Source organism: Nycticebus coucang, chromosome 5, assembly GCF_027406575.1.
Source record: "Nycticebus coucang isolate mNycCou1 chromosome 5, mNycCou1.pri, whole genome shotgun sequence".
NCBI lineage: Eukaryota > Metazoa > Chordata > Mammalia > Primates > Lorisidae > Nycticebus > Nycticebus coucang.
The window spans coordinates 47,389,302-47,515,322 of record NC_069784.1 but is presented as its reverse complement, the minus strand read 5'-3'; the positions used below and the strand labels follow the sequence as shown (position 1 = coordinate 47,515,322).

The following is a 126,021-nucleotide window of genomic DNA, read 5'->3' as shown; positions in this document are numbered from 1 at the left end:
AGGCTTTTATCCCCACCAATTGCTCTCAGTTTGGCTGGTATATAGGCTTGCCTGGGGTGGGAAGACTCACACTCCAGTAAGTCTAACTGACTCACCCCCACCCCCAAAGAGAATAAATCCCAGCTGGGTTTCCTTGGCCCAATCTCAGTGACCCTCAGGGGTGCTGGTCCCAACAATGAGATATTATTGTCTCTTGATTACTCATGTCTGTCTGCTGGTGTTGCCCCAGAAAACCTCATGAGGGTCTTCACAGTCTTCCTCCAAACAAGGTTTCCTGCTGAGATCAGGCAAAACCACCATATCATGTAACTCTGTGAGTGAAAATGTTCAAAGGTTCCCGATGAATGAATTTGCTGATAGTTTTAAGACTCAACAGGACTGGGTGTGCTAGCTCTGTCACCTCCACCAGCCCATCCACACAGAGTCTACAAATGACCCTGGCCCCTACTTCAGCAGGGTCTCAGCAACATTTCAGTCCTCTAAATAATTTTTATCAAAATAGTCCTTATTGTGTATCCAGGTGTGTATTTCCCCTATTAAAGTAAAAAAAGATTACTGATCAATTTTGGATTTAATCAGAGAATCAGAGAATGGAAGTAGGAGTTAAAAAGGGAGTAGTGGAGAGAGATAGGCTTCATTTCCTGAAGAGTGAAGAGTCATTCAATCCTGATGAGGCTACAGGGTCTTGGTGGGAATGCCCATCTGGCAAGCTTCAAAATAGCAGGGGCCTGGGCGGCGCCTATGGCTCAGTAAGTAGGGCGCCGGCCCCATATACTGAGGGTGGCAGGTTCAAACCCAGCCCTGGCCAAACTGCAAGAACAAAAAAAAAATTAGCCGGGCGTTGTGGCAAGCGCCTATAGTCCCAGCTGCTCGGGAGGCTGAGGCAAGAGAATCACCTAAGCCCAAGAACTCTCAGGTTGCTGTGAATACCATGATGTCATGGCACTCTACTGAGGGCAGTAAAGTGAGACTCTGTCTCTACAAAAAAAGAGAAAAAAAAAAATAGTAGGGTCCTGTAGTCCTAGCCACTCGGGAGGCTGAGGCAAGAGAATAATCGCCTAAGTCCAAGAGTTTGAGGTTGCCGTGAGGTATGGAGCCGCAGTCTACCAAGGGTGACAAAGTGAGACTTTGTCTCAAAAAAATTAATTAATTAAGCTGCTGCATCCCCCTCCTCCAAATAGCAAGGGCCCTTATCTGTTTGCAATGGATTCAGCACTGCTTTGCCTGAGAGCTGATCCATCCTTCCTGTCCTTTCTTCAGCCCCAAAAGGTGGGAGATGGTGGAGACAGTGTTCCTAGATGACTTAGAACTACCCCCAGATACCACCTCTGCTAGGCCCAAAGTTTCTCCAGAGCATCCACCTGCAGGAATGCCGGGCAGAAGAGCATGAGGAGAAAATGACAAGGAAGCAGACAAGGTGTTAGCAATAAAAGCTATCTCCAAGAATGAGCAGTACTGTTTAGAGCAGACAGGGACCTTGCCCTGGAGGGGTTTATCATCTTATTTAATGTATCAAAAGAGGTGGACTGCTGCGAAGGACTAGAGAAGTTTGAAACTTGATGAGCAGAAGGAAAGGAAAGGAAGATAAACAGCTCAGAGAGGCACGGCCATTGTGGACAGATTCTGCAAACATTATACGCAATCCTCTGGGCTGAAAGGGTCTTCTCAAATGAAGAGAGACAGCAGACAGACAGCGAGTCAATTGTGAAAAAGAAGTGCTAACACATCTGGAGCTAGAAATAGCTGGAGGCTTTGAGCAGATTCTTTACCTAAGGCCAGTGGCTGACCTCCTGCTCCAGCTTTGAGCTGGTAGGCGAGGAGGGGGCTTTATCTCCTCATAGGCTTTGTCCTAGTCTTCACACACAAACTGGGGGAGGAACAGGGACAGTGGGGGGCTATCCTCTTCCCTTTATATTTCCCCACCAGCCTTTCTCACCTCATTTGTACTGTACTTCTGGCTTCAAGTGGAATATTACTTAAGTTCTAGGCACTACATTTCAAAAAAAATTTACAAACTAGAATCCAAGTTTGCTGGCTAAAATAAAATACAGAATGGCTAGCACAATTTGAATTTTTAGATAAACAAGGAATACTTCCTTTTTTTTTTTTTTTTTGAGACAGAGTCTCACTCTGTCGCCCCTGATAGAGTGCCATCTCGTCATAGCTCACAGCAGCCTCAAACTCATGGGCTCCAGTGATTTTCCTGCCTCGGCATCCTGAGTAGCTGGGACTACAGCCTGCCACAACACCCAGCTATTTTTTCTTTCTTTCTATTTTTAGTAGAGTTGGGGGTCTGGCTCTTCCTCAGGCTGGTCTGGAACTCCTGAACTCAAGCAATCCACTTGCCTTGGCTTCCCAGAGTTCTGGGATTATAGGCAACAGGCATCATGCCTGGCAAGGAATACGTTTTTAGTATCAGCGACTCTGTGTAATATTTGGGACATACTTATATGTACTGCAAAAGTTTTTATTTGCTTGGTTCGTTGTCTATTATTTGCTAAATCTGGCAATTGCCATCCAGATAGGAGTTACCTTATATGGGAATGGATACTTCCAGAAGACTTGGAGAAGACATCTGGGAACTGTGAGTAGTTATCTTCAGATTGCCGTCATTGCTTTGCATTTTAGAAGAGGAGCAGACTTTGCTTCAGATTCTTACTCTGAGTGACTGATTAAGGAAAAAAAATGTCCTAGCTTGTAATGAACAGAGTTAGTCCAACCCTGAGGGGAGCTGCACCCTGTCCTGTGCTCTCCCAACAGCGTTCAACCAGAGGTTCATTGTCTAGCTTTAAGGGACAGGGGTGGGGCGTGGACAAGCTGCCTTGGAGAAAGTCCTTTCCAATCTCAAGATTTATCTAAGTCCAGCCAACTCTCATTTCTAGTCCTTCTTCCAAAGTTCAGTCTTTGTCCTTGCTACAGCCTCTCTTTCCCTTACCTTGGAGCCCAGCCATGTGTGTGCCCTGCAGCGTTAGGAAACAGAGAAGCTCATAGGTAGATGCCATAGTTACAGTATCAAAAACTGAGATTACCACCCCTGCTACCTACCTACTCTCTACTGGAGGAGATTCACAAATCCATTATTCTGAAACCAAACCATCATTTTGACAGACATCTCCCCATTTCTTTCTGCTTTATAGCTCATAATCCCCTGGAGCAAGTCCAGGCACACTTTGCAACATTTTGCAACTTTGTCTATTTCAGAGATTATACAAGGAGTAGCTTTTTGCATCTCAGAGACTTCACAGGTATTTCAATGGATACTTTTCTTTTTCTTTTCTTTTTCTTTCTTTTTATTTATTTGAGACACAGAGCCTCACTCTGTCACCCTGGGTAGAGTGCCTGCTGTGGTGTCACAGCTCAGAACAACCTCAAACTCCTGGGCTCCAACAATGCTCTTGCTTCAGCCTCCCACATAGCTGGGACCACAGGTGCCTGCCATAATGCCAGGCTAGTTTTTCTCTTGTAGTAGAGACAGTTTCACTCTTGCACAGGCTGTTATCAGACTCCTGAACTCAGGCAATCCATCCACCTTGGCCTCTCGGAGTGCTAGGATTACAGGTGTGAGCCACTGCGCCTGACCTAATGAATGGTTTTTCATACCCCTACAGCGGAAGCAGGTTTGTTTGCACCTGCTTTCATATTGTTTTCCAGTCTAAAATTACTGTATTCATACTTCATTACATAAAGCTTGTGAGGTCTCGTTACCCACTGACCTCTGACTTAGAGGGCAGAGTCACCTTCTGAAGAGAATCACAGGCAACCTTTTTCCCATGATGAAAACACTGGAGACTCACTTCCCCACTTCTGAGCCAAGGTCAGCTGTCCTGGTGTGACCCCACCTGGAAGCCGCCATCTAGATGCCACCATCTAGATGACAATTTCAAACTTAACTGCCCTTCAATATTTCTTAAACGCCCAGCTGAGAAAAACAGTATTTATAAATGTGGCTTGTACATTCTTCTAGATACCCTAAGATCTACCCTTGAATTATGAATTAAGTAGACCACCGGTGAGTTTCACTCCTGGATGTGCCATATCAGCACCCCCATGAAGTTGTTTTTACCGAATTGTGTGTTGTCACGATGCCATCAGCCTACATTGAGGGGTGTCTTAAGAATCGTCCCTATGCTGTTTGTCATTGTGTCTCCCAGGATGACAGGTTTACAGATGTTCTTCTTTACCTCAGGCAGAAGACTCTGTTTAGGACCCTGGAAGAATTTTACTCTGGTGCTGCAAATGGTTGCACTTTCCCTTAGTGATTGATTTCTTCTTACCTTATGGATTCTGTAAACATTGTAATTGGTGGCACTGTGTTTTTCATAGAGTGATAGGAAGCTTACAGCACAAATTTTGCACAACCTCCCTTCCAGCTCCTCCTCACTTCGCCACCATTTTTTTTTTTTTTTGAGACAAAGTCTGACTTGTCACCCTTGGTAGAGTGTCGTGGTGTCATAGCTCACAGCAACCTCAAACTCGTGGGCTCAAGTGATCCTCTTGCCTCAGCCTCCAGCCTAGCTGGGACTACAGGTGCCCACCACAATATCCAGCTGTTTTTTCAGAGATAGGGTCTTGCTCTTGCTCAGGCTGGTCTCCAATTCATGAGCTCAAGCCATCCACCCACGTAGGATTACAGGTGTGAGCCACCATTTCTGACTTACTTTGCTACCGTTATTTTCCCTTTTCTTCATTTTACTTTTTTTTTTTTTTTTTTGGCCGGGGCTGGGTTTGAACCCGCCACCTCCAGTATATGGGGCTGGTGCCCTACTCCTTTGAACCACAGGCGCTGCCCTTCATTTTACTTTTTTTAAATTCTCATTGCTTTCATTGTGTTCACACAGTTTCACAATGCAGGAGCCATTGTCTGTCCTCCTTACTGCAAAATTCTAGTCCACACCTCCTGCCCTTCAAGGGACATTTTAAATTCTAACTCCTCATTTGCAGATTAAATACAATGAGGTAATAATCACAATGAGCGGCTCTGCTTCCAGGCAAAGGCTGCTATGTGATTAGACTATGTCAGCCACCCTAGAACTGGAGGCCCCGTGTGATGAGAGAGGGCACTGCCACCCACCAGAGTCACAGGAGCTCTCAGAAAGGGTGTCGTTTCCAAGAGCAGCAGACAGTTGACTCTCCTTCCCCAAACCTAGAGAAGTGCGCTGCTCCTCTGTCTGCACTGGGTTAGCAAATATTAGAGTTCGTTTGCTTTCCCTAAGCACACAATGGTCTGGGGCTGGAGTGATTGGAGTGTGCCCAGGCAGATGGATGGTAGTGCGTCTATTCTGTGCAAGGCTGTGCGGATGGTGTGGTCTGGCCAGCACTGAGCTGCACATCCCTCCCTTGTTCTCTGCTGTCTCCCATCATCCCCTCCCTTGGAAATGCCTTTTACACCTCTTCATGCCTCCATTTTTTTAGACTAAGTTCCCTTGAAAGCAAAGCTTGGGGCACCAGTTTGGCTGTGAGTTCTTTATTGAGGAAGTGATCTCGGAAAGTAGCAAGGAGGGAACAGTGAGAACAAGTCAGGGATGGAGAGAAAGTCAATAAAATGTGTTATTCAGGTCAGTTCTGCTGTGGACAGACTGTAGAATGTGCCTTAGAATTGTCCCTCAGGGGATGGAAGACTCAGGTATTTGGTCCCAGATTCTCCTACCTCAACAGCTGACCTTGGCCCCCAGGCCAGTCTCTCCTTCAGCCTCTGGTCTGCAGCTGTGTGAGCTTATGGGTCTGAAGCAAATGTGTGGAGAGACACAGGTGTGCTTGAGGTGGCCACTGTAGCATGCTCTGAACTGTCCTCCCTGCTGCTCGGGAACCTGGGGGAGGGGGCTTCTGGGGGCTCACCCCCCTCCAGGCTGTCCCTGTGCTCCACCTCTGGTGCACGTGTCTTCCAGTCAGGCATTGGACCTATATTTATGTGTCTGCCTCCTTCTGAGAATGAAGGTAGAATCTGTGTTCCACTCAGGGTTGTATCCCAGGCACCCGGCATGGGGCCCAGCGCTTAGTAGGTCTGCCTGATAAATGCTTCTGCTCCAATTACAGCAGACTAATATGCTTTTATCCCTTTTATATGTTGGGGTGCTACATCCAATTTGATTTGGGGAAAAATACTCCAAAACCACCAACCTAGCCCAAGCCCTTCATTTACAGATGAGGCATCTGAGGCTCAGAGAACCTAAGTAACTTATCCAGGATTACACAGTATATTAACGTGATTATGGAATATTAAAGTGATTTCACAAAGTACACCAAATGCGGACAAGGGAGCTGACTGGAGTTACAACGGAATCATTAGCACTTCAAATGGAGGGTATGACCACCTCTGTGCTGGATTTCCACCAGAAAATTGCTTAAAATAAATTAACTTGGAAAGTTCCTGAGCTCTGATTAAAGAGGTGAATGGCTTGAGAGAGGCTCTGTCTTCTCAGGGAAGAAATTCACCATCTATAAACATATTTCAGGGAACGTGCCAAGGACTTTGAATCAGAACGAACTCACTTAGCATTCCCTTCCTACAAACCTGTTCATCTGACAATGGCAGATATGGGAAGAGTGCTATTTTTGTTTTTAATAAAAATTGAGGCCTAGACCCTTTCCTGTGCTCCCTTCCGACTTCTATACTATCCTGCCACAGGCTTTGGCCCTTGTGTCAAATAGACAATGCCAGGGACAGTCCAAGAGTATGATGAAAATGAAGAGAAATAAAAGTTGACCACTTCTCACTGCGTGCTAATACAAAAAAAACAACAAAACACTTGATGTTTGATGGGGAAGGGGGTCCTGTGAGTCATGGGAACTAGTCACTCGGGCCAAATGAGCCAATTTGAACAGACATACTCATAAACTTCCCTTATTTGCCCAGACATGGGTCAACATTACTCTGGAAAAGTGGGGCTGGGGCAGCATTTGCATGGGCCTTGAGACCGTGATGAGAAGGCACTTGGGGAATGTGAGAAGCAGGTGCTTTTTCCCCATCTGTGTGGCCCATTCTCAGACGTCCTTCTGACATTCACCTGAGGCAAATGAAGAAGTCAGACGGTGATGGGAATGGCGAAGTTTTCAGCAAGCAATGTAGAACAGAGATTAAGAGAACCTGGGAAATGTCCTGGCTGTGCAAAAAAGCTGCTGACTAAGAGCTGGGCACAGTGTCTCACACCAGCAATCCCAGTGCTCTGGAAGACTGGGATGGGAGGATCACTTGATGCCAGTAGTTCAAGACTAGCCTGGGCAACACAGCAAGGCACACCCTCTCACCCCTGCCCACTCCATAACTATAAAACAATTTTTTTTTCTCTGAGACAGAGTTTCACTCTACTGCCCCAGGCTACAGTACCATGGTGTCAGTCTAGCTCACAGCAGCCTGAAACTCCTGGGTTCAAGTGATCCTCCTGAGTTGCTGGGACTACAGATGCCACCACAATGCCTGGCTATTTATAGAGACAGGGTCTTGCTCTTGCTCAGGCTGGTCTCGAACCTATGAGTTCAGGCAATCCGCCCACCTCGGCCTCCCATAGTGCTAGAATTATAGGAGTGAGCCCCAGCACCCAACTCTAAAATAATTTTTTTTAAATGGTATACACCTATAGTCCCAGTTCCTCTGGAGGGTAAGGTAGGAGAATTGTGTGAGTCCAGGAGTTCGAGGCTGCAGTGAGCTATGATCATGTAATTATACTCCAGTCTGGGCAACAGGGTGAGATCCTGTCTCTTAAAAAAAAAGAAAAAGTATTTATGTAATAGAAATGATTGGTTGGACACTCAACTTTTAGTGCTCCCAACTCCACCTTGGCAGACAACCAGCTGTCTACCCGAAGACCACACATGTCCCATTCCACAGTTGTGGCATTGTCCCAGGGAATCAAGCCTCCAGCTGATTTTCTGGCTGTATTTTCTGCACCCTTTTCATCTAGACACAGCTGCATGACTAGCTCTGGCTAGGTCAGTGTAAGCAGAAGTTATTAGGATAACTCAGATGGGGGCAGATTAAGAAGTAGTTGCGTTGCTTTTCCACTTTCTCTTTCTCTGTCTGCTGGTTGGAAACAGAGGCCTAAGATGACAGAGCCACAGGATGGGGGAGAAATAAGAGTCCCTGAATCTCTAGGCAGAGGAATCTGGAACAACTGCATTGTCCTGTTATGCTAGGGAGAAATAAGCCCTATGGTGCTAAGTTGCTGAAATGTTGGGGTTAATAACTGCTATAGTCACCCTAAGTAATACATGTACACTTCCCCTCCTTTTCTTTTCTTTCTTTCTTTTTTTTTTTCAGAGACAAGAGTCTTACTTTGTTACCCTTGGTAGAGTATTGCTTGAGCCTAAGAGTTGGAGGTTGCTGTAAGCTGTGACTTTGATTCAAAGTCCTTGGCATGTTACCTGAAATATGTTTATAGACGGTGAGTCACAGCTCACAGCAACCTCCAACTCTTAGGCTCAAGCGATCCACTTGACTCAGCCTCCCAAGTAGCTGGGACTATAGGTGTGTTCCACAATGCCTGGCTATTTTTAGAGATGGGGTCTCACTCTTGCACAGGCTGATCTTGAACTTGTGAACTCAAGCAATCCACCTGTCTTTGCCTCCCAGACTGCTAGGATTACAGGTGTGAGCCACTGCACCCGGCTTTCCCCTCCTCTTTTCTAACAGACCCTCGGTGCTGTTGAAGGGTCTGCCCACCTCTATTGAGTGGTATGCCTCAAGGGAGGCAGCTAAATCCCTAGTCCCAGGGCGTGATTCCTAAATGCTCTAGGCCTGAGCACCCTAAATTCTAAACTCTAATCCTTATCTGTTTCATTTCTTGTCAGTGATGAGCTTCAGTACCAACTTATGAGAAAATTCTAGCCAAAGAGATGTGAGGGGAAGTCTTCTAGAAAGGATTCTTGGGAAAGTCTTCTTTTTCTTCTGTTAGTGTAGCCCCTCTAGCTTCCTTATGATCATTGCTTTTGGGGGGGATTGTCCCTCCCTCTCTTCCTCCCTCTCTCTGTTCTTCCTTCTCTCCCTTCCTTCCTCCTCTCTTTCCTTAGTTTCATTGAGGTATAATTTACATATAATAAAATTCACCCATTTAAGCATACATTTGATGAGTCTTGACAAAGGTACCCAGTCATACAGTCACCACCACAATTATAACAAAGATTATTTTCTTCTTCTCCAAAAGTTCTTTGTGCCCTTTTCCCCTCCCCACCCACTTCCTGGCAATCTCTAATCTGCTTTCTATCACTATGGTTTTTCCTTTTCTAAAATTTCATATAAGCACTTGGGGAGGCCAAAGTGGGTGGATTGCTGGAGCTCAGGCATTTGAGACCAAGAGGGAGACCCCTGTATCTACTAAAAATAGAAAAATTAGCTGGGTATTGTGGCAGGCCCCTGTAATCCCAGCTACTCAGCAGGCTGAGACCAGAGGATCAGTGTGCCCAAGAGTTGGAGGTTTCTGTGAGCTACGATGTCACAGCCCAGGGTGACAGAGTGAGACTCTGTCTCAATAAATAAATACATAAATAAATAAATAAAGTGGATCATGCACATGTTGTATGTAGCTTCTCTCACATAGCATAATGCACAGATCAGCAGATTGTTCCTTTTAGGGCTGCACAGTATTCCATTGTGTGGCTGTAACACAATTTCTTTATCCATTCATCAAATACATTTGCTTTATCCAAACCAAACATGCCAGGCATGTTTGGGTTCTTTCCAGATTTAGCCTATTATATATAGGGGTATTAAGAATACCTGCAAGCAAGTATTAAAAAAATGCCTGGGAGGCTCAGTGCCTGTGGCTGAAGCAGCTAAGACACCAGCCACATACACCTGAGCTGGCGGGTTCAAATCCAGCCTGGGCCCACCAAACAACAATGATGGCTGCAACAAAAAATAGCCAGGCCTTGTTGCAGGTTCCTGTAGTCCCAGCTACTTGGGAGGTGGAGGCAGGAGAACCACTTAAGCCCAGGAGTTAGAGGTTGCTATGAGCTGTGATGCCATGGCACTCTACCCAGGGTGACAGGTTGAGGTTCTGTCTCAAAAATAAAGAAGAAAAAAATGGGAGTAAGACTGTTGCATCATATGGTAGGCTTATGTTTAAATTTATAAGAAACTGCCTAACTATTTTACAAAGTAGCAATTTAGAATACATTATTTGTCACTTCCACCAGCAACATGAGAGAGTTTCAGTTCCTCCATACTCTTGTCAATACTTGGTATTATCAGATGTTTTTAATTTAAGCCAATCTATTGAGTGTATAGTAATATTTCATTGTGGTTTTGACTTGCATTCCTGGTGACTAATTATGTAGAGCTTCTTTTCATGTGCTTATGTGCCATCTATATATCTTCTTTGATGAAATGTCTATTAGAATATTTTGCTTACTTTTAATTGGCTTGTTCTTTTTACTAACAAGTTAGAGCTCATTACATATTTTAGATATAAATTCTTTATCAGATACATGAACATGTTTTGCAAATATTTTTCCTAGATTCATATTTGTATGATATATTTTTTCATTATCTTACCTTCACCTATCTGTGACTTTTAAAATACAATTAATATTAATATTAATATTTAAAATACAATTTTAGTAGACATACTATAAAACATAGTATATAGTTGGATTTTGATGTCTTATCCAATATAATTGGAGTATTTGAAGCATTTACGTTTATTGTAATTTCAATATAGTTGAGTGTTTAAGTCTATGATCCTTCTATTGTTTTTTGTTTTTTCTGTTCTTTTCTTTTTTTGACTTTATTTTGATTGAGTTTTGTTTTGTTTTTTAGTATTCCATTTCTTCTTTTGACGTTTAGCTATGCTTCTTTGCTATTTTGTTTGTTTCTTTGTTTGTTTGTTTGTGACAGCGTCTCACTTTGTTGCCCCCAGTAGAGTGCAATGGTGTCATAGCTCACAGCAACCTCAGACTCAAGCAATTATTTTGCCTAAGCCTCCTGAGTAGCTGGGATTACAGGTGCCTGCCACAATGCCTACCTATTTTTAGAGACGGGGTCTTGCTATAGCTCAGGCTTCTCTTCAACTCATGAGTTAGGCTATCTGCCCACCTCTGCCTTCTACAGTGTTGGGATTGCGGGCATGAGCCACCACGCCTGGCCTTGCTATTCTTTTAAAGTGTTTTCTGTGTTTACAATCTGCATCTTTAACTTGTTAAGGTCCACCTCCACATCATATCATACCAGCTTGATACATGTATGAGAGTTTCACAGCATTATGGTGTCATTTGCCCTTCTCCTTCTTTGTACTATTGATTCATTCATATCTCTTCTATGGATATTATAAATTCTAGACTACATAATTATTATGTTTGTTTTAAATAGTTATTATGTTTTAAAGGAATTTTAAAATAAGGAAAAAATGTTTGTTATATGAATCCACATGCTTATGTTTGTTGAGCCCTTATTTCTTTGTATAGCTCCCAAATTTCATCTAGTATTATTTTCCTTCCTATTGAAATTCCTTAACATTTTGTAGTATGTTTATTAGTGATAAATTCTCTCAGCTTTTGTTTACCTGACAATGTGTTTATTTTTTATTTTATTTTATTTTATTTTTTTTAAGACAGAGTCTCACTGTCACCCTGGGTAGAGTGCTGTAGTATCATCACAGCTCTCAGCAGCCTCAAACTCCAGGGCTCAAGTGATCTTCCTGCCTTAACCTCCCTAGTAGCTGGGACTATAGGCATCTGCCATTATTTCCGGCTAGTTTTTCTATTTTTGGTACAGATGGGATCTTGCTCTTGCTCAGGCTGGTCTCAACTCCTGAGCTCAAGCAATTCACCCACATCTGCCTCCCAGTGTGTTAGGATTACAGGCATGAGCCATGGCACCTGGATATTTTGGCTTTATTTTTGAAAGATACTATTTCCCCTGGATGTTGAATTCTAGTTTGTGAGGTTTATTTTTCTTTTATCACTTTAAAGATGTAATTTCATTATCTTCTGGCCTGTAGTGCCTTTGACAAGAAGTCAGCCATCGCTCTTATCTCTGTTCTCCTATATACAATGTGTCCCTTTCTCTGACTACTTTAAAGATTTCCTCTATACCATTGTTTTCTAGTAATTTTATTATGTATTTTGCTGTGATTTTTCTCTGTGTTTATCCTGTCTGAGATTTGTAAAATTTTGAGATATGTATTTTATGGTTTTCATCAAATTTTGAAAACTTTTAAGAACTATTTTTTCAATTTTTTTTTTTTTTTTTGGTCCCCATTACTCTTTTTTCTTCCTGGGACTCCAATTACATATCTATTTTTTTTTTTTTGAGACAGAGTTTTGTAATATTGCCCTCAGTAGAGTGCTATGGTGTCACAGCTCACAGCAACCTCTAACTCTTGGGGTTGAGCAATTCTCTTGCCTCAGCCTTCCGAGTAGCTGGGACTACGGGCACCCGTGACAATGCCCAGCTATATTTTTGTTGCAGTTGTCGTTGTTTAGCAGGCCTGGGCTGGGTTCAAACCTGCCTGCCTCAGTGTATGTGGCTGGCACCCTAACCCACTGAGCTATAGGCACTGCCCTCCAATTACATATCTATAAGTGACCTGATATTATCAGGTGACCAGTTTGCTTCTATGTCTTCATTTTCTTTCTGTTTTACCTTGAATTCTTGAACATATTTATAATAGCTGTTTGTATTACCTTGAATTCTTGAACATATTTATAATAGCTGTTTACATTACCTTGAATTCTTGAACATATTTATAATAGCTGTTTTCATTCCTTTTTAGAAAACTCCAGCCTGATTGTCATTTTTAAGTCTGTTTCTATTGACTGATTTTTCTCCTGATATGGGTCACATTTTTCTGCCCCTTTGCATATTTGGTAAGTATTGGATGCTAGGCATTATGATTGTTAAATTATAGAATATCTAGATTTTGTTGTCTTCCTTTAAAGAGTGATAGAGTTTGCATGGGTAGGCAGTTCAGTTACCTTCAGATTAGCTTGATTTTCTTGAGGATTGTTTTTAAGCTTTACTAAGGCAGGTAGCCTTGACTCTATGGCTAGTTTAATCTTACTATTGAGACATGACCTTTCTGGGGACTCTGCTCAATGCCCAGGTGTTCAGCTCTCCACACTAGCTAACTGGAATACAAACAGTTTTCATTCCCGTGTGAACACTGGGAATTGTTCAGCTTATGGATCTTCAATAGTTATTTTATAACCAGTCCTTGTGCAGTTTAATCGGAGTCTGCACAGCTCAGTATTCATCCAGAGACTCAAAGGTTCTCTTTATGCCTATTTCTGGGGGTTCTTTTTTCTGTGTAGCTTTCTCCTCTCCAGTACGCTGCCCCCAAAATTCCAACCTTGACCTCCCCAAACTCTGATCTCTGTCTCCCAAATTCGGAGAGCCTGCCATGCTTGGCTGGGGACCTCCTACTGCTCTGTGGGCTGGAAAATGCTTCCAGGAAGAACATTGAGCAATTGTAGGACTCATCTGATTTGTTTCCTTTCTTTCAGGGGTTACCCTGTACTGCCTGTGTAGAATGTTAGAAAACGTTTTTTCCACATATTTTGTCCAGTTTTCTAATTGTTTTGGTAAGAGGGTGAGTTCGATACTCTTTATGGTCAGAGATGGAAGAGTCTCTTTTTTTCTTAAAAAGGCACGTACCCACATATGTCTTTTTCTCTTGCATGTGGTTGTGCCTGGTTGTGATGTGATTGTGTGTACACCAAGTTATAGACATGAAAGGAGTAGGGCTACAGAAAAGCTAATATGTTAAATGTGACAGGAAGCACAGTAGAAATCAGCTGGTCCTTGAGGACATTGATGATCCTGGATCCATTCTACCTTGGAAAATTATTGCTGCGTGGGAATTTTTGTTTTAATTTTAAACCCAATTGGGCTGGAGGTTTTGTTATTTGCAGTGAAAAATCATACTATTTAATACAAATTCGTGTACTAACACAATAGTAAGTACTCAGTAATTATTTTTTTGTTCAAGAAAATTTTAATCATAAGGAATTAACTTAGACATTTATACTCAGTAATGATTTTTTAAGTTCAATATACAAATATTCATTGTATACCATTAACAATTAGAGAATTAAAGTTAACAGGATAACATAAAATATGAAATGCATAGAAATAATTCTTCAGAAGTATATAGTTTCTACAGTATTCAATAATTATTAGCAAGTGATTTTTAGATATAATTATGTAATGTGTGCTACATAGATAATGAACTAAGATTTTTATGTTTATTTATTTATTTTTGAGGCAGAGTCTCACTCTGTTGCCCTGGATAGAGTCCTGTGGTGTCATAGCTCACAGCAACCTCAGACTCCTAGATTCAAGTAATCCTCTTACCTCAGCTTCCTGAGTAGCTGGGACTACAGGCACCCACCACAACGCCTGGCTAGTATTTTTTTTTTCCTATTTTTAGTAGAGACAGGGTCTCACTTTTGCTCAAGCAATGCACTGGTCTCAGCCCCCCAGAGCACTGGAATTACAGGTGTGAGCCACTGCACCCAGCCCCAAAATAAGACTTTCATATACATTATCTCACTTAATGTTATAGCCAATCTAAGAGTTAGGTAGTGGTTTTAGCTCCATGCTATAGATGCCAAACTTGATGCTGAGAGAATAGTGCATTTTTCATGCTTACAAAATTCAATATTAGGCACAGCCAGGGTCTAATCCCAAGCCTCTCTGACTTTAAAGTTACACTGTTGTTTAGTCTTCTTCATATTGATTTTCAAGTCCCTGAATTTAATCTACACCATACTTCTTTTCACTTAAAAGGAGAAACTGTTGATCATTAAAAAAAATTCCTTATAAGACAGGGATCAAGCTCACTTAGTCCAGATGTAGTGGGGAGAGAGAAAGTTCTAATCAGCTCCTGCCTCCCAACTTCCCCTGCTGGCCTATTTCTGAGGGAAAGGTGTGTGTGTAATCTGCTAGGTCATGGCAGCTAGTTTGATGTAATCAAGAAAACCCAAGTAGAAAGCCCCAGGAGCAAGCAACTGGGGATTATAGTTAGGTCTCCAGAAACAAGAGACCCAGAAGTTCAGCAAGGTTGAAGCCAGGGCATCCTGAACTGAAGGATTTTTCTTTTTTTTTTTTGGAGACAGAGGCTCATTTTGTTGTCCTGGGTAGAGTACTGTGGCATCATAGCTCAAACTCCTGGGCTCAAACCATCCTCTTGCCTCGGCCTCCCAAGTAGCTGGACTGCAGGCATCAGCCATAACACCTGGCTAATTTTTCCATTTTTAGTAGAGACAGGATCTCACTCTTGTTCAGGCTGATCTTGAAGTCTTGAGCTCAAGCTGTTCACCCATCTTGGCCTCCCAGAGTGCGAGGATCACAGACATGAGCAACCATACTCGGCCCCCCTGAAGGACGTTTCTGAGTCAGAGTCAATGACATGGGAGATTGGAAGTGAAAGGCACTAGAAAAAGACCCGTGTCGTGGTCCTGCTGTAGGCAAGAAAATGAACAGTGCTTTTTAGAAGTGCCAGGGAAGAGCCCACAGTCCCTAAGTCTTACCTTGTCTTTTCCAGGAATGCCAAATGTTATGGTGCAGAACAACACAACAAATCCAATAAACTCTCACCCTAGCCACTTAGTGTAAGTGAAGTTTCTGAGAGGTGGCATCCTGGAGGGGAACAAACAGAGAACTCAGAAGCAGAAGAAAAAGAGGAGTGATGCCAGGGGCTGAGCTCCATGAAGTACACATCCCTATGCACCCTGTGCAATGACCAACTCTAGCCAGACTCAGAGCAGAACAGGCAGAAGGCTCACAAGGCACGTTTCTGCTCCTCACTGTGTCTTTGCCACAGACTTTGGGCAGTAAACTGAAGTGAGTGAGCGAAAACACATTACCAACCCATGAGGAGGGCCCCTGGAGGGTGTGTGCACAGGCCTGTGTGTGTAGGAGGAGTGGGGAGCCAGGAGACAGAGAGGGATGAGACTCACCCTGCTCCCCTTCAATCCCAGAAACCCGAAAAGGACAATAATCTGGGTAGAACTGCCTTCAGAAGTGGGAAGGAGACAAGAGAAATCTGGGCATGACTGATTGAGTAAAAACAGCAATAAAAATTACATTAGCTATGGACAAGAACATGGAAAAATGAAAACAGCAAATTTGCCTGGGGGAGGGGCATGTGGGCTTGTGGATAAATTTTTTAAAGTCTGTTATTTCAATAAATAGCTTTTTAAAAAATGACATCCTGTGTTTGAATGTCAGGATTCTGTCTGGATATTCCTGAGTCTCCAGTTTCTGGAATTTAACTCCCTGCCCTACAGGCTGGTAGCACTTTAAATTAATCCGGAGAACAAAGCTGGGAGCCTTTGCCACATTTTAATGGCCTCCAGCTGCAGACGGGCCCCTCCTGGCCATAGCCAGAGCCGCACCCTCAGAGGGCTCTGCTTTGGGGCAGCCTGTGCTCCCAGTTAGATCAGCTCCCTGGAAAACATTACTACTGCCCCGTCACCATTTGCAGAAACCCTTGGCATGGGGAGATTTGTAGGCTTTGCCCTAGCTGGGTTCTCCTACGGAAGAAACCCACACAACACTGACTTGGGGCCATTTCTCCTCTCTGTAGCTGAGGGGTGGCCCGTGAGACTTTGCCGAGAGGCCTGGCTGGTTGACCCAGAAACTGAAAGTCCTGACAGTCCCATCCAGCAGCCCATCCAGGGCAGATGAAGCAAGGCGGCATACAGCTCCTTCCAGCTCCACCATCACAGCATCTCATAGAGAAGGTACAGCAAGGACAACCTGTCTTATAAATCATCACAGTAAAAGGTCACTCCCAGCAAGGAGAAGCTAGATGCTTAAATTATCTCCTGTGCTACTAAATAATTAAATTATTAAACTTTAAAATTAAATGAAATGGTGTGGAGGGCCTCAAAAAATTAAACAAGGAATCACCATATGATCTAGTAATTCCACTTCTGGGTCTGTACCCAAAAGATTTGAAAGCAGGGCCTTGTACAGATTTCTACACCACAGTCATAGCAGCATTACTCACAATAGTCAAAAGGTGGAAACAACCCAAGTATTCATCAATGGATGAACAGATTCAAGAAAATGTAATATATACATACAATGAAATACTATTCAGCCTTAAAAGGGGAATGAAGGGCTGGGCATGGTGGCTACTGCTGTAATCCTAGCACTCTGGGAGGCTGAGGTGGGTAGATTGCTTGAGCTCAGGAGTTTGAGACCAGCCTGAGCAAAAGTGAGACCCTGTTTCTAAAAATAACCAGGTGTTGTGGTGGGCCCTTGTAGTCCCAGCTACTTGGAAGATTGAGGCAAGAGAATCATTTGAGCCCAAGAGTTGGAGATTGCTGTAAGCTAGGAGGATGCCACGGCACTCTACCAAGGGCAACAAAGTAAGACTCTGTCTCAAAAATAAATAAATAAAGAATGCAATTTTGGTACATGCTACAATATGGATGAACCTTGAAGATACACTAAGCGAAATGAGCCAATCACAAAAGGACACTGTATCATCCGGCTTATGTGACGTACCTAGAATAGGCAAGTGTACAGAGACAGGAGGAACGCAGAGTGGTGGTTACCAGGGCTGGGAGGTGGGGAGCGGGACGTTATTGTTTAATGGGTACAGAATATCAGTTTGGGATGATGAAAAAGTTCTAGGGATGGCCAGATGTGGTGGTTCACGGCTGTAATCCCAGCACTCTGGGAGGCTGAGTCAGGTGGATTGCTTAAGCTCAGGAGTTTGAGGCCAGCCTGAGCAAGAACTGAGCCTGTCTCTACTACAAATATTCTTTCTTTTCTTTTCTTTTTTTTTTTTTTTTTGAGACAGAGTCTCACTTTGTCGCTCTTGCTAGAGTGCCACGGAGTCATAGCTCACAGCAACCTCAAACTCTTGGGCTCAAGCGATTCTCTTGCCTCAGCCTCTCCACTAGCTGGGACTGCAGGGACCCGCCACAACACCTGGCTAGTTTTAGAAATGAGGTCTTGCTCTGGCTCAGACTGGTCTCAAACCTGTGAGCGCAGGCAGTCCACCCGCCCTGGTCTCCCAGAGTGCTAGGATTACAGGCATGAGCCACTGCGCCTGGCCTCTACTACAAATATTAACAGACAAATTAGCTGAGCATTGTGACAGGTGCCTATAGTCCCAAATACTCAGAAGGCTGAGGCAGGAGGATCACTTGAACCCCAGGAGCTAAGGTGGCTTTGAGCTAGGCACAGGCCACATACTCCAGCCTGAGTAACATAGTGAGACTCTGTCTCAAAAAAAAAAAAAAAAAAGAAAGAAAAGAAAGTTCTAGCAATAGATATAGTGTTGGTTGAACAACAGTGGTTTTTTTTTGTAGAGACAGAGTCTCACTGTACCACCCTCGGTAGAGTGCCGTGGCGTCACACGGCTCACAGCAACCTCTAACTCTTGGGCTTACGCGATTCTCTTGCCTCAGCCTCCCGAGCAGCTGGGACTACAGGCGCCCGCCACAACGCCCGGCTATTTTTTTTGTTGCAGTTTGGCCGGGGCTGGGTTTGAACCCGCCACCCTCGGCATATGGGGCCGGCGCCCTACTCACTGAGCCACAGGCGCCGCCCGAACAACAGTGTTAATATACTTAATCCACTGAATAGTCTACCTAAAAATTGTTAAAATGGTAAATTTATGTTATGTATATTTTACTACAATAAAAAATTAAATGAAGTGTAATAAATAATTCATTCATTAGTCAGTGTGCATTTATGGTGAATTTATTTCCCAGCCCTGTAGTGGACAGAATACGAAAGTGAGTAACAACATAACCATCTCCAGGTCACCATTCACGGTGCTAAATATAGTTTTGACAGATCACACTTATTTCCTTCCTAGGCCCTGTCAAGAGAATCCAAGGAAAGGGATCCATTGATTTTTACCAATTTTTTTTTAAGCTTTGGTCCCCTCTACCCCTTCCCTTTCAGCAGAGCCGATACATGTACCCAGATGAACACTTACAACATTGTAATATAATCACCGACCTCTGTGCTTGGCTCCTCTTTAGACCCTGATCTAATCACCGACCTCTGTGCTTAGCTCCTCTTTAGATCCTGATCTTCTGTATCCCTATGGACGCTGTGTGTCCAGGTCTGGTGGAGAAGGTGGGATAGTGCCTCACATTGTGTCTGAGCCTGGCAGCATCACCTGGGAGGTTAGCATTTGGTTAGCAATGCAGACTGTCCAATGCCACCTCAGACCTAGTTTACCCTAATCTGCATTTTTAACAGGATCCCCAGCTGCCTGGTATGCACATTTCCATTTGAAAAGCCCTGGGTTAGAGGCTAACACAGGTGGATGTGAGCCTGTGTCTGGGGGAGTGTGTTCACACACACACCTTTTAAGGAGTCTGGCCACCCTCAAGCGAAGGCTGTAAATGGTAGCCTCTAGAAACATTCTTCCTGATCTCTCTTCTGGCTCTAGTCTCACCCACAGCTTTCCCCCTAGACTTTGGCCAAACGGGGCTTATGTAAGAAGAAAAGAAAAGAGAGCTGTAATAAAGACAGGATTCCAGCCTGCCTGGGCGGGGCAATGGGACAGTTGCTACGTCCTCAGATCAAATCTTATTACCCCAGCAAAATTGTCATGGCAAATCTCTTGCACAGTAGGCTTCTAAATTTCAGTTTGCTACTTGTTTCCAGGAAAACCATCAAAGATTTATATGTTTTTATTCATTTATTTTTTTGAGACAGAGTCTCACTTTGTTGCCTTTGATAGAGTGCCGTGGTGTCAGCAACCTCAAACTTCCGAGCTCAAGCAATGCTCTGGCCTCAGCCTCCTGGGCTGAGACTATAGGTGCCGCCACTACACCTGGCTAATTTTTCTATTTTTAGTAGAGACAGGGTCTTGCTCTTGCTGAGGCTGGTCTCCTACTCCTGAGCTCAAGCAATTCACTGGCTTCAGCCTCCCAGGGTGCTGGGATTACAGGCGTGAACCCCACTGCACCAGGCTGATTTATATGCTTTTGAAGGCACTCAGGCGACAAACATTTATTAAGCTTCTGCTGTAATTTCTGTATTTCACAGAAGAGAAGAGCAAACCAAAGGCCGAGGAAGGCTGGAGAAGCCTGCTATGATTTATCTCCCAGGATCAGGGCTGGAACGAAACTGTGAGCATCCTGACAGGCTAACGACTTGGTGCCCTTTCAAATTGATACTTTTGAAATATTGTTCAACATTTATTTAGCAACTCCAGAAATAAACTGGTTTTCTATTAGTAAGAATTCTATATAGAAACGGATTCTCTAATTAATTTACTCCCGCTGGCCAAAACAGAGTCTGGGTACCGCTAAAACTTGGCAGAATATTTTCCTCTTTTCTAATGTTTTTATTCTCGCTTCAGCTTTCCTTCACAATTTTCAAAACAAGACAACTGCATGATAGGAATACGAAAGGATGTAGCATGTAAGTAAAAAGAATTAGATGACTTGATCTCAGTAAGCCGGACCATGTTGCCCCTACTGAAGTTCAAAACTTACATCATTGGGCAGTGCCTGTGGCTCAATGAGCAGGGCACTGGCCCCATATACTGGAGGTGGGGGGTTCAAACCCAGCCCGGTCAAAACTTACATCATCATGATTTGCACTTTCAGGTATGGTTGGCATCAAGCCACGTGTACATGTGCATGGCATATCTCTGTGTAGTCTGCAAGGACAGATCAATCCTGGCAAAGAGGATTTTTAAATTGCCGACTTAAGGGCACAGTGTGCTTTTGGGAAAGAAACCAATATACGCATAACAGGGGTGGGGATGGGGGGAAACCAGTGGTGCACAGGTACCCTTGGCAGTAACTCGTTTTTGTTTAAATCTTTTCAATCCGGCTTGGACTGAAATTCAGATACACTCTATGGGCTCAGACTGTGAGGCGGCATACCCACCTCCTATTACCATGGGCGGGGGCAGAAAAACTTTAACCTAAGATCTCCCAGACCAGCATGTCACATCCTGTCTAGAGGAGGGCTTTCCCAGGCAGGGAGGAAACCCGCTTGGTGTTCTGCCCTGACGTCACGGTCTCGGGATGTCTGATGACGGGCAGGAAGCACACAGAGCAGCACGGGTTGTGGCATGCTGCGCCCCAACAGGTTCTTGCCACACAAACCAGAGCGGAGCCTTGGGTTCCAGAAACCCTTCTGTGGGAAATTAAAATGGCCTTCGCTGTGTTAGAAATTGCCGTTAGCCTCACCCCGTGGATCCTAACACAATGGAAATTTTGGGTATTTTCCCAGCCTAAGGGTGGTGTGCTTTCCTTGGAAAGGAATACCATCAAATGCAGCGCTAATCACATTTAGACGAAAGCATTGCAGATATTTCCTTGTTCCATCCAGAAAGCCTTAGCAGTTAAATCAGAAAATGCAGTCTTGGCAGGGACTGCTGGGGTTCCTGGAAAGCCATTCAGCGCAGACACCTGGGGCCAGATCCGCGGAGTAGCAGGAAGGTGTTCCCTTCCTCTGCCAGCCAGTGACAGCTGCTTTGTGGTCCATCCCCTGGTGTCCTAAATGGTTTGGTATGAATCAAACAATCTTCAGTCATCAAAGTTTCTTTAAGCTCTAAATTTCTGAGTCTATCAGCAAACATTCATTGAGCAACTAAGTAATCAAGGCACAATCCTTGGTACTATGAAATCAGTGTGGCTCCCTTCTTCCCGCCCCCTTCTCCAGAGCTTATCTATTTGAGTGGCCAGTGAAAAATCCAGGGAGCAACACACCCATTTATTTAGCATCTTCTGTTAAAGCACTATAAGCAAATTATTTTTCCAGATAACCAAAGCTTACTCCATCCATTAAATGCCAAGATTTTATCTGAGCGTTTCGATGCAAATCTTTTCAAAACATGCTACAGCAGCTGTTTTCAGAAAGCGAAGGCACTGAACATTGTTACCTTTCTTTTAATGTTTTAATGTTCTTTAAAGTTACTGTTAAGTCGCAATCATTTGTTTAACAAGTGTTTGTTGGAGACTAGTCTTGGTTGACTACTAGGAGTACTGGGGTGAAGATTGCAGGAATCTTGCCTTCCAGGTGAGGAAGGAATCAGAGAAATTAGCAGGCAATTTCCCTACAGTGAACCACTGCCTGACAGTATAAAGAGAGAATTGATCTCATTGTGAGGTGAGGAAAGGCTTCCACAGATGTTCTCTGAAGGCAGAGAGCTGAAGTACTAGTAATAATACAGACAGTCCCTGAGTTACAAACATCTAAGGAATGGTGGATTCACTTACCAGGAGGCTATTACAGGTAATAAGTAAATGTACCTGTTCTAACTTACATACAACTTCAACTTAACAAGCCTACAGAACCAATCTCCTCAGACTGCTAGTAGTTAAAAGGGGAATGAGGACTTGGAAGGAATCCTCTAGAAGAGGGAATTGTAAAGCAAAAGCCAAGAGGCGATATGGACCTTGGGGGGAAATGCGGGGGGTACAGGGAGCAGGGTGCGCTGTGCGGTGGCTTGTGCAGGGCAGTCGGAACAAGCAAAGCCTGGGGCTGGAGACAGGAGGAGAGCCCGGACAGGAAGAGCCTTGATACAACTTGGATCTCCGTCTTCTTTTTCATCTGTGTCCAGCACAATTGGATTAATCAATGGACAAATATTAATTGGCCACCTACTAAATGTCAAGTAGTGATATTAATAATTGCTAACAATGAGTGCTTACTGTATGCCAGGCATTGTACTGTGCCCTTCTGTGGATTATCTTATTTTATCCTCATGAAGTAGGGATCAGTATTATACCCACTCTATGGATGAGGAAATTGAGGCTCTGATAGCTTATGTAGCCTGCTCATAGTCAGCTCATCTGGTGCACATGGTGCTGGGTGCCACCGATGATGGTCTATGAGGCAGATCCTTGAGGAACACCCAGCATTTTGATGACCTAGCCTCAGCAGCCATGTTCCATCACTTCTGACATACTCTATTTATTTACCCTCTGGTAGTGTGCCATCGTGTCATCATAGTTCACAGCAACCTCAGTCTCTTGGGCTCAAGTGATCCTTCTGCCTCAGCCTCCAAGTAGCTGGGAATCCAGATGCTCACCACAGTGCCTGGCTAGTTTTTCTGTTTAGTGGAGATGGGGTCTCGCTCTTGCTCAGGCTGGTCTCGTACTCATGAATCAAGCAACCCATCGATCTGCCTTGGCTCTGCCATACTCTATTGATGGAAGAAGTCACAGAGACCCACCCCAATGTAGAGGGAGGGGACATTTGACTTCATCACTCCATCAAAGGAGTGATCAATGTATATTGCCAGAAGAGCTTTAGGGGTGGGAGACAGCTTTAGGTGCTGCTCTCTTTGGAAAATGCTGCTCTCTTTGGAAAATGCTGCTCTCTTTAGGTGCTGCTCTCTTTGAAAAACCCTGCCTCAGGGTACCTTGAGAAAAGGCCTGTAGACTGAGGGCTTGTTCCACTGTCTGCCTGGGCACCACTGTGTGCGTACAAACTACAGGAACATCAGCACCTTTGCTTTGGGATATCCCTGATTGAGTAAATTATGGAGACAGAGGGTGTTTTCTGGATCTCCACGTTGTACGTCCTGGAATCATTTTTCCCTTGTGTTGCCAAGGTTTTAGCACCAATGCTGGTGTGGCTGGGGGCACAGTCAGTATTCATTCTAATGATGTGGCTGGTTTTAGTCTACCAAGCAGTAATGGCAGCTGTCAGTCAGGGGACACAGTGGTTGTAATGTTTGTCTGTGAGAATTTTTTTTTTTTTTTTGAGACAGAGTCTTACTTTGTCGCCCCCAGTAGACTGCTGCAGAAACGTAGCTCACAGAAGCCTCAAAGTCTTGGGCTCAAGCAATTCTCTTGCCTTAGCCTCCTGAGAGCTGGGACTACAGATGCCCACCACAATGACTGGCTATTGTTTTTTTTTTTAGAGACGTGGTCTCGCTCTTACTCAGGCTGGTCTCTGAACTGGTAAGCTCAAACAATCGACCCTGGCATGGGTCGACACCTCAGCCTGGCATGAGCCACTGCATCCAGCCATGTCCATGAGAATTGAATACATCTGAGTCACGGCCTCTCTCCAGCAGACGGACATAGGCTGTGCTTCACTGAGAATTATGAACATGGTGTTACACTGGGAGGGCTTATCTAGGAAGGGATATCCTGGACAGGACTAGAATTGATGCTACTAAAGTGCTGGGAGGCTCAGTGTATCCAGGTAAATGCGACTTCATTTGCTGTGCTCACTTGCTGGCATCCCACCTGCCAAGATGCAGAGAGAGAATGTGGAATTACTGGGGTCAGGTACAGCGGCTCATGCCTATGATCCTAGCACTCTGGGAGGCTGAGGCAGGAATATTGGTTGAAGTTGAAGACCAGCCTAAGCAAGAGTGAGACCCTGTCTCTACTAAAAATAGAAAAAAGGAATAGCTGGGCATGGTGGTCACTCCTCTAATCCAGCTTCTCAGGAGGCTGGGGTAGGAGGATTGCTTGAGCCCATGAGTTTGAGGTTGCTATGAGCTAGGCTACAGTAACAGCACTCTTGCCCAGGTGACAGAATAAAAACTCTGTCTCCAAACAAAAAAAGGGAATTGCTGGATGACCAGCAATTTTATTGCAGTGGGTGATCTAAAGAATGAAACAGCAGCAGCAGAAGTGAATATGTAAGTTCCAGAGCACCTTGAACACCAGGCTGAAGGGTTTTATCCTTTTACTTAAAATAGTGGCTTTCAAATATTTTTGATCATGCAACCTTTTAGTACAAACCTTTTTTTTTAATTGAGACAGATTCTTACTTTGTCACCCTAGGTAAAGTGCTGTGGCATCACAACTCACAGCAACCTCAAACTCCAGGGCTCAAGTGATTCTCTCGCCTCAGCCTCCCGAGTAGCTGGGACTACAGGCGCCTGCCACAATGCCCAGCTATTTTTTTGTTTTTTAGCAGGCCTGGGCTGAGTTAGAACCCACCAGCCCTGGTGCATGTGGCTGGCACCCTAAGCACAGAGCTACAGGTGCCAAAGTTTTTTTTCTTTTTTAAAAACAGAGTGTCACTCTGTCATCCTGGGAAGAGTACCATAGCATCACAACTCACAGTGACTTCAAACTCTTGGGCTTAACAAATCCTCTTGCCTCAGCCTCCCAAGAGCTGGGACTACAGGTGCCCACCACACTCTGCTAGTTTTTCTATTTTTAGTAGAGATGGGGTTTTGCTCTTGCTCAGGTCTTGAACTCCTGAGCTCAAGCAATCCACCCACCTTTGTCTCCCAGAGTGCTAAGATGACAGATGTGAGCCACCACGCCCAGGCTAGTATAGTTTCTTTTTGAGTACTTCCTGTCAGAATTATCATCTCTTCCATAGTATGATACATAATGATGTTCATCATACAACCTATTCAAGAACAGACGTTGAGGCAGATGAGGACAAATAATTATTAAAGATAATTCTAATATCTTTTCCTGTACCCCAGTAGATTTGTGTATATACATGCTGTGGAAGGCCACTGGCTCTGACATGGGATAGCTGAAAAGGGTGTTGCTCTCAGGATCCACATGCTCAAGGGGGCCTGTGAGGAAATCTAGGGCTGTGGAGTCTCAGGCAGGTTTCCTTGCTTCCTCTAGACCTGGCCAGGCCCCAGCCCTCTCTCTGGTTTTGTTGCCAAGAGAATCTATTATTCATGTGTGAACTTACCTGGCTCCCTCCTCGTTTTTCAGATGACTCTTCTTTCCCAGCTCTTCAGGGTAGAACATTCACTGCGTTGTTCCATCCTCTGAACAAATTGCACCGAGATCTGCAGACCTGCAATGCTTCAAATAAAGGAAAATCATGTCTTATTCTGTCAAAGCTTTTTCTTGATCTAGCCTGAAAAGATTTCCGGTCTGTGTTCCTCAGTTCCCATGTGCTACAATTTCATCACCAAAATCTTGATAGCTCCTTTTCTCTGGCGGCTTGCGTTGGAACCTTGTGAATCACCCAGTGGGGCAATACTGCTGCTCTGCGTAGGAGAATGTCTGATAATATTGTGTAATACACATTCAGCAGTGTGAACACGCACAGCTGTTGAATGCTAATGCTCTCGGCAGGCTAAAACCCACAGGCCCTGGGCTGCACTGGAGTGATGGTCGGGTTGTGTAGGCCTCTTGTTTGGCCATGAGCTCAGGCTGGCATTTGGTTGGAGAACATGAGCTTCTACTTTTCAGTGGAAGGGGAAGGATGTCAGCCCATCAGTTTGCATTGCACCTACCCTGTAGTGGATGCAGCCCATTTTATCCACCTGCCAATGTTGGGGAACACCCAGGTTTAACTATTAATAGTTATTCAGAACTTAACGGGGAAGAGCAGCAGTGAGCAAGTCAGAGCCTTGCTGTGACATTAGGGCTCAGCCAAGACAAAGGTCAGACCAGCAAGGTGCACAGGGCACAAAGTCTAAGGAGGCCTTCACTCTCAGGGTCTCACAAGTCAGGGCCTGAGAGTGGCACCTCTTTAGACTGTGCCCATGAGGTCCTCCACTTCTCCCACCTGAGTCCTGGCTTTGCTTGCATGCCTTTGCCTGTCTGGACTGACAGAGTGTCCAGGACAGAGCCTTCAGGATATGGGGTAATGGATCATTTTTTAGCAAGGTTTTAAGCTGAATTTCATCTGGTTTAAGCATACACCAGAGTCTGAGGTTTTCTCATTAGTCCAAAAAGGCTGAGTCCAGATGGAGCTGGGAATATGGTCAGTGGTGATTCAGAGTTTTAAAAGTCTCTAACTGAGGCTAGGAAACTAAATAGCAGAGGTTGGAGAGGAGAAATAATTCCAGTCTATTGCATACTCGTATTCACACGTGTCACTGAAGCCTCTGGCAAGTAGACTGTATTGTTCCCTCTGGTTATTGAGAGCATTTGAATCATATGTCTACGTCCTATTGGTTTAAGGAGCATTGGCCTTATGAGCTCTGACCAGTGGGCCATCTGTTACCAAGTTTCGAATGTTACCTCTGTAAGTCTGCTGCTCAGGCTCCTGGCCAGGCTCTGTCACATCCACTGTTGCCAGCACATTGGCAGCAATATTTTGAGTGTAATTCCATTCACCTTTCACTCCTTCCAAGTCCTTCTGCAATGAATAGCACCTAATGAAATCCTTCCAGCTCACACACTTTTAACCTTTGAGTAAACCTTGAATAGAGGCCAAGGGCTATCAAAATAGCTTCAATTGCACAGGTAATGTTTCTCCTGTGTCTGGACAGAGTCAAGGCTTTTGATAAAAGGAAAAAGTGAGAGCAAATATTTTTGTTTTTGTTTTTTGTGCGTGAGAGACAGGGTCTTACTCTGTTGCCTAGACTAGAATTCGGTGGTGCAATCATAACCCACTGCAACTTCCAGCTCCCAGGCTCACGTAATTCTCCTATCTCAGCCTCTTGAGTAGCTGGGACTATGGGTACAAGTCACCATGCTTGGATAAATTTTAATTTTTTGTAGAGACAGGGTCTCAGTGTGTTGCCCAGGCTAGTCTTGAACTCTTGGCTTCAAGCCATTCTCCTGCTTCAGTCCCCCAAAGTGCTGAGATTACAGGCATGAGTTACTATGCCTTGCCTTTTTAAAAATGTTTACTTTTTAAATGGTGACAAGCTGGAAACAAACTGAATGACCAAAATAGGGGACTAGGCTGGGTGAGGTGCCTCACATCTGTAATCCCAGCACTCTGGGAGGCAAGGCTGGAGGATCATTTGAGCTCAGAAGTTCAAGATGAGCCTAAGCAAGAGTGAGACCCTGTCTCTACTAAAAATAGAAAAATTAGCTGGGCATCATGATAGGCACCTATAGTCTTAGCTACTTGGGAGGTTAAAGAAGAAGGATCGCTTAAACCCAGGAGTCCAAGATTGCTGTGAGCTAGGCTGATGCCACAGCACTGAACCCAGGGCAACAGAGTGAGACTCTGTCTCAAAAACAAAACAAAACAAAAAAAAAAAGGGAACTGGCTAGGTTATGGTACATCAACTTGAAGGAATGGTATGCAGCAATTAAAATAAGTAAGAAAATAACCTTATAAAAATATATTACAATGTTATAAAACCAGAAGAAACAGAATACACGATTATATTTCACTCTGTAAAATATGTGAGTGCAGGGTTTGGAAAACATGCAGATGTAAAACCAGTTGTTTTGGAGTTTTGTTGTTGCTGTTGTTGTTTTGAGACAGAGTCTCACTTTGTCACCCTGGGTAGAGTGTCGTGATGTCATAGCTCACACTGGCTACTTTTAAAGACAGGGTCTGGCTTTTGCTCAGGCTGGTCTCAAACTCCTAAACTCAGGCAATCCACCCCCCTTGGCCTCCCAGAGTGCTAGGGTTACAGACAGGAGACACCTCTGGCCCTGGAGTGGTGAGTTTTGCAATGACTTCTTTTTCTCATTTAAACATGCTTTTAGTGATGTCATTTGCATAATGGTAATATAATGAATTTTTTGATGTTCAAAAAATTGCTAAGCACACTGAAAAAAATTAAAATGATCTGATGAAAACTAGAGATTTGTTGTTGTCCAGTGACTGGACATATCCCACTCTTAACAGGCCCCTATGTGGGCTCTGAGTTCCAGCTGTCAGAGTTGAGACCACAGCCTTGCCACTTTCTTTTTTTTTTTTGAGACAGAGTCTCACTATGTCGCCCTTGGTAAGAGTGTTGTGGCATCACAGCTCACAGCAACCTCAAACTCTTGGACTTAAGCAATTATCTTGCCTCAGCCTCCTAAGTAGCTGGGACTACAGGTGACCACCGCAATGCTTGGCTATTTTTTGTTGCAGTCATCGTTGTTTTAGCTGGCCTGGGCCGGTTCAAACCTGCCAGCCTCAGTGTATGTGGCTGGTGCTGTAACCACTGTGCTATGGACGCTGAGCCAGCCTTGCCACTTTCTACTATATAACCTTGAGAATAGTCTTACTTCACTAAATGGAGATGCGCATGATAACTGTTTCACAGGCTCTCATAAGTCTAAGACTTAATATATGTATAATGCTTAGAAAAATTCCTGGCCCAGAATGAGCACTCAGTAAATATTGGTTTTCATGATTATACCATGGCTAAGCCCAGTGCCCTAAGCCACATCAGCCTGGGCAAAAAACTAAAGTCATGGGAATTTCTCTGGCTTGATAGTGACCCGTGCTTGTGGGTCCCCGCTGCCTTTTTCCAGAAGGCTTCAGGGGTATCTGGCAAGCAAGGGTCCTTGTTGCCGCAGCTGGCTGGCAAGCAGAGAAGCCCTGCCGGCCAGTGTAAGGCCCACTGCCCAGGTGGAGAGGCTGCTTATCCCTTCCAAGGACACGGTGGCGCCTGCTGCTGAAAGCGGCAGGGCTGGCTGTCGAGGTGGCAGCTACTGCAGATGCCACAGCAGGTGTGATCTCCGGTGGATGCCTAGAGTCACAGCCAGCTGCCCTGGTCCAGTCCACTTTGGGCCCTGCCACCCTGTCCGGGGTGGACAAGCACATCTTTTGAGTTTCCCCAAGGGTATAGCACATCACACTCGGCCTGCCAGGGTGGAAGGCGAGTCTGAGAGACAGACACCGACCGGCTCTTCCCGCCAGCCGTCCTCTCCTCTCTGCCGCTGAACCCTGCACGGTTGGAGACTGTGAACTAACTCTCGCCTCTGTCCCAGGAGGCCCCACAGGCTTCCTGCCACCTGCCTCCCACTTGTCAGAGGGACAAGCCCAGACCTGACCTAATGTTCATGCGAGGGCCATTCTGCTCCAGCTGGGACCCCCACAGCACAGAGCCAGACTGACAGCCAACCTGGAGGAAATGCTTGGATGTAGGAATGAGAAGATGGCCTGACAGCCAAGGGCAGGGATGGCCAGCATGGAAGGAGGGAGGAAGGTGGGAAAGCAGGTGCAGGGGAGGAGGAAGGGAGGTCCCCCGCAGATGCCAGGTCAGTTGCCACCTCCCCAGAGTGTCTTCCTCACCACTCCCTGTGCCCCTATTCTTCTCTGGCTTCTAATCTATACTAAAAAAGGAGGTTGGAGGTTGGGGGGCTGGGTCGTTCACAAGCGTGATTGACTCATCCCCCTCACCCCAGGGACAGACCTATTATCACACATAACTCTTTCTTTCCCCCCATTAGAAAAGAGAACAATGCTCATTAATAAAGTGGGGGGTGTCTGAGGAAAACAGGATGTTGTGTAAAGGAAAGAAGGTGCCAAGTATAAAAAGCCCTGGTGGAAATAAAGTGCTCAACCAGTCCTGTATCCATTAAAGTAATAACGGCGCTGCGTGGCAGGTTTATCACTCCCTTGCAGCTCTGCAGCGTGGGAGCTGTGGCTCTTTTTAAAAATAAGAACAGAGTCGGGTGCTGCTGCTCCGATGTGCAAGGGCAGGTCTCTCGGTCCTCCCCAGCGTTCCTCTCTTTACCTTCCCCCCAACCTTGGACTTCTCCCAGACTCTAGAACCATCGCTAAAATTCATTTCACTCTTTAATTAGATTTCATGGAGTAAGGGAGCGGGAGGGGTGCTGGGAAAGGCATGCATATGCCCTCTTTCCGCAGAGAGGGGTAATGCTGTTGATCGGGGAGGTGGGACAATGGTTGCTATGGAGACATATTCCCAGACATACAGACACACACTCATTTTAATGCCTTTTTTTTTTTTCCAGCAGGGGAAGGATCCGGTGCCCTATTTTTAGTGTCAGATTTCAGCAAAACAATTCACTTTCATTTCATCACACACACACACGCTGCTGGGTTTTAAAGTAGGTCACATTCTCTGGCTGTATCAAGAGCTCAGATCTGTCTTGCTTGAGTAGTGCAAGCTTCCACGGAAGATTTCACTGATGGAGGGGAAGATCTCACACTTGCCTTGGTATGGCTTTCTTTCATTTTGGTTTGACAGGCATTAGAATAGGCGGAATGAATAGCTGTAGATAAATTTACATTTTAAAGACTAATGCAAAATGCCTAGGCAGTGATAATAGGAAGGGGAGGTATAGAAATTAAAAATGACAAACCCGTCTGTTATTTTCTTATCAGATTATCACTGATCATAAAAAAAAAAAAAGGAATATTCCTTGAGTGCCAACACTGCACAGCCCGTTAGGGAAGAAATAAGTCCTCAGCTGCCCAACTTAAATGTTTTTGATCTTGGTTCCAAATTGACTGGGTATGTCAGGATATGTGAATCCAGAACTTGGGGTTTTATTTCTGCCCCAAATTGCAATGTTTAAACGTTTCTGTCTGCATTTCATGCTTTGTGATATTTGCCAAATCTCTCAACCCTTCTGAGAGGAGAGTGCCCCATTGACTGGAATTAGCACTAGAGGCTCCCGGGCAGAATGAGCCCAAGGCAAGTTGTAAATTGGCCAAGCGGCTTCAGAAGGCCCAGATTCACATACAGGGTCTTCCGTGCTTCGTGTTCCCACCAAGGTCGGTTCCTTTTTCTAAGATGAAAGCACATCTAGACTAACTTAGGAAGGGACATCTCTCTTCACATGAAACTCAGAGTTATTAACTGGAATCTTTAGGTTTGAATGGGGGAGTTATTTTCACACTGGCAGAGATCTCAGGCTTCCTTTTCAGAACACAGACTGGGGAATGCCTGTGAATAGACCCAAAGGGTACCCCGTGATTCATAACTTTAAGAATAAAAGCTTCGTGGAAAAAGAAAGACTGAAATTAAACCATCAGGAAATATTGATGGTGTCGTCCAAGTAGTTGAATATTTGGTAAATTTTTATTTTCTCCTTAATAACTCTACATTTTCCAAACTTACATAAGCATACATTGACTTCTTAATAAGAAAATAAAGTAACAAAAAAATAAAAAACAAGGCCGGGTGTGGTGACTCACACCTGTAACGCTGCACTCTGGGAGTCTGAGGTGGGACTATCCCTTGAGCTCAGGAGTTCGAGACCAGCTGAGCAAGAGTGAGACTCCATGTCTACTAAAAAGATATAAAAAATGAGCTGGGAATTCCAGCAGGCACCTGTAGTCCCAGCTTCTAGGGAGGCTGAGGAAGGAGGATGGCTTGGACCCAGGAGTTTGGGGTTGCTGTAAGGTAGGCTGACACCAGGGCACTCTAGCCTGGGCAACAGAGTAAGACTGTCTCAAAAAAATTCTAAAAACAAAAATGAAAACAAGAATGAAAATCTCACATCAAATGATTAGTATGTGATAATCACTGTGTTGAGAGATTTTTGTGTGTAATTGGTGCGATCACATTTTGAGACAGGTGTTATGATCCCCATTTACCAAACAAGAACACTGACAAGGAGAGAGTTTACCCAGAGTTAGTCGCACAACCAGCAAGGGACGGAGTAAGCACCCAGACAAAGATGTGCCTGAACTTAAACCCCAGTTCTAACATCATGACCAGGTGCTCCTCAAATAAGTATAGCTGCCATTGATTAAACACTTATGAATGCCAGACATTATTATCTATTTGATATGTACTATATCAAACCTGCACAATGGGTAGACTTAATTTTTATATGCATTTTCTAGTTAGGAACTGAGGTTCAGAAAGGTTAAGTCATTTTCCCAAAGTCACATAGGGATTAAGTCATAAAAGCAGGGGGTATCTGAGTGCAGGTTTGTGGGAAGCTCATAGCAGCCCCATAGGGCTGGGAGTGCAGAGTAGGGGCCTAAAGGAACCTTAAATGACATTTCTCCAATACAGATGCCCATCATCACACACATAGCACGCTATTCGTTAAAAACTCTGAGGTTTGACTATCAAAAAAACCTTGTTTTCTATTGCAGATCTCTATCTCTTAAGAAGAAAAAGTCTAAGATGGAAAGCTGTAATCAGACCATTCACTAGCACAGAATGTTTGGACTGTGAAGACAGAGACTCTCAGTCTGAGCCCTGAATTTCTGGAGCACCTGTCTTAGACAATGTTAAGAAGGGAAATGCACTTCTTTTGCATTAGAGTGATTAAATTCTTAGGTCTATTACTGGTAGCAATTTAGCCTTCTCTAACTAAAACATAAGTTGGTACCAGGAGTAGGGTTGAGGAGGTACTGTTACAAAATCCTCAAACCCTTGAGCAATAGGAAAGCAGAAAACGAAAGCAAAACCTGCCCACTTTTTAAGATGTTAGAGAAATGGTATAGGCTATGCTCTCTGCCTTTGGCCTGCCATCTAAACTGATGAGCAGTCCAGTGATTTGGGAATATAAAAGTGAAGAAGACCAATGTTTAGGCCCCTAAAAGATACATTCGGAGGCAGTGGTTCCAAAGCTGCAGGATGCTCCATTTAAAGTGCAGTTAAAAGCTCTCTGCTAGACCCTGGGTGACAGCTTAGCCGTTACTATCCAATTAAAGCTGTTGCTTTCCTTAAGAAATTATTGTTTCAGATAGCTTCAACTATCTGCCATTAATTTGGGGGAAGGGGAGAGAAGAGGACAAAGGTCTATAAGACATGAGTCTTTAAGTTTAAAAACTAGTTTTAAAAAAGATCTTTGGCTATTGTTACTCATGCATGGAACTGATAGGAGACAGAGAAGAAGAGATGTCCACCTATTTTTTGAGGGAATTGCCCGGCCAAAGATCCAGAAACCTCACTGCCAAAGCCTGTGACAATTTAATGCCTAAAGCAATCCTTGCATCTCAAAATCTACATCAACAGGAAACAGGTGATGAAAGCTATGCAAACACTGAGGGTGTACCTTGTGCTTCCTGCCTCAGACACAGCCATGGACACACCTCCATAGGACAGGCAGCTGGCCGTTTCTGTTTGAAAAGAGAGTCTCCTCTATTCTTGCTCAGGAGGATCTGAAAATTACAGTAGACTGTGACTTTGGGGGCTTTCTCATTTTCTGAATGGAGTTTCAATTGTGGTTTTCTTTTCTTCCTTCCTTCCTTCCTCCCTTCTTTCTTTCTTTCTGGCTGAGTCTTGCTTTGTCACCCTTGGTAGAGTGCCATGGCATCATAGCTCACAGCAACCTCAAACTCTGGAGTGCAAGTGATTCTCCTGTGTTAGCCTCCCACAAGCTGGATTACAAGCACCAGCCACAACACCCAGCTAGTTTTTAGAGATGGGGTCTTGCTCTTGCTGAGGCTAGTCTCCAACTCCTGAGCTCAGGCAGTGCCCCTGCCTTGGCCTCTCAGAGTGCTAGGAATACAGGTGTGAGCCACGACACCCGGCCTGTAGTTTTCTTTTCTTACCACATTACTTTATGTGCAGTGAATTGGAATGTAGATAACTGGTATTTTAGTTTACGGTTTGTGCTATGGTTTGAATGTGTCTCCTCCAAAATTCATGTTGAAACTTAATGCCTAATGGAACTAGTAGTTAGAGGTGGGGTCTTAGGAAGGGATCAGGTCATGAGGGTCCCATCCTCATGAATGATATTAGTGCCCTTACAAAAGGGCTTGAGGGAATCTGCTTGGCCCTTTTTCTGCCCTTCTGCCATGTGTGGATGCCGTCATTGAAGCACCATGATCTTGGACTTCACAGTCACCGAAACCATGAGAAATTCATTTCTATTGTTTATAAATTACCCAATCTAAGATATTTTGTTATTGCAGCCTGAACAGACTAAGACAGTTTTCAAGACTGTGTAAAATCATACCAGGTTTCAAAGAGAGTGACCTCATCATCCAGCGAGCATAAGTTTGAGCTGGAGGCAATCCCTTCAAGAGACTTGGGGGTTTTGTCCCTTGGTGTGGGATACACTTACATTTTCTGGGAGGTCAAAGGAGTAAACTGCCAGACAGGAACTATTAATTGTCCCACAATATTTGTTTTCCTCTATTTTATAGTATTAGAACACTTAATGTTTAGAAAGGCACAGAAAGACTAATTCCCAGTCTCCCTGACTCTCTGGTCATGCGATTAAGGTCTGGCCAGTTGGATGTAAGTAGAAGTAGCAGGAGCAACTTCCAGAAGGTGTCTCCCTCCCTCTCTCCCTCCCTCCCTTTCCTTTTTCTTTCCTTCCTTTCCTTTTCTTTTCTTTTTCTCTTTCTCTCTCTTTTCTCTCCCTCCCTTTCTTCCATCCTTTTTTACTTTCCTTCTTTCCTTTTTTTTGGCAAGTTTTCTCCTTCTGTTGCCCAAATTGGGGTACAGTGGCGTAATTACAGCTCACTGCAGCCTTGAACTCCTGGGCTCAAGTAATCTTCTTGCCTTACCTTCCCAAGTAGCTAAGACTACAGGTGCACACCATCTACCCCACTAATTTTTTTTTTTCTTTTGATGTAGATGAAGTCTTACTAAGTTGCCTGGGCTAGTCTTGAACTCCTGGCCTCAAGTAATCCTCCTGCCTTGGCCTCTCAAAGTGTTGGTATTACAGTTGTGAACCACTGCACCCAGCCTAGAAAGTGTTTTTTTAAAGGAAGAGGTGTTCTTTTCTTTTTATCTTTTTCTTTTTTCTTTTGCAGGGAATGGGATATGAGTGCTGGAGCTAAAGCAGCCATTTTGGACCATGAGAGGATTAGGAAATGGAGATTATGTAGATAAGGCAGAAAAATAATAAAAAGGAATGAGTCTCTAGTACTGTGGAGCACTTTACCTAGCCAGTCTTATATGAAAGAGAAATAAATGTCCATGTTGTTTAAGCAACTTGTTTTCTATAGGGGGACATAGAAGGTAGGGGCAGGGAGAGTTCAACATCCTTCTGCAAACTTAACCCTAACTGACACATGAGAAGTTACTCTTTTGAGTCAACCCAATTTCTCTAAAATGGGCAGATTTGGGGGGCTAAAGATCAAAGGCAGCTTAGAGCCTTACGAATTACAAAGGCGCCCTAGATCTTACAAATTAAACATGATACCACCTTATCCCAGGAAATATCAGTTAGAGGAGGACTCCCAAGCTCAGGAAATTTGCTTTCTGGTACACCACCATTTATATCATCATCAACAACTCTAGGAAAAATGAATACCATCCCTTTTTTTGTTGAGAGACTGAAACTTTCAAAAACCAAATTCATTTATTTCTCTGGGTTTTAGCCAAGGAGCTTGCCTGCAAAGCTTTCTTATTAGACAACTGTCTGCCAGGTTGGTTTAGGAAAAAATACCCAACTGGCACAGAATATCTGTGGCTCTGGAAAATGACTAAACTATTCCAAACTGTTTTAAAAGCAAATCCATTTTTAATATCCCAAGAACTGTTAAAATTTTGTTCTATGTAGTTTGCTATAAATCTATTTTTAATTTCTAGCTCCTTACATCCTCCCTTGACTTCAGTTTTAATGTGGAAATTTTTGTATTTTATTTCTTCTAAATTCTATTTTATTAATTTGATGCAGTTGTATCCGGCCTCTGAGTCCACGTAATGACTTAATCACTTCAGCATAATATTGATTGGAAGATTTTGTTATTGGTTATCTAAATATTACTAGTTTCCTCCCTTGTACAATGATAACGCTTGTTTATAAAACTGCTTTGAAATTACCAAGAGGAAAGAGCAGCATCAAGATAAAGTGCTGTGTTGTTCTTCCCTTGGAAATACGCCTTGGCTCAAATTTGAACTTGGGGTATAAATTGTAAAAGATTCTGCCAAGAGTCTTTCAGTTCTGATACACAGCACTGGATGAATTTCTGCCTCCAAGCCAGGGCATTGTGCAACTTGAGGGAGATGGGAAAGGAGGGTCAGGAAGGAAAAGGACGGGTTTTATTCCTGGGCTATTATGCTGCCATCATATTCAGAAATTCGCTTTTCTTTCTTCCTCCTTTCTGTCTCCCTTCTTCTCTTTCTTGTTTTCTTCTTTCTAAATTTTCCAATTTCTTCCCTCTTACCATCTCCCCTCCCTTCCTGCCTTCTGTCCTCCCACAAATACTCATCAAATACTGTGATGGCTAATCTTTAAAGATGTTGCCCCCAGTGAACTTGAAGGGGTCATATCTAGGCACTCAAGACAAACAGCCCCTGCAGACTCTCCGCCTATAGCCAGCATCCTGTGCTAGCCAAGTCCTTCAGATTTCTCCAGCCCCAACTGCCATTTGGCTCGCATCCCATGAGGGATTTCCAAGGAAGAGCTGCCCAGCGGAGCCTTGTCACCCTATGAGATCTTGAGACTATAATAAACTGTTGTTTTAAGTCACTATGAAGGGTGGTTTATGATGCAGCAATGGACCATTGAAACGAGCACTCATGGTGAGCCAGGCACTGTTCCAGGATCCGGAGAGTGAACAAAACAAGAGCCTGCACCCTCATGAGCCCACGTTCTAGTGGAAGATATTAACAAGAAAAGATAAAAATACAGATAGTAATAAAAGCCATGGGGAAAAAATATGGGGAATATGAAGTGTGAAGAAGAGGGGGGAGTTTTGGTTAGGTAGCCAGAGAAGGGTCCCTGAGATGATTTTGGAGTCAAGAACTAAGTGAAGTAGAGAGTTAGACATGTGGTTATCTGAGGGAAGAGCATCCTGGGGGGAGCAAACAATGACTGCAATGTCCCGGCGTAGGAGCGTGTCTGTAGCAAGGAGCAGCCAGTGTAGATGGGGAGAGAGGGAGGAGGAAGCAGGTGATCATGAGGTGAGAGAGGTTAGGGTGCAGATCGGGAGGGCCCTCAGAGCAGAGGAAGGACGCTGGCCTTCGTCCTGGCTGAAAGGAGCTGCTGGAAGACTTTGAGCTGGGAGTGATGTCATTTGGCTTGTGATTTAACAAGATCACACTGGTTGCTATGTTGAAACAGGGAAAGCCAGGGCAGAAACAGGGACCCATCAGGAGCTTTTCTGATGGTGCGGGAGAGAGATGGTCGTGGCTTAGATCTGGTGGTGGCATGAGTGAGGGGTGAGAAAGAGGTTATACTTTGGGGTTATTTGGAAAGTATAGATGATGATGGACTTAATTCAGGCTACAAGAGTAACAGAGAAATCAAAGATGTTGCCAAGATCTGAGCACCAGAAAATGAAAATGCCATTAATTGAATGGAGAATATAGTGGAAGGGACAGTCTGAGGGAAAATATTTGGTGTTTTTCCCTAATTTCTTAATCAGTTTCCTTCCTTCCGCCTTTCCTTCCCCCTCTCTCTCTCTCTTTTTGAGACAGAGTCTCACTCTATCGCCCTGGGTAGAGTGTCTTGGCGTCATCATAGCTCACAGCAACCTCAATCTGTTGGGCTCAAGCGATCCTCTTGCCTCAGTCTCCTGAGTAGCTGGAATGACAGGAACCCATCCCAATGCCCAGCTACTTTTGTATTTTTTTATTTTTTGAGACAGAGTCTCACTTGGTCACCTATAGTGGCATCTTAGTTCACAGCAACCTCAAACTCTCAGGCTCAAGCAATCCTCTTGCCTCAGCCTCCCAAGTAGCAGGGACTACAGGTGCCCACCACAATGCCCAGCTATTTTTCGAGATGAGGTCTCGCTCTGGCTCAGGCTGGTCTGGATCCCATGAGCTCAGGCCATCCACCTGCCTCAGCCTCCTAAGTACTGGGATTACAGGTGTGAGCCACCAAGCCTGGGCCAGGTTTTCTATTTTTGGTGGAGTCGGGGTCTCACTGTTGCTCAGGCTGGTGTTATGCTTTCTTTTTTTTTTTTTTTTTGTAGAGACAGTCTCACTTTATGGCCCTCGGTAGAGTGCCGTGGCCTCACACAGCTCACAGCAACCTCCAACTCCTGGACTTAAGCGATTCTCTTGCCTCAGCCTCCCGAGTAGCTGGGACTACAGGCGCCCGCCACAATGCCCGGCTAGTTTTTGGTTTGCAGTTCAGCTGGGGCCGGGTTTGAACCCGCCACCCTCGGTATATGGGGCCGGCGCCTTACCAACTGAGCCACAGGTGCAGCCTATGCTTTCTTAATATGCTCATTTGTGAGGACCTGACCCCATCACTGGTCTCACCCGGTAACTACTGACACAATAAATAAGTCTTGAGGGTCATAGTCAACAGTGTGTTCCCTGGTGCTAGACTGTTTATTGCAGCTCAATTTACAATCACCAAAATGTGGAAACAGCCTAAATGCCCACCAACCCAGGAATGGATTAACAAGCTGTGGTTAATGTATACTGGTTATGTATACATTTTTTTTTTTTTTTTGGAGAGACAGAGTCTCACTTTATGGCCCTCGGTAGAGTGCCATGGCATCACACAGCTCACAGCAACCTCCAACTCCTGGGCTTAAGCGATTGTCTTGCCTCAGCCTCCCAAGTAGCTGGGACTACAGGCGCTTGCCACAAAGCCCGGCTATTTTTTTTTTTTTTTTGGTTGCAGTTTAGCCCGGGCCGGGTTTGAACCTGCCACCCTCGGTATATGGGGCCCGCGCCTTACCGACTGAGCCACAGGCGCCTAATGTATACATGTATACACTGTTAATGTATATGTGGTTATGTATACCATGGAATACTATTCAGCTATTAAAAAAAATGGAGACTTTACATCCTTCGTATTAACCTGGATGGAAGTGGAAGACATTATTCTTAGTAAAGCATCACAAGAATGGAGAAGCATGAATCCTATGTACTCAATTTTGATATGAGGACAATTAATGACAATTAAGGTTATGGGGGGAGGAGAAAAAACAGAGAGAGGGAAGGAGGGAGAGGGGTGGGGCCTTGGTGTGTGCCACATCTTCTGGGGGCAAGACATGATTGCAAGAGGGACTTTACCTAACAAATGCAATCAGTGTAACCTGGCTTATTATACCCTCAATGAATCCCCAACAATAAAAAAAACAATGTGCTCCCAAATGTCTAACTGACGCCCCTGGGGGGAATGGAGGGAAGCTCTGACAGAGTTTGCTGATTTCCTTGGTATTAATACTCCCACCATGACTGTTCTGAAGCCAATGGTGTGATACCACGGAGTAGGGAGTTAGAAATGCTACAGTAGCTCACCATTATAGACACAATTTTACCAAAGAGCTACATGGATCTAAATAGCCTCAATAGCAGAGATAATAGCAAAATGTGGCAAAATAATTAGTAAGTGACGTGTTTTGAATAATTATTACCTTTGTTTAAATATAATTACATAACCACAATTTGCATAAATAAATATTTATTACATTATATACATGGATTGAAACTGTTACATTTCCCCAAAGCACATTCAACTGTGCTATATCAATGAAAAATGTAAAAAAATAATAATAATTACTATTTTTAATTTCAGATTAATATGAGGGTACAAATGATTATGTTGCATTGTTCAAACGAATGATTATGTTACGTCACATTTGTCAGGTAAAGTATAAGTTGTAGCCGAGCCCTTCACCCAGGGGATGTGCTGTGTATCCGACCTTGTGCCACTAGGTGAGAGCTTACCAATCCCCGACCCTGCTCCCCTCTCTCTCCCCAAATTACTAATGGCTATGTTTAGCAGCCAGCTTGCAAAATTCCTGAAAATGTACCAGTTGGTTCTTGCGAGCCAGTATGAGCCAGCTCCAGAATACCACTGGTTTATAGTTCTGATGGACAGCTCTTGTGTCCACACTCACAGCCACTGCCCTGGCCCCAGGCTGGCTTGATGTGGTGGGTTCAGAGCTGGTGCCTGCCTTTGCCACCCAGTGGACCTGTCTGACACAAGGAGGATTCAGCCCACGGGTTTGTCACTCTCCAGTCTCATGGGAGCTTTACTGCCCAGCCCTGATTCACACCTCCATGCCATATAGTCACATACTCCTAACTTTGACCCTCAGAGAGCAGGGACTTGAAATTTGACCCCTCCCCCCACCAGGAGGCTCTGGGGCTCTCAGCCACCCCCAGATTGTCCAGATCTGCCTGTGGAAGACTGTGAAAGGTTTGGGAACAGAGAGAGAGAGGAAAGGGAAAAAAATCTTGTCACAACTTCTCTCAGGACAAAGGGCCTACTTGCCCTACACTTATATGACCAAAAGAATGTGAACGGTTTGTCACAGTGGAAGTATACCCACTCCAGGCTCACCCCTCCGCAAGAGGACGGGTCCTGCCCTCCCACCTGTATGCAAACAGCCAAAGGAAGCACTGGAGAGGCTCTCCACAGAGAAAGGAGGATGCGCTTCAAAGTGATTTCTGTCCTTGACTTCGGAGAGAAGCAACTTCCACTACAGAAAAGGAAAACACAGTGTCACGCATCACTCTGGGAGCCAAGTTTATTCTGTAACGCATCACTCTGGGAGCCGCTTGTTTCCACCCCCCATTTCTCCCTTCCCTAAACATTTATACAGCACCTTAAAGTATACTAACAAAGTGCCAGGAATGCCACTGTGAGGACCAGGAAGGCCTACTCCAATTGTTTCTCTACCAATCTGCCAGACTGCTCCTTTCACAGTGCAAGGCAGGAGGGCGCCCATCTCTCCCCTGCTTCCTTCCTTCCCGTTCCTTTTTTTTTGAGACAGAGTCTCACTATGTCGCCCTCGATAGAGTGCTGTGTTGTCACAGCTCACAGCAACCTCAAACTCTTGGGCTTAAGCGGTACTCTTGTTCAAACTCCCAAGAAGCTGGGACTACAGGCTCTCCCGCCCTTCCCAATGCCCGGCTATTTTTTGTTTTTGTTGTACTTGCCATTGTTGTTTGGCAGGCCAGAGCCAGGTTTGAACCCTCCGGCCCGGTGTGTGTGTCTGGTGCTCTAACCACTCAGCAATGGGCGCCGAGTCCCCCTTCCTTTCTGTTTCCTTTCTTTCTCTTCCTTTCTCTTTCTGTCTTTAAAAAATGTTTATTGGTAGCCAGGTGCAGTGGCTCGTGCCTGTAATACTAGTACTCTGGGAGGCCAAGGTGGGTGATCTCAACCCAGGAGTTCGAGACCAGCCTGATCAAAACCAAGACCCTGTCTCTACTAAAAACAGAGAAAACTAGCCAGGTGTTATGGCTGGTGCCTGTAGTTTCAGCTACTCAGGAGGCTGAGGCAAGAGGATCACTTGAGCTCAAGAGTTAGAGGTTGCTGTGAGCTATGATGCCAAGGCACTCTATCGAGGGTGACAAAGTGAGACTCTGTCTCAACAACAAAAACAACAAAAAATCCCCAAACTCTGTATCTTCACGGACACAGCTGACCCAGGTACACTTCTCTGTCTCTCAGGATCTCTTTTTTATTGCGTATGATCTCTCTGATTCATGAGCTTGAAAAGAATTTTATAAAAGGTATTTTAGGGCCAGCTGTGGTGGCTCACGCCTGTATTTCTAGCACTCTGAGAGGCCGAGGCAGGTGGATTGCCTTAGCTCAGGAGTTTGAGACCAGCCTGAGCAAGAGTGAGACACCATCTCTACTTAAAATAGAAAAAATAGCTGGGGTCTGTGGTGGGCACCTGTAGTCCCAGCTACTTGGGAAGCTGAAGCAAGAGGATTGCTTGAGCCCAAGAGTTTGAGGTTGCTGTGAGCTGTGCTATCATTGCACTCTACCAAGAGTGACAAAGTTAGACTGTCTCACAGTGAGACTCTGTCTCTACAAAAAAAAAAAAAAAAAGTTAAAAAAAAACAAGAAAAAAGGATTTTTAAACTGTTTCTTGGAATTAAGTTTGATGTTAAAACATCTTCTGATAGAATAATAATATGATAACAGCTAGCATTCACTGAATGCTCCCTAGCTCTGGGTGTTTGTATATGTATTCTCTCATTTAATCCTTACCAGAATCCATCCAGGGGAGGTATTTTTACCCACACTATATCAAGAACAGTTAGGTCCAAAGACATGAACTAACATAAGTTAGGAAAAGGTGGCTGGCACGGTGGCTCATGCCTATAATCCTAGCACTCTGGGAGGCTGAGGTAGCTGGATTGCTTGAGCTCAAGAGTTCGAGACCAACCTGAGCAAGAGCCTGTCTCTAAGAAAAAGAGATGTTGGGCATGTGGTGGGCACCTGTAGTCCCAGCTTCTACCCCGTTTCCCCGAAAATAAGACAGTGTCTTATTTTAAGGTGTGCTCCCAAAGATGCACTAGGTCTTATTTTCAGAGGACATCTTATCTTTCCTGTAAGTAGGTCTTATTTTCAGAGGATGTCTTATTTTCTGGGAAACAGGGTAGGCAGGCTGAGGCAAGAGAATCACTTTTGAGCCCAAGAGTTTGAGGTTGCTGTGAGCTATGATGACATAGCACTCTACTAAGTGGGACAAAGTGAGACTCTATCTCAAAAAAGGGGGGTATCTGGCATTATAAATGCTAATTGCGTGATTCAAGGACCTGTGTATATCGCCAGGACATGGTATTTTCACCAGAGCACAAATCTAGTCTTAATAAGAGCAGCCTACTTCGGTTGGGGGAATGCCTCAGATAAGACCCCAAAAGGCCATGTCTAGGCAACTGTGACTCGCATTGGTCAGCTAACAGAACACTGCCCACTTAGCTATGGGCACTTGTCTTCCACAAACGCTGACATCTTCAAATGTAATTAGTTTTCTCCTGCACCTACTCAGATTGCCTATGACAGCAAAAACTCAGAGGAGTTGGAAGGAGGAGAGTGATTGGAAGGAGTGGGAGTCAGAAGAAGTCAGCCCAGGTGCAGATAATAGGGGCGTATCAGTCTGTACAGAGCTTAAAAATAATAATAAAACCAACTAAAAGCCATCTGGTTTGTATAATCACCATGCGCCGTGGCAGTTCTGAACAACATCAGTGACAAAATGCTCCTCTCAGCCAAGGGCTGAGTCTTCTACCTTCTGCGTCCTTGGAAGGCCACTGGCTGGAAGAGATCCCTCTTACGGGATTCTGAGCTTTATCTAGTTCGCAAGTCCCAGAATACATAGCGCTTTGTATATAATAGATGCTCAAGAAACATTAAGTTGAAAAACACATGAAACTAAACTCAGATATGTGTGAAGCTTTAAAATCTGGACTGGCGCTCCCCTAAAGACTTGTCTGGTGTCATCTATCAAGAGAAAACTCACAGCCACACAGATCCCCTCCATTAAAACAGAGAGAAAAATTGAGGTTGTCACCCAAGAAATGTAGGTGATGTTGGTGCTTTGCCAGAATGACAGAGACAGCTAGCTGCCTTGATTTCTCACTCTGCTTTGGTAGTGATTATGAGGCAAGCCACTGAGTGATTTTATTTATGTATTTTATTTCCTTTTTTAGGAAAACCAGCAACATTCTCCCCGCCCCCATAATTGAGAATATTAAAGGATCCTTTAGTCCGAGTTGGGCTCGGGATCCTAAGGGAAGCCAAATGCTCAGAAAATCCTCCTCCCACACAGGCACCCTCCACACTCTCAAATTACCCAAACCAGCTCATAATTGGGACCAGCTGGCAGGGGGAGCAGAGGCCCCTACACTGAGCTAGGAATCATGTTACAAATTTCATCCCTAGAAAGAGGCTAGTCTTGATTCATTAAGGGTTATGATGTGGAAGGTCAAAGGAATAACACTTAGGAGCTGGAATTTCAATTGGCCAACTAGAACCTGAAAACAGAGTGTTCACATTAGCAGCCATAGCCCCGTGCTTTGTCTAGAACAAAGGATGTATGGAACAATCGAATGCAGGGCTACAGCATCGGCCAGATTTCACTGTATAGTTTGTCTTTTCAGAATTGGTGTAATTAGCGTGTATACTGCCCAATAGCTCCCCTTTCCTCAAAGCTATTCCCACGCAGCTTGGAGATACAGACCTCCCCATCTGTGCACCAGGGACGGGCAGGCTTGAAATGAGGAGTGTCTGTGACACCCCATGCTTTCTAATCATGAGTGTCTCTTGAGATCTATTCCCTCCTGCGTTCTTGCTAGGCCTTCCCAGCACCTTGGCTCATGCCCCCATTCTGCTTTGGTCTGAGCCAGAACAACAGTGTTGCTCTTGAAAAGCAACTCACCAGGCCTGCCCTCTGAGCCTTGGCCTTGGGCTCCCCAGCCTGGACTGGGAATCTGGAGGAAAAGAAGCAAGCTCTCAGGGAGGACGCACCGCTATTCAGTAGAGGCAGGTGGCAGCGGTGGCTGTGATGCGGATGGCACTGTCCCAACCACATGGTTTTTGGTGGTGTGACCTTGGCTGTCTTCTCTGGGGCCAGCTCCTTTGGTTCTTGCCTGCTTACTGAGCCAGATTTTCCAGGCTTCCTGTTGATTCTGTGAACTATTTGATCACTCTCCAATAGACTTTTTTCCTGCTTAACAGTCAATTTCTGGTGTCAGAGACCAAGAACTCTGACTGGTATAGCATCTGTCCCTACAAGATTTAGGAAACCAAATCTAGTGCTTAAGAAGGAGAAAAAGGGAAGTAGAATAAAGAAAGAGAATTATAAAGCAGAAAAGGGCGAGGCGTTGTGAAGTGTGGGGGGGAAGCAAAGGAATTGGTAGGTGGACAGAACAGCCTGGAAGGGGTCATTCACCTGTTAATGTTTGTATGTAATAGGAGCCTTGAAAGAAATTGCCAAAGTGGCTTCCCCGACGTATTTCTGCATTTCTATTTTTGGCAAACAGTGCAGTTTAAGTGATTTTATGTGACTGTTTTAAGAACACCAGTTCCCTGATTTGGATTTGCTTCTGGAGATACATGAAGGTGTTAGCTGTTACTTTTTACATTTATCAAATGTGCTGCAATGCTCGGAAGCACACAGATATACGGGCACGCATATGCATGGCACAAGATGATAAATATATGCATGAGAAAGATGGGTCTTGGGTTAGTTACGAAGGTGGGGGGATTTTATGTAACAAGCCTATTTAATATCTCAAAGGGAAACATTACCTACTATGCTGTATTAGCATATCATTTGTCTTATTGGAAAGACAGAATGCAGAATTTTGACAATTAATAGAAATCATAGGAAAAATTATGATTAAGTGCCATCTGCTGGCTCCTGTGAGTTATATTTTTATGCAGACTCAAGCCTGTCCTCAAAATTATTGAACATCTCTCTCTCGCCGAGGATGAACTCATTCGCTCCATACCAGGTCTATTAATGAGCCCTGCATGGTTTGGGTATGTATGTGTGTTGTGAGCGTGTGTGTGAATGGAACTAATTTGAGGAACAAATTCACCTTACAGAAATCCATTTTCTTCTAAATTCTTACTTGAGAGAATAGACCGGAGTTTATTTTAAAATTCTGTTTTTATAGCAGATTGCAAAAGCTCTGTGTGCTTAGCATGTGTATAGAAGGGGGGAGTAAGAGGGGGGCTGGTTCTTTGAAAGTGACTTCTCTCTTTGGTTTCAATCCTCTCCTCTGAGAATGTATATGGTTTGCATCTCAAAAGCTCTGTCTAGTTTATGGCAGGTGAGGAATTTCCATGTCTTGTTTTGATGACATTGCAACAAGGGCACCTCTGATCGCTCAGAAATTGGCGGACAAGAAAACAGCTTTCATGTGAACATGTGTGACCTCTTCCTGGACTGAAGTGCTCAGCGGGAAACAGGTCTCACTGTTAGTAAATTACCATGACTGTTTACGTGGTGACTCAACAAGCATAGGGCAGCTCTCTTCTCTCCCAAGGAGGCCCTTGAGCAGATTATTTATGTGGGTAACTCACATTCCAAATCCATTTTCGGGGCTGTGATTAATAAGATTGATTTTTCAGGAGTTCCCAAGTAGTAGTAATAGTTAACATTCCCTGGGTGCCCACAACGTGCTTTCTAGTACTGTGATAGAAAAGTTAAACATTTGGGGTGGGGGTTGATTTATTTATATGTTTGAAATCTGTCTTAAATTTCAACATGTAATATCAAGTGAGTGTCCCTTACTTACCATTTTAACCTTATATTTGGGGTACAAAAAGAGAATACGGATAATATATTTGTGTTATGAAGTGTAATAGCAAAATGAATAAAATGAATCCAATGAACTAGGATAGGTTTGTTTCATTCCTTTGACTCAAGATTGGAACCAGACTGTTACCAGTTCTGTTGCATTGTGGTAGATTCTTTAAGTGTGTTTGTTCCAGTTTTTACACTTTTATGTGCGAGGTATAATTTTTCCTACTTTAAAGATTAGTAAATTGAGGCTCAGGAAGATAAAGCAATTTCTCACTTTCCCACTGCTAGTAAGTGGTAGACAGACCTTCTAGGGATACAGCAATATCCATTTTTCCTTTCCTCCTGAGGGAAAGGAAGCCTCCTTTACCTTGCAGTAAGGTGGGCCACGTGGGGTGCTCTGCTTATAGGAGTGTGTCTGTGTCACTTCTGGGCTGAGGCAGTAGCATTCCTAGGAGGTTGTCAGCTCTCTCCTCCCTGCTATGGGACACATGTTAGTGGTAGATTCACACCCCCAGGGATTTCTGTTTCATGCAGTTTCTGTTCATGCAATACCTTCTTTCTGTAGTCACCTGCAAATCTGCTCAGGTGGGTAAGGTAGGTTGGAACTGCCAGGGAGTGAGTCCTTCTGGGAGTGGCCAGGACTTGTCCACACAGGATTTGGTGTGCAAACACCAGCCCTTCTTTTCTTTGCCCCTTCAGTAGGACAACTGTCCCTCAGCAGTTAGCTCTTCATTAAAGCGCTCTCTCTCTCTCTCTCTCTCTCTCTCTCTCTCTCTATATATATATATATATATATATATATTCTGGTGGGAGGAATTCAGAGCCCACACCATGGGAAAGTGCTGTTTGAGCTAGATTTTAAGAATTAAAGGTGCTCACTAGAGGAATAAGTGGGGGAAGGGAAGTCCAAGCAGAGGAAACAAAGACAGAGAGATATGAGACCTGAGGAATTTGGTTGACTAGAGCTGAGAGTGGGAACCAGGAATCGGGGAAGTCAGGGCTGTGGGAGCTATTGGGCCTTTAGACTTTATTTTACAGGCCATAGGCACTTATATTACCTATTTATTATATTAAATTTTTAATTAATTTTTTTTTTTGCAGTTTTTGCTAGAGCCCGGCTTGAACCTGCCACCCCTGGTATATGGGGCCAGTGCCCTACTCCTTGAGCCACAGGCGCTGCCCTAATTTAATTTTTTTTAAAAGGATGGGATCTCACTCTGTCACTCAGGCTGCTGGAATGCAATGGCATGATCAGAGCTTACTGCAGCCTTGAACTCCTGGGCTCAAGCGATTTTCTTGCTTCAGCTGGGACTATACCTGGCTGCACCACCACGCCTGGCTAATTTTTCGTGTTTTTTGTAGAGATAGGGTCTTGCTGTTGGTCAGGTTGGTCTTGACCTCCTGGACTCAAATGACCCTCCCACCTGGGTGTCCCAAAGTGCTGGGATTATAGGTGTGAGCTACTGCGCCCAGCACTGCACTAACTTTTTAGGAAGATGGTAGAAGTCCTAACATTTATCAAGGATTTAGCATAAGCTGGGCGGCGCCTGTGGCTCAGTGAGTAGGGCGCTGGCCCCATATGCCGAGGGTGGCGGGTTCAAACCCAGCTCCGGCCAAACTGCAACAACAACAAAAAAAATAGCCGGGCGTTGTGGCGGGCACCTGTAGTCCCAGCTGCTCGGGAAGCTGAGGCAAGAGAATCGCCTAAGCCCAAGAGCTGGAGGTTGCTGTGAGCCGTGTGACGCCACGGCACTCTACCCGAGGGTGGTACAGTGAGACTCTGTCTCTACAAAAAAAAAAAAAAAAAAAAAAAGGATTTAGCGTAAGCTACGTATTTTACATAGATTGTATCATTTATTCCTAAGAACCTTGTGAGGTAAAAAGCACTCTTTTCATTTAGGGATTACTACCCTATAGGAGAAATTACCCCTAGAAGCAGAGTGAGGAGGACCTAGAAGGGGCAGAGCCTGAAGGCCGGGAGAGCAGCTGAGGAAGTGTGTTATATCCTGGGCCAGATAGGATGGGGCTCTGAGCTGAGACATCCCAGGCGTAGGTAAACAAAATGAAGCTGGCACAGGGACAAGAAAGATGGGCCAGAGAATCAGGAGCTGGACATGTCCTGGAAGCAAAGGGAAATGATTCTTTCAAGGTGACGGTTTTTACTGTATCAACTTGTAGTTCAGTGATTTTCAACCAGTGTGCCGGGGGATCTTAGGTGTGCCTTGGACATTTTTAAAGATCATTAATTAAATTATTCTGAAAGAAGTGCAAAGCGCAGGAAGTATATTCTTCTGTAGAGGAATGGGCACCATGCTTGCAAGGACAGTTACTGATTCTTATCCCATTAAAAGGAAACGCTGAGAACAGGACAGTCTCCTGGCAAGTCTAGAGACGTTTTGTGACTTGGGGGCAATCCCCCAATTAACTCAGTGTTCCGGAATGAGATAAGATCGGTCACTCGTTAGTAAGCAGGTGTTAAATATTATGCTTGGTGCTCCTTCATGGGGGCCGTGGGTAAAGAACAAGTGAGGAAAGAGCATGTGGCCATCCTTATGCATGCAGCCCTCATGTGTCATGACTTTAACTCTCCACACCTGTTGTGTATAACCTGCATGAATAGCCATTGCAGAGGGGGCTTAGGGCTCTCCTGCACCTCTGCCCAGCCCACCTCTTGCAAACTAGCACTTCGATCCGTGTCCTGCCTGGTTCTTTCATGCAGCACCGGGAGGCGTTAGCATCCCTGGCAGCGACATGCTTTCTTTTACTCTTTTTTTGGATCAACATAATTTAAGTATGCCACAGAAGTTTAACTATAGGTTCAAGTGTGAGATGAAAAAGGCTGAAGAACACTGTAGTAGATGAAGAATTGGAAAAAGAAATTAAAAAAGTAAATAAATATAATGGAACCTTCAGAGTTGACCACCTCCTGAAGTTGACCTAATTTTCATAGACCAGACACCCACCACATGTGTGTATCACCTCCAGTAAGCCTAGTTCCTTATGTTGACTACCTCTGTATGTTGGCCTGTTAGTTACTGTCCCTTGGGGGGGGTGTCAGCTTACAGAGGTTCTACTGTAGATAAAAAGATCCTTTAATTTCACTCATCATTAAAGAAGTATAGATTAAAATAATGACAATAAGGTACTACTTTTCACGATTAGATTGCTAAAGATGACCAAGATGATGATAAATTTTATTTTATTTTTCTGTAGTAGCATATTCATTAGGGTTATGTTATAGTTATATTAAGTTTTCAAATTGCTGAATATCACTATGGTCACCAAATGGTTGAGGGGAGGAGCTCCAAGGTGACTGTGGTGGTACTCGGCAATGAGGTATGTAGCGCTTTCACTAGGAAGAGTTCACAAACTTAATTGTCCTACCTTGTACAATGACAGCTCTGATAGCCAGAAAAAGAGTCCCAAACTTGCTTTGGAGTGGACTAAGTGCTGGCATCAATGCTCAGCTTCCCAATGGTAGTACTTAGAAAGCAGGGCCATGTCTAGGCAGAGACTGGGGTCTGTCACTGATGCTCCCACCAGGAGTCCAGGCCCAGGGATGAGCCCAACCTGCTGACTGACTCCACCCGTGACAAGTGCTGGGATTCCACAGGACTCACAGAACTCACTTCAGACAATGAGGATGGCACCCCGGACTAGGCTGTGAGGCACCAAACCCCACCCAGGCAGTTCAGACTAATTACATCTTCCCTGTCCCTGCCAGCAAGAAAGGGGAAAGAGGCCAAATAGCAGCACTCATCTCACCAAAGAGCCATAGCCCCTCCTCGGCCTAGGCAGCCCCAGGGACACTGGCCTCCGCCAGCCAGGACCTGCTGTGTGCCGTGAGCTACCACTGGGTGACCAAGGGCCAAGAGGCATCAGGCAGCTGCAGCCCCACGGGCCACAACATGCATAAGCCCAGGTAGCTGGAGTGTAGAGGGCCACAGACATGAGTTCCTGAGGCTGAACCCTGTGGTGCTGCCTGTGTGGATCCACGGGCTACACCAGTAGGTGACCGTGGTGGGCAAGCACAGTGGCACAGCATGGCCAGCCTGTCTCAGGAGCCTCTGCCTTTGCAGTACACAGATGGCACCCAGCAGGTGTTGCTGCCAGTCCTCACAGCTCTGGACGCACCCTGGGATGTGGTGTTTCCCAGCTGTGGGCTGGACCTCAGGCTCAAAGGCAACATTCAAGGTTCTCACAGATGCCTGCAAAGTCCAATGGCACAGGACTCCCACCTCCTCGCGGTGCAGGGCTGTGCTGCTCCCTGCAGAGTCATGAATCAGGGTGTTGCACAGCACTGGCTGTCCCCATGCCACTTCTCCACCCTCCCCTCCTGTACCCTGACCTCCCAGCTATAAGGATTGGGTGTGAGAGGAACAGGAGCATCTTCAGGGCCATCAGAGCTGTCTCAGGTCCCCACTTGGCCAGTGTGAGCCACTGTCAGTGGACCCGTCCAAGTGTAACACACCCACCAGAGGCCCCACAGCCACGGTGCAAGCAGGTAAAGAACCCGAGGGCCCACTTTCCACGGGCTGCCACTCAGTGGGGGCAGCCAGACTCGGTGCTGTGGCTATGAGCAGAGAACAACATATTAACTGGGAGTGATTGTGAATGTCCAAAGGACACCTACAGAACCGCCCACAAAGATGTGTCTGCCAGCAAGCAAGCTGGAGGACTCGGGCCAAGTGCCAGGTCCTGTCCCTCTGGTTTCGCCTGGGTCTGGGTCACCATGCTGGCCAAAGGCCTTTCCAAAATTTCTCACCTCCACAAGCTTTGTGTCCACTGTGAGACCACAAGTGAGCACGACTTGGCAGAACTGCAACTTTTCCAGGGAGCAAACATCACAGGGCTCCTCTCCTCACAGGACTACACAGCGAGGAGGACCCTAGGCCTCCATAAAGGCTGTCTGTGCTGCCCACATGGCCTGGGGCCAGGGCTCTTCCACGCTGGGTTGTGATCAGATCCCAGTGGCTCTCTTGTATCCCTGAAATGGACAAGGCATCTCACAAGTGAGATGAGATTTTGATGTCTCCAAAATGCGCTGCCGTAATCAAGGGCTTTCCTACCTTCTTCACATTAATGAGGTTTCTTATTAGTGTGCATCTGAGTGATGACTAAGGCGTGAGGCATTTCCAAAAGATTTCCACACTCCTTACGTGCAAATAGCTTCTCTCTTCAGTGTAATGGCTAAATGTTCAGTGAGCAAAGGAAATCTATCCTATACTCCCCCACATCTTGCATTCTGTACACTACAGCATGAGTTCTTGATGTTTCTGTAGGTGTGAGGAAGCACGAAAGGGTCTTCTACACTCTACACACACAGGATTTCTCCCCAGTGTGAGGTGTGAGAAGGAAGCAAAGGCTTTCCCATGCTCCTTACACATGTAGGGCTTCTCCCCAGTGTGTGTCCTCACAAACACCACCTGGGGTGAGGACATTGCAAGGGCTTTCCCACACGCTTCACACACGTAGGGCTTCTTGCCAGTGTGGTCGGATATGCCCAGTCAGGCTTGAGGCCACAGTGAAGGCCTTCCCAAGCTCCTGACACCCAGAGGGCTTTATTCCAGTGTGAATCTGAACGTGCTTATTCTGGCATGAGGCGTTCCTAAAGGATTACCTGTATATGATACATTCAAAGGGCTTCTGTGTGTGTGTTTTTAAATGATCATTTAGCAGGTAAAACCTGCTGAAGGCCTTCCCACACTCCTGACACCCATATGTTTTCTCTCCAGGATGTGTCTGCTTATGTGTAGAGAGGACTGAGCACCCAGCGAAGCGTTTCCAGCACTCCTGCTATTGGCAGGGCTTCTCCCCAGTGTGGATTCTTGCCTGTTCAGTCAGGCTGGAGGTGACCCTGAGGGCTTTCCCACACTCCTGACATTGATGGGGCTTCTCTCCAGTGTGGATTCTTACATTTTCAGTCAGGCTGGAGGTGACCCTGAAGGCTTTCCCACACTCCTGACATTGATGGGGCTTCTCTCCAGTGTGGATTCTTACATTTTCAGTCAGGCTAGAGGTGATCCTGAAGGCTTTCCCACACTCCTGACATTGGCAGGGCTTCTCCCCAGTGTGGATTTTTGTGTGACATTGGTGGGCTTCTCTTCCCCGTGAGTCCTTGTAAACTCAGTGAGGGCTGAGGATGGGCAGAAGGCTTTGCCGCACACCTGCACGTTTACAGCTTCTCCCCATGTGAGTCCACACATGTCCAGAGGCCACAGCACACTATGAAGGCTCTCCCACAATACTCACATTTATAGGGCTTTACTGTCATGTGGTTTCGAACACAGTTATTTGGGCATGAGAAATTTCTAAAAGATTTTCCATATACCTTTCATTCAAAGAGCTTCTCCCGCCTGTGAATTTTTAAACATTCACTTAGTAGATAAAACCAACTGTAGGCTTTCCTACATTCCTCATGTTCATGTATGTGTGCACCTATAGTCAGAGGGGTCTGAGCAGGTGGGAAGGGCTCTTCCACATCCTATAGGTTGATAAGGTTTCTCTCTTCTGTGAATTTCTACATACGCACTTAAGCTGGAGGAGAGAGTGAGGGACTTCTGGCATTCCATAAGATCATAAGGTTTCTCCTGAGAATGGGTTTGCATGTGATCATTAAGGTTTGGGGCACATCTAAAGAACTTCCCACATTCCTTACACTCACAGGGCTTCTCTCCAGTGTGGGTTTGTGTGTGAATTTTAGTTGGAAGGAGGTCTATAGAATTTCCCCCATTCTCACATATGTGGGTGTTCCCTGCAGCACGCGTATCTGTAGGCACAGCTCTGCCTGTGGGGTGGGTGAGGGCAATCCGCACTGCTTCCCTTCACAGAGCTCCTCTCCGACGTGTGCCCCCGTGTGCACCCAAGGGCAGGGCAACAGCAGGAATGCCTCCCCACTGTCACTGCAGTGTGAGGACTTGTCTCTCTTGCACGTTCAGTGGTCAACACTGTCTGGACCCCAGATAAAGGCTTTTCCACATGGATTGAATACAGAAAGTTTCTCTCCAGTAGACATTTTCTTTTTTTCTTTTTTTTTTCTTTTTGGCTGGGGCTGGGTTTGAACCCACCACCTCCAGCATATGGGACCGGCGCCCTACTCCTTGAGCCACAGGCACCGCCCTCCAGTAGACATTTTCTTGTGGGGAGTAGAAACCTTCCCACACTGATCACAGGCAGTGTTCCCTGTATGTTGAGTTCTTGAGTGCGTGGTGAGGCATGAAGCCTCACTGAAGTCACTCCACACAGCTCACAGGGCTCCCTTCCTCTGCAGCTGCCTGCTGTCTGAGTCCCATTTGACGTTTTTAAACAGATAATATTCTGCCAATAATATTCAGCCATTTGTGGGGCTCTCTCCTCTACACTGCGGTCCACTGGCTCCTCTTTCCCCAGGCAACACATGCTGGGTGTGAGATGGAGAGACCCCTGTGCACAGGGAGACTTGCCCATGGAGAAGGCCTGTGCAGGAGACGACAGACCCGCATGTAGAGGAGGAGCTACACTTCTACTGAGGCCAGGGTCTTTTAGGTTTCCAGCATCACATTTCTGTACAGATCACTGAGCCAAGTCCAGTAAGGCCCATTCCTCCTGGGTGAAGCTCACAGCCACGTCCTCAAAGGTCACTGAGTCCTGATAATTTATCAGCCAGCCACCATCCTCACTGCCCTTGCCTTTCCTTCATGAAGGCAGGTCAGGTCCTGGAAACTAGACATCCCAGGGACACATCAACAGCTGCCCCTGCAAAACTGATGGTGAAAGGCGTTGGAACTCTCCTTTCCTGGAACCCAAGACCACTTCAGGGAGGCAGGTGAGGCCAGAGGGATGGTGCGGTCTCCACCCGTCCAGATGCAGGGAACTCTGAAGTCTGCCAGGTGTTCAAACTGAGGGTTCCTTGGTGACAGGCCCACAAAGGTGTTTAGTTTGGTGGCTCCTGCTTAGACTCTTCTCACTGGATAATACTATCAGAAATATATGATTTTGTGGTTTTTGAAGAGAAGTCTGACTCTTCAAAAGTCAGTGTGATGGAAAAGCTATGACCACTTCAGCTCCAATGACACCACGTAACAGGTAACGGGCCCAGTAGTGACTCTGGAGCCACAGCCCAGGTGTGGGTGGACCAGTGATAAGTTTTAATGTCTGAAGTTGGCCAAAGTGTGGAGAAACCCCGTGTGTGCTCCTATGCCCTATAGGAATGCTCCTCCTTCCCTCCCTCCCTCCCTTCCTCCCTTCCTTCCTTCTTTTCTTCCTTTCTTCCTTCCTTTTTTACAGGGCAAATTGTCAAAATATATCCAAATCGCAAAATATGTATGTCCTTGGTTCAGACATTGTACTTCTAAGAATTTACCCCACAACAAACGCACAACAAACTCCTAATATATTAGGAGATGCACAAATGTGTTTCTCCTCATATATTAACTATGACATTGTTTATCACAACAAAAGAAAATTGGAATCAACATAAATATATCCACCCCAAAGGGACTGACTAGATAAAATGCAGTGCGTCCTTACAGCTGGGGTGGTTGGGAGAGGATGGGGATTGGGACAGAATGTAGAGACCCAGGGAGAGGCAGGGCAGGGGCAGCAGGCTGACTGCGTCAGGGCCAGGGGTGTCAGGGGGAGACAGAGGCCAGAGACGAGCGCGTCCAGAGTGTGGTGTGGGCTGGCAACACTGTGGAAAGACATGCTGAACACAGTTTTGTGTTTTATCTGAGAGAGAGGCCTGCTGATGCTATCCAACCCCATCAATCTTTAATAATACTTTAAAAATCAGGATACATTTAGTGTGATGGGATTTCTTGTAAATGCTGGTCAAGGAACTGAGTTTTGTGTCAAGGATGGCATGGGGCCAAAAGAGAGTTAGCCAAACAAATGAGATGGACCCCCAACATCTGGGTCACATACACTGTGTATGCATAAACATTTTCTTGCAGTGTGTGCAAAAATCTATTACCAGGGTGACCTCTGGGGAGCAAGATGGGGGTATTGTATGAAGGTAGACTTTTTTCCAGTTTATTTCCTTACAAACCTTTGGCATTTTTACTTCACAAACTATTTTTTTTTAAGTATATCACTCAGACAATACAGCTGGAGAATAGTTATGATTCTTAACAACTGAATGTAATGCCTCAACTTTGCCACAGATTTGATGCTTGCATGAAGGTGAAGACCACTTTGATTCTGGAAGAGACGTATGGGGCAGTGATTGTGCTTGCAAAACATTTCAATATGACACATTTCTGGAATTCCAAACTGACACATACAGCGAAAGTGTTATTGGTTATACTCCACAGTGTTCACGTTGGAAATAGTAGGTGCTCGACAGGCTTTTATTGGGCGTCAATGATATTGAAAATATTTAAACCTCTGTCTAGAGTACAGATACACATATATTCTCATTTGCATAAGTTTTAAGGGAACTATACCTGGGTAATTGTGAGCATGGCAACCCCCACTCTGTATTTGACGTAAGTCTGTACCATACTGTCCTACCCACGTCTTGCGTGGTCTAGTAAACCAAAGCAAAACCCCCCCATGAGTTCCAATGAATCACCCGCACAACACTTAGCAGTCACATACACACTGTTTTCAGGACACCTGAGACCCACATTTACAGTAATTCTGAAATTTCACCTTTTAACTCTGCTCTTGAAGAGAGAGGTGCTTTTCTTTTCTTTCTTTCTTTTTTTCTTACTAGCTCCAGAAGTTCCATTTTCCATTTTCTCAAAATTTTCCATTTTGAGAGCAGATGAATTGTTTGTACTGCACTGCCCCCAGGCAGGGTGGAGGCAGAACTGGCATGAGCACTGTGTGCCTGGCCGGGAGAAGCCCCACACACATGTTCAAGTGAGGCAAACTTTCCTGGCTGCTCTAGTAAGTCTCCCTGTGAGCTGGCGTTCCAGCACCATGCCCACCACACTCAGAAAGAGCTCTCCGTCTGTCTCCCCCAGCTCCCCTCACTTTCCTGGTCCTCTCCCTCGTGATCATGTAATGGGTTTATGTATCTAGTGGTTGGTTGATTTCAATCTATGCTACAAGTCTACTTGTAGCCGTAGCAGTTCACAGGGGCCACCAAATTTTAACTGTATTTCAATATTTAATCATGACGACTTTGGAACATTAAGAAAAATTGAAAAAATAATGCAGTAAACTCCATATCATCAGCATCAAGATTTTATCACTTCTCCAGGCACCAGAATTTGGGCTTCTGTTTGTAGTACCACTGGGGCTCAGCAATCACACCTTTGTCTTACAGTATCTGAACGTCTATGGCAACTATAGACTTAAGCACACATTACAGGGTGGCCATAAAGTCCGTGACACCCTGTATAATAAGTATAACTCTTACGTCCAAAGAGATGCAAACATTTAGTACCTGCTTTGTGTCAGGCCCCGAGCAAGGCACAACATACATTTAAACTTCTGTTCTTATTTAATTTTTAACCCATGAGATAGATATTTTATTATTATGTTTTGAGACACAGTCTCACTCTGTCACCTTGAGTACAGTGCCATAGTGTCATAGCTCAGAGCAACGGCAAACTCTTGGGTTCAAACAATTCTCTTGCTCCAGCTTCCCAAGTAGCTGGGAATAGAGGCGTCTGCCCACAATGCCTGGCTAATTTTTCCATTTTTAGTAGAAATGGGGTCTCACTCTTGCTCAGGCTGGTCTTAAACTCCTGGGCTTAGGCAATCCACCTGCCTCAGCCTCCCAGAGTACTAGGATTACAGGCATGAGCCATCTTGCCCAGCTGAGATAGATATTATTATTATTATTTATTTATTTATTTTTTTGTAGAGACAGAGTCTCACTGTACCGCCCTCGGGTAGAGTGCCGTGGCGTCACACGGCTCACAGCAACCTCTAACTCCTGGGCTTCCGCGATTCTCTTGCCTCAGCCTCCTGAGTAGCTGGGACTACAGGCGCCCACCACAATGCCCGGCTATTTTTTTGTTGCAGTTTGGCCGGGGCTGGGTTTGAACCCGCCACCCTCGGCATATGGGGTCGGCGCCCTACTCGCTGAGCCACAGGCGAGATAGATATTATTTTTATTTGTAACTTAAGGCTAAGAAAACGGAGACACAGAGAGGTAACAGGACTTCCAAAGTTACGTATGGCTAAAATTATTGCTATAAAAGAAAGAATTGCAGATGAGATGTCTTAACTTATATATTTCCAACAAAATATATAGTTGTAGTTAAGTGCTGCCGCTGGTATTTTAGCGTATAGTGGCAGAATTCCATTGCCATCATTGTGTGTTTCAGAGCAAGATGTTTTGAAGTGGTTGCTGGATGCTGATGTGGCTGTGTAGATGTTTGGGCCCAGTCCCCAAAGAGATTTTTGTTTTTGTTTTTGTAGTAGTTGTTTAATGTCATTCATTTTATCTGTACCACTCCATTTTCTCCCCATGGAGAATCAAAAGCATCTCATTTGTTTTGCAGTGGTGCTTGATGAAAATTCATGGGTACCAATGACTTAGTGTAAATAATCTAATAGGGAATTCTGGACAATAGCAGAAAACACCACGTTGTTTCATCCTCATTTTGCCAGCCTCAAAACAAGCCATAAAACTTTCTGTTATAAACAGCTGTTGTGGAGTCTCCACTCCCACAAGCTTTGTAACAATGCAGCGTACCAGGGACGATGGCAGGCATTCAAATATGCCACAGGAAAGACATCTTCAGCATTATCAGCTAATATTGACATTGACCCAAGGAGCGGACTGTGGAATGTGAGGTCTGCAGAAAGAGCACGTGGGGGTTGTCAAGAGCAAACTGTGCACTGCCCCAAACCAGCCCCACAGAGCTCTCCGTTTTCTATTTCTGTAGTGTTCCTTTCTTTTTTTTTTTTTTTTTTTTTTTGTAGAGACAGAGTCTCACTTTATGGCCCTTGGTAGAGTGCCGTGGCCTCACACAGCTCACAGCAACCTCCAACTCCTGGGCTTAAGCAATTCTCTTGCCTCAGCCTCCCCAGTAGCTGGGACTACAGGCGCCCGCCACAACGCCCGGCTATTTTTTGGTTGCAGTTTGGCTGGGGCCGGGTTTGAACCTACCACCCTCGGTATATGGGGCCGGCGCCCTACCGACTGAGCCACAGGCGCCGCCCTGTAGTGTTCCTTTCTAGAAAACTAGTCTTCATGGGCTGATCTAAGTTTATAGGACACTTTCCAATTTACAAAGCACTTTTCTAGAAATCGTCAGACCTGAGTTTCCCAACTACTAAGAAAGCTAAGTATTGTTCTTACTTTTCTATGGCTCAGACGTTAAGTGACTTAACCAGCAACACCCAGCTTTTCTTCTTCCTTTCTGGTGGAGCATGGGATTTAGAAATCAAAGACGTGGATCTGAATCCCACGTTTGCCCTACTAGCTCACAGCCACTAAGCCATTGACTCAACCACTCTGAAATTGTTCCCTGTGAAATGAAGATAATAAAACCCACCTTGTAGGCCTGAGGTTAGGATTATGTTAAATTGTGCATGAAAAACGCGCTGTAAACTGCAATCTACTATATTAATTTGGTTATGATTAAGATGCAGGTAACATGCCACCTATGGTAGCATATATTTTATTTCATTAAACTTTTATTGTGACTTTTTTTTTTTTTGCAGTTTTTGGCTGGGCCCTCCGGTATATGAGGCCGGCACTCCACTCAGTTAAGCCACAGGCACCACCCTGTTGTGACATTTTCAAGCATACATTAAAGTATGTTTAAATATAAGAAACACATTTACAATAATCCTTTTGCACTTATCATCCACCTTCACTATTTATCAATATAAGGCCAATTTCACGCTGGGTGTGGTGGCTCACGCCTGTAATCCCAGCACTGTGGGAGGCTGAGACGGGAGGATTGCTTGAGCTCAGGAGTTCGAGTGCTGTCTGAGCGAGAGTGAGACCCTGACTCATGAAAAAAATGGAAAAACCCAGCCGGGTGCCATGGCGAGTGCCTGTAATCCCAGCGGCTTTGGAGGCTGAGGCAGCAGGACGCCCACAGCCTGAGTCTGACGTTGCAGTGAGCTACGATGTCATTGCACTCTGCTCAGGGCATAGGGTAGAACTCTGTCTCAACAACAACAAAAAAAGGCCAATTTCACTTTATCTATAATTTCCATCATACCACTCTTGCTAGATGATGATGATGATGATTATTATTATTTTGAAACAGAGTCTCATTATGTTGCACTCAGTAGAGTTCTGTAGCATCACAACTCACAGCAACCTCAAACTCTTGGGCTTAAACAATTCTCTTGCCTCAGCCTCCCAAGTAGCTGGGACTACAGGCACCCACCACAATGTCTGGCTATTTTTTTGTTGTAGTCGTCATTGTTGTTTAACTGGCCTGGGCCGGGTTTGAATCTGCCACCCTCAGTGTATGTGGCTGGTGCCATAACCATTGTCTCCTGTCTGGACCCTGACTGATTCACACAGTAACTGAGCCATTTTTTAAAAAACAATCCCAGACTTTATATCACTCGTTCAAAAATACTTAAATGTGTTAAGTATGTGTTAATACTTAAATGTGTTACTGGTCCTTATGCCTGTAACCCTAGCACTCTGGGAGGCCAAGGAAAGAGGATCTTTTGAGGACAGGTGTTCAAGACCAGCCTGAGCAAGAGCAACATCCCATCTCTACAAAAAATAGAAAAATTAGCTGGGTGTGGTGGTGCATGCCTGTAGGCCTAGCTACTCAGTAGGCCCTGCAGACTGTGGCAGGAGGATCACTTGAGTCCAGGTTTGAGGTTTCAGTGAGCTATGATGATGCCACTGCACTCTAGCTGGGGTGACAGAGTGAGACCCTGCCTCAAAAAACAAACAAACAAAAACCAAAGAAAACTCCTCAAATATATATCTCTGTAAGAAAAGGACTTCTTTTTTATTTGTTTGTTTTTGAGACAGAGTCTATCACCCTGGAGCTCAGTGCTCTGGCATCATCCTAGCTCACAGAAACCTCAAACTCTTGGCCTGAAGTGATCCTCATGCTTCAGCTTCCAAAGTAGCTGGGACTAAAGGAATCTGCCATAACATCCTGATAATTTTTTCTATTTTAGCAGAGATGGGGTCTCACTCGTCCTTAGGCTGATCTCAAACTCCTGAGCTCAAGCAATCCATCCATCTCGGCATCCCAGATGTGAGCCACTGCACCTGGAGATATATATATATATATATATATATATTTTTTTTTAACTGTAAAATATTCTAATTCTCCCATTCCTCGCTCATTTATTAGCTGGTCTTCTTTTTTTTTTTTTGTAGAGACAGAGTTTCACTTTATTGCCCTCGGTAGAGTGCTGTGGCATCACACAGCTCACAGCAACCTCCAACTCCTGGGCTTAGGTGATTCTCCTGCCTCAGCCTCCCGAGTAGCTGGGACTACAGGCGCCCACCACAACACCCGGCTTTTTTTCTTTGTTGCAGTTTGGCCGGGGCTGGGTTTGAACCCGCCACCCTCGGTATATGGGGCCGGCGCCCTGCTCACTGAGCCGCTGGTCTTCTTGTATACAGAAAAACTTTCCCTCATTAACTGTTTGGTTACCGTGTGAATCAGTCAGGGTCCAGACAGGAGACAAAAACAACACAGTGATTAGAATAGGAAAATTTTAGTAGAAGAAATTATCAACTAGGGATTGAGAAACTCTAAGGAATATAGGAATAGTAGATATAGGAAAGTGGAATCAGAGGACTTAAGGGAGAGACAAACTGAAAAAAGGTCTTCTACTCCCTGGACAGTGGGGACATTTCACTAAAGTACTTAAGAAGAGGCTTGCAAGCAAGAAACTGCCTGCTGGGAGTGGACGGGTGATAAAGGTTGGTAGAAAGCTGCCCACAGGGGTGCTGTGTCCTCCACACTGCTGGCCATTGTGCCCTGAAGAAGCTGAAGGAAAGCTGGCTGGAGCCAGAAAGAGAAATTCCTTCCTCCTGCAATGTCCCTCCAGCGCCCTCTACCGACACAAGCTTGACATTATACCAGCGGACAATCGGAAACCTGTTTACAGGGCACAGCTCCAGAATGGCAAAGCAGAGCGATGAAGGGTGGGCTTAGAGCTGAGGGGTAGCGCATTGATAACTGGCATACTGTGAAGTATAGTTCATATAGAAAAGGAAGGATAAATGTTTCACCTTTTCCCTTTATGTTTCAGTCTTCTGAATGATTTAGTGCCCTGGAAAACTCCATAGGATTGCTGTATTGATTTCTATTATTGTCATTGTTGTTTTGAAATCATTATGAACTCATGAATTTTAACATATTTCAAGTGTTCAGTCAAATGAAGTTATTATTCTTTTTGATCGGTAGTATACATTTTTAACAGATCTAATGCATCAAGAATGCATGTTTTCTCTCCTTTGATGTTTAGAGGAGGTAAGATGAAAAAGTATCTCAAAGCTTTTGGACAAAAAAAAAAAATCCTCATAGTAGAGATATCTATAGTATAAAGGAGTCACAGCTGGGAATGTTCTTTTCTGCTAGCTCAAGAATTACCCAGAAACATGTGAGAAATCTCGCCCTTGAATGCACACTAGCTGTAAAGTAAGGAAACAAAGCTTTCTTAATCATAGATAGCCTGTCAGAGCTTTCCAATTGATGTGTCATGAGCCATATTCACATTAATGCTTTCAGTTTGTGCTATGAGGTGACAAAGGTTGGGACACATTGGATTAAATGACTGAGGCAAATTTTATCTTCTAGAGGTGGCTGAAACACTATTTTTCATCTCACATGGACTTTTACAATGTGACGTGGCACTTTATATCAAGAGCTGGAGACTATTTCTCTTCCTCTTGAATTTAGACTTCCTAATAATTCATCTGTAACCAATAGGATGCAATGGAAATGTACTATGACTTCTTAGGCTAGATAAAAAAAAAAGTCTTGCTGTTTACTGCCTGGTTCTTTTGAGATGCTTGTCCTGAAAGAAGCCAAATGCTAGGAATAAAGTCCAACTCCCCTGAATTGGCTGTAGTGGAGAGTCATGCGTGAGTTCACTAGCTGATAGCCCATTCAGCCAGCATCAACTGTCAATCATGGGAATGAGACATTTTGGACATCCAGCCCTGTCAAGCCTTCAGATGACAGCAGCTCCAATTAACATCTGACTGTAAACATAAGACAGAATCCACGTGAGAACTGCCTTGCCATACCCTTCCTGAAAGGGTACCCACAGAATCATGATTAAAATAATATGGTACTTTTAAGCTTGGGACAAATTTGTAACTCAGCAATAATAACTAGAATAAAGACCCTGAAAGCCTTTTCTACATAGGTGACAAATCCAGATTGCATGTATACCTATGCATTACAGGTATTATGCAGAGGAGATTTAAAAAAAAAATAGGGGCCTTGGGCAGTGCCTGTGGCTCAAAGGAGTAGGGTGCCAGCCCCATATGCTGGAGGTGGTGGGTTCAAACCCAGCCCTGGCCAAAAACTGCAAAAAAAAAAAAAAAAAAAAATAGGGGCCTACTACTGAACTCCAGTTTGAGATTTCCTTGTGTTCATGGGTAACCCATGGTCATTATTCCATAAGGATCTTGTGTCCTGAGTCACCTGTTTCTGAGTCTGGTATGACCCAGGCCCTTTTCCTGGTCACTCACAGGAGTTTGTTGCTCTGTCACCATCCTGGGCAATAGCAGAAGAGACTCTGTGAATTTCCTTCAAATGTATCCTGCTTTTTTAGCTGTTAGAAAGTGATTCTGCTCTTGCAGAGGAAATGGCAAGTGGACGAAGGGGTGTGGAATCTGGAGTCTAAAGACCTGTGCTCAGGTCCTGATTCATTCATTTACTAGCTGTGTGACCTCGAGGAGTTTATTCAATAGCTTCAGCCTCAGTTTACAAACCTGAAAATGAAAAAAATAACTAGGTCTCACAGAGGTGTGGGGAAGATTAAACAAGATTACATTTATGAAGCCTGGAGTTTCAAGTAGTTTGTGTGAGCTTCTTTTATTATTCTTATGCTTTTGTATTTTATCTTTAGAAAATAAAAAAATACAGAAAATATCAAAAAAATAGAAAATATCAAGAAGAAATATCATTCATGTTCTTACAACTGGAATTACCATGATTTGATTAATTTACTTCCAGTTTTTTTAACCACTCTATTGACTATTTTTGAAATACCAAGAAATATTACATATGTATTACAAATTATTCAATCATGCCAATAAGTGCCTCCCCTCTGGTGCAAGGGCCATGATAATTTCTGCATTACTCCAATATTTAATTTAATTTATTTATTATTATTACTATTTTGAGATACAGTTTCACTTTGTAGGCCTCAGTAGAGTGCCGTGGCATCATAGCTCACTGCAACCTCAAATTCTTGGTCTCAAGTGATCCTCTTGCCTCAGCTTCTGAAGTAGCTGGGACTGCAGGTGCCTGCCACAACACATGGCTAGTTTTCCTATTTTTTGTAAAGACGGGGTCTTGCTCTTGCTCAGGCTGGTCTCGAGCTCCTAAGCTCAGACAACCCACCTGCCTCGGACTCCCAGAGTGCTAGGACTATAGGTGTGAGCCACCTACCCAGTCTAACTCCAATATTTCAACATCTGTCATGCCTATCATGTCATTTAACATATGTCATCATGTCATAAAAAAATTATTTATTCATTTTTAGGAAAAAAAAAAACCTCACAGGGCTCAATTATTCCTATCACAAAGAGCAGGCCTTCGCAGGACGAGGGAGCAAGTCGTCGGTGGGGAAGAAGGCTCTATTTGTCAGCGATAAGTGGGTTCCACAGGCCCACAATGACTGAGTCTCCACACAGGAACATCTTGGAGATGCAGCGGCCTTTGGTGACTGCATCTTCTTCTTCTTACCCTTCCTGCTCTTGAGGACCTCAGTCCACATCTCCATCACATTCTCCAGCACCATGCCGCAGTGCCAAGCCTACACATGACCCAGGAGTTTCTTGTTATTGTGGCAACTGATGAGCACCTGGGTGCTGTTCTTGACTGACTGTGTGAGCACAGAGAGCAGACCAGTGTTAACTTCTTCTTCCTCCTGCTTCTGTAGCTCCTCTGGGGTCAGCTCACTCTTGGGCTTGTTGAGGAGCCTCATGGTGGTGGCTGTGCTCTTAAGTCAAACCCTTCTCCATGTTGCTTCTGCCTCTCTTATTTTTTTATTTTTTGAGACAGTCTCACTCCATTGCTCTGGCTAGAGTGCCATGGTGTCAGCCTAGCTCACAGCAACCTCACTCCTGGGTTCCGGTGGTCCTCCTGCCTCAACCTCCCAAGTAGCTGGGACTACAGGCACCCATCACAATGCCTGGCTAGTTTTTTTCTTTTTTGTCTTTCTTCTTTTTTTTGAGACAGAGTCTCACTTTGTCACCATCGGTAGAGTGCCATGGCATCATAGCTCACAGCACCCTCAAACTCTTGGGCTCAAGCGATCCTCTTGCCTCAGCCTCCCAAGTAGCTGGTATTACAGGCGCCTGCCACAATGCCTGGCTATTTTTGTTGTTGTTGCAGTTGTCTTTGTTGGTTAGCTGGCCCGGGCTGGGTTCAGGGCCAGGTTTGAACCCACCAACTTCGGTGTATGTGGCTGGCACCATAACCACTGTGCTACAGGCGCTGAGCCCTGGCTAGTTTTTTCTATTTTTAGTAGAGACAGGGTCTTGCTCTTGCTCAGGCTGGTCTGGAACTCCTGAGCTCAAGGTATTCTCCTGCCTTGGCTTTCCAGAGTGCTGGTATTACAGTCATGAGCCACTGTACCTGGCCTCTGGCATAGTTTTAAAGGCTAGGATTTTTATTGGTCCCTATGAAGAAATTCAGTTATATCATCATTCCCCTGGTTTGGGGGATGTCCTTTGCCCTTGGGTCACTATGTGTGTACAGCTGTTCCCTGCGTTGGCTGGACACTCACATCCTCAGGAGGAGATATTCTCCATTCCTCTAGTCAAAGGGAGACACGTTTGTGCCACCACGGTGCCCGCTACCTCTTCTTTGCAGCAATTTGTACTTCATGTCCCACTCTCCACTCACTACATTGTCGATTGTATCAAACTCAAATTTTACACACTCATCTGGCACAACTGTGAAGGGTGTGGAACCCCAGTGTCTGTGGCATGATGGGAGGATTTTCTCCCTACTCTTCTGGAGCTCCTTTCTGTGTCAGCACACAGCAATGATGTCCACATGCCCATCTCTGTGAGTCCTCCCTCCAGTCTCTCCAAACAAGGGGATCTGCTTCTCTCTGGCCCAGGGGCTGGTAAGGTAGCGCCGGACCCTCTTCCTCATGGGCAGGGGTGAGGGTTCTATTCCTTGGTGTAACCACATCACCTAGGATATGGAGGAGGAGCTGCATCTTCAGCCTGCCTACTCAGTGAGGACTTACTTTGAGCTCATCTACACGTTCCCTGGGAGTCCTTGGGGCTTTCCAGGCATCAGTGCTCCTGCCCTTGAACTTTTGGGTATTGGAACAGGTGATGATCAGTGTTCAGAAATCAAAATATCCTCACAAAACACACCCAGGAGTTTCTGCCAGGATTGGGCTTCAGTCTTTTTTTTTTTTTTAAGTGACAGAGTCTCTCTTTATCACCCTCAGTAGAGTGCTGTGGCGTCATAGCTCACAGCAACCTCCAACTCCTGGGCTTAGGTGACTCTCTGGCCTCAGCCTCCTGAGTAGCTGGGACTACAGGCGCCTGCCACAATGGCCGGCTTTTTGTTGTTGTTGTTGTTGCAGTTTGGCCAGGGCTGGGTTCGATCCTGCCGCCCTCCGTATATGGGCCGGCACCCCACCCACTAAGCCACGGGCCGCAGCCCTGGGCTTCAGTCTTTATGGTTATCTGAGGACAGAGTGGTAGAGAGAAGGGGAAGACAGGCCTCTCCTCTCATTCCTTACTATAGCACCGGGGAGAAGGCTTGTTTGCACTTAAGTAAAATGTGGAGCTGAGGGTGGGAACTAGGATTGGAAGACAGGAATTTCCAGATAAAAAGGGCTCCCTCCATAGGGCATTTTCAGTTACTGCTCGCTTCTCCCCTAGTCCTCTCCAAATACCCTGCCCGCTGGCCCCATGGGCGCCAGCAAACTCTCCCAGGCCACCCCAAGTACCCACAGGCCTTTACAATAAGTTCCCCTGTCTCTCAAAATTGCCTTGAAGTGTAATTATTGCCCAGAAACCACTTAGCCCATTTGCACATGTTATGACCTGGCAGACATACTCTGAGACATTCACCAGAGTGTTCTGAGTTTCTCCTCCGCTGCTGGCGCCTGACCAGTGAGGTGTGAGGCTGCCATTTGCCCCAGGGGGGAGTTGTTAGACGAGGACTAGACTAGTAAAAAAGGTGCCTGATACCTGATTTGGCGTTCAAGAGGTACCACCTCTAGTGAGACTGGGAGGACTTGGAAGGGTGCAGAACCTGCAGGCAGGGGCTTGCTGTACCCGGGCCTCCCACCCCAGACAGACACCTAGAAAAAGAGCATTGGCAGGGAGGCCAGGGACAGAGTCCTGTAACACCTGCCAACTGTGTCTGACTGTAGGTCTGTCCCCACCTTTATCCCCCCACAGAAGGAGCTGGAAAGACAGGCTCCAAAACAGAACAGCCTTGACTCCCAGGAGCTGCTTCTCTGAGGAGTCAGAGGTTGCACTCATGTGCCCGAGGAGAGTGGGGAAGCCTTCATGGCTACTGAGGCCACTGAACAGTGAGGGAGGGGCCGCCAGGCTTCTTGGGCTGAGCAGGAGGGCAGAGCCTGTCAGGAAATCTGAGGAGGAAGCTGTTCTCAGGGGTGTCAGGGCACTTCCTGCTAGGCATCATTGCCAAGGGGGACAGCTGCTGAGATCTGCCCCAGGGAGGGCCTCACGTCCTCTGAGCTGAAAGAAACAGGTGGGAAGAGCACATAAGCCACAGATATGAGCACAGTACTGAGATGGGTCCAAGGCTGAGAAGAAGCGCTGCCCCTCTTCACTGCGGCTGTAGTGGCCCTTGATGAGGAGGAGAGACAGTCATCTGTGTCACTTGGGACTGAAAGTTGGACCTGGGGAAGAAAGGAACTAAGATGGGCATTTAAATCCTAAATATTAAATGTTCAGGAAGGCAAAAAATAATGCATCTCCTTTCTTTTTTCTGTTCTTGAGATAGTCTCACTCTGTTGCCCTGGGTGACATGCATGGCATCATTGTAGCTCACAGCAATCTCAAAGTCCTGGGCTCAAGCGATCCTCTTGCCTTAGCCTCCCAAGTAGCTGGGACTGAAAGCTCTTGTCAGGATGCCCAGCTAGTTTTTCTATTTTTAGTATCGACAGGGGTCTCACTCTTGATCAGGCTGGTCTCAAATTCCTGAGCAACTGCCCGCCTCAGCCTCTCAGAGTGCAGGACCAGGCGTGAGCCACGGCACCCGGTCGGCATTTCCTTTCAATGTCATACAGGAGTATTGTGAAAGAAGCCCCCTGAGGTCTTCTGAGGCTCTAGGCAGCAGCCTCAAAGTGTGACCCAGAGACCCCTGGAGGTCCCCGACACCCTTTCAGGGACCCACATGATGATGTTTCTTGGCATCCTTGCAGGAACTCCTCCACTGGATTATCAGGAGGCAAGAAGGAGAATCTTTTTCTTAGGTACACACAGACTACATTTCCCAGTCTCCCTGTGGTTAGGGTGGTCTGTGCTTGAGTCCTAGCCAAGAGACTATAAGCAGAAATGACACCCCAAATTCCTCCCTCAGGTAACCATCACGCCCCCCCCCACCCACTGTGTTTCACTGGACTGCGCCCCTCGCCCACCCCACTCCCAGGCAAGCCTGGCAGCTGCCTGTTGACAATGGCAGAGGAGGCTGGGTCCCTGAAGGCTTGCTCAGGAGACAGCTACCCACACAAGCACCTCACTTTGGATTGTGAAAGAATAAGAAATAAACTTTTATTGTGTTGAATCACCGAGCCTTCAGAGTTTATCCGTTACTAACACAATGGGCACCGGCTGGGAAGACTGAGACCGCTTATCTGGAGTTAACTGCTGTTGTCAAATCCAACGCATGGCAAATATAATCCGACAAATCCCTCTTTGTTTGGCAGCCCTTCAGGTTTTGACATTAGCTGTTATTGTGCTGCATGACAACTAGGCATTAATAATAAACACTTCACAAAAATGGCTGTAACAGCTTTTGCTTTTTAAAAGACAAACTGATTCCCTCCTCCTTTCCTCCTCTCCTACTCACACTTGACATCAGTCAATAGTTGCTTCGGATACCATGTACATTATCATCCTTAAAACTGTGGCAGTAAGGGTGGTACCTGTGGCTCAAGGAGTAGGGCCCCGGCCCCATATATTGGAGGTGGCAGGTTCAAACCTGGCCCTGGCTCTAAACTGCAACAAAAAAACCCTGTGGTAGTAATAGGCATATACTACATAGAATCCTGCTGCAGTCTAGACTGGTAACATTATGGCTGTGAAGAGTAGCAGAATATATCACTCCCAAAATGCCACTTTGGCATAATAATCATTTCTTGTTTTAGACAGCATCTCACTCTGTCGCCCTGGGTAGAGGGCCATGTCATCATTGTAGCTCACAGCAACCTCAAATGCTTAGGCTTAAGCCATCCTCTCGCCTCAGCCTCCTGAGTAGCTGGGAATACAGGTGCCTGCCACAATGCCTGGCTGATTTTTCTATTTTTAGTAGAGACAGGGTCTCATTCTCGTGTGGGCTGGTCTGGAACTCCTGAGCTCAGGGACTCCACCCACCTTGGCCTCCTAGAGTGCTAGGATTACAGGCGTGGGCCACCGCACCCAACCAGCATAAGGATCATTTTAATCAGAGAGTAATTGAGAAGCAGATACAAGAAAAGATCTCTGCTCTCCCTTGTTTGCCTAAAAGCAGGACATAAATTTGCAGAGGAGTCTGTCCTTCCCTCTCCACCAGGGAAGATAGAAGTTGATCACCAGAGACAACTCTAGACACTTAGTGTCCCGAGGAATTGGCACAAACCCTGCTGAAATTAGCCCTTATCCACCATTAGTTTCCACATAGAATTTGCCTTCCTACAATTTGCCACTCCCAGAAGCTCAGTCCTTTTCCATTATCTCGTTATTTCTCTACACAATTACTATTCTTTGCTAAAATGCCGTGTATCCCCCGATTCAAACCACCCTTTTATTTATTTATTTATTTTTTGCAGTTTTTGGCCGGGGCTGGGCTTGAACCAGCCACCTCCAGTATATGGGGCCGGTGCCCTACTCCTCTGAGCCACAGGTGCAGCCCAAACCACTCTTTTGAGTTACTCATCACTGGGTGCTCCCGTCTGTGTGCGTGACGTGCCTGTCAATAAACTGCTGTTTATTTTTCTCTTGATAACTTGTCTTTCGTCAATTAATTTGCAGGCCCTGCCAATTTAACCTAAAACAGGTAGAGGGAAAACAGTTTTTTTCTCCTCCACAACTACAACGTGCCTTTAGGTCCGGGCTCCCCTTTTCATGTTGGGGAGAGATGAATTGGAGCCTAAGAACGCACCCACCTGCAGGGAGAAGGAGTTCGAAACTGCCCTATGGGAGAACGCTACGGACTGAGAGAGAAAATAAACTAAATTCCAAAAGATGTAGTAACTGTCTTAACCTACAGTGTTTGAAAGGCTGTCATGTTGAAGAGGAATTAGATTTAGAATCGTCCCAAGGGGCAGAAACAAAACCAACGTGCTGAAAGCTCTCCAGGATAAATATTTCAATAGAAAAAGAACTTTCTACCAGAGCAAGGGTGTCCACAAATAGCTGTGATGCTGGAATGAAGAAGGAAGTCACTGCTTATTTAAAGGAAGAAAGGGGAGGGAGACAAGAAAGGAAAACTCAGAAGCTTTTGTGCAGAAGTAACATACCAGTTTCATCAGAAGGCTGGAAGGAGTTCTCTGCCTTGGGTTAACTTGGTGGCAGAAGGTCTCATTGTTCCGGAAAAAAAAAATGCTTTGGTTATGCAAATATAAAACAATGACCCCTTTCCATAATGACAGGTTTGAGAGCCTGGCTCTTGGGAGCTAAACTATGTGCATAATAATGAAAAATATGTTTCATTTTGTGTGTGCGAGAAAAATCGCATTTCTGCTATTGTGTTTTGGGGAGAAAAACGTTTCTTTCCTAAACGTGGCTTTAGGCTATGTGCACCATCGATCTATTATGACCGGTCGGTGTGGAGGCGTCCATGCTTCTTCCCCAGCAGGTGCGCAGAGGAGAGGGGAAGGTGGTGGGACGGTCAGGGAGCCTTCCCTCCACGCTGGAGGCACAGCTTAGACTATCTATGTCCCATTCACTTTCCAGAAATGAGTGAACCAGATGTGGGGAAAGGACGGGTGTGGAATTTTTCGGTTTTGATGGATTCATTTGGAGGCTCCAGGGCAATGTTCCTCAGAGCCTGGTCTAAGGATAGATATATTCACTTCAAAGAATAACTATGGAACAAACATCTTCATGCTCCATCACCAGTCAGAATAGAACATGGATGCTAAGATCAAGTACCTTATGTCCTTCAATCATTTCCTCTCCCTTTCCTACAGAGAGAACCACTATGATACTTTTGTGATTATTGATCCCTTGTGTGGCTTAATAATTTTAGTAACACCTACATATCCCATTTTCTTGGCTTTGTCTCCTGATTCATCCATGTTGGTATTTGTTGTGCTGGAATGGTATTCCATATACCATCATTTATTTGTTCAATTTATAGTTGATGGACACTGGAATTATTTCAACTTTTTTTTTTTCTGAGATAGAATCTCACTTTGTCACCCTGGGTAGAGTGCTATGGCGTCACAGCTCACAGCAACCTCAGACTCTTGGACTCAAGCTATTCTCTTGCCTCAGCCTCCTGAGTGGCTGGGACTACAGGTGCTCGCCACAATGCCTGGCTATTTTTAGAGACAGGGTCTCGGTCTGGCTTAAGCTGGTCTTGAACTCCTGAGCTCAGGCAATCCACCCACCTCGGCCTCCCATAGTGTTAGGATTATGAGCGAGAGCCACCAGGCCCAGCCCTATTTTCACTTCTTAGAAGTTGTTAGGACCGTGGTGTTGTGAGCTTTCTCCTTATGCACATGCACAAGAAAATTTCTAGGGCCTCAGTTCTCAGATTAGTCCCAGCATCAGGTCATCTTATTAGGAATGCAAAATCCCCACTGCCCAGATAGGATGAGGTATCCCAGCAATCTGTGTTTGAACTCTGGGTATGCAAATGGCAGGCTCAAGTTTGAGAACCATGCTCTATATGAAGATAGAAGTGAGATTCCTGGGCTCATGTTCAAATTTCTAGATAAAGTCAATCTGTTTTCCAAAGTAGTTATGCCAATTTATACTTTGCCAGCAGTGTAAGAATGTCCCTGTTTTCCACACCCTTGCTAACACTCAGTTTTGTCCATCTTTTTTACTTTAGCCATTCTGGTAAGTATTAAGTGATACTTTGTGTGGTTTTAATTTGCATTTCACTTTTCATTATTTAAAATTTTTTTTTAATATTTTAAATTTTAGATTAATATGAAGGTAGAGATGATTAGGTTACATTGTTTGCGTTGCATTTCACTTTTCATTAATGAGATTGAGCCATGTATTAGTCAGACCCTGAAAGGAATGAGATGGTATATTGATAGATTTCGATTTAGGAGGGGTGTGTGTGTGTGTGTGTGTGTGTAAAGGTTCATTTAGTACAGGTGTGTGAGCTGGGGTAGAGAAAAACTGGAGATAATGCAGAAACTTAACACTAGCTGCAGTGAAACCTTCCAGCTCAGGTCAAGAAGATGGAGCTAGAGTCCCACAGAGTAGGCCACATTCTCCAAAGAGCATTGACCTTCAAAACAGAGCTAGTCCATGGCAACTGCTCTCAGAAAGGGAACCAGACGGTAAATACCTTGACCTCGCTCTTCTTTCTCTGAACTCTTGAGAAACTCCACACGGGCAAGAAATGTTTGATGTATCTGGAGTAGCAAACAGAAGACATCTAATCTAGTCTCAGACAAGATTAGACACATCTCAACACATCTTTTTCACGTGTTTTTAGCCATTTGGGGCTTCTTTGGGGAATGTGCTTATTCTTTTTTTTTTTTTTAATTGTTGGGAATGTGCTTATTCTTTTGAACCTTTTTCTTCTGCCTTTTTCGCATTGACTTGAAGGCATTTAAATTCTGAATTGGTGCCCTTTGACAATCACTTGTGTTAAAGAGATCTTTTCCTCCGCGTGTCTTGGCTCTTTTGCTCTTTTAATGGTGTCTTTTAAAGAATAGAAATTCTTAATTTTGGGCAGTCTAATTTATCCATCTTTTCTTTTGTGGTTAGTTTTTTTGGTGTACTATTTAAAGAATATTTTACTACTTTAAGGTCATGAAGATATTATCTTTCATTAATTTCTAGCAGATTTATTGTTTATATTTCACACTTAGATGAGAGTTGATTTATCTTGAGTTTCCACCTCTAGCATATGAAATGCTCACATATATATTTATATATGAGTCTGTTTATGGGCTTTCTTTTCTATTCCATTGATCTACTGGTCTATTCTTCATTGTAGTCCTCCTATTTTGTTCTTTTTCAAGAGATTCTAGGTTATCCTTAGGCCTTTGCTTTCTTACATAAATTTTAAAATGTGTTTGTCAAGTTACACCAAAAAATCCCCAACATACGCTTAGAATTTTTATGGGAATTGAATTGAATTTCAATTGAGGAAAATATACATTTTTTTCATTGTCAAGTCTTCCTATCTATAAAAATTGTATACCACACTCCATACCATACTTACTTATTTTTTTGATTTCTTTCAAAAAGATGTTCTACTTTTCTGTGTATAGATTGTATATTTTGATGTTATTTAACTGATATCCTTTTAAAATTCATTTTCTAATCTATTGATGAAATATAGGAAAACAAATGATTTTTGTACATTGACATTTACTATGGTTCGAATGTTTATATCCCTCCAAAATTCATGTTGAAACTTAATCGTCAGTGTATCTTAGTATTAAGAGATGGGGTAATAAGGAGGTGATAAGCTCATGAGGGTAGAGCCCTCGGGAATGGGATTAGTGCCCTTATAAAACAGCTTGGGGAAGTAAGTTCAGACCTTTTTCCTTTCTGCCATGTGACAATACAGCAAGAGGTGCCATCTATGAAGCAGAGAATGAGCCTTCACCAGACGCTGGATCTGCTGGCACTTTGATCTTGTACTTCCCAGCCTCCAGAACTATTAGAAAAAAATTTCCATAATTTATAAATTATCCGAGCCATGCACAGTGGCTCACATCTCTAATCCTAACACTCTGTGAGGCAAAGGAGGGTAGACTGCCTGAGCTCACGACTTTGAGACCACCCTGAGCCAGAGTGAGACCTCATTTCTAAAAATAGCCAGGCATTGTGGTGGGCACCTGTAGTCCCAGCTACTCAGGAGTCTGAGGCCACAGAATCGTTTAAGCCCAAGACTTTGAGGGTGCTGTGAGCTATGAAGTCACAGTACTCTACTGAGGGCAACAAAGTGAGACTCTGTCTCAAAAAAAAAAATAAATAAATAATGTGGTCTATGTGCCTGGCCCTTAGAAGGCTCTCAGTAAATATTTCTAAATGTTTGTTGCATGACTTTTCATTTTATAACCATGAAACAGAAACACCAATCACTTAGTTACTTACTTAAAGTTACTCAATGAATAAGTGGCAGAGCTGAGATTCCAGCCTCCACTCTGACCACCGCACTCACTGTCTCTGAGGCTGGCATAGCACTGTACTACTTGGGTACATTAGATATACACAAACACAATACCATTTTTTTTTTCAAAAATAATACATATTCTAGGATGTAGGCAGAGCATATTTGAGAGGATGTCTATGTGGTGGAGAGGGAAAGGATGGGAGGCAACAGGCATAAAGGGAAGAAAATAAAGTAAAACAGAAGGTACCATGTTCACACTAAAGATGACAGTCATAAGTTGAGGAGTGTGAATAACTCAACTCTTTGCATCTGTGGTCCCCAAATAAATAATAATTTTATAACAATAGTAATAATACATAATGATGGTGATGACGATGAAGGTGATGATAAATGGTGAATGTAGGTAAAAAAAAGTAGAGATAGCATTGTAAAAAGAAGAGTTATAAAAACACCTCCTCCAAAAAGTTTTGCTATGAAGGAGAAAAGAAGGGGGCGGTAGATGGAGGAGAATGAAAGTTCGAAGGCGATTATTATACACATCTGGTTGTGTGACCATTGCCACAATCAATGTTAGCACATTTTAATCAACCCCGAAAGAAACTCCTGTTCATCCCTATGCAACCATTAATTATCTGGTCTGTGTGCCTGGCCCTTAGAAGGCTCTCAGTAAATATTCGTAAATGTCTGTTGCATGAAAATCTGTCTATAGATTTTCTGGACGTTTCACATAAAGAGAATCATATAATGTGGTCTTTTGTGTCTGGTTTCTTTCACATAACATAACTTTTTTTCTTTATTTTTTTATTTCTTTTTAACAGAGACGGGGTCTTGCTATGTGCCCAAGCTGCAGGGCAGTGGCTGTTCACTGCACACAATCCCAGTGCATTACAGCCTCAAGCCAGCCTCAAGTGACCCTCCCAGCTCAGTCTCCCAAGTAGCTAGGACTACCAGTGCATGCCCCTGCATCTGGCCACTCAACATAATTTTCAAAGTTCCTCCATGTTACAGCATGTATCAGTAGCTCCTGTCTTTTACTGACAAATAATATTCCTTGTATGAATACATCACATACGAGTATTGTATTATTTGTCCATTCATAAACGATGGACTTTTTTGTTATTATGAATAATACTGAACATCCACATATAGGTTTCTGTGCGGACCTTTGTTTTCATTCCTTTTGGGTGGATACCTAGGAGTGGAATTGCTGGGTCATATGGTAACTCTGTGTTTAACTTTTCTGAGGAACTGCCGGACTGTTTTCCAAAGCAGCTGTGTCAGTTCACGTTCCCGCCAGCAGTGTAGGAGGGCTCCAATTTCTCCACATCCTCCTCGCTGCTTGCTGTTGTCTGTCTTTTTTATTATAGACAGACTGGTAGGTGTGAAATGGCATTTCATTTCTGGTTTTGAATAACATTTCTCAATGGCTAATGATGTCGAACATTTTTTCATGTGTCTTTTTCTTTTTAAAGATGAGCATGTTTGTAAAGTGATGCAAATGGCCTAATAAAGCTAGAGCTTGAATGATGCAGGAAGTATTGGGCGTTTCTGCAAGAGCCATGTTCATGAGGAGCAAGGAGTCTCGAGTCTAGATGTTGGGACAAAAATCTTATCTTTTTTTCTCAGACAGAGTCTCACTATGTCACCCTTGGTAGAGTGCTGTGGCATCACAGCTCACAGCAACCTCAAACTCTTGGGCTTAAGCGATTCTCTTGCCTCATTCTCCTAATTAGATGGGACTACAGGCGCCCGCCACAACACCTGGCTGTTTTTTGGTTGCAGTTGTCATTGTTTAGCAGGCTGGGCTGGGTTTGAACTCGCCATCCTCAGTGTATGTGGCTGAAGCCGTAACCACTGTGCTATGGGTGCTGAGCCCAAAACTCTTATCTTTGATTAGAGGAAGGATACTTAACCAGCCAGAAGCAGGAGAGGTTGGGAGGAATACAAGCCCAACTCTGGGTTTGGTGATGGGCGGATGAGAGCATCCCTATCTGAAAGCTTTTGTTTTCTCCTTGTAGTATGAGGTGAGCTTACCTATTGAGGAGGGTGCAGTGGCAGGAAGTGTGGAAAGTTTGAGGTGGGGATTAGAAAACCCAAGCTAGCTACCCCAGAGAGTAGGCAGCAGTGAGTAGTGAGGGCTCCGTGAGCACTCTGGTCTTGTGGTCAGGAATTTAAAGTGCTCAGGTCAGCCTGTGGTAAGTTTTTTCTCTAGAAATAGTTTCTCTAGATCCATTGGACATAGGCAAGAGGTTGTCAGAGAGAGGATTTTTCCAGGAGAGAAAGGAACAGGGGATGAGGATGTGTGTGAGGGAATGTTTACCAGGACGGGGCTCCAATCTACATGGGACCAGGAGTGCACTGAAGTCAGAGGGGCACTGAAGAGGGATTCAGGATGTGTGTCAATGTGATCAGAGCATTGGCACCACAGACAAAAGTGTCCTAGAGCAAGTGAACTGGAAGGTCAGAGGGGTACTGAAGAGGGATTCAGGATGTGTATCAATGTGATCAGAGCATCAGCATCTCAGCCAAGAGGGTCCTACAGCAAGTGAACTAGAAGGTCAGGAAATTAACTGGAAATTTTTAAAAGGTAGACTTTATTTTTTAGAGCAGTTTTATTTAGATCCACAGCAAAACTGAATAGGAAGTACGGAGATTTCCCACTCACTCCCAGTCCTTACACAAGCAATGCCTCCCCCACCAAACTGACACACTTGTAACAATTTATAGCCTACACCGACATATCATTATCACCCAAAGTCCATAGTTTACATTAGGGTTCACCCTCGGTGTTGAACATTCTGTAAGTCTTGACCAATGTATAATGAATGACACGCACCCACCTTGATGGTATCAAACAAAATTGTTTCACTGCCCTACAAATACTCTGTGCTCCACCTTTTCATCCCTTCCTCTGTTCAGTGCCAGGCAACCGCTGATCCTTTTACTGTCTCCATAGTTTTGCCTTTTCCAAGGTGTTGTATAATTGGAATTATACAGCATCTAGGCTTTCCAGGTTGCCTTCTTTCATTTAAAGTTCCTCCATGTCTTTTCATGGTTCAGTTGGGATTTTAGAAAGGGGAATTTCAGAGCTGGTGATGATCTTGGTAATGAAAGGGCTAAGGTGGGTGCAGGCATCGATGGCTGAAGTGGGGTGGAGGAAAACATTGGTGGAGGTGAATTGCAGGACCCCAGAGGCCAGGATGTTAGATGATCATCCTTGTGGTCCTGAAGGGAGTGAACCTCCCCACTGTCAACATCCTGGAAAGAGATAACGTCTCAGACAGGAAATGAGGCCTGAGTAGGCTGAGGAGAGTTGTATAATAGTTTCTTTTCCTGGGTCTTAAAAAGTGGAACCCAGGGCTTTCTGCAGGGAGCTGGGGGAGAGGTTCTACATGGGCTGAAAGGGACTGCAGAGCTCAGCGTGGGGACAGGAAGGCTGGTGTCTTTCTGAGCAAATGGGCTGGGAGGTGGGCAGGTGGCGTCCAGTAAGGATGCCTGTGGGTTTAGTTTTCCCCCTGTATCTGAAAGGGAGGTTTGTTCTTTTTGTGGCTGTGCTATAGTACCCTTAATTTAAGGTTTAAGTAATAACCTTGTTAAATGTGAATAGTCTGGCTTTTGCTATCATGATGGCAAACTAAGGAAAGAGTCTGTGCCCAGCTGGAGGGAAGGGGTCAGGAGGAAGCAGCCCCCCAAGGGTAGTGAGGGACCAGCAGTGGAGTAAGCAGGGGCTGGAGGCAGGAGGCGGCCAAGGCAGCTGCACCGACTAGGGGAGACTTCCAGGGCGGGGGTCTCAGGGATACACAGGGTGAAACCTGGGCAGGCCAGTTTCCCGCAGACAGGAAGGTTAGGATAGATTCTATAACTTACAATAGGAATGTGATAGTTTTGTTTAGACAAATGTTGGCAGAGCATTTGCATTTGGGTTATATTATATTATATACTTATGATCACAAATGCCTGCTGCTCTTCCTCCCCATACCTTTTGCAAGTGACTCATTTTGTGGTCTTTTTTTTCTCAACAAGGCTGCTCTTGAAGTTCAGTTGGACACCATTCGCAGAGGACTAAATGAGAGTTCAGGAAGAATCCTCTCCCCTTGCTGAGGGTGCACCTTTGGTATGGATTGACATGCTTACTCGGCTAGTCTCTGTTCTCTGTGTTTGAGCCTAACTGGTCCACATATAAGGACAGGGTATGTGAGGGCCAGATGTGTGAGGACCCGGGTAGGTGAGGACCAGGCATGTGAGGACCAGGTGTGTGAGGACCTGGGTGGGTGAGGACCAGGTGTGTGAGGACCTGGGGGTGTGAGGACCAGGTGTGTGAGGACCTGGGTGGGTGAGGACCAGGTGTGTGAGGACCTGGGGGTGTGAGGACCAGGTGTGTGAGGACCTGGGTGTGTGAGGACCTGGGGGTGTGAGGACCAGGTGTGTGAGGACCTGGGTGGGTGAGGACCAGGTGTGTGAGGACCTGGGGGTGTGAGGACCAGGTGTGTGAGGACCTGGGTGGGCGAAGACCAGGCATGTGAGGACCAGGTGTGTGAGGGCCAGGTGTGTGAGGACCCAGGTGTGTGAGGACTCAGGGGTATGAGGACCTGGGGGTGTGAGGACCCAGGTATGTGAGGACCTGGGTGGGTAAGGACCCAGGTATGTGAGGACAGTGGTGTTTGAGGACCAGGGTGTGTGAGGACACAGGACTCAAGAAACAAGTGTGAGGAACCAAGTCTTTGTACCATTTGTGGTTCAGCCCATGAAACCACCCACAAGTGAACTCTGCACAGGACAGCAGACAGGGTGCTCAGTAATGAAGGGGCAGGCCTAGGGCCAGGAAGTCCCGTCTGCCCTTCACCATAAACTATCAGACTATACTTGGAACAAAGTTTATGGCCTTGGCTGAGTTCCAACCTTCTGAGGTCTCAGACTGTAAATTACTGTAAAGCTGTAGATCTTGCTGGCTGGGCCCTGGCCACCCTTAGAGTTGGGCAAAGAGGGGAGGACAGACCCCCCTGTGGGCGCCCTCCTCCTCCTCTTCCTTTTGACTGTCAAAATCAAATGAAGATGAACATCCCGCGTCGCCTTGACGGGCGCAGAACCACACAGTGGCTGTATGATTTGCAGTTTGGCTGTCTGGAGAGGTGGCGGAATGGAGAAGGCAGGAAGAGGCCCTAATCTGTGGAACATTCGGAGGAGGCCAGGTCCGTTTATAGCCTGGGCTGGTGCAGCTGCCTCATCTTCCCCTCCTACTCCCGGCTAAATCACTCAGCAGCTGAGCCCCAGGCTGTGGGGCATTTTCCTTTCCCTTCCACCAGCTCCATCTGTCCACAGGAGTGTCCTGTGGGTGCCACACCCAGCAGCCCCCACCAAGCTGGGAACTGGTCTGAGGCAGTTTGGAATAAGATCTGCTAAAAGCAGGGTTGAGAGAAAGGAAAACCTTGAATATTGGCATATCAGGGAAGATGGTAGAGGCTCTGCATAAATCTGCATGGCTAATGAAGTCAGGAGAGAAGGCTAAAAGCCCTGGGAAGTCAGGTCGAAAACCATGGGGAGCTGTGAACTTGAGGGCAGGAATACACAGCCAGGGAAAGACTCTGTCACTTCAGAGTAAGAGCAGTTGGGAGAGGAGGAAGGGGTGGAGAGGGCAGATGTGATTTATTTTTTAAGCAAGTGAGAAGACAATGAGGTAATTGTTAGCCAATCAGAGTTTAGGATGGAATTTGAACTGAGGAAGGGAACATAAAAGCCCCCCCCTCGGGAATGGAGAAGTGCCACATTCTTGTCCCCTGATTGAGAGGAGTGCAGAGAGCAGGAAGGCTGGTCGGAGGCCTTTGCTTCTCAGTGTTAATATTTGTGTTCCAGATTGTTCCTTGTGCTCTTTTCAGTGTGGGAGCTATGCTTGGAAGAATGTCCCTGCAGACAGGCAGGCAACCCTCCCTGGGAGGTGGCCTAGCTTTCCCTAGAATCCCATCCTACAAGATGGGTCTTGGCCAAACCCCTTTCCTTCAACAGGTGGCTCCTTCCCTCGTCCAGCTCCCATTGCACGCTGACTCACAGGCATCCCATCCTTCACATCCTTGACAGGTGGCCATCCGCTCTCAGCTTAAGCTCTCAAGAAGGATTTCCTCACCACTTGTCCTCCCACTTGCCCCTCTGATATGCACCCATTTCTCACTTAGCTATTTGGGTGTTTATTCATTCATACCCCCAGTGCATTCCAAAAGAGCCTTGAAGCAGTTTGCAAAAGCATAAATGATACAGGTGGAGTATAAAAGTAATGGAGGAAATATTATTGAAGGGAAAATCAGTGCAGGAAATGCTAATAGAAGCTCATTGTTGTGTGGAAACCCATGCCATACAGATTTCCAAACTTGGCTGGGTGTAGGACCTGAAGTGGCCTTTTGAACTTACTCTTAGCCAAGGCAGAAAAGGAAGTGTACAGTTGTACAATTCTGTCTCTGTAATGGCAAACAGGAACAATGCTATTCCAGGACTTGGAAATGAAAGAAAAATTTCCCCTGGCTTCTCCCAGATAAGAATACACCTAACAATTTTCTCTGTGATAAATTCAATACCACGTTTGCTCAAACTGTTTCTTATAAAGTCATCTCTCATTGTAGATCTAGGTCTTAACTCCAAAGCACAATTTCAATAAAAGCATGCCTTCTAGTTTGTTAAAGTGCCTTTAAAATGGGGTAATAAAATACTTCAGACGCAATCTGATCAAAGAAAATTACAATGAGATATTTCTGCCTGTTTGGGGACACTATATTTCTATTACAGAGCCTATAATTGCATTAGCTTTTTGGGCAATGCTTTTGCTATTGACTCTTCGTTAACTGTCTACTCAAACGCATTCCTGCCACGGTGACAGGAACTGAATTTAAGCCGAGTTGTCTTCATCTTTTACTTGTGAAATTGATTTTTTGAACTTAAGTGCAGGATTATTTTGTTTATCACCACCCAGTTCCTCTTGTTAAAGTACTCTTGTTTGTTCTTTCTTGTTGATGGTCTTTGATTTGGATTACATCAACCACCATACCATATTTCATCAAATAGAAGACCCCTTTAATTATAAGATGCACGATTTTAAAAAACTGCCACAAAGAAAACAGAATGCTGCCCATTAAACCATGGCATGGAACTGACTGTCTGATCCATTTGATTTTAAAGTGTGTGTCTAAGAATTAGTGAAATATGGTATTAATAAATTTGCATTCTTCCATTTGTAATTTGAAAATCATATCCTCCCTAGCCCCATTTATTGGGAGTTCACAAAATGCCGCTTCTTAAGAAATACCCACTATATACATATATAAAAAAATTGATCTGGAGAGGGCCAAGGAGAGGCCAGTGGACGTCCCAGGGGAGGTCCCTCCAGTTTTCTGTTCATTTGCCTGTACAACTATTCATCAAATAAACCTTAATTTAGTCACTATTAATGACTGAATGCACAAAGGACTCAGGTTACGAAAATGAATGAAAACACAGTCCCTTCAATCCAAATCTTGAAATTCCCAGGTTAATACATTAATCCACAATCTCTGGGCATGGTTACTTGGGCTCCTCAGAAACTTCTTAACTGAACTGTCATCTACAGCAGAACTTGAGGCTTGGTCAGAAAGAGTCACTAGAGAAGTATGGGCCAAAGGAGGGAAGAGGCCAGGACCTGGTTCCAGAGCAGAGGAAATGCCACAGAGGACTATGTGGGGACAAATGAGTAAGTAAATAGAGAGGTCATGATGCCTTGAGGGTGGGGTGAGTTCAGGCATGAGCAGGAAAGAGACGCAGGTTTTCCCCCAGGAATAATGTACGCTGTAGGGCCAAGCATCGGGGTCAGGTGGATGGGCAGGTGACATACAGAGGTCTGAGCATGCATGGGCAACTGGACAAGTGTGCAGGCCCACATGGCACAGTGGTTCAGGGCACCAACTCTCAGCAGCCTATGCTTTGCTTCTGGATGGGGATCAGGGAACAGGAGGCATCACATGGGATCTAAGAACCAGGCTCCAAGGTTCCTGAGCTCCTATGGGATGGAGAGGAAGGAGGTGAACAGATGTGGGGAGAGACTTCCTGCTCTGGGGCAATGAGACCTCAGGCCTGGCCTCAGCGTGGAGTGGGGCAGTGGACCTCCGGGCAGTTGATGTGCAGCCAAGAAGACGGCAGAGAACATAGGGGAGACGGTGGGGAAGGACATGGGAGGCAATGCCGACTTCTGAGGTGAGGTCCGAGAAGGTTCGGAATTCTGTGACACCTTGCTCAGAAGGCAGAGAGTGCTGAGGTCTCTGACATGTGAAAGTCTCAGTTAAGAACGGGGTGCTGGGCTCAGGAGCCAGGGCAGATGCGTCAGTGGGTGGCAACACAGGCACACACAGATATGGGTCCAGGAAAGGGGAAAGTGAGTTCTTGCTTTTCCTTTCCTATGGCACTGACTCTTTCAGCCATCCCTTGAGATAATCAATGAATATGGCTTATTAAGCCCCTACTTTTGGCAAGATGTAGAATGATGCAACTGCTGGAAGGGGCTTAGTAACAATCTCTGATTTAAGAATCTCAGTGCCTATGAGGGAGGTAAGATGTGAACTCAATAATTTAGGATTTATATGGTCGGAAATTTTGTGTCCCCTCCAGAATTCGTGTGTTGAAACATAATCCTGAATATGATGGTATTAAGAAGTGGGACTTTTGGGAGGTGATTACGTCCTGAGAGCCCCACTCATGAATGAGATTAGTGACCTTATAAAAGAGGGAGCTTGTTTGCCCACACACCAGTTGAGGACACAGCTAGGAGGCAGCAGAGGAAGCAGCCCTCACCCAGATGCTGGATCTACTGGTGCCTCGTCTTGGACTTTCCAGCCTCCAGAATTGTGAGCCAGGAATTTCTGTTGTTTACAAGCCATTGAGTTTATGATATTTTGTTATAGCAGCCAAAGTGAACTGACATGAGGATTAAGGTTTACATGACTGCAACATAGACAGTGGCCCAGGAGTGCTTCTGAAGGACCCTGCACCACCACATGGGACCACAGTGCCATCTCCCTCAGTCCTAACAGCGTGGCCTTTCTGACAGGCTGGCCTGTTCTGTTATCTATTCTTATCCATAGACATGGATCTCCCCATGTCTATGCCTGGAGATCTTAGCAACAGCTACATGTGGACCAGACAGAAAGAGTAAGTCAAGGATAAAACTTGCTGAGAGCTAATTATGTACCTGACCCCAGAGCACAAGTCATGGGGGTAGAAAGATGTGATAGATGTTGTTACTGTCTATAGCATCTTTCAATTATCTAGACCTCTTCCCATGTTTAAAAATGGTAGAACACACTTAATGGGACAAAAAGTCTACCTCTTTTTCAGTAGGAATTAAGAAATGAGTTCATATAGTGCCTTATGATAATAACTATAAATCAAATGAAGAAAGTTAGTTTACTCCCATGTCAGAGTAAAATAGAAATAAAACTAAATCCAGGCCAATTGCAGCTGAATTCTGAATTAACCAAGGTTCCCAGTGTCCACAACTTCAATATTTCATCTAACTCAGGTATTCTACAGCTACCTGGGTGATTTGGCAGCACCCTCTCACTTTGAGGGAAGTCTCTCACAAACACCTCATCCCTCAAGTTTTGGGTTTTAGCTTCTTAGCAGAAAAGATACTTGGCCTGATTAAGTTTGTCAATTTAGACACAAGTGTAGAAATTCTAATAACATAACAATAACAATAATAACAATAATTCTAAGACATTTCTATTAGTAGATAAGCCTGAAACTTATAAAACATTTTCTCTGATGAGCCAAAACTTGGACTGAAATGTGGAAATCGGTCTTGATTACCTATTTGGGATTCTGTACTTTTCTGTGAGGGCACACAGAGGCCTTAGCCCTTGATGATCTTCACGGGGATCTCACAAAACTTGACTCAGGCCCTGCAGATAATGGTTAACATTAACAAAAGAATGTGCTGTACCTCCTGGGTCCAGGCCCTGGGAATGCAGCCTGTGTTTGATGGCCAGGTACCATTCCAAGCACCCTGCACACATTGCTGCATTTAATGCATTCAATCCTCACAACACCACTGTGGGATAGGTGTGATTAATGTCCCCCGGTGAGGGGAGTTAAATTACTTGCCCAGATCCACGCTGGAGCTAGTAAAAGGTACCAGAATTCACACTGGCTCCAGATCCTCTACCCTCAATCAGTGATTTTAAGGGCCTCAAAATTACTTTATCCTTGGCCATATTATCCCATTTCACACCCAGGGCTTCCATCGCAAGGTCAGTGAGGTGAGATAACAGCCTGATCTGTATTTGAAAGCCTAAGCTACCCCTCTATTTTGTAGCAGGTAGAAAAGTTACCAGAGAGACTGCTTTCATAACTCACTCTGCTAATAGTATCAATGAAGAAGGTGAGAGCCAAGGGGTGATTGACTTTCCAGGAATCGGGAAGGGAGAATGTCAAGGGGCACCGCTGGAGAGCAGGAAGGAATGTTCTGGTCTTGATAAAATATTCTTGGCTTCTTTTGTTTTTCTTTTCTGATTTAGATACTGTATTTATCACAGGCCTACCACATTAAAGATGCTAGAACAGCAAACATCAAAGACAGATTTGAAGTCTGTTGAACTTGTCCTGTTCCCACTCCTTCCTTACCCAGAGGTAGTATGTTTCTGGAGCCTCCAGCTAAGTTGGAATCTGATACCAGGAATTCTGGAATTCCCTGTTCTAATGGGAATTGAAGAGGAGCTGGAAATGGGTGTTTACAGTGTTCCTTTTATGGGATGCTCTGGTAGATGGCCTAATGCCTAATTATCTGACCCGAGATCAGAGGACCCCTCACATGGGAACCTTGTTAATGCAGGCAGATGCACTGTGGCTCTCCTCTGATTCATGTCCAGTTCATATTGCCTGACCATGCCCTGGTGCTGAGAGCCTGACCTTCTGTTCTTCCCAGCATCCCAGGGAACACCTGGCCTGGGGAAGCCCATCCCAGGTTATGTGAGGCAGGAATGAAGGGTCACGCATAGAGAAAGAATGCATGTGTGGTGACTAGCTGCATAAATAAGGGACTAGGGTGTGGGTCACTTCAAGTTCTCAGGCAAATGCCTGAATGGTCCATTTAATGGTTCCTTTAAAGTGGTAGGGAAGCTGGCAGCCCAGTCTGCTAGGCCCGAGAGACCCTCCAAGTTCTAATTTTTGGTTGTAATTCAGCTTAAACCATGTTGATGGACATAGTGGCTGGAGTAAAAGAGTTCCCTTATGGTGGCCTCTGAGGGTAAACCTTCAGGAGAGAGTATGGACCTAGATGCAGCCTTGGAGACAGTGAGCACAATATGTGAAAATTGAAAAAAAAAGTAAAAGTACCTTAATTGTGCAAACTGCGGGCATTACAGACTAACAATCCTAAATTTGATTTTTGGTTCTGTGTCTTTTGGCAAATTGCCTACCTCTGTCAAAGCCTTTTCTATAAAGTAACAATAATAATAATAATGTGTGTAATTCCTGATTTTATGCAGAATAAAAATGAAATAATTCATGTCCTGAGTGCTGTATCTTGCACATGTATTCACACACAGAGGGTGCCAGAGAAAGTCTACATGTTTTAAGAAAGGAAAAAACTGTATTAAAATTGTAATACTCAAGTCATGTTTGACTTCTGCAATTGTAACAGGTATTAAGATACAATGGGATATAACCAATGTTATAGGTATATAGTGAGTATTACAATTCTAATACTGCCTTTTCCTTTCTTAAAATCTGTATATATATTTTTGGCACCCTCCCTAGGTAACGACTAAGCATATGTACGAAAGACAGATTACTAGGGAATTTGGTGGTTTTAATATGGGACAATTCTAGTTCACTTGAATACTGAGGGCTTCAGTCTATCTTGAGTATCTAGCTCCACCTGGGAGAGTGCAAGAGATGTGCCCAGCTGGGCTCCATCTCTGCAAACCTGCAGGGCGTTGGCATGGTTATCCAGGGACCACCTCCAGGGGCGAAATGATGGCGTGGGAGGACTAAGAGACCAGCAGATGGAGCCAGTTGAGCGAGTGGGGAAAGATGGCAAGTGTGTAGACCCTCTGGCGCTAGGTGGTGCAAGTTCCTGCTCTACCAGCAGGGGGCAGCAAGTGCCAAGGGCAGGGCCAGGAATCATAGTTGCCCTTGGGAAGGGCAACCTTGGGAAAATAAGAATTTCTTTTCTTTTTTTTTTTTTTTTAAATAAGTCTTTTTTTTACTATTTTTTTTGGCCGGGGCTGGGTTTGAACACGCCACCTCCAGCATATGGGACCGGCACCCTACTCCTTGAGCCACAGGTGCCGCCCGAAAATAAGAATTTCTTATTAACTTGTGATGTAGTGAATCAGAGTGATAATTTCAATATTAAAGTAAATGTGACTCATGTAGTGGTGGGGTCAGGGCATGTGGGCAATAATAAACATGAATGTCATTAAATGTTAACAAAGTCTTGAAATCACCGCAGAATGGATACCAATTGCAAAATAAACATATGACAACATTCCAGCCTCACCAGTACAAAAAACATAAATTTAAACAAGGTAGCATTTTTTAATCCACTAAAGTATGAAAAATTTTAAATAATAACTTCTTTTTAACATTTTAAATAATTATAACTTCTTTTTTTATATATTTCAAAAATGATAAGTTGCTTTTTTTTTGAGACAGAGTTGCCCAGGCTAGAGTGCCATGTGTCAGCCTAGCTCACAGCAACCTCAAACTCTTGGGTTAAGTGATCCTCCTGCCTTGGCCTCCCAGAGTGCTAGGATTACAGGCATGAGCCACTGCCCCTGGCCAAAATAGTGATACAGTCTGAATACTTTTGAAATATTTTTAAGCTTTGGACCCCATTCATGCATCACCTTATTTAGTCCTAATAATTCAAATAATAGTCCTAAGTTCCAATCTTATTGTATGAGTGAGGAAGCACTTTCCAAGAGATTGAGTAGTATGAAGATGTCAATTTGAAAATAGATGCTGACCTCGCCTCTGTCTTGAGAGACTACAAAATGATAAATTCTTCTCTCACCAAAAACATTCTTTGTTATGGGGGGGCTGTCCTGTGGGGGTAGCAATGCTCTCTACCCACTAGATGCCAGCAGCAACCTCCCATTCCTCACCCCCAATCCTCAGTTGTGGCAAATGAAACCAGTGTGCCCATCTGTCAAATGTTCCCTGTGGGTCAAAATTATCTCTACTTGAGAGTGACTGAGATATGGGCTGAGGCCGAGGTGTCTCAGATTCTTGTGGTGTTTGATGGAGCAGGTTGGAAGAAACCACAGCTTACAGTGCCCACCAGGCTACCATAGACTGCAGAATGGATGAGCAGTGGCTAGCCTTGCAGTACCTCTGGGTTCCAAAACTCCGGGCATCAAGGAGCAGAAGAGTCAGAGAATTAAAAAAAAAAAAAAAAAAGGCGGCTGGGCACCAGTAGCACAGTAGTTATGGTGCCAGCCACATGCATCAAGGGTGGAGGGTTCAAACTGGGCCTGGGCCTGCTAAAACAACAATGACAACTGCAACAACAACAAAAAATAGCTGGGCATTGTGGCAGTTTCCTGTTGTCTCAGCTACTTGGGAGGCTGAGGCAAGAGAATCGCTTAAGCCCAAGAGTTTGAGGTTGCTGTGAGCTGTGACGCTTCGACACTCTACCCAGGGTGACATAGTGAGACTCTGTCTCAAAAAAAAAAAAAAAAAAAAAAAAACTGGAGAATTAATTAGAAGTCTTTTAGAGAACAATTTGACCCCTGGGTCCATCTTAAAGCAAGAATATGAAAAACTTTGGCAGGGAGCTCTCCAGGAAACTGGGAGACTCGACTTAATTAAAAAATGATGATATAAGAAGAAAAGGACAATTAGAAATGCCAAACCAAACAAAAAAAGACAGGAAAGCAAATGTGTAACATTAATATACAATGTCAATTTATGTTGAGTAATATTTGTTCAGTCATAACAATTATCATATTGATTATAGTATAATTATTAGTAGATACACAAATGATAATTATAATAAGATATCATTATTATATTACTGAATAATTGTTGATTTGTTATTGATTTATCTAAAACCAGCTATACAAGATTATTAGGAGGATATGGGAAGAAAAAGTAAGAAATTGAGGAGTTGGTGTAAATTAGCCAAATCCTAGTCTTTTGCAGAGGAAATGAATAGATAACATCTAAAATTTTGAAACTTTAAAATAAACACATCTTTGGAGGTAAAAACAATCCCTGAAAAAGTTAAGAGTGGTTGCCCTTGGGCTGAGACAGGAGGGAACAGCACAGTTGGCCAGGAGACTTCTGTTTTTTATGATGTTTTTTGATAATATATGTATTTAAAGTAATATAGATATATTATTTTAGTGAAATGAAACATTTACCATATCTTGATCTGTTGCAACTATAGTGAGAGGAACACTCTCATTCCTTGCTGGTGGAAAAGTGTGTCTTGACAAAATTTTTCTGGAATATAGCATGACAGCTTCTATTAGGAGCCTTAAAATGTTCATAGCCTCCAGGAATGTATCTTTTTTTTAAAAGATAGAAATGTGGGCCAAATTTATATAAAAAGCTGCATATTTTGCTGTTTGGAACAACAGAAATTTGGCAACAACTTAGATATCCATTAGTTGGGGAGTGGCCAAATGAATGCATAGCTCTATAATATTTAAATGTTTAAGGACTTTAATTATGTGGAAACTTGCTTACAAAATGTTAAGTGGTACAAGCAGGGTACCCAACTAGCTTAGAAGCCTTCTCTCAACCACATAAAATATGTAAGTACAAAAAAAAAAATATTAGAAGGAAATACGTTAGCATATAACACTGGCTATCCCTGGGATTAGGATAAAATCAATTTTTTTTTCTCATTTTCCCCACTCACTTTTAAAATTTTTGTTCAGTTAGCATATATTCCATTTATAAGCAGAAAGAACATTAATGTTATTATTATGAAAGGAAGGGAAATAATCTTGAGTACAAAATATTTTGCTGCAGAACAAAACCTACCTCTGTGTGGCTGAGGCCTGAGGGGTGGGGCATGAAGGTTGCTGCTACCTGCTTCAGGCCTTCCTGGAACTGATGAAGGTTGATTTCCCACTTTACAGTCAGCTAGAGATTAGGAATGGAACAAAAGACGAACACGGAGTTTCACTTTGCATAATTGGTTTAGCTCATCAAGGCCTTGGAACATGCATTCATTTTTATCCCCAATCTAATGGAAGCAATGACATTTGTTGGCACTTTCATGTGTCTGAATCTGTGCAGCTGCTGCAGAGGAATCGATGAATTCTTAGACTCTTCTCAAATTTCAGGTCATGCTTAACAGATGAATGATGGTACTTTCATTCCTTGCAGTTTTGGCCACCAACTAGGCTCAACCAAATATGGATTAAAAAACTAGACAAACAAGGCATTATTTATTTGGGTCATTTTGGTGGGAGGCTCTTTTTTCTTAACAAAATGTAATTTCTTACCAAAATGCCACAAGTCAACATATTCTATCACAATAATACAAAATCAAACAGAATTGCTAATCACTGAGAATTGTGTTTGATATGCAGACTACTTAGCCCAATACCTGAAGAGTTTGGTGCATACCATGTAGGGTAGGCTCAAGCATCCATTTTCAACAAATACCATAAGTTGATTTTGATGCTTGTGTTTCTGGGCTAGTCTTTGACAAATAGTTATAGAGCGAGGCTTAAAGAAGTACATACCCCCGGATGTAAGTTAAACATCTTCAAAATGAAAAATTACTTGTTATCAGTCACTGCTTAATCTAACTAGTTTTCTTTAGCTTTTCAATGAACATTTAAACTTTTACTAAAATAAGTACTAGTGGGTCAAAGATGGGGAATCGAAAAAGTAGTTATTACTATCCTATATGGAGTTCAAATAATGACACTAAATTAATTTTCATAGAAATCGTAAATACACAAGAAGGAAGAAAACAGGAGAAAAGATGACACTAGAAGAGAGATGTCAACAAAATCTTAGAAGTCATAGAGCGGCTAGACCAAGTGGTAAAAGATTTAGCAGCATGAAGGAAAGAACCTCCATGTGAGTAGGGGGAGCTATCACTAGAAACCAATTTGCTCAAGTGAACCTCATAGATGCTCAGACATCAGAGGTACCAGAAACTTAGGGATAATGGGTGGGGATTAAAAACAAGCATCGGTTTATAGCCAAGGAACTGTCAGATCCCAGGTTCCTTCCCCTACCCCACCAGGAAACAGGAAATTTATGCTCAAAGAAATTGACAAAAAGGCTCTAAACTCAGAGATACTCAGAGGGCCAGTAAGGGTGGGCTTGTCAGTTATTGATTGGTTGTCTCTCGCCTCTAAATCCATCCTTCTTTGCCCTGATTTGTGATGCTGGAGCTGTTCTCTGTGGACATTTGTCCTTTGTTGACTGGTTCAATTTTAGGCTTTGTCAGTAGAAGATCTTTGGATACAGTAACAATGTTTGAAAAGGGGGATTAAGGAAAAAACTTTATATTTAAAGATTAGATTTAGTTTCCTTTCTTCCTCAACTCTTAGAATATTAGCATTCAGGCTTATGCCCACCAGGCAAGAGGATTACTCCATAGAGAAACTAACCCCAAAGGCTGATAGCCTGATACCTTGAGGGTCTCCAGCAAAAAGGGCAGGCCCCAGGTGACCTTGCGCCAGTGAAGCCCATTGGGTAGCAATTCCCACTTATGTGCACAATAAGCTCTTGGTTCTTTGCTCAGAGATATGAATGGTGAACTAAGAATAGACAGACATCTGAGGAAATTTTACTGTGAAAGTCAGTTGTTTTTTTTTTTTGTTTGTTTGTTTTTGTTTTTGAGACAGTCTCAAGCTGTCGTCCTGGGTAGAGTGTCATGGCGTCACTGCTCATAGCAACCCCAAACTCTTGGGCTTAAGTGACCCTCTTGCCTCAGCTTCCCAAGTAGCTGGGACTACACGTGCCTGCCACAACACCCAGCTATTTTTTGGTTATAGTTGTCATTGTCGTCTGGCGGGCCCTGCTGGATTCGAATCTGCCAGCTCCCATGTATGTGGCTGGCACCTTAGCTGCTTTAGCTACGGACACTGAGCCAAAAGTCAGTTTTAGTAACAAAATTTTAGTGACAGACAAGTGTGCGGGGGTGGGAGGAGTGGGGGCGTAATACCCTGGGCTTAATATCAATGGAGGCATGAGAAGATGTTGCATCCATAAGACAAAAACAGAAAACTATAAAATTACCATTCAGAAAATGAAAAAGAGCTATTAAAAAATTTAAAATATCATAATCAAAATAAAAATTCAATAGAATATTAAAAAACAAAGTTGCAGAAAAGTTTAGAAATTAACCAAGAAGACAGATTTGGGAGAAAAAAACAAAAAGAAATACAAAAATTAGAGGATCAATTCAAGAAGCGCAATATTTATAGGCACTTTTATGAAGAGATAACAGAACAAATAGAATAATATATTTTTCAAGAAAATAATATGAGAACATCTTGGCTTGAAGGACATGAATTTCCCAATTGAAAGGGCCTTGTGAGTTCCCAGAACAATGACACCCATACACATCACTGTGAAATTTTGCAACTGGGCAAAAGAGAAGATCCTATAATCAGAAATCCTGTAGATTGCTAATCAACAATACTAGAAGCTAGAATGCAGTGGAGGAATGCCTTCACAATTCTGAGAGGTGATTTCTAACTTAGAATCCTATACCCAGCCAAACTATCAATCAAATGTGAGGGTAGAGTAAGCACATGTGTTGACGCTCAAGCCTCAAACATTTCACTCTTTTATGCCATTTCTAGGACACTGTACTCGAGGACATGCTTCCTCAAATGAACAATGTGATAGCTGTGACACAGGACATTCAACACAGAAAAGCAGCAAAGAGGACAACACAGCCACAGCAGGAGGGGACAGAGCACTCTAAAGGAGAATCTTAAGAAGTGAGATGAAAATGATAGATTACTTTTGAGTTTGCCAAGAGGAATTTTGAAACTTTGGCAAAGAGCTTAGGGGGGAAAGTTGCTGATGGAGCAAATAAAAATATAAAGTAATTATTTCCAGGACACTTTTTAAAATGTTACATAAGAAAGGAAATTAATCACAGTACATTTTGTGGTTCAGCTGTGAATAGTAGGTGTCATTATAATGTAAACACGGAATATTTATTTAACCCCAAATCATGCCAACAACCACCTTATGAGAGTGAAGGAAGAGAAAAGGTTGTGTGGGTATGCGGGAGGCGGTGGTTGCCAGACAACTAAATCCTCATTTTCCATAGTAGTAATACAATAAATAATGTCTAAATGTAAAACAATCAAGAAATATTAAGTATCAACATATATGGATATAAATATCAAGAAGAAACACCTAAAAGATTTGAAAATGATTCATTTTAAGAGTTAAAACTGGAGATACAGGGGAGAAGTAAGCAAGAGACTGCCCTTTTTTATTGTAAGCCTTTGAATACTTGCTGAATTTTAATACTCTGTGCAAGTATTATGTGAATCAACAAATACAAAGGCCGTCACTAATTTGAAATCCATCACTACTTTTGAGGCATTATGTTGGGGGTCCCCAAGACCACTCCCAGGTTTAGTGATTTGCTAGGAGGACTCAGCATATAGTTGTATTCATGGTAATGGTTTATTACAGCAAAAGGATGAAAAGTAAAATCAATAAAGGGAAAAGGAGCATAAGGCAAAGTCCAGAGGAAGCTAGACACGATCTTCTGAGCCCTCTCCCGGTAGAATCACACAAGACGTGTCTCCCTGCCTCACTCCTCCAGCAATGACTTGTAGCAACACATACAAAATGTCAGTGTCAGGGAAGCTCACTAGAGACTCCGTGTTCAAGGTTTTTATTGGGGCTGGTCACGTAGACACCCTCTGCCTAACACAGCAACTTCCAGACTCCCAGAAGGAAAGCAGGGTTCAGCACAGACCACATCGTTTTCACAAACCATTCAGGCACAATGACCTGCTCTTATCATGTAGGGAAAGTTTTTTTTTTAACAAGTAACATAGTTGTTTATTATCATTATCAAGTATTCAGTGCTGTATGCCGGCAGTCCCCAATAAAGACCAGTGTCAGGGAAGACAATTTTTTTTTTTTTTTGATGCAGTTAAAATTTATTATTTTATTTATTTATTTATTCTTTTCTTTTTTTATTGTTAAATCATAGCTGTGTACATTAGTGCAATCGCCTGTACCCATTCTAAGTTGCACCATAGATGTGGCCCCACCCATTACCCTCCCTCCACCAAACCTCCCCCCTCCCTTCCCCTTCCTTGGCCCTTTCATGTAGGGAAAGTTTTGCATCAGTCTAGGGAACTATTTAAAATTCAAGTTCCCAAATGCCAGCCAACGGCCAACCTAGCAAAGCAGGTCGTTCCAAGGACAGCAGTCTCAGGCCTATGTTAACTCTTTTTCCGCACATACATGAAAAAGCCTTTACAGATATTTTTACAATGTATCAGGAAAGTGCTGAGTGAGCTGGAAAGATCCCTGTCTGGGCTATCAGTCAAAGATCCAAGTTCAAGTCTCTCGGGGGCCATTTAGAGGTCATATGACATTGGGAGAGAAACGGAGACTCTTTAAGACTCACTTTTTCCTTTGGGTTAATGAAAAGTTTAAAGGACATTATACATCAAATGTTGATTTTTAAAGAATTTTATAGTTTTGCCTCCTGAGTTTTCTCTCTTTCAGACTTCAGCTTTTACTTCTCACTCAGCCTTTCCTTGCACTGTTTTTGCATTAAAGCAAACCGTGTCCGCTCTAAGCAATATGTAAGCATTCCTTCACGCAGTGTATCTTAGCTGTGTAGAAATTCCTGCTTCTCTTTATGTGTGTGTGTATCCACAGGAGACCATGCAGCTTCTCGAGCTCTAGGTGAAACTCTTTGCTGGGTCCTTTACTAAGAGAAACCACATCCGTGTAAGCCAGTTTGAGTGGGTTCCCCAGTGGGTAACTCCCAGGTGTTTCCTCCAGACACCTTTCCTTCACAGTGACGCCCACCAGGGATGAAATAGAGAATGACCCTCCTGGGTTCACCTTTCCTCACCACGCCTGTGTTGCAGCCATCAGTGAACGAGTCCAAAAGTCAGGGAGCCTGCTGACTCAGCTGCTGCTGTCCGATCTCCATTTTTCCCTGTCTTGCCTCCCCAAATCCACTTGGGTCTGATCATCCACCCTTGGCTTGTGATCTGGCTGCTCCTAGAAGGCTGTTTTCTGTGTCATCGGATTGTTCTGAAGATTATAGGAGATCATGAACATAAAAGTGTCCTAGCAAATGTTAATATCATTTTATCATGTAGTTTTGTAACTCTGTGACTCTAGTATTAAATGGGGGCAGAGGCCTGTACCTGTGGCCCCAGCTACTGAAGAGGCTGAGGTAAGAAGACTGCTTGAACCTAGGAGTTGGAATCCATTCTGCACAATGTAGGAGACCTTTAATAAAAAAAAAAAAAAAAGAAAAGATAATAACTACTTTTTTCTTTTTAGAGACAAGGTCTCACTATGTTTCTCAGGCTGGTCTTGAATTCCTGGGCTCAAGCAATCCTCTGTCTCAGCCTCCCAAAAGTGCTGGGATTACAGGCATGAGCCACTGTTTTCCAAACCGTGCTGGGTAATTCCACCCAAATTACCTATTCTGATCAAGATGTATACCTGGCTGATAATAAAATAAAAAAAAAAAAAGACAATTATTTCCTACAGAGAAAGTGAGTGTCCCAAGGGTGATAAAATTAGGATACTAGAATCCCCAAAGACTTTTATAACTATAGTTTATTCCATTGGTTTTTAACCATTTTAAAATTAGCAATAAATAAATTTATCAAATTAAAAATCTTGGTCAGATTCCCAAATTTTACTGGTTTATGTTTTTTCACTTCAAATTCATGCTATTTTTTTTTGTGTGTGTATTATGATGTCTATCAGCCAAAAACAAGGCAGTTTTCATGATCACAATAACGTTAAACCAGGGGTTATGAATAACATTTTGAGTATCATATTGGTCACTTGATTTCTGTTTGGTTTTGAAGGTGTAACACTGAGAAAATCCCAATTACAAGGTACACAAGTTATAAGACACATGTTTCTTAAAAAGCGGCTTGCCTTACATCTAACACTGCTCTTTTATTAACTGTTCTAGAACCCCAGAAAGGGACCAGGAGAGTGCTTTCTGTTTCTAAGTTGAATCATTAGCAAAATCTAACAACAGCTGTCATTCCTTAACTGGTTGATATTCTACGTGGACAGCATGAATAAATGGGCTCCTCCAGTATCCTCTGTACTATTTGGAATAAAATATATTTCAATTGTATATTAATTTTTGCAGATAGGGTATTTTAATCCATGACCTTTTAGAAAGTTTTACATAAGTTTTTTTTTTTTTTCTGAGGCAGAGTTTCACTTTGTCACCTTTGGTAGAGTGCTGTGGTGTCACAGCTCACCGCAACTTCAAACGCTTGGGCTCAAGTGATTCTCTTGCATTAGCCTCCCAAGTAGCTGTGACTATAGGTACCCACCACAACACCCCTCTATTTTTAGAGATGAGATCTCACTCTGGCCCAGGCTGGTCTCGAATTTGTGAACTTAGGCAATCCACCCACCTCAGCCTTCCAAGTGCTGGGATTACAGGTATAAGCCTCCACATCTGGCCTCACATAACTTTTTGTCTCTGATGGAGGCATATTCAGTTTTAAAATGGTAAGTCTAATTTTATTTTTCATATTGAAAAACTTGTTTCATTTCTACTCTGACACTACCTGCACTTATTGGTCCAGTAACATCACCACTTTACACTGCCACAATGATTTTATAGAACTTATTAAAAATAATCAATAAAATGTTCAAGTGTATACAATCATGCTATAGTATAGCGAGATTTAGCTCATGGAATCTATCAGCTTCTAAAATGGTTTCTTGTCTCATTTGAATTATTCATACAAACACCCTGTCTCAAAATTCACTATTGAAAATTAAAATTTGTTGCGATTCATAGCGTTGGAAGCATTTCCGAAAAGTCCACAGTTTAAAGAATACACTTTGATGGGGGTGGGTAATTTGGGTGGAGTTACCCAGCACTGTTTGGAAAATTCTGGCATCTTTGGGCAGCACTCAGTGATTCCTGGAACACATTTCACTAGCTGCCATTTGGACGTATCTGACGTGTGCAGTTTTCCCTTTCCCTTCTCGTGGTTTCAGCACACATGGCACTGCCATTTTGCCAGTTTATTTGATGGAGTGTTAAAATCAGTCTCAATAATTAGAAGTGTCTTCTCCTATTATGTAATACATCTTTCTTATAGAAAAACAGGGAAAAGGTGACGCCCATGGCATTACTCCATCCAGTCACCCTTTGTACTTAGAACCAGAAACAGACTATAATAGCATTGAAATATCACTCCCCAGAACGTCTTTGAGAGCCTCAGGCTCCTACTAACGGAGACGGCATCACTCTTGCAAACATCTGAAAGGCGCGCTTAGCAGAGAAATTACTAAGAGTGTTTTCGGAAATCTTGGGGTCTACTTCCTCCAAGAAGTCAGAAGCAGGATGCAGTGGACGTTCAATGAGTCATTAATTTGACATTCATTGGCCCTTTGTTGATAGAATTTAAGGGAAAAAAAGCGGGTTTATTTTCATGGCTGGCCCTATGACTAATTCTAGGGATGGCACAGATCGCAGGGCAGCTGCTTAGGAATGCTGGGCGGCACTCCCTGCCCTCTATTTACCAGTGTGGAAAGGGGAAGGTGGTTCGCAACTGTAAACCCAATAGGCCCTCAAGACATTTGAATTGACCCTCAGTCCTGGTGTCTGGAAATCCATCATTCTACATAGACACGGGGACTTGAGCTGAATGAATAATCAGCATGGTTTAGAGAATTCCATTCAACAAGTATTTATTGAGTGCACTGTGAACAGACAGTGTTCAGGACCAGGTGCTGGAGGAAGGGGGCAAGGGGGTTGGGGGGAAACACGCGACAATCTAGGAAATGAGTCTCATCCCCATTCTCATCTTCTTTCGGTCTTGGAAGAGAGACAGAACACACTTAGGAAATAGTGAAAAAATGCTAGAGACAGTGTCTAATATTTAAAACCATAGGCTGAATACAGATCAGCCCTGTGGTCTCAGCATGAGATATGGGTCAGAGGGAGGCTGGAGAGACAATTATTGGTCCAGGGAGAGATAATGAAGGTCAGAGACAGAGGAAAGGATAGAACAATGACACAGAGCCAGCACCAGCGGGGGCAGGGACTGACATATTAAAATCAAACTCCTCCCTTCACGGTATAGATTTCTGCAGACCTTTATAAAAAAAGTATTTTCCTGTGTGAAATGCTAAGGTCATATTCAGTTCTTAAGTAATCTATTTACTGTACGTCATTTTCAATATAACTGACTCTGTTACAACTTTCTGTAAGAAAAATCAAATATAGGCCTTCTCATTAGGGTATTTCCAGAAATGATGGGATGATCACAGAAAATAAATGTGTCTTCCTGAAATGTATACGTAAGCTGAACTCAGTTGTGTGTAGACTAGGAATATGAGGGAGAACAAGAAGAATGAGGGAGATATTTTAGTGATGAAATTTATCTTCTCAACATAAATTGTACTTAAAAAAAATTATTAGGAGAGAACGTTTCTTGTGTTTGCCGGGGGGTCTCCTCCCTTTCCAGACACATGGGAAATTATCCTTTCTCACTCCTTTGAAATTAGGCAGTGCCATCTGACTATCTCTGAACAGCGCTATGAACAAAGTGCTGGTTATCATTTCTGGGAGAAGGCTTTTTGGAGAAGGTGAAGAGTTCCCCAGGCTCCTCTTATTTATGCCACACTCACCAAGGAGGTCATAAGCTTGGCCGGAGCCTCCCCCCGCCTGAAGAGGGGAGACACTCACCGAGGATGGTTGCCCCAGAGGGTCACTTAGGACCTCAATGGACATTGCATGAGTGAAAAAATAAAATTTTGCTGTGTTGCCATGAGACTTTGGGATTGTTTGTTAGCATAGCACATAGCCTATTCTATCTCGGTGGTACAGTGGTTGACTTTTCCTTTAATTTTCAATTAAAAAATTAAATCTGGTTTAGTTAGCTCATTGGTTAGAGGATAGTTCAAAAAAGGTCAAGACACAGATTTAATCTCTAGGCCAGTGTTTTTCAAACCTTTTAGTCTCATGGCACACTTGAACCTATAGTTAAACTTCTGTGGAACACTTAAATTATGTTGATCAAAAAAAGAGTAAGCCTGGGTGGAGTGGCTCACATCGATAATCCTAGCGCTCCGGGAGGCTGAGACCGATGGATTGCTTGAGTTCAGGAGTTGGAGATCAGCCTGAACAAGAGTAAGACCTATCTCTACTAAATATAGAAAAACTAGCCGAGTGTTGGGGCAGACAGCTGTAACTCCAACTAATTGGGAGGCTGAGATTTGAGGTTGCTGTGATGCCATGGCACTCTACCAAGGATGACAAAGAAAAAAGAAAAGTAAGAAAAAGAATATACTTACTGTGCTTTGAACTCCTTTAGAAAATAATTTAATTAATGATCTTTAAAATTTCTTTTTATTTATTTTGTTTTTTTGAGACAAGAATCTCAATTTATTACCCTTGGCAGAGTGCTGTGGCATCACAGCTCACAGCAACCTCCAACTCCTGGGCTTAGGCGATTCTCTTGCCTCAGCCTCCTGAGTAGCTGGGACTACCTGCACCTGCCACAGTGCCCAGCTATTTTATTGTTAAAGTTTGGCGGGAGCCGGGTTTGAACCTGCCACCCTCCGTATATGGGACCGGCACCCTACCCACTGAGCCACAGGTGCCACCCCTGATCTTTAAAATTTTTTGCAGCACACCTAAGATCCTCTTATGGCACACCAGTTGAAAATCACTGCCCTAGGCAGATCAGTTCACTTTGCGGAGAATAAAACTGTTTGAGGAGTCTGTGGGACTGAAACACGCGTGCCTTATGACTAATTGCCTCCAGTTTCCAAAGGAACTACTTGCCTCCCTGACTGTATCAATCCTTTCCCCAATCTACTGGCACCCTGCCAAGATTTCTGAGCTGTCTGAAGTCTGGGCTGGCATAGTTCTCACATCTCAAGAACACACCAAGCCTTCTTTGCATGGAGTCCACTTTCACCTACTAGGGAACTTGAAGAGAATGATACACCATGAAGTATGGGGTGTTGGCTTTCTAAGCAGCTGCTGAGCACACAGTGATGTTGCCCAAAGTTTAGGGAAGCATTCTGTGACTAAGGGAAGCAGGAGACGGCAACCAATAAGAACCCGTAATTTCACTTCCTTTCTCTCTTTAATACAATGTGCAAAGGCATGGATTTTTCCTGTGACATTTCCAGAAGAGCTGCCTGAGTAATCAGATGTTTTCTTTACTTTTATTTCATTTTTCTTTTCTTTTTTAAATTAAGACAGAGTTTCACTCTGTTGCCCTGGGTAGAGTGCCATGGTGTCTTAGCTCACAGCAACCTCAAACTCTGGGGCCCAGGTCATTCTCTTGCCTCAGCCTCCTGAGTAGCTGGGGCTACAGGTGCCTGGCTACTCTATATTTTTAGAAGAGATGGGTGTTACTCTTGCTCAAGCTGGTCTTGAACTCCTGAGCTCAGGCAATCCACCACCTCAACCTCCCAGAGTGCTGGGTTTCCAGGCAGGAGCCACGGTGCTGGCCATAATCAGCTGTTTGCTTCATGGCTTATGTACAGATTTGGCCACCTTGCTAATGGTTCTCAGTGTATGACTTCCCGTATTCTTTTCTAGTCTCATTTTCCTTTTTCTCCCTCAACACCGAAGACTCGTCCCTTTTGAAAAGATAGCAGCACCTTAGTCCTTTGTCCCCCTCTGGACTCTTTGGAACAGTAGACTAAGATGATGAGTCACGGACTTCACCCCAAACTCTGAAAAACAAGATCACAAAATGAAGCCGGGAGCCCGCGAGGGGCACGGCTGAGAAGGAGCAGTTGCGGAGCCTCCTCGGTTCCACCCCGTCTTACTCTCTGACCTCCCCCTCTAGAATATTTTTTGCTTCTTCCTGAAATGAACATATTTCAGAAATTTCCATAGTTAGGACCGTTCAGAGATTTTTTTTTGGTTTGAAAAAGTCTTTATTTTTATCTTTTTCTTAATAAGTAGTTTTGCTGAGTACAGTTGTAAGTTGACAGTCATTTTCTCTTAGCAATTTGAAGACCTTGTTTACATTCCTATCAACATTTTCTGTTGACTAGTCCTCTATCAGTCCTTTGCAGGTAATCCATCTTTAACTTCTAATTTCTAATTTACATTCTCTTTGTTTCTGGGTTCTGAGGTTTCACCACAGTGTGTGGACATGTAGATTATTTATATTTATCTTGGTAAGCATTTTATTATGCTTCCTTCGTCTGGATTCTGAAAAATTCTTACATACAATCTCTTCTAATAATGCCTCTTCTCTGATAAAAGGATGTTCTTTTTTTTTTTTTTTTCTGTCTTTGAGGAGCAGCATTTTTTTTTTGTTTGTTTTTTATTTTGGTTTTATTTGAGTCAGTCTCGCTCTGTTGCCCTGGATGGAGGGCTGTGGTGTCATCATAGCTCACAGCAACCTCAAACTCCTAGACTCAGCCTTCCCAATAGCTGAGACAGCAGGCACCTGCCACAAGGCCTGGCTAATTTTTCTATTTTTAGAAGAGATGGGGTTTCACTCTTGCTCAGGCTGCTCTCACACTCCTGAACTCAAGCAATCCACTTGCCTTGGCCTCCCAGCGTGCTAGGATTACAGGAGTTAGTCACTGTGCCCGGCCTCAGAGCAGAATTTTTTAATATATTATATTTGCACATATTTGTGGGGTACATGTGAAATTTTGTTACATGCATAGAACATGTGATGATATAGTCGGGGTATATAGAGTATCTGTCACCTGAATATTTGTCATTTCTATGTGTTGGGTCCATTTCAAATCCTCTCCTCTATTCTGAAAAATACAACACATTGTTGTTAACTGTAGGCATGCTGCTCTACTATCAAACATTGGAATGTATTCCTTCTCCCTAACTGTATGCTTGTACCCACTACCCAGCTTCAGGAGGGGATTCTTTGAAAGTAACACTCCTGGCCTCTCTCTGTCTACTCGCTCTACCCGCCCAGGGATGAGAAGATGATTATCTAACAGGTGAAGTTGGGGTAAGTATCTGAGCATGCTCCTTGGAGCCTGTTCTCTTTCCCTCTGGGAGCTGGCTACAGGGAATACCCATTTCTCCATTTCTCTGTGTTAAGGTTTTCAGGGCAGATACTGTGGAGGATGGGAGATGGGTGGGTCTTCAATTGCCCAGTGCTGCCAAGGATGGGAGGGAGAAATTTGCTTATTTCTGCACCACATTATAATTAATGCACATTTACTCAACAGTTTCACCTGGTATTTTTATTTCCATCTGCCTGAATCCAATGTACATTCTCATTTGGTTCCAAACGCAGTAGAGAATGGATTATCATTTCTTGGCCCTTTTCTTAGACTCTAATATCCCCGAGTCCTTCTATTCTCTTACTTTGGACTTCTAATTAGTCATACATTAAACCTCTGTTTCCCAAGTCCTTAACTTCCATTTTATATCTCCCATATTTCCCCTTCAACTCTTTTTTTTTCTTCTGGGTAATTTCTTTTAGTTCCCTAATTCTCTTCCTCTCTTCTGCTGTGTATAATCTATTGTGTAACCCATCTTGTTTTTTTTGATGATCTTTTTCTTGCTCATGTTTTAATGTCCCCCTTTTGTCCTTTCTTTTAATACTTTAAACTGTAGCATAATTCTAGGATCTATTGGCCTAAATAATCTAATTCAACTGTTCAGTATTTTTAATGATTCTTGCTTGTGCTGGCTTCTTTTAGTACATCTTTTATAATTTCATGATGCGATCATGTATTTGGCTGAACTTTATTTGTAAGAATCCTGAGAGACCTGAATTGAGGATATGCCTTCTAGAGACAATTAGCGTTTGTTCCCACCCGTCACCATGTACACTATAAACCTGGAGGCACTTTGGTAAATGTTTCAGTTTCTGCCTTCCTGGGGTATACAGATAATGCAAAATCAAGTCCCAAATTCAAAGTTTTAAGAGAGACTCTTTTTCTCTAGGCAGCTTTATCCAGGCTGAAAGATTTCCCTCAATGTCTTCCTTTGCTTTGAGCTATTTTTCTGTAGATGCTCTTGCACTGAAGCTCTGACTACATCAATATCATATAGGAGGTGTCTCTGTTCCAACCCCTTCCCTGGTAAAGGCCCAAGGCTATAACTTCAGTGCTTTACAGCACCATTAAACCACAAATTCTGGGTTATAGACATCAGCTCATCTCCAAAGGGCAGCAGCAGCCTCAAAGTCAACTCGTAAGTTTTCCAGCTTTAGCTTCATGTTGATAGATATTTCACTACCATTTTTATTAACATCAGTTATGCCTTTCAGAGGAGATTTGATATATTTTATCCAGCATTTTTAGGTGTCTTATACTGGGATATTTTCTTAGGCCTTCTTGTTCATGACATTGCCAGAAAAAGAAATCTCCTATGTGCTAAAGAAATTGAACACAGAAAATAAAATCAGTTGATATAGGAACATGGCACACAGCACCATAAACACGTATAATGGGTTTCTGCCACACTTCGTGGCAATGTGGACTTGAATTTCCCAAGGTGAAAGTCAAGGTCATTTCTCCAGCTTCTGATGCAAGTGTAGGGGGCAATCATGCTACCCCGACTCTGATGTACCACTGTAAGGAGACTTATATTTGGGAAGAGGGACATGAAGAGCAGGAAGACAGGGGACCCATCTTCAGGAGGGAATGTCTGGTTTTTTGGGGGGCAGTGGTGCAGATTCTGATGTACAGAGCCCAGCATCACCAGTGGGCGCAGAGGTGCTGCCTTGGGTAGTCTTGTCAGGACAGTCCTGTGATAAGTGTTGCACTTGGCCGTATGCAAAGCTTCCAATCCTGACCTTTTTGCTTTCCCAGAAAGCATGTTTTTTTTTGCCTTTTTTTTTTATTGTTAGGGATTAATTGAGGGTACAATAAGCAATAAATAATTTTTTTGTTGTTGTTGTTGCAGTTTGGCCGGGGCTGGGCTTGAAACTGCCACCTTCGGCATATGGGGCCGGTGCCCCCAGAAAGCATGTTTAATACCTAATACCTATGATAAATTCTCTCTCTGTTTAAGATGACTAAGTAGGTTATTGTGTTTTCAATTATAGACTCTGACTGATACCCTATGGCTATAGTGATGTGTAGAGCTGTAATTATAAAGACTAATTCCACAAGCTACTTGCAGAGATCGATATCATCACATATAACCCAGCCTCATCGAATTATGTGTGCCAAAAAAGAGATTTGCAAAATCAGATTTGCCAGAATAAATTTGATATTATATTTAGAAGAGAAACATAATTCAGTATTTAGAAATACACCTTTCTTATCAGCACTTGCAGTTCAAAGTTGCAAAACAGCTTTTTAATATATGCAAGATTCTATTGTCTGGTTCATACTAATGATGTGTATGTATGTTTCAAGTTTGGTTTGATCTGTGATTTAGTTAAAAATGAGAAATGAATATTTGGTTCCAGTTGGGATTTTATGTAAGTTCCTGCCAAGATTATTATTACAAAGGTACAAAGAGGTCAGCATCATGGAGATAAATAATCACACTGATTTTCCACATGATATCCCACGACACCCCTGATAAATAAAGTCTACACATCTCATTTCCATTCCCATTTCATTTCTGCTCCCTCTGCTTGGAATTCCCTCCCCTTCTTTCCCCAGAGACCTAGACTATAGCTGTCCTTTAAAGCTCCCTTTTAATGCCATTTCCTTCATCAAACCTGCCTTTTCATGAAAGCAGAAGGAATTAATATCTCCCTTCTCTGGACTTGCAAAAAAACACTTGGTGAGTCTGTCTGTCACCCCGACACTGATCTCTTCCTGTGGTGGGGGCTGTAGTCAAGCAAGAGTGGTCTTCCTGCTATTGGCCAGTCGGCTCCTGGAGTGGTTCTCCTCACTTCCCAGGACTGTGCTGGCCAAGGACGGGCAGGAGGTAGGGTGGAATGGACAGGTGACCTGATCCACATCTCATTAGGTCAGATACACAACTGCAGTGACGAAGAATATAAACCAGCTCTTTATGTCTGGCTGATCATCCAAAGCTTTACAATCCAAATACCCACGGTCACAGTGGTTAGTTTACTTTGTCTCTTAATTCACTCTCACTTCATTTTAAGGGCACAGGCCTCATTGGAATCTACCACAGAGAACAGCTTTAGGTGGCAGGGTCTCTCTCTTCTTCCCTCCCATGTAATTATTATAACTTTCCCTCTGGAGCACACAACCTTCAAGCCTCTTCTTGTGCCTAAACACCTGGATACCTTGCCCATTATTTTCTGTTTCATCTCCTTCTCTTCTTGGGTTGTGATGGGGAAGGAGAACTTTGGATGCTGAAACAGAAGAAAAGAGAGAAAGAGGCCTTCCCAGGAGGCTCTGTCAGATGGGACAACCAAATGAATATAAGATCTTTCAGAAGGCAAATGGTAACCTCCCACTGCCTATCTCCTATTATCCTATCACGTGAAAGAGGGTCCCTTCCCAAGACCTGGGTGTCACCACAAAAATCCTCCTCTGTTATTGTAGCCTGGGGTGGTTTACTCTCTGGAAAGGGGAGGCTATGATGAGGAAGAAGGGGAAAAACCCATCCTTTCATGATCACCTCACTGGTTAGAGAACAAGCATTTCAAGAGAATGAGCTGTTTCTTGTATGTTTCTCAGTCATTTGTCAGAGCAGTTCAACAAATACTTGTTTAATGGATGAATGAACTATAGAGCCAATCTAGCAGAGAAAATGACATATCCTAGTGTTTGACGCTCTATCTGATGTCTTAGAATGACTGGGACTTTTTTTTCTTAAGCACGAGCAAGTTCTAGTATGATGTAAGTCATCAAGAACTTTATACCAAAGGCATTGCATAATGCCCCCAGCCTTTATTTGTCTGCTGAGGCACAGCAGGTCACCCATGGTCAGGGTGGTAAGTGGGGAAGTTTGGCCTTGGCTGTCCCGCTGCTTCTTTTCCTCCCTTAACCCGCAGGAAGCTCCCTCCAGCCTCCTTCCCCAGTCAGCACTTTCCTAGCTCTAACTTGCTTGCAAAACAGGAAAGGGTTGATAACATATACATATTTTGACTGAAATTGCGCTAGATAAAATAACTAAATGATTCCAAAACTTATACATGCTTTCATTGAGATTCTAAGAAAGAGTGACAGCCCAGATGAAAGGAGAATGTGGAAATCCCAATGGATCCAAGAGGTTCAACTGAAAGTGCTTAGTAAGCCCACCCAAAGCTCCCAGTGCAGAGGCACTATCCCTGGTTTTCCTCCCCGGGTATCAGCAGCAACAAGGCTTTGTCTCGGACATGGTGGCAATGGTGTAGGAAAATGGAAGCAAGCAACTGGCGACTTCAAGTGAGATTGGAGTTTAACACTTACCCGCAGGCGCTCAGATAGGTACAGTTGCACTCATCACTCGTGCTTTGTTTGTCCCCGAGGCTGATGAGACTTGGGAAGACAATGTGTGTGTACACTTTAACTGTATGGTGAGTTTTCAAGGGCAGCTACCATATTTCTCATCCTTCTAAACCTAGTCCCTGCTACAGTGCCTGCCATGATAGATGTTTCCAGTAAAAAAAGAAAAAATTACTGAAAGAGTGGGTGGATGAATGCATGAGTAAGTGACTAGCACATCTTACATTTTCTTGGTCCTTTGAAAGGAGAAACAAACACACACACACAAAATGGAGCTGAACGTGGATGAGGCAAGGTAGATTTTGAAGAGACCCAAGACGTTTCCTGAACTTTCTAAGTGAATTTGTATGTTAATTAATGCCAAGAAAAATTCAGAATTGCCTCACATTGCCCTCCTTCTCCAAGTTTCAAGGTCTGGTGGTACCGGTGTGGTAATAGGGCTGTCTCTCCACCCCCTGTGTGCCCCAGGAGGTGGCTCTAACCAGTGGTAGGGAGCCAGGAACAGGTCTTAGCAAGAGACGGACACATACTCTAATCCTGTTGCAGGTCCTCCTTCATTATACAGTTCCTGACCAGCTTCTATAGAAAGAAAGCAAATGAACTTCTCAAAAAGCCAATAGTGTGTCTCTTACATTTGCAGCAGGCCCAAGGTAGTCTCCATGATTCATGAAGATAAAGATGGTTTCTAACAACTGTTTGTGAAATGGGAGAGGTGGAGGGCAAGGGGAGTGGAAACTTGAGGACTCCCCTCTGTCCCATATTTGATAACAGTATTGTATCCAGAGAACATACACACCCAACACAACAATGAGGGCACTGGTTAGTTTCCACCTGCCTCCCACCCCAAAGTCTGTTCTCTACCCTTTTCTGCCTTTCTGTGTATCTGAAAATTGACCCCTATGGATGGCATCTCCTGGACTCCCTCAACACCTGGCTTCTGGTGGGCTTGGCTGACCAATGAAAGGCCACAACAAGGAGGGAAAAGAGGCTGGGGCTTTTCCCCACCCTCCCCTGCTTTGGTGCTGATCTCTGACTGTAGTGGTGTCCTTCCATGACTGCTATTCCCTCCTGGGGACCTCTTCTCACAGTTCCAGATCTCACTGGGTTCCTCATCCCTTCTAGTCTAGGGAAGTAATGGTTTCTGCAGTTCCTAGCCTCTGGGTGCCCCAACATCTCTCATAGCTGCCATGACCTTGCTGACACATCTTAAATGGTCCCTTCATTGAAGTCTCTTTGGTTGAGCCATTGGGTGGAATTCTGCCTCCTACCAGTACCCTGACTAGTGCAGAGGAGAACATACAGAAGTCATGGAAAGAATTATTTTCCACTAACAAGTTCTTATATTGTTCTTGTTTTTTGTTATTTAACAAGAGATTTCTGACTTTTCGACATTTTTTGGCCAACTTGTTTCCATAAGCTTGTTTCACAGCTATACCAGTGTTGATAACATTAACACCAGCCTCACAGTCATTCTTCAGAGCTTCTGCCAGCATGGGAGCTCAGGTCCTTGGGCTAAAGGTCTGACACTTTCACTGTGTAGGGCTCCAAGGCAGGAGCACCCACAACCCAGAGCAGCACACAGGGTTACACTCCAGGAGCAGCCACAAGCACAATATGGTTTGGGGTATAAGGAGAAGGGTTCTCAGACAGCCTTTACCATGTTCCTTATGTACTTAATGAAATTCCTAAAAGACATCGGTTTTTCCATCAATTAAGCATGGCCTGGGAAGGGCCATTGGGGCTGATGCAACTCAGGACATGCTAGCCCAAAATATTGTGAAATGAAGGAATTGGAGAAAACAGCATGCACTGTAAGGTCTTTCTGACCATTCCCTGTTCTTCTCCCCAAAGCAGGTCATAAAACTTAGAAAGGATGTTCTAACCTTCCCCTAAGGCACTGTCATGTGAGAGGTACCATCCCACTGCCTGGAGGAAGGGAGAGCTCTTATCTCCAAAGACACAGGGACACAGAAGGAATCTGAACAGACTTTGCTAGGTTTTTCCCAGGTTGTGACCACTAGATCATACCCTTTTGTTCTTCTATCATAATTCTCCAGGACTGTCCACTGGTTATCAAGTCTAGCATAACAATACTGAGAGTCGCCTGTTTCTTTTGGTCTATACTTCCTGATGAAGGTTTCCCTGTCACACAAAAGTTATATTAAGTCAATTTGCTTGCTTTTCTCCTGTTAATGTGTTTTTTGTTACTGGGGCCTCAACCATGAACCTAAGGTGGGTAGAGAAAAGATGTTTTTCCTCTCTTAATGGTGTGAATGCATGTGATTGCCTTTTCAGTCAGGATGTAAATGATGATATCTGATCTTGTCCTGTCAGAAAGTGGGAACATATCTGGCTCTGACTTCTGGCCAGAAGTCACATTGAAGAGGAAAGTATGTGGGGAAAGAAAGCTTCCTTTGAGGAGTGCGCCTTCTGAACTGTTCCTCCCACTTCCCCAAGGAGAGTTCCCCTGAGGAGAGTTCCCCTGAGCAGAGTTCCTCCCCAAGTGCTCCCCTGAGGAGTATTCCCCCCTAGAATGCTCCCCCTGAGGAAAGTTCCCCCAGCGGAGCTCCCCCTGGGGTGCTCCCTCTGAGGAGAGTTCCTCCTGACTAGAGTTCCTCCAGGAGTGCTCCCTTCAGGAGCGTCCCCTCTAGGTGCTCCCTGTGAGGAAAGTTCCCCCTAAGCAGAGTTTCCCCCAGGAGTGCTCCCCTGAGGAGAATTCCCCCTGAGCAGAGTTCCCACCAGGAGTGTTCCATTGAGGAGAGTTCCCCCCGAGTGCTCCCCTGGGAAGAGTCCCCCACAGGAGTGCTCCCCTGAGACAGTTCCCCCACTTGCGATACTCCCCTGAGGAACGTTCCCCCTGAGCAGAGTTCCCCCTAGGAGTGCTCCCCTGAGGAGAGTTCCCCTAAAGAGAGTTCCCGCCAGGAGTGCTCCCCTTAAGGTGTACTCCCATCGAGCAAGTCTCCTTGGCCTCTTCTCCACAGATTCTCCCCCAGGTTGAGGAAAGACTTCCTCTTCTAGAAGAGAGACTTTCCAGCCTAAAAGAGGACAGATTTCCCTCTCAATTTCAAGGCAGCTCTTGGGGGCTACCAGTGGAGGGCTCCAGGGGCCTGATAGCTACTCAGGAGAGCATGGGGCCAGCAGCTCTGCTTGTCACAGCTCCATTCCAGTTTCTCTGGGGCTCTAAGGAGCAGTGTGCTCTGAGTAGGGCAGAGTCGTGAAAGGGGAAAGTTTTCTCCAACTCCCTCTCCACATTAGTCTCCTGACCCTGAACTACAGCCCATTCTCCCATTTCCATACCTTCAGCACTCTTGCCAAAATGCTTTTCTTCCCACACAAAAAAGGCTGTACTCATAATTTAGCTATATTCACAATTGCTAAAACTTGGAAGAAACCAAAATGTCCTTCAGTAGGTGAATAGATAACCTGTGGTACATTCAGACAGTGGAATATTATTCAGTGCTAAAGAGAAATGTGCCATGAAGCCACAAAAGGACGGAGAAATTTTAAACGCATATTACTAAGTGGAAGAGGCTAGTAGGAAAGGCTAAGTACCATGTGCCGTCTGGAAAAGGCAGGCTGCAGAGACAGTGAAAAGAGCAGGGGTTGCCCGAGTTTGGAGGGAAGGAAGGATGACTCGACAGAGCACAGAGGGCTTTAGGGCAGAGGGGATTATGCCCTGTATAATAATCTCACAGCACATTCACCTCATCATGTATTTGTCCAAACCCATAGAATGCACAAAACCAAGAGTGCACCCTACCGTCTCTGTGGCTGACCCTGATGCGTCAGCATAGGTTTATCTAACGTCCCAGTCTAGGGGAGGATGTTGAAAGGGAGAGGCCACGCATGTGTGTGAGGGCAGGGGGTATATGGGAATTCTCTGTACCTCTGTACTGTCTTCTCAATTTTCCTGAGCACCTAAAATTGTTTTTAAAAATAAACTATTTTGTTAAAGGTTTCATATTTCCAAGAGTATTTGCATTCTAACAGGGTTCAAACCCTTAAGTCAGGGGTGAACAGCCTTCCTTACATACCGTTTGCTTTTCACTGAAGCAAAAATGCAAGGAAAATAACACACAAGGTCAGACAATCGAGTGAAAGTGACTATGGTCACCTTTGAAGTACTCACCCTAGCCTTCTGGTGACTGTAGCAATATTCAGCAATGAGGGATGCAGCACTTTTCCTAGGACGAGTTCATGAACTTAATTGTCGGACCTCATATGCCTGTATTCTCAAGACTTAGAATACTTGCTTTACTGAATCAAAGAATGTCAGTGAAGAAACTGGCATGTCTTTTTATTCACTAGAAATTTCGTATCTGGACATTCGTCCTGAAAATCATTCACCACCCCGGTGGTTCTCCCACTCAGGTCTCGGCCCTCGGGTTGCCAGTTGCTGCTTCACGCTGAAAAAACACAAAGCTTTAATAGCAGAATTTCAGCTGTTGGCCAGTGGTGTGGGAGCCATCTGGGGAAATTATACCCGTGGGCTGTGTTTGTTCCTGGCCCTGAGACACAGATCTCTGCGAAGCATAGATGGAGACTTTCTTCCACTTTCCTAAGGAAAGCTTCCCGGTAGATCCTGTCCCAAGGAGGTGAGTGGCATGACACAGGGATGTCAGCTGCAGAAGTCCCAGGGAGCAGGGATTTCTGCTCTTTCGTCCTTCCTTGCTTTCTCAGGGAAACATGTTTCTGTGGTCGAACCAGCAGTCACCCGTGAATCCTTTATCAGCTTTGCAAGGGCAGGTGTTGACACAGTGACTAATCTAGGGCACAGCCACCTTGCCTCTTCCTGACGAGGTTTGCCTCCTCTGATGGACTGACTGGTGTGGGATCTATTCACTCAGAGTTATGTGGCAGTCTTCCTTCAGGTAACCCTGGGGTCAGTTGGCTTTGCTAATGTTAGTACTCTTAAAGCCAGCTTCGTCCCAAAGCATCCTATAGAGTTAACCACAAAGCCCTGAACCTGAGGCAGGAGCCGATAGGAGCAGCTAGCACCTCTGTGGGAGGAGTTTCCACCTCTGGCAGGAAACCCACCTCCTGAGACCAGCACCTTCTAAAGCCTTCTTTAGGTTAATGTGCAGCCTGCTGATAGTGAAGGTGGAAAAAGTTTAAAAAATTCAAACTGATATCTGTTTTCTGGGAATTTTTTAAAAATTCCAGATTAATATTAGGGTACAAATGATTAGCTTACATTGTTTGCATTTGTTAGGCAAAGTTCAAGTTGTTGTTGAGCCCTTCACCCAGCGGGTGTACTGTGTACCCTTCCATTGTGCCCAGTAGATGAAAGTTTACCAATCCCTTCTCTTCCCCTTCTCTTCCCTCCCCCACTTGAATTTAATTATGGTGGTTTTTTTTTTTGGAGACAAGAGTCTCACTCTGTGCCCTAGGTAGAGTGCTGTGGCACCATCATAGCCCACAGCAATCTCAAACTCCTGGGCTCAAGTGATCCCCTGACCTCAGCCTCCTGAATAGCTGGGACTACAGGTGCCCAACACCATGCCTGGCTAGTTTTTTTATTTTTAGTAGAGATAGGGTCTCATTCTTGCTCATGCTGGTCTTGAACTCCTGAGCTCAAGCTGTCCACCTGCCTCGGCCTCCCAGAATGCTAGGATTACAGGAGTGAGCCACCAAGCCCAGCCTAATTATGTTTTTTTCTCTAGTGAATGTGTAGTTGTTTATCTATCAGTCTATTTTAGTATTGGATACTTGCCTTTCCAAGGGAATTATTTTTCTATATTCTCCAGATCACCGCATGTGGTGTTTGTGCAGGGCCAGTGGGGAAACTGCCTCAAGTGTCTGGGCCCTGTCACCTGCCTTGCTTCACACAGATGGTCACAGACTTTAGCCCACCTGCACATATAACCCTCTGCTGTCCTGCCCAGACCCATCTTGATACTTCGGATCAGGGATCTGGCTCCTAGGGCAGACCCCTAGCTCCCCACCCAGTCACATCCATACAAATATATGGTAATGAATAAATGAATACATTTGTTTAAAAATATTTATTAAGTACCTACTATGTTTCAAACACCACGTTAAATAGTGGCAATTCAGAAGCAAACAAGATAGACCAGGACACAGCCCAGCACAGAAGGCAGGCACTAAGCAAGTTGTCATGGGGTAGGGCAGGGTGCTAGGGAAAATTCAGAAAGGGCGAGGCTAGTGCTGTAGTATAAGCCCTAGGGAAGATGTTTGGAGTCTCAGTTAAGAGAATCATGTTAAGCTGGGACCTGAAGGACAGGTAGTAGTTTTCTAAATAAGGCAGTAGAGACAGCCCAGGCACAGGGCCAAACAGAGACAGTGGTGTGTGCTTAAAGAACCAAATAAAGTTGACTGTGCCTGGAACTCAGAGAAAGGAATGGGCATGGGAAGAGCTGGGACTTGAGAGGCACACAGTGAAATGTGAAGTGCTGCAAAAAATGGCAGTAAGGTGCTGGCCCTGCCCCTTTTCTCCCTCTATCCCCTCCCTCCCTCCCTCTCTTTATTCTTCCCTCCCTCCCTCCATCCCTTCCTTCCTTCCCTTTCTTTCAAGATGCATCTCACTATGTTGCCTAAGGCCCCAACTCTGAGCTCAAGCAATTCTCCCACTTCAGCCTTGTGAGTAGCTGGGATTCCGGGCATGTGCTGTTGCGCCAGTCTTTTTCTTAGGGGAAATGGAAATGAGATGGATTTTAGGTAGCACTGGTTTTTATAACTTTTTTTAAGACCAAAGTTTATTCACTTCTATAACAAAGAGAGCAAAGACACACATTGTTGTGATGTTACAGAAATTCCTGAGCACCAAGCTCTTCCTAGTTTCATTTCTATAAGCCAAATATCAACTTCATGCCATAATATTCTAGGTCAGGAAATGCAATTAAACTAAGAGAACAAAGATCTAAGTCTTATTGTCCATAAGGAAATTGGCAACAATAGCAAGGGCTTTATCCCTAATATGTTAAGGCTTTTGATCATATGTTTGATTTCCTATGCCCCACCTCCCCCACCCACATGTGCACTAATATAATCTTTAAGCTATTAATGTTGTGATTTTATTCGTAGATTATTTTTACGTTGCAGTTTCCTTGCATTGCTTGGAATAACTCTACTTCATCATAATGTATTTTAAAAAAATATATGGCGAATTTGTTTGTTAATACTTAACCCAGAGCTTTTACCATTTGCATTCATCAGTGAAATGGCCCTGTATGTTTTTTCTTTTTATGTTGGTCTTATCTAGTTCTGGGATCGGGATTATACCAACCTCATAAATTGAGCTGGGAGGCTTTCACTCATTCTCTATTTTCTGAAATAACACGTATAAGATAAAAATGAACTGCTCCTAGGACATTTCACAGAAGTTGCCTATAAAACCACCCTGGAGATTTTTCTAAATATGAGATCTTTGATAATCTTATCAATTTTTTTAATGCATGGTAATTTATTTCAGATTTGTATTTCTTCTTGTGCCAATTTTGTCTTTCATCTTTTTCAAGAAATATATTACATTTTCCTACTTTTAAAGTGTATCAGTGTACAGTTGTTCATACTAAATCTCTGCTGTGTCTGTAGCATTCTGCTTTCTGGTTTGAACTTTCTTCCTCTCTTTTTGCACTTACGCAGTCTTGCCACATGTCTATTTTAGTAATTTCTCTGAAACACTAGTTTCTGGCTTTGTTAATCTTCTGTTTTGTTTTGTTGTTCTCTGAGTCGTTAATTTCTGTTTCACCTTTATTATTATTCCCTTCTTTCTGTTTCTTTGCTGTTCTTTTCCCATCTTCTTGAGTATTGCCTTTTGTTTACAATTTGTCTCCTACGTTGGTAGGTGTATTTAAAGCTATCCATTTGTCTCTAAATACTGCTGTGTGGTCTTCAAATATTGATATGTGTACGTTCATTACCATTCAGTTTTATATATGTATTTAATAATTTTCTTTGTTTTTATTATAGCTTTTATTTTATTGTTAAAGCAAGTAGGAATAACCTGCTTTCTATTTTTCTAGGATATGTTATTTCTAGAAAAATGAGTATTGCAACATGGATTTTTTTCACTGTCTTTAAAAAAATATTGTATATTTTGATTCATTGTGATTGAAAGATGTAGTCTAAATAGCACTCTTTCACTAGGTTTTCTTGCAACTTCTTTCGTGGCCTAATATGTAATTAATTTTTAAAATTGTTCCAGGCGTGCTCAAGAAAGAATATGTGTTTTCTGTTGGGCATAAACAAATTAAGCTTATTAATTCATTTATCATAGTCATTTTATATTAGGACTTATTTCTTCCATCTTATTTCATATTTTCCATCACTGACATTTTCCCACCCCCCACCCCCCCTTTTTTTTTGAAACAGTCTCACTCTGTTACCATGGCTAGAGAACCACAGCGTGAGCCTAACTCATGGCAACCTCAAACTCCTGGGCTCAAGGGATCCTTCTGCCTCAGCCTCCCGAGTAAGTAGCTGGGACTACAGACACCTGCCACAACAACCAGCTAGTAGAGAAGTGGTCTCACTTTTGTTCATGTTGGTTTTCAAACTCCTGAGTTCAAGCCATCTTGCTGCCCCACCCCCACCCCCCGCCCAAGATTACTAGTGTGAGCCACCACATTGCCCCCCACCCTCCAGAGAGCTAGGATTACAGGCCTGAGCCACCATACCCAGCCCCTCTTTTTAAACATTCTTACTCTTCACTGAGTCAAAATGATTTTCTTTTGGTGGTTTAAAAGAACATACTTTGGTTTTGTTCTTACAGGGGTTGCTCTTATCTGGACACTTATTTGTTTATTTATTCATCCTGATTTATTAAACTTACCAATACCTGTTTCTTTCCTCCAATAAGACAAGGGGTTCAGCATGTTCTCTCATCTCTTTGGATGCTCCTTTCTCCCTTCCCCTCCAACACACACAACAGCAGCAGCAACACCACACCACCACCAAGTGCACATGGTTGATGAAATCTAGATGCAATTTTAGGTCTGATTTCTATTTTCTTTGTCTTCCCTCCTCCCCCACCCCACCCCCGCAGTTTTTGTCTGGGACTGGGTTTGAACCTGCCATCTCCGGCATATGGGGCCGGCATCTACTCCTTTGAGCCACAGGCACCGTCCCATCCCCCGCCGCATATGGGGCCGGCATCTACTCCTTTGAGCCACAGGCACCGTCCCATCCCCCGCCTTTTTTTTTTTTGAGACAGAGTCTCACCCTGTCACCCTGGGTAAAGTGCTTTAGTGTCACAGCTCACAGTAACCTTAAACCCCTGGGTTACAGAGATCCTCTTACCTCAGCCTCCTGAGTTGCCAGCTTACAGGCATGCAACACAGCACCCAGCTAGTTTTTCTAGTTTTAGTAGAGACAGGGTCTCAATCCTGCTCAGGCTACTCTCCAACTACTGCGTTCAGGAGATCTTCCCAGAGTGCTGGGATTACAGGCGTGAGCCCACTGTGCCTGGCCTCTGGTTTCTTATATTCCTTGCTTTTTCACTAACATTTGCTTTTCCATAGATGGTAATTAATTTTACTAAATTATTTGAGCACCTTAGCTTCACATTTCTTTACAGTGCCTGTTGGATTTATTTTCCTCTAATTTGAATATTTCTTCCAAAGTTTTTTCACAACGAGACTTCACATGGCACAGGTTCTGAAATTTTGTGTCCCTGTACACATGGTTGTTACATTTAGAATATTTTTTATTATATCCTTACATTTCAGTGTCAGTTTGGCTGGATATAAATTTCAATGTACAGCTAACCCTTAAACAATGGTTTTGAACTGCATCGATCCAGTTATATGTGAGCTTTTTTTCCAACCAAATGCAGATTGAAAATACAGTATTTGTGGGATCTAAAACCCGTCTATCAGGAAGGCTGATATTTTATGTACACAGTTCCGCAGGTCCAACTCTGAGGGCTTGAGTGTGCACAGATTTGGGTATTTTCAGGGGTTCTGAAATCAACCCCCTTCACTTTCCAGAGGACAGCTGTGCAACACTCTACCCATCCTCTTTCTTTGCCTTCTTGCCCCAGCTTTGCTCTTGAGAAGCCACAAGTCGCTCTGAGGCCTTTTCTTTTGTAGGTGAGCTGCTTTCTTTCCTCTGAAAACATTTTGGAATTATCTTCATCTTGGATAATTTTAATTCACAGCAATATGCCTAATTTGGGCTTTTCTATCTCCTCATCTGGCTCCATATCAGAGGTTCCATTTTCTCATTTCCTTTATGGTTTTTCTTCCTTTTTTTTTTTAATCCCTATTATCTGAATGTTGGTGTTTTTATGCTTCATAACTCTAGTATTTCTTTTGCTTGAAAAATCTCTCTTTCTACTTTGCCTTGTGTTCTTGAATAAGTCTTCAGAATGATCTAACAGATTCTTAATTCATTCTTTACTGTATCCATCCTGCTTTATTAATCATCTGTTACGCCTTTTGTTTCAGCTGTTACACTTTTCATATCTATCATTTCCTCTTGGTTGTCCTTGCATCACATTATCAAGATCCTCATTGATCAAGTTTTTGACAAGTTAATGAACCAGCTTGTACTGTTTGTCCCTTCCTCCCAAACTGGCAAACTATAAACTACAGAAGAGAAAAAAGCACAGCCATGGAAAACTCACATAAACTTGAGAACCTTCTGAGAAGACTGGGGATTCTTGAGCCACAATGTGAGCAAGTGCACATCAGGGGATGGGTGTCTGAGAAGGGTAGGTCCAGGGAGAGCGTGTCAACGCTATCCTTGTTCACTCCTCCCTGCCGCTGGCCACTCTTTGTCGGCCTCATCGCTGTAGCAATCAGCAGCAGCAATAGAGTTGGCCTGGCGGTGGCAGAGAGGGTGTGAGGGAGGTTCTCTGAAAGCTGAATAGTGATATTCAGCAATGAGATAGCAGTTTTCTAAAATGGGTTCAAGAACTTAATTGTTAGACCTTGTATGATGACAGCTATGATAGACATTCCGGAAAAAGAGTTCTAAAATTGCTTTGAAGCATGGACTAGGCACTAGTTTTGGTGCATAGCTTCCCAAGAGGAGTACTTGGAAGGCAGCCATAGCGATATTCAGCTATGAGGTATGTGGCGCTTTTTCTAGGATGAGTTTGTGAACTTAATTGTCTGGCCTCATATACTGTCGATTCTCATTATTTGCGGTAGTTACATTCTATAAAGTCACTGCAAACATTGAATTAGCAAATACCAAAACATTGCTCCCAGGGGAAATACAAGGCTAGGTTCCCATGAGCCTCTGGTCACATTATTTTTGTCAATCAATTAATCTATCACCTTATGTGTGTTTCTGTTTAAAGGCATCTTATTTAACATGTATCAGTGATGCATTAGCATCGAATCCATAACCAATGGTACAATGACTCATGCTTCAGCAAAGATTGTATAACACATTTTCTCTGTAAGGCATATAACTAGAAACTAGGCTGGAAATTCCCCTCTGATGTGAAGGCCTCGCTTTTTTGTCTTCTAGCTTCTGGTATACTTGTTTGGAAGTCTAGTGCCCTTCTAATTCTTACTAATTCTTAATCCTTGATATAGTGTCTCTCTCCCACACCCCAGTTCACTTCCCTTACCTCCCTCCCTTTTTGATCTCTGTCCCAGTGTTCTGAAGTGGATACATTTTCCTTAGTGAGAACTTTAATAAGCGGACTTTATCTTATAGAACAGTTTCAGATTCACAGAAAAATTCAAAGGAAATTACAGATAGTCCCATATACCCCCTGCTCCCCACACCGACAGTACTCCCATCATCAGCATTTCTCACCAGAGTAGTGCCTTTGTTACAATTTACTAACCTGCATCAATACGTGATTATCATCCAAAGCCCATAGTTTGCATCAGGGTTCACACAGGTGTTATACAGTCTATGAGTTTGAACCAACATGTAAGAACATATATCTAACACATATTACAGAGAGAATTTTCAGTGCCCTGAAAATCCTCTATGCTCCTCCTGTTCATTCCTCCCTCCCATCTCACCCCTGGCAACCACCGGTCTTTTCACTGCCTCCATAGTTTTGCCTTTTCCAGAATGTCATGCAGTTGGAATCACACCGTGTGCAGCCTTCCCAGATTGGCACCTTTCACGTACTAATATACATTTCAGTTTCTTCCATGTCTTTTCGTGGCTTGACAGCTCATTCATTTTTAGCACTAAAAAATATTTCATTTTCTGGATGTACCACAGTGTTTTTAATCCATTCACCTTCTGAATGGCTTCTTGATCACTTCCAAGTTCTGGCAATTATAAATTAAGCTTCCATAAACATCTGTGTGCAAGAATTTGTGTGGACATAAGTTTTCAACCCCTTTGGTTAAATACCAAGGAACATGACTTCTGGATCATGTGGGGAAAGTATAGATAGTTTTGTAAGAAACTACCAAAATGTCTTCCAGAGTGGCCGGCTGTGTCATTCTGCATCCCCAACAGCAATATTTGGGAATTCCTGTTGCTGCCTATCCTCACGGCATTTGGTGTTGTCAGAATTCTGGATTTTGGCCCTTCTAACTGGCCAGGTGCAGTGGTACCTCGTTGTTTTAATTTGAATTTTCCCGATGACATATGCTACGGAGCACATTTTAATAAACTTCTTGGGTGTATATTTTCTTTGGTGAAGTGAAGTCTTTGGCTCATTTTTATCTAGTTGTTTTGTTGTTATTGTGGAGTTTTAAGAGTTCTTTGTGTATTTTAGATAACAGTCATTTGCAAATATTTTCTCCCAGCCTGTGTTTTGTCTTTATAGTCTCTTACGTATCTTTCACAGAGCAGAAGATTTTAATTTTTCAAATATTTATTTATATTTAATTTGTATATATTCGTAGAGCACAAATGCAATTTTGCGACATTGATATATTGCATCGTGGTGAAGTCAGGGCCTTCAGTGCACCCGTCACTGGAGCAACACACGTCGTACCCACCGCACGTGGTATCCTACTTCTCATCGCCCTTCCCCTCGCCCCCACCACTCCGAGTCTCCATTTTCCGTCATTTCACACTCTGCTTCAATTTGTACCCATTATTTAGCTCCCACTTATATGTGAGAACTGTGGTATTTGTCTTTTTATGTCTGAGTTGTGCCAACCATAGAGCTGCGAAGACATGACTTCTTCCTTTTTGATGGTTGAGTTGTGTTTTCTTTATCAATCTTTCATCCAATCCTCCATCTACAGCCATGTAGGTTGATTCCGTATCTTTGCTCTTGTTAATAGTGCTGTGATAAACATACAAGTACAGTAGAACCTTTATAGTTGACCACCTCCCTACATTGACCACCTCCTTAAGTTGACCTAATTTCCATAGACCAGACATATGCCACATGTAGGTATCAGTACAGTAGACCTAGCTCTTATACTGACCACCTCCAAATGTTGACCAGTTCATTACAGTCCCTTGGGTGGTCAACTGACAGAGGTTCTACTGTCAGATTTTTTTTTTTTTTACTATAATTTTAAATTTTACTACAGAGATCTTAATAGCTTCCCCAAACAAACAAAAGAACAGCAATTATTTCCAAAAACTATAGAAATATTAATTTCAAAAAGTTTATTTTAATTATGAATTGTACTGCATTTCTGTAGATAATGGTCATTCTAAAACAACACATCAACAGACATGACCAATCTGTAAACATGTAATGATCCTGGCAAAATGTATCTCTTGCTGGTTAAGCAGAAAATTTTTTTACAATTGTTTTGTGGAATAATACTTAAAACTATACAAGAATTGAAAATATAATCTTAATACAATTTACATGAAAAGGGGGAAGACCAGTATTCTCCCTTTACCAAAGCTAGTAAAAGTTTTTAGGCTTTCTTTCAAATGGTATCCTTATAACTTTCCAACTGTAAGAGAATGAAACATTTTTTGTAGGAGATAGCAAGTGATTGCAAATATGTCTCCTACATTGCTTTACGTATCAGAGTCGCGTACAGATCCTGGTCTGCTGTCATCTGGCCCATCACTTTCCTTGTCCCAGTCTTTCATAGATGCTCCCATCATGAAATCATCACGTAGGATAGTCCAACTTGGGCCCTCTTCTGATTTCCCTTCAGTCTGTTTGGCTTTTGAGCTCTTCCTAGTTGAACTCGTCTCATTTGTACTTCCATCCATTCCTCTCAAAACACTGATGAAATCTTTCTTGGAAACACCTGATACCAACTTAGCACGCCGCCTAACAGAGCCTCCAGCTTCTTTAACCTTTTCATCAACATTTTTTTGATGTTTCTGAACAGCATTAAATAATTGCACCACACCCCTTGTTGCAATTCTCTGAAGATTTCTCTCAGTTTCTTTGTCTTTGACAACATCTGGCTTTACTCTGCACATCATTTCCCACTCCAGCCTCTTATCACGCTGTTTTATTTTCTCTAGTCTTTCTTGTTTTAACTTTTCTTTTTCCTTTTCCAGCTCTTTGTTTTTGACCAAAATGGTGGGTTTACTTTTAGGAATTTTTTTGTTAAGGATTTTAGCCATGGCATTTGCCCAGCCCATATTAGTCCCAACAATGGATTCTGCAGTATTTTCATTTTCATTATAGGGTTCATCATCATCCTCATTGTCAGCTTCTCTTGCTTCATCATGAGAAGAAAAGCAATCCTTTTCCAATCCACAGCTTCCTTTGCTGTCGGAAGCGTCTTTGACCTCGTCTTCCAGCTCGGCTCTGGCTTCCAATTTCCTCTTCTTTGGATTCTTTTTCAGCTTTTTGCCCGCACTCACACGCGAGTTCTGAACTGCCGCAGACATCTTTCAACCTGTCAGATTTTTTTTTATATAATTATTTCTTTTTCTTTGGGTAGGTTCTCAGAATTAGGATTGCTGGATTGTATGGTAGTTCTATTTTTAGGTCTTTGAGAAATCTCCATACTAATTCCACTAACTTACATTTCCACCAACAGTGTGTAAGATTTCTCTTTTCTTCATATCTTCATCGCATTTTTTATTTTTTGTCTTTTTAATAATAGCCATTTTAATTAGTATAAGATGATATCTCTTTGTGGCTTTAATTTGCATTTCTTTGATGATTAGCAATGTTGAGCATTTTTTCATATGCTTTTTGAAATTTTTGTGCTCTTCTTTTGAAAAATATCTATTCATGTCCTTAGCTCATTTTTTAATGGCATTATTTATTGTTAAGTTGTTTGAGGTCTCCGTAAATTATGGATATCAGTTCCCTGTTGGATATATAGTTCGAAAATATTTTCTCTCATTCTATAGATTGTCTGTTCACTCTTGTTGACTGTTAATGTTGCTGTGCAGAAAATTTGTAGTTTAATTAAGTCTCATTTGTCTATTTTTGGGTTTGTTGCCTGCGCTTTTGAGGGGTTATTTATTCTTTGCCTAAATCAATGTCCAGAAGTTTTCTTCTATACTACTATTTTTTAAGTTTCAGGTTTTACATTCAAGTAAGAGACAGGGGTCCGGTTTTATTCTTCTGCATATGACAATCCAATTTTTCTGAACACCATCTATTGAAAAAGGTGTCCCTTCCCCAGTTTATGTTCTTGTTGACTTTGTCAAAGATCAGTTGGCTGTAAGTAGGTGGCTTTATCTCTGGGTTCTCTATTCTGTTCCATTGATCTATGTGTCTATTTTTATACTAGTACCATCCTGTTTGGGTTACTATAGCTTTATAATACAGTTTGAAGTCAGGTAGTGTGATGCTTCCAGCTTTATTCTTTTTGCTTAGGATTACTTTGGCTAGTTGGGGTCTTTTTTCATGCCATAATGAACCTTAGAATTGTTTTTTCTAATTGTGTGAGAAATAATGTTGGTATTTTTGGTAGGGATTGCAGTGAACTTGCAGACTAATTTGGGAAGTACGATCATTTTAACAAGATTAATTCTTTTGATACATGAGCATGGAATATTTTTCCAATTCTTTTATCATCCACAATTTCTTTCATCAGTCTTCTGTAATAACTCCTTAAGTGTATTTCTAGGTATTTTATCTTGTTTGTAGCTATTGTAAATGAAATGGTCTTCTTGATTGGGTTCTCATATGGATCATTATTGGTGTTTAGAAATGCTACTGATTTCTGTACATTGATTTTGTATCCTGAAATTTTACTGAATTCATTTATCAAATCTAAGAGTTTTTGATGGAGTCTTTAAGGTTTTCCAGATATCAAATCATATCAGCAAGCAGGAATCTTTTGACTTCCTGTTCTTCAATTACGATGCCTTTTATTTTTTCCTCTTGCCTGATTGCTCTGGTGAGGACTTCCAGTACTATGTTGATTAACAGTGGTCAAAGTGGGTGTTCTTGTCTTGTTTTAATTCTTGGTGGGAATGCTTTAACTTTTCTTATTAAGTATGATGTTGGCTGTGGGTTTCTTTATTATTCTGAGGTATGTTCTTTCTAGGCTAAGTTTCTTGAGGATTTTTATCATAAAAAGATGATGAAATGTAATGAATGCTTCTTCTGTATCTATTGAGATTATCATATGATTTTTGTCCTTAATTCTGTTTATATGATGTATCACACTTACTAATTTGAGTATGTTGAACCATCTTTGCACCCCTGGTATAAAACCCACTTGAGGCCAGGTGTGGTGGCTCATGCCTATAATCCTAGCACTTTGGTAAGCCAAGATGGGAGATTTCCTTGTCCTAGGAGTTTGAGACCATCTGAGCAACATAGATAAATCTTGTCTCCACAAAAAAATTAGAAAATTAGCCAGGCATGGTGGTATGCGTCTAAGGAGCCTGAGGCAGAAGGATTGGTTGACCCAGGAGTTTGAGATTGTAGTGAGCTATGATGGTGCCCCTGCACTGTAGTATGGGTGACAGAGCAAGACTCTATCTCTATACCAACAAACACCCCCACCCATACTTGATTATGGTGTATTTTTTTTTTGATGTGTTGTTGAATTCAGTTTTCTTATATTTTCTTGCAGAGTTTTGCATCTATGTACATATATTTATCAGGGATATTGTTCTGTTGCTATTGTTGGTATTGTATACTTTTTTGGTTTAGTTATCAGGGTGATACTGTTCATGTAGAATGAGTTATGGAGAATTCCCCCCATCTGAGTTTTTGGAATGGTTTCAGGAGGATTGGTATTAGTTCTTCTAGAATTTGGCTGTGAATCCATCTGGTCCTAGATGTTTTTGTTGGAAGTTTGTTTTTTTTTAATTACTGATTTTTTTTTTTTTTTTTTGAGACAGAGTCTCACTGTATCATTCTCCCTTGGTAGAGTGCTATGACATTACAGCTCACAGCAACCTCAAACTCTTGGCTTAAGTGATTCTCTTGCCTCAGCCTCCCAAGTGGCTGGGGCTACAGGCACCCACCACAATGCCTGGCTTTTTTGTTGTTTCAGTTGTCATTGATGTTTAGTAGCAGTCCCAGGCTGGGGTCAAATCCGCCTGCCTGAGTGTATGTGGCCAGTACCCTAACCACTGAGCTATAGGCACTGAGCCTTAATTACTGATTTAATTTTACTATTCACTATTGGTCTGTTCAGGGATTCTATTTCTTTCTCCTGGTTCAACTTGGGAGGTTTTATGTTTTCAGGAATTTTATTTATTTCCTCTAGGTTTACTAACTGTAAGCATAAAGTTGTTCATAATAGTCTTTGATAATCTTTTGTATTTCTATGGTATCAGTTGTAATGTCTTCTTTTTTATTTCTTTGTATTTCTGTGGTGTCAGTTGTAATGTCTTCTTTTTTATTTCTGACTTTGTTTATTTGGACTTTCTTACTACTTTTCTTGGTTGGTGTAGCTAGCAGTCTATCATTTTTTTATATATTCAAAGAATCAACTTTTCATTTCTTTGGCCCTTTGTATTGTTTTCTGGTGTCTGATTTATGTAGTTCTGTTCTGACATTTGTTATTTCTTTTCTTCTGGTATCTTTGAGTTTAATTTATTCTTGTTTTTCTAGTTCCTTGAGGTGCTATGTTATGTAATGTTTTATCCTTTTGCTTCTTTAATGTAGGCATTTAATGCCATAAAATTTCTTCTTAGTGCTTCTTTTTTTGAACCTCATAGGTTTTGTTAAGTTGTGTTTTCATTTTCATTTATTTCAAAAACTCTTTAAATTTCCATCTTAATCTCTTCATTGAACTAGTGATCATTCAGGAACATGTTGTTTAACTTCCTTGTATTTATGTAGTTTCTGAAGTTCCTCTTGGTGTTAATTTCTACCTTTATTCCACTGTGGTCTGAGAAGAACATGATTTAAATTTTTGAAAAGTTAAGACTTATTTTGTGGCCTAATATATAGTCTATCTTGGAGAAAGGTCCATGTTCTGATGAAAGGAATATATATTCTGTAGTTGTTGAGTAGAATTTCTGTAAATGTCTGTTAAGTCTAATTTGGTCTAAAGACCAATTTAAGTCCAGTGTTTCTTTGTTGATTTTCTGTCTTGATGGTCTGTCTAATGCTGTAGTGAGGCACTGAAGTTCCCAATTGTTATTGTATTGCTTTTGGTTTCTTTAGGTGTAGTCGTATTTGTTTTGTGACTTCAGGAGTTCCAAGGTTGGGTGCATAAACATTTAGGATTATTGTAGCCTCTTGATGAATTAATGAATTAATGCCTTTATCATTATATAATGACTTTCTTTGTTTTTTAAAATTGTTTTTGATTTAAAGTTTGTTCTGTCTGATGTAAGTATAGCTACTTCTCCTTTTGCTTTCCATTTGCATGGGATATCTTTTTCCATTCCTTTGTTGTCAGTCCTGTCTTTACAGGTAAGCTGAGTTTCCTATAAGCTGCATATAGTTGGATCACTTTTTAAAATCCATTTTGCCCTTGGAGGCCCAGGCAGGTTGATTGCCTGAGCTCAGGCATTTAAAACCAGCCTGAGCAAGAGTAAGACCCTGTCTCTATTAAAAAAAAAAAAAAAAAAAAACTAACTAAATGTTGTGCCAGGGGCCTATAGTCCCAGCTACTTGGGAGGCTGAGGCAAGATCACTTGGACCTAAAAGTTTGAAGTTGCAGTAAGCCAGGATGCCACAGCACTGCACCCAGGCACAGAGTGAAATGCCATCTAAATAAATTAATAAACAAATAAATAAATAAATAAAAATCCATTTTGCTAATATATATCTTTTATGTAGAGCATTTAATCCATTTATGTTCAAGGTTAATATTCATACTGAGGCTTTATTCCTGTCATATTGCTGTTTTCTAAATTCTTTGTTTCTTTCTTTTTCTCTTTTGTCTTAGTGGTTTGATGAAATTTTTTTTTTTTTTTTTTTTTGTAGAGACAAGAGTTTCACTTTATGGCCCTCGGTAGATTGCCGTGGCCTCACACAGCTCACAGCAACCTCCAACTCCTGGGCTTAAGCGATTCTCTTGCCTCAGCCTCCCAAGTAGCTGGGACTACAGGTGCCCGCCACAACACCCAGCTATTTTTTGGTTGCAGTTTGGCCGGGGCCAGGTTTGAACCCGCCACCTTCGGTACATAGGGCCGGCGCCTTACCAACTGAGCCACAGGCGCCGCCCTGATGAAACTTTTTCATATTGCCATTTAAACTTGGAATATTTTCATTAATTATTTTCTTAAATAGATTTTCTAAACTTTTTTTAACTTCTCTTATCCCATAAAAATACTTATAATTTTTAAGTTTGATTGCTTCAAGTCCAACATGTCTTGAAAGCTTTGTTTACTCTTTTTTATTCTTTTTTTTCTTATTTTTTTGCCTGATTGGATTATATCAAAAGACCTGCTTTCAAGCTCTGGGATTCTTTTTTATGCTTAGTCTGGTTTACTATTGAATCTTTGTAAATGATTCTGTATTTCCTTTAATAAATGTTTTGATTCCAAAATTTCTGTGTTTTTTTTTAAGATATCTATTTACTTGGTAATTTTTTTCTTTTTGAGACCAAGTCTCACTCTGTCACCCTACGAACAATCTCACTGCCTCAGTCTCCCAGAGTATTGGGATTATAGGTATGCACCACTGCACCCTGCCTCGTTGGTAAATTTCTCATTCATATCTTAATATTTACTTTCTGATTTTTCTTGAATCTCGTTGAACTTTTTCAAAATTAATATTTTAAATTCTTCATGTGGCATTTTGAGGAATTACTTTTGGTTGGGATCTCTTGTTAGATGATTGTGGTTCTTTGGTGGTGTCATATTTCCTCCTTTCTCATGTTTTCTACATCCTTCTTTTGATGTCTGCACATCTGATATAGCAGTCACTTGTTCTAATTCTCTGAAATTGTTTTAATAATAAAGAATGTTTTTCTAAAGATTTATACATGTTGTTATCGTTTGAGACTTTGGCTTTGATTTTGAGTGACTGCAGCAGTGTGATCTTCATGTGATCTTTTTAGCAGGACACAGGATCAGTGCTTTCTGTGATTTCCTCAGTGAGTTAGGGTACAGATATTAGTTGAGGCCACAGTGAAGATTTTTTGGAGACTTCAATGTCATCTGAGGCAGTCTTTGGGGCTCAGCAGTGGGCTGAATGTGCCCGTTTATAGGCACCAGGGAAGTTTAGAGTGGCACTGGTGTTAGTAGGTGCTGGGGGGCTTATTCTTGAGCTCTAGGTGGCTCATTCAGATGCTAGGAGTGAAAGCGGTGGGCAGGTGTTTGAGTGGATTCTTGGGTTCCTGATAAGCTTGT

The 126,021-nt window shown here is 43.5% G+C and overlaps 1 protein-coding gene, 1 long non-coding RNA gene and 1 pseudogene across 3 annotated transcripts; all 3 read right to left on the bottom strand.

Annotated features, from left to right (window-relative positions):
- Positions 1-21,432: 21,432 nt before the first annotated feature.
- LOC128586343 (uncharacterized) lies at positions 21,433-110,404 on the bottom strand. Of its 2 annotated transcripts, XR_008380221.1 has the most exons (6): positions 109,952-110,404; positions 109,598-109,874; positions 26,845-26,962; positions 25,559-25,674; positions 23,283-24,132; positions 21,433-23,232 (listed from the first exon to the last, which is right to left on the bottom strand). It is a non-coding gene; the product is annotated as an uncharacterized LOC128586343 (long non-coding RNA). The 2 variants fall into 2 exon arrangements; XR_008380220.1 differs by having other exon boundaries at positions 109,598-110,404.
- On the bottom strand, positions 64,056-64,485 carry LOC128586341 (small nuclear ribonucleoprotein Sm D2-like; annotated as a pseudogene).
- Positions 110,405-118,953: 8,549 nt separating the features above from the next.
- LOC128586108 (RRP15-like protein) lies at positions 118,954-120,185 on the bottom strand. Its single transcript, XM_053591665.1, has one exon. The coding sequence runs from the start codon at positions 120,181-120,183 to the stop codon at positions 119,350-119,352; it is 834 nt and encodes a 277-aa protein (XP_053447640.1). The 5' UTR covers positions 120,184-120,185; the 3' UTR covers positions 118,954-119,349.
- Between the last annotated feature and the right edge of the window lie 5,836 nt (positions 120,186-126,021).

Excerpts from the sequence above, each read along its gene's own strand:
- LOC128586108 (XM_053591665.1), bottom strand. The coding sequence starts at position 120,183 with ATGTCTGCGGCAGTTCAGAACTCGCGTGTGAGTGCGGGCAAAAAGCTG.